At 49.7% G+C, this 139,196-nt stretch overlaps 7 protein-coding genes and 1 non-coding gene across 16 annotated transcripts in view; 4 read left to right on the forward strand and 4 right to left on the reverse strand.

The window, feature by feature from the left end:
* Nucleotides 1–344: 344 nt before the first annotated feature.
* On the reverse strand, nucleotides 345–48,813 carry ARHGEF2 (Rho/Rac guanine nucleotide exchange factor 2). Of its 8 annotated transcripts, none has more exons than XM_010953914.3 (27): nucleotides 39,277–39,540; nucleotides 37,738–37,855; nucleotides 31,960–31,998; nucleotides 30,298–30,415; nucleotides 29,668–29,707; nucleotides 28,346–28,439; nucleotides 15,631–15,775; nucleotides 13,343–13,410; nucleotides 12,933–12,996; nucleotides 12,131–12,260; nucleotides 11,803–11,912; nucleotides 11,497–11,643; nucleotides 10,745–10,995; nucleotides 10,413–10,538; nucleotides 9,922–10,039; nucleotides 9,482–9,730; nucleotides 7,788–7,864; nucleotides 7,190–7,359; nucleotides 5,691–5,758; nucleotides 4,561–4,761; nucleotides 4,062–4,181; nucleotides 3,860–3,927; nucleotides 3,682–3,717; nucleotides 3,431–3,481; nucleotides 2,787–3,224; nucleotides 2,350–2,533; nucleotides 345–1,755 (listed from the first exon to the last, which is right to left on the reverse strand). In XM_010953914.3, exons 4-27 carry the CDS (start codon nucleotides 30,359–30,361, stop codon nucleotides 1,682–1,684), a joined length of 3,093 nt encoding a protein of 1,030 aa, XP_010952216.2. In that variant the 5' UTR covers nucleotides 30,362–30,415; nucleotides 31,960–31,998; nucleotides 37,738–37,855; nucleotides 39,277–39,540; the 3' UTR covers nucleotides 345–1,681. The 8 variants fall into 8 exon arrangements, with proteins under 8 accessions (XP_010952216.2, XP_045371882.2, XP_045371884.2 ...); XM_074349561.1 differs by lacking the exons at nucleotides 345–1,755; nucleotides 2,350–2,533 and adding exons at nucleotides 23,843–23,923; nucleotides 48,694–48,813 and having other exon boundaries at nucleotides 3,029–3,224; nucleotides 3,431–3,530; nucleotides 39,277–39,569; XM_045515926.2 differs by lacking the exons at nucleotides 29,668–29,707; nucleotides 30,298–30,415; nucleotides 31,960–31,998; nucleotides 37,738–37,855; nucleotides 39,277–39,540 and adding an exon at nucleotides 28,733–28,749.
* An 830-nt stretch (nucleotides 48,814–49,643) lies between these two features.
* SSR2 (signal sequence receptor subunit 2) lies at nucleotides 49,644–56,184 on the reverse strand. The gene is made up of 6 exons (XM_010953909.3): nucleotides 56,056–56,184; nucleotides 55,194–55,348; nucleotides 54,400–54,498; nucleotides 53,287–53,395; nucleotides 51,356–51,433; nucleotides 49,644–50,227 (listed from the first exon to the last, which is right to left on the reverse strand). Exons 2-6 carry the CDS (start codon nucleotides 55,346–55,348, stop codon nucleotides 50,117–50,119), a joined length of 552 nt encoding a protein of 183 aa, XP_010952211.1. The 5' UTR covers nucleotides 56,056–56,184; the 3' UTR covers nucleotides 49,644–50,116.
* A 17,720-nt stretch (nucleotides 56,185–73,904) lies between these two features.
* UBQLN4 (ubiquilin 4) lies at nucleotides 73,905–88,982 on the reverse strand. Its single transcript, XM_010954070.3, has 11 exons — nucleotides 88,821–88,982; nucleotides 87,139–87,290; nucleotides 86,535–86,752; nucleotides 85,720–85,982; nucleotides 83,765–83,923; nucleotides 79,712–79,937; nucleotides 78,490–78,629; nucleotides 77,903–77,986; nucleotides 77,623–77,738; nucleotides 77,237–77,423; nucleotides 73,905–75,784 (listed from the first exon to the last, which is right to left on the reverse strand). The coding sequence occupies exons 1-11, from the start codon at nucleotides 88,926–88,928 to the stop codon at nucleotides 75,632–75,634; spliced, it is 1,806 nt and encodes a 601-aa protein (XP_010952372.2). The 5' UTR covers nucleotides 88,929–88,982; the 3' UTR covers nucleotides 73,905–75,631.
* On the forward strand, nucleotides 82,331–82,403 carry TRNAG-ACC (transfer RNA glycine (anticodon ACC)). Its single transcript has one exon. It is a non-coding gene; the product is annotated as a tRNA-Gly (tRNA).
* Nucleotides 88,983–89,930: 948 nt separating the features above from the next.
* Nucleotides 89,931–92,985, forward strand: LAMTOR2 (late endosomal/lysosomal adaptor, MAPK and MTOR activator 2). The gene is made up of 4 exons (XM_010953908.3): nucleotides 89,931–90,127; nucleotides 90,432–90,594; nucleotides 92,455–92,544; nucleotides 92,792–92,985. Exons 1-4 carry the CDS (start codon nucleotides 90,060–90,062, stop codon nucleotides 92,846–92,848), a joined length of 378 nt encoding a protein of 125 aa, XP_010952210.1. The 5' UTR covers nucleotides 89,931–90,059; the 3' UTR covers nucleotides 92,849–92,985.
* A 1,146-nt stretch (nucleotides 92,986–94,131) lies between these two features.
* RAB25 (RAB25, member RAS oncogene family) lies at nucleotides 94,132–100,579 on the forward strand. The gene is made up of 5 exons (XM_010953907.3): nucleotides 94,132–94,425; nucleotides 97,423–97,618; nucleotides 98,908–99,101; nucleotides 99,747–99,827; nucleotides 100,218–100,579. Exons 1-5 carry the CDS (start codon nucleotides 94,383–94,385, stop codon nucleotides 100,343–100,345), a joined length of 642 nt encoding a protein of 213 aa, XP_010952209.1. The 5' UTR covers nucleotides 94,132–94,382; the 3' UTR covers nucleotides 100,346–100,579.
* Nucleotides 100,580–101,423: 844 nt separating this feature from the next.
* MEX3A (mex-3 RNA binding family member A) lies at nucleotides 101,424–112,062 on the reverse strand. The gene is made up of 2 exons (XM_074349563.1): nucleotides 110,800–112,062; nucleotides 101,424–107,188 (listed from the first exon to the last, which is right to left on the reverse strand). Exons 1-2 carry the CDS (start codon nucleotides 111,788–111,790, stop codon nucleotides 106,080–106,082), a joined length of 2,100 nt encoding a protein of 699 aa, XP_074205664.1. The 5' UTR covers nucleotides 111,791–112,062; the 3' UTR covers nucleotides 101,424–106,079.
* Nucleotides 112,063–135,563: 23,501 nt separating this feature from the next.
* The window catches only part of LMNA (lamin A/C), an 18,683-nt gene continuing 15,050 nt past the window's right edge, over nucleotides 135,564–139,196 (forward strand). The window contains exon 1 of one of the 2 annotated variants that reach the window (XM_074349565.1): nucleotides 135,564–136,227. In XM_074349565.1, coding sequence (XP_074205666.1) covers nucleotides 135,872–136,227 — 356 coding nt within the window. In that variant the 5' untranslated portion in view covers nucleotides 135,564–135,871. The remainder of the gene's footprint in view (nucleotides 136,228–139,196) is intronic. The other variant, XM_074349564.1, reaches the window with a different exon arrangement.

A 139,196-nucleotide genomic window follows, 5' to 3' on the forward strand; every position in this document is an offset into this window, starting at 1 on the left:
ATATGCAGGCATTTATAGACTCTAGACTCTCTCACCCCACACCTGCCACAGCCCCAGAGTAGGGTATTAACTGGAAACAGGAAGCAAAAAATCAACTGAAAACTAGAACTGAAACCTACCTAATCTCTCACTGCCTCTCAAAATGGCAAAGAGCAAATGAGCAGCTCCTATGAGGGGAACCGTCTTAAAGAAGTTACCCCAGGGCTCTGACACTGTGAGGAACAAGGGCAGAGTGAGGGCTGAATCTGAAAATGAATGACCCTAGGGAGAGGCTAACAGGATCTGTGCTGAAAGTGAGGAAAGAGGGCAAGAGACTGATGCAATTTCTGAGCATAGCATGCAAATGAGATGAAAATAAGGTCTTTAATACCGGAACCCCTAACAGCCACTGAACCTAGGTGCCCCTTCATTTTTATCCTTGTATTTGTGAATGTCAAAAGATGACAACAACAAAAAAGGTTGGCAGCAGTTTCTTTTGTTAGTGCCCCATCTGCAAGGAGGCAGTCGCCCTTCCTGGGAAAGGAAGAAGTTCCTTTCGGAGGGTCACTGCCTGGCTCTCCCCTTCACCAGCACCCTCAGAACTGGCAGACATTAACAAACAGCACTTCCTGGGGTTCCAGGTCTTTAATTTTCCCTGCTTTATCTTTTTTTTTTTTAAACAATCAAATTGGCAAAAACTGGCTGGGGCTAGCGGGCACTAGGGGGGCCATTGAAAAAATCCCCAAAATTTATGCTGAGGTTTCAGGTCATGGTTGCTGGGGTGGGGGATGAGGTCAGGGTTCGTAGAGATTTCCCAACTCACCCTAGAACTTTTTTTCCAAATGGCTGGGGAAGAGGTCAGAATAGGTCCCCTATCACTACAGGTGAGGGGAGAAGTCATTGCTTCCCCCATCCCTTGAGTTCTTCAGAGATGTAGAGATAGAAGGCTGCGATTTCTAATTGCCACAATCTTCTCTTAAAAATATAAAACACGTGCAGTTGGCTTTGGTACAAAAAAGAAAACAACAGCAAAAAAACATTCTGGTCCCTGTGAGTTTTTCCCCCTCAACCCCCAACAAACCATTATGGCCACCTCAACCTCTACTCCATCAACTCTAGGAAGCCAGGTTATCTCCCTGGGGTTTCCATGGAAGATGGAGAGAAGGGAGAAGAGCAGAAAGAGGTTGAGGGGAGAGGGAGAGGGACATGGCCCTGACCACAGCCCTTCCTGAAGGGGCAGTAGGGTCCTATGGCTGCAGCCTCTCCTCAAAGACAGGTGTTGCTGGGGAGAGGCATCAGGGCTAGAACCCAGCAGCTGCATGGTTAAGCCTGAAGAAACCCCAGTAGTGTTAAAGGACAAGGCCCCCGATCCCTATGGCTTGGTTCCCATGTCCCTGGTCCTTTAAATCTCCCCTCTCCCTCCATAACTAATAAACAATAAATAAATAAATTTTCCTAAAGTAGAGGGAGGAAGGCATGAAAAATTGGCATCTGTGGTGTAGCTTCTGGATGCCACCAGGGGGCACTGTGGCCTAATTCCCCCAGCTCCCTAAGCTCCAGTATCCAAGGATTCCAAGAGCTGGCAAGAACGATCAGCAGTTCTTTCAAATGTTCCCTTGTCACTGGCAGATTGGAGTCCCCAAGGTTTGCCTCCCTCAGCAATGTTCTTCAAGGGGACACAGGGTAGGGGGGAGGGGCCCCCTTAGCTCTCTGGAGCTACAGGCTCCCCGTCGCGGCTCTCAGTCTCTTCCGGGATGTCCTGCATTCTGGTGAAGTCTGAAGGAGGACAGGGCAAAGTTAGTGAGTGAGCAGAGGCTCCTGTGAGAAACTGGACCCCTACACTGCTGCCTCCCCGACTATGGGCTGGGGAGCTCAGGGAGCTGTGAGGGACAGTAGAGGTGTGTAATCCCTGGGGGAGGCAAAAACTTCCATCAACAAAGTAATGTATCCACACCTAGGTACTTTGTATACTTTGTTAAGCATGTGGAGACACAATACGATCAATAAAATTCAGAATATTAAAATATACATATATATATAAAGTCACTAGCTTTTGGTTATTTTGTATCTCCCGAATCAACTATAAGAACTTGGAGGTCTTTGAAATTTTTTTGTTTAAAAATGTATTTCTACTTGAAAAGGTTGGAAGTCACAGACATTGATTGGAAGAAAGGCCCCTACATTCTTTGCTTCTTAGAGTTCCATCACCCATTTACCAGCAGACAAAAGTTACTGTACACCTGGGTGGTTAGTTAGGGGCCATCCTACATGTTCCTGTGCTCTACAATGCAGGCTCTATTTGGAAACCAAAGCCCAAGGGTCTGTACCCAGGTTGCACCCCACTTTTCCACATCTCCACCAGGGTCTCACCTCGTGGACTATGGGGCGGAGATAGACGGCTGCTACCTTCCTCCTCACTGCCGGTGTCGGGGTCACTGCTATCTTGCAGCCGCTCCTCCGGGCTTCCCAGCTCCTGCCTGTCTCGATCCTCAAAGGGTCGATGGATGGAGCGAATAGTCACAGGCAAATCCAGGCGGTCGTGGCCTCGGCTGGGCTATGGACGGCAGGCAGGAAAAGCAGGTGGCCAGGGAATGAGCGGTGGGAATACTCCGTCCTCTCAGTACATCTACCTCTGACTGCCCTCTTTCTGCACCCATCTCAATTTTTCAGCCCTCTGATCAATCTATTCCAATATCCTTCAAGTCTGATTACTGATTTCATTTGGGTTCAAATCTCCAATTCCTTGCAGGTTCTCTCATGGACACTATGTCCGCCCCAGGTCAGTTCACTACGCCAAGCTTCCTTACCTGTGGGGGCGTGAAACTCAAGTACAGGGCATCGCCTGCAGGGAGGCTGCGACGTCGAGGATCTAGAGGCCTGCGGGCCCAGGGTGCCTCAGCCGGGAGTGGTTCTGTGTGGCCCAAGGCGGCCAGCTGCCTGCGAGCCTCTTCAGCCTCCCGCTCCAGCAGAGCTCGGGCCTGCTCGCTCTCCCGGAGCCGGGCTTCCAGGCTGCCGGCCTCAGTTGCCCGCTCTTCGCCAAGCCGCCGGCAGCGCCGCAGCTCCTCCTGCAACAGCGCGTGTTGCCGCTGCAGCAACGCCAGTTCCGTAGCTTGCTTTTCAGGAGCCACAGCTCCGGCTCTGCCAGCCTCCCCATCCCGGGAGTTGGCTCGGGTCAGCTTCTCCCGCCGCTCAGGGCCCTCCGGGAACCGGGCTTCCATCAAAGTGTCCTGCTGGGCCACAGCCGCCTGGAATGGAGTCAGACAGATGGGTGTATCTGAACCCCATGTTTCTTCTACCCCTCATCCTCACTCCCCAGGGCCCAGGTCATGATCCTGGAGAGCTCAAATTGGAGGAAGGCTTTAAAAGGCCTGTTGGGATGTTCTGCTCCACCTAAATAAGCAGCTCTGGTCTGGCTCCCCCACTACCCCATTCTAGCTCTTGCCCCACTGACCTGTAGGCCATGTAGAAGTCCGTAGAGATTGACCAGTCGCTGCAACGCTTCCTGAGGACAGAGAGGGTGGGAACAGAGTCCAAGCTTCAGGATGGGAGAACTGTCCAGAAGTTGAATAAGTGTGGGTGTGGGGACAGTAAGATGCAGGTACTTTGAGGTGTAGACTCCCCTACACCACTCCAAACTGGGCTCTTATTTCTCAGGTGGGAATCCCCCCTTCAGTCTCCTACACCATCAAGTTCCCATCTCACCTCCTGGGGAGATCTCAGCTGATTTCCATTTCGATCCTGCAGAAACAGGCAAGCATAGGGAATCAGCAGACACACAAGTCCCTGGTGCCTGTCCCTGACAGCTCTGCCTCAAAGATCTATAGGCCAGCCGTCCCTTTTCCACCCCGGAGCCAAGCCGTGACACCTCCTAAAAACCCACCTTCTGGCTGGAGTCCGAGTCGGCTCTGCAGAGCTCAATTGAGCCATTGAAGGTTCTGGCCTCACCATCTGTTAAGGGGGAGGAAAGGACAGGCTTAGCTCACTCACTTCCTCAGCGATCCGACACCACTTGGCCCCTGGTCTCACCCCATTCTCTTTAACCCCTCCCACCCACTACCTTGGTCCCCTGCCCTGGTACTCACTGGCAGTGACCCCAGGACTCGTGTTACCACCGCTGTCTGGTTCCACAGGCAGGGCTGGCTCCCGGGGTGTCAAGAGCAGCTCCGCTCCAGGCCCCACCAGTAGGTCTTTCAGGCCCTCCACTGAGGGGAGAGAGGAAGAGGTGAGGACAGGAGCAACGGAGGACCCTGCGGGGACTGGGAGGGAGTGCTATTCATCTAGGGGGATGCCCCCTACACACGCAGTGCTGTCTCACTGCCACCACCACATACAAGGCAAAGGTCATTAAAGGTGCCCGAGGGGCAGCACAAGGATGTGCAGGATGAGAGGTGTCTATCAGCAGCAAGGACCATGCCTCTTCCCCTGCCATTCCCAGCACCTGGCACAGAACGTGCACTCAAGGGAGTTATGGTCTGTGGGGCTGACATCCCCCTTGTCCGTGTGCATCCAGGTCTAGCCATATGTCCATATTCTGTGACAGTGAGTGGATGAGCCTGGGCTCTTCCCTAGAAGCTCCCTCACCCTCACGGATGGCATCCTGTAGCAGCCGCTCGCCACGAGGGGACTCGAGGGACTCAGAGCGGAAAAGGCCCCTGGGCAGGGTGGGCAGGGGCATCCCGCTGCCGCAATCCTCTTCCACTTGGAAATGGGTCATCTCGGCAAACAGCCCAACCTTCTCCTGCAGCAGCTCCACCAGTGCCCGGTCTTTCTGCTGCAGCTCCACTGTGGATGAGAAACAGGTGAGCACCTGTAGTGGAGGGGCAGCCCCAGGGGTTAGGAGCCAGGGCTGGGTAGAGTGGCAAGACTTAATTATGGTTTTTTGGCATTTATGAAAAAGAAAAGAAAAATTTTGGGGGGTGGGGTAGTAATACATGCAGTTTTGTTTTTAAAAACAAAAGTAAAACAATTTATGGCAGGGACTGCAGGCTGTCCACCAGTTTTCATTCTCCCCATCTTCCTTTAACTAGGAATGCATGCAAGTTTCACATGGCTGCCCGGTTAGACTATGTTTCCCAGACTGGCTTGCAGCTAGATATTGCCACATGACTGAATTATGGCCAATGGATGTGAGTGTCTTCCAGATCTGCCCTTAAAAGAGATGGGTATAAATTCTCCTTGTTCTTTACCACCCCCTTGCTGGCTGGGATGCAGATGTGACAGCAGGAGCTGAGGCAGTAATGAGGACATGGCGATAGATACAGGACATAGAGATGGGGAACCTTCACGTTGAAGATGGCAGAGCTGCACTACCACCCTGCACTTCCCACTTCTGGACTGTTACGTGGAGACAAACAGTCTACTTCGTGTAACCAACTGATTTCTGTTGATCTTTTTGTAGAGTAGTTAAATCCTACCCTAACCAATATAAAGCCCTATAGTAAAAAAGTAAGTTTCTGTCTTAACCCTGTTATTCCCAGTTCCCCTTCCCAGAGACAGCCACAGTAATAATACCTTTCCCCATTACTTTCACACCAATGGCAGCATACACTTCACAGTGTTTTAAACCTTGCTCTTTTCACTAAACAATAAATTTTGGTCGTGGACCTACATCAGTCCTCATAAAACCATCTCACTTTTTACAGCAGTTTCATAGTATTCCACTGGGCAGATGTATCATAAATTACTTAAACCGGCTCTGTGAGTGGACTTACTCTTCATACGCCGCAGGTAAGCCTCATTCTCTGTCTCAATCAGGGGGAAGTCCTCCCTGGATGGGCATCTGGAGGGATAACAGGTAGGGTGGGATTAGGGGGAAGGAGCTAGCTTACAGACCAGGAATCAGCCTTCTCTCCTTCCCAAACGTGCTCTCTGCTTCCCTGGTAAGACATCAGCTCCATGCTCTGGTTTCATCAACTCTCCTTTTCTTAGCACTGATCATCTGCGTTTACTGGTGCTTACCTCTCCAGAGGTCACCTGGAGAGGCAGCACAGTGCAGAGGGATGACTACAGTTTTTGGCAACAAGCAAACTGGGCTCAAATCCTGGCTCCACCATTTACCAGGTGGTAACCTCTCTATTTCCTTATCTGAAAAATGGGGATAATATTTTCCTCATAGGTTTTTTGTTAGGATTAAATGACATAATGTACCAGTGCTTTGAACATGGAAGAAGCTCAACAGATCAATTATAATAAATAATACTAATTATAATTTTCACAACTACAAATATTAATATCATTAATTAAGAAGCCACTATGGATCTAAGGTCAATGAGAAAGGTATTTTGCCTTGTTTTGCTAGAATAGGTAATTTCATATTTTTGCATACATTTCTGAAAAATTTGTTCAAAAGTCAAAATTGTAGAATTTTTTAAAAGTTTATATATTACAAAGTGGAGAAGAATCCATTACCTGAAAGCTAAAAAGAAAAAAAGTATTATAAACATCCTAATTGAGTTGAGGAGGGATATAGCTCAGTGGTGGCGCACATGCTTAGCATTCAAGAAGTCCTGGGTTCAATCCCCAGTACTGCTATTATAAACAAACAAACAAACAAACAAACATAATTACCTGCCCTCCCCAAAAAATTTTTTAAAAAATCATTAAAAAAAATCCTAATTGAGTTTATTTTTGGGGCATAATCTTTGAGAAAACATTTTCAACATTTTACATCCACTTTACTTTTTTTCATCACAACAGACACACAGTTGAGTGCTTTAAATTTAACGTGTGTCCAGCAGAAGCCAAATATTTGCCACTTCAGCACACGAAATGATTTCCTTCTTGCCTCTTGTATGGAGTTTGAATCTTGCTCCTCTTATCACTAGTTATCAATGCTTTCATTATCCCCTTTTTCATTTATTTTTAGAAAATAAAGGTAAAATACAATACTATCCAAATAATGGCCGACTGCCTACAGACTAAGATGTTAATGCAGCTGAAATTGTGCTGCTGGCTGGCAGGTAAGCCACCAAATGACAGCTCAAAGTATTCCTTCGGCTTGTTAGCTCATGATGCATTTGGAAGGTGGTTGGGGTTATCACTGTATAAAATGTGACCTTACAGGAGAACATAGATGACCTTTCCTGCCTCCAGCCATCTTCTCTCCCCCCTGGCCTCTGCCTCTACCTCTGAACCCTGGGTTCTGTCCCCAGGGAGTGCTGTGGCCCAGAGCCCAAAGTTGCAGGTACCCTGAGGCCACACACACACTCACACGCGCACGCTCTGCTGAATGACGCGGATCCAGGTGCTCCGGTCATCCCGGGATGCCGTGTGGACCTCATACATCTCAGGGGGTGCCGCGCTGATCAGAAACATCCCTTTCTCCTGGTTGGCAATGTCCCGCACGATTAGATTCTGCAGTGATACCAACGAGGGCTTGTCCTGCCAGTCAGGGGAATGGAAAGATTAAGCCTGGAATCCTGACCCCTGGATATTTGAGTCTCCAGTCCTTCTGGAATATCCAAGGATTGAAGAGTCAGCCTAGAATACAAGTTAAGAGTCCAGGCTCTGGTGCCACCCAGAGAGGACTTATAAACACTTGTGACTCTTGACAATTTAATTTACTTTATGCTTTACTTTCCTCGTCCACAAAAAGAAAATAATAATGGGCCTTCCTCACAGCTGTAAAGTGCCTGCACACAGTAACAATACCCGTTAGCTATTCTTATTTCTCCTCCTTTATAGTAATAGTTACAGTAACAGCTGCTTCACTCTGGAGGATTCCAAAGTTCTTTCAGGCTGGGGTAGGAAAGCAAGAAGGGCCTGAAACACTTGTCTGTGCTGAGAAAGGAGGAGGAGGAAGGTCTCACCAGGGCAGGAAAGATGTACTTCTGGTCCTTCTCCTGGAGAAACACCAGCACATCTGTCATCAGCAGCATCAGCACATCTGGCAGGAGGATAAAGGCAGGAGAACAGTCAGCATTAGAGAGTCTGAGCAGCTGTTTCCTCTTTCTCAAGGACCGGGACTACCCATCAGGTTACAGCTACTGATTTCCCTCCTCCTGGCCTCTCTCCCTCTGGTTGCTTCCTCCACCTTTACAGACCTCCCACCTCCCTGATTCTTATAGCTCAGAAATGGGGTGGCAAGAATGCATATGCCTTTAGGTACTGTAGCTTCTTGGGCTAGAAGCGCCCATAAGCAGTCACCCAATGCCTTTGAAAAAAATCCTCTTTATCCAACTAATGCAGGTTTCTTAACCTGGGGTCTGCAGACCCCTAGGATGTCCACGGTTGGGCTTCAGGGACTCTGCAAACCCTCTGAGGCTGCATAAGCATTTTACATGTTGACATAATACACGTGTATTTTTCTGTGTGAAAAAGGTCCAGAATTTTTGTGAGAGTAAAAGGATTCCCAGAGCAGGAGGGTCTACCCTTTTTTAGTCTTTCAGTTCTATGTCAAACAATGAACTAACGTAAGACCTTTTTAGATATTTGGCCTAAGTGCCAGCACATTCCACTTCTCAGTTGTGCTCTGTAGGGAAGGGAACAGGGTTCCTTAACCATCTCTGCCACTGCTGAACAGTCCCAATCTCCTTCAGCCCCAGTGGCCCCTGCTTTCATTTTCCTTCTCTGACTGACCTTCCAGGCTCTCAGACCTTATGAGGTTCCTGCACTTTAAGAGTGAGGGGGAAACAAAGGTCAAGCCCATGGAAGTCGGATGTCATAGTCAGGAGAACACACACTCACCCTCTGCCCTTGAAGAGCTTACTAACTTGTGGGCACCCAGAAGGGGAGGGCTTTCGCTAAATGCTTCAGAAATAAAGCTCTCTAGCCTTGCTATTTTTAAACCCCCATGGTTTATATTCTTAGCTGCTGTGTGGGAGGGATGGGAAGGAGAGAAAGGGATGAAGGAAAATGGCTGGTGAGGCCTGCAATACTCAAGCCCATGGAGTGGGGATTTCATGACACAGGACAGAGATGCAGGCAGGCTCTGGCCTCAGGTCACACAGTTTACTTCTGTCCCTCATTCCTCACCCCCGAAGTTGAGGCCCACAACTCTCTTGCCTTGATTGAGGTAGGAAAGACTTGGCCAGTGCAGTCTGGGAAACTGTGCCCCACCCACAACAGGCCCCCTCTGCTCTCTTTTCCCCACCCGGCCCCCCTTCCCCGGGCTCCGCCCCTCCCATGGGCCTTCCCCAGCTGTGTTCCCAAAGCTCCTGCCCATTCCCCAGCCCTGGTGGCTGGGATTCAAGCTGGTAGAACCAACTACTCTGATCTTGTCCTCGGATTCTGGAATTTCTGTCTTCCTCATCAAAACTGGGAGCTTTCCGGGCACGCAAGGACCAAAGAAATGAATAAATACTGAAAAGGAACTCCTTGTACAGCCCATGAAAATTAAGTCCAGAATTCAGACTTCTGTTGCAACAGAGACCACATATTTTCTCTGCACTGGGTCTCACCCTGGGTATACGGCTGCATAAAGGGAGGTCCTGAGAGCCGGATGCTTCTCCCTCTCCATATCTGACCTCGGACTCTTGCCTGGCCTGCCAAACTGACCACTGACCTTTGAAGCGCCCAGTTGCTGTCTTCCAGAGCAGACACCCATCGTGGATGAGCTTGCGCCGTAGAAGCTCCTCTCGGCCAAAGGGACCCTTGCCAGGCACCGGGGTCTGGGCCCGAGGGTCCATGCGGTTGTAGATCTCCTGCAGGCGGGCCCCTTTCTCCAGCTCATGCACATCCTGATCCACATTGGACAGCAACTCCTTCACCAGCCCCAGTGCCATCGTCAGGTCCTGGCGTTCCTCCTCAATCCCTGGCGCCAGGGGTCGGTGTGAGGGAGGGATGACTCAGCCAGCTTCACGCCAGATCCAATTCCCACTGCTCTTGATTTCCACCTTCAGAGGCTGCCCAGGGTTCCATACCTGACCCTATTCCTCCCCTTGCTTATTTCTCACCACAGATAGCCCTCTCCCACCCTCCCTCCTCCCTGGGCCCTCCTCTTACCATGGGAATGCTGCAGGATCCGGTTGATGAGCACCGGGTACTTGGTGATGCGCTGAGTCACCAGCAGGATGCACTCCTGTACCCCATGCCGCTTCAGCACAGCTGAGCGGGTCACTTTCTGCAAAGGCACAGGTGGGGCTCAGGGCCAGAGTGGGGCCCGAGGGGAGGGCAACAGAAAGAACGCTGGACTTGGAGCCTAAGCCCTGGTGCTGGCCCTAGCTTGGCCGTTTACCTCACGCCAGTATAGTGGCTGAGTCTGGGAAGTGGGGATGAGGCCACAGGCTTACTGTGAGGACCAAAGCAGGGAAAGCACCTGCTCTACTGCTACGAGGGGTTGTTGACGGGATCCACAAGCAGATGGGTCCACACAAGGGCTGGCAAGCACCTGCCCTTCGTGTGGGTGTAGCATACAATGCTCCCCCACGAATGGGGGAGGCTGGGTTTGGGCACTAGGGAGGTTCTGAGGCTGGGTCCTGGAGAGGTCTGCTTACCCGGATGAACTGCTGGAAGCGTTTGTCTCGGGCGTACAGCTCCTTATAGAGCTTTAAGGCCTTGGTGTGGCGACTACAGAACTCTGAGTAGGTCTTACGCATCTGCTCTGCGCTGGGACCTGAGAACTAGAAGTCGGGGGAGCAAGGCTGGGTCAGCATTTCCCCCAAAGCCACACCTTATCCCCAATACCCTCTGGCCTCCCACCAAACAGGCTGGCTTCCTGGCTCTCCCGCTCTCCCTGCCCCCCACCCCTAGAGTCTGGAGACAAGAAATGCCCACTGTAGTCACACCTCCTCCCGTGAATGTTGCCCATGGTCCTGCCTTTTCTCACCTGGCTGATGAGCAGGTCACCCAAGCGATGGATGACGAAGTTCCGGGGGCTGCCGGGACACAGGGCCTGGCGCCGGCGTTCTAACAGCTGGCTGAGGAAGCGTGTGTGGATGTCAGTGAGCTCGTCCACGCAGGGGAACAGGCCCTGGACCACCCCTGGCTCCAGCTGCAGCTCTTCCAGCATCCCCGTGCGGAAGAGGCGGGTCATGATCTTCAGCGTCCGCACATGGTGCAGCTCTGTCTGGATTAGCTCTGCAGGGACAGTGGGATATCTGGCCTCTACTCTGGCTTGGACACAATTGGTGGAGCCTAGCCTGGGGACCTCAGGGCTCACTGTAGGTTTTTAAGATCCCTTCCAGGTTAACATTCTGCATTATTCTGATCTTAGATGATTTTCTAATCTTTTTTTTATCTTGATACCTTGCCATCTCAAGCTGTGAGCTGTTTTAGGGCAAGAACCATTTGTCCCCTACATGTCTAGATCTCCCATAGTCCCCAGTACAGTGTTGGGCATGGAACAGGCAGAGAGGAAAGCCTAAGAACTGACTGGAAGGAAGGGATAAAGATAGGGCCTTGGAGACCAACAGCCCCAAACGGTGGGGGCCTAGTGGCAACTTGTGGGATGCCAGGCAGGGTCTCGAAGGCCAACAGGATGAGAGAGAAGGGTCTTGAGAGGTGGGGGCTGGCAGAGGAAGGGCACAGAGAAACAGGACTGGTGACGGAAGGGAAGTCTAGGGGTGGTTCGTGGCTCACCGTAGATGACATCCTGCTGCTTCATCACCTCCTTTTTATGCTGCTGCAAGAAGCTGCTATCCACAGCAAGGCTCCAGGAATCAGCTGCAAAGTCCTTCTCATCCATCTCAAAGTCACTCATCAGCTCATTGTAGATCACCTCTGCACCTGGACATGAGTGGGGGAAACAACTCAGACCCCAATTCTCTCCTCTGGGTCCTGGGCCCTTCTCTAGATCCCTTCCCACCCTGCCTTTCCCAGGCCTGCCCAAACCTGCCCCTCACCCCAGGTCATCCAAGGTCTCGCCCGGGGCCCAGGCATAGTCACCTTCATCGATGAGGGACTCCACTGACAGGGTCCGGTTCCGCATGTTGAGGGAGTCTGTGGACTGGGAGAGGATCCGGCGCAGCCCCAGTGGAGACTCATCATTGAAGTGTCTGAGGGAAGGGGAGGCTGGCTGCATAACCTCCACTTGGGCAAGAGGTCCCTTCCCAGGTGGGGAACCAAGGCCAGGATCCCAGAGGCCATCCCTCCAAGTTCTCCTTACCTGTCTGTCTACCATTCTGAGCTCAGGGATGGGAAGGACCTCTCAGCCCCCCGTCTCCACTGCCACACTCTGCCTGCCTGGCTCTCCCTTCCCCAAGTAGAGGCTCACCCAGCAATGTTGGTGGTAGAAACACTCTTGGCTAAAGACAAGGAGGAGCGGCCGCGGCGGGAGCCAAGCAGAGACTGCCGGAAGCTGTCGGAGGGGTAGATGGCAGAGCTAGGCCGCTCCCGGGTGGTGGCTGTCAGGGGGATACCGAGCAGGCAAGCGTCAAACCTGGCGCCTTCCTGGGATTCAGGCCTCCCAGGCTTCTCGACTAAAAGTGAGGCCTCCCCTCCCACCCCACCTTTAGCCCAGGCCTAGTCAAAGAAAGATGGTAACAGTAATGATACCCATCCATTTGTGCAACACTTTTCATATTTACAAAGAGCTTTTCTTGTCTTATCTCCTCCCCACAAAAAGCCTATGAGCAAACTGCAGCTCAGAACGGTTAAGAGACTTGTATGGAGTGACTCAGCTGGTGGCTGAGCAGAGACTCAGACTCTGGTCTTCTTGACTAAGCACCATGCTCTTTCCGTTACACCAAAGCTGTCTGAATTGGCCCTTGACAGCTGCCGCCAACATTCCCAAATGCAGTGTAAATAACTGAATAATACAGGATGTAAAAAATAAAAATACAGGATGTGACCAGGCTCAGATGACCAGCCATCCCAAGCTTTCATCCCCATTTGACTTCTCCTGTCTTGCCCCAAAGCTCAAGAGTCTGAACCTGTCTTATGGTCCCATCATTAGCTTCAATCGAAAGGAGGAAGGCGCTGTGCCAAGGAACGACCTCATGGGGGCAGCAGAGCCCATGGGCTGAGAGGTCTAGGGTCCAGGGTCCTATGGGGGCTCCTGCACCCTCACTACTCACTCTTACTGCGAAGTGAAACAGACTGCAAGGCAGTGTTGTTCTTCAGCAGGGCGGCTTTCTGTTGCTGTGAGACAGAGAGCAAGAGAGAGAAAGACACCAAGAACAGCTGTCATCCGAGGGTCACCCCCACGGGCACGGGGCAGGAGCTGGGTGGCTGGCTCGACCTCGGGAGAAAGCTGGCATGATGGCTATGGGCATCAGGGTGGCCGACCCTGTGCTGAGGGGATGTGTCTACAGCAAGAGGCTGGCCCCCCTCTGGTGGGGCCTGAGGCCTAGGGTGGAGGGTCTGGGCTGCCCCCCCATGAGGAGAGGGGTTGAGAACACAGGGTAAGGAATGAATGGAAAAGGCATGAGGGTACCGCACACTCACTACCCTCTCCCCCAGCCCTCTGCCCTCCCTGCCATCTCACCTTCTGCTTGACCTTGGTACAGTTGGCGAGGGTGTCTTTACAGCGGTTGTGGATAGTCACATTGCAGGCTGGGAGGGTGGGGTAGAGAGGGTGAAGGGAGGGCCGGGTGGTACAGAAGGGGACACACCCTCATGCAGACACCCATCTCCCCCTGGCCAAATGGTCTCAGAGACTCTCCCCCTTCCCAGAGTCCTCGGCCATCACCGCACCCCAGCCCCTCTCCTCCCACCGCCCTCTTCCTGCAAGCAGGAAATGGAGAGAGAGGGTAGAGGTGTGGACCACGATTAAGCCACCAGGAGGGGTGAGCAATCCCGACTCAGAGATGACCTGCGAGAGGGACTAGAGGGAAGAAGGGGTTACTGGCTGCCAGAAATGAGCTCAAGAAGCAGAAAGGTGGTTGAGAATGACAGATGGCAGAGAGGACGCCCACAGAACAGAAGATGGCACAGGAGCAGCTGGGATGGGGGCTAGGGGCCGAGAGGGGAAAATGAACAACCCCTGGGCAATCAGTAAATGTTCCACATTTACTTGATCCTAACAACTCTTTGAGGTAGATCCAATGATCCTCATTTTACAGATGAGGAACCTGTCTCCTGGAGAGATTCAGCCATCTGCCAGAGGTCATACAGCTAGTGGTAGAGCTGGGCTTTAAACTCAGGAGTGTCTGAATCCAAAAGCTCTGCTCCTCCCGTTGACCCACATGTATGCCCGTGAACTCTGACTAGGCCTACGCAGTTTAAAGGCTGATGGATCCAGTGGTAGAGCATGGACAGGTCATGCTCTGCCCCTGCCCACCACGCCCGCCCGCCTTCTGCACTGCCCAGCTCTGCTTGCTAGGACTCCAGTCTCCCTTCCGGGCCCAGGGAGTCCTGTTCCCGAAGTAAGGCAAACCCACAGCTCCCACACTCCATCTGCTTCTCCCTCATCCCCCACCCCACCTTGCCATGGGGTAGGAGAGAAGAGGAGAGGGAAGGAGGAGCAACCAAGCCTAGGCACTGGGACTACTGGCTGTCCCTTTCCCCAACATGCCCTCAGCCCTTGGCCCTCTCCAGCTTCCCTTCCCCCGTCCAACAACACCGGAAACTCTGCTAACTCCTTCAGACAATACCCAGCACCATGCTTACTTCCACAAATACAAGGCGAGCAGGGTGGGGCAGGGGGCAGACAGAAGTGGGGGCTGGGACTGCACCTACCCCCCTGGAGCTCCCTTCTCCTACCCCCAGCACCCAGAGTCTCTGGATGGAACCTCCGCTTTCCACCTGCTCTCAAAATAGCATTTGCTGCCCGCCTCCCTGGTTCCCCTGGCAACAAGCTTCCAGATTGGGAATTCTGGCAGGTCTCTAGAGGGATCTAGATTGGGGTTCCCTCCTCATCCTCATCACTCTAAGTTGAGCAGTGAGGACGTAGGGAGGCCTCGCTGGTTCTTTCTGGGGGTTCCTTCCCCAAGTTCCATAGAGATTTAGAAGCTAGATTTAGATTTTGTCCCTCTATTCAGCAGCAGGTCACAATACCTCCAGTTCTGCTCTAATCAGAAGCAGCTCTTTGGCATAAATCTGGGGGTGGGGGTGGGTGGGTGGACAGGCAGGAGCCCTCTGCATAGTCCTCTTGGGGAAAGGAGAATTCCTTGCTTGTACTTACTAAATACAGGGCTACCCTTAGATGTGGGTGAAGGTCAGGAGTTCTAAGCCCTATTCCCCCAACACATTGCTGCCATATTCTCTCCTTCTCACTGTGTATTAGTCAGACTAGGAATTTGAGAAGGGGCTCCTAATCCCTAATCCTCTGCTTCAAACTGCAGAGATTTCGAGACTTCAGGCTCTACCTAGTCAACAGAAAGGGAGGGGACGAGGAGACCCTAAAGTCCTGACCATTCAGTTCTGCCCGGGAAGATCGGCAGAACAGCTGCAAGGCCCGCAGCTTCCCATGCAATGCCCCATCCACCCCCTCCCATGCACACAACATTCCATTCTCCAATCAGTTCTCCTAACCCTCAGCAGCTGTTCGGGGAGCTGGGGGATACCCAGAGGACGACAGCTGCAAAGGGAGTCACCCCAGCCACCCCTGCCCTCCCTTGCCAGCTTATGCCACATTCCCACTGCCACCACCCCTAGACGTGAGAAAAGGGAAAGAGGGATCAAGCATCTGGCCCTGGCATTTGGGCTCTTCCGGGGCTCAGAGAGGAGAGTGATCCTTATAGATCAGATCCAGGGCAAAAAGGACAGATAGCAAGATTAGGGTCAGTGGGCACTGAATCAGACTGACAGATATTCAGGGTCCAAACAACTTACTTGGGCAGATGAGGGCTTCCTTGGCTGTGATGCTCTTGTTACAGGCATAGCACATGGTCATGCCCGAAACGGAGATGGTGGTGAAGAGGTGCCCATTGGTATAGCGGGCATCCTTGGCTTCCTTCATCTTCTCCTTTTCCCGGGTCTGTGGAAGAGATGAGAGAGACAGGAAGTGAGGCTGGAGGATGCCAGGGTGCCTGAGGAGTCCAGAGAGAAAGATGAGGGAGCAATGCCTGCCTGGCACTGCCAGAAAGACACCACTTCCTGAAGCAGAGCCTGCCTTGCACAGCTGTCTGGGAGTGACCAGGCCAGCTCCGAGGGCCAAGCTGGCCCCTGACCTACCTGGCCCCTGCGGCTGGGCTGCCTCCGGTTGCCGCTCATCTCTGTAGCTCTAACCTCCGTGGCTCTAGACCTCAGCGTCCTCACCCCACCTCCCTGCCCTAGCTCTGCTCGCCCCCGAGCTGCTGTACTCTCTTCTCTGTGCCGGGGGAAGATGCGCAGAGAGGAGGGAAGAGCAGGCGAAGCAGAAGGTGCCAGCTCACCAGCGCTTTCAAATCTATGGGAGTTAGCTCTTCTTATAACCATGACAACCGGTGTTGGAGCCGCTGTCTCTGTGGCAGTGGCAGTCACAGTGGGGGGGCAGGAGATCCCCTTATTAGATTGGCTGAAGGGGGCAGAATGCCTCCACTGCCACCTCCAATCCAGAGGTCAGGATCCTAAACCTCTAACTCTTCCACATCCACTCAGCCAAGGTCCACAGAGCCTCTCTGTGGGAGGCAGCATGTCCCCTGCTAACCTCAAGGTAGGAGGAACCTAGTTTTGGTCTCAGGTCACTCGTCCTCTCTGAGATCTTTAAGGAAGGAAACTCAGCCATCATTGATCTCATTCCTGGCAGGAAGTCTCTCCTGCAGTCTAACTTTTATTCCTCCCATACTACCTTCCAAAACCTAGGATATCGCCCTTATTCCTCCTCACCCAATTAGTCTAGGAAGTCCTTGCTGGCATCTACCCTCCATCCTCTGGCTACAATGTCAGTTCTTGTCTCCGATGAGATGGTGTGCACTGTGGGCCCTTCTGCAGAACCTCGGAGGCTGGCATTTCCCATCAGCTCTCTCTTCTCCTTCTTCCCCCTGCTCTTGGCGGGTCAAGTCATTCTCCCTGACCTTTTTCATGTCCCTCCTCAAGTCCCTGAGTCTCCCTTGCAAAACCTGAGGAGGTGAGATGGGACATCATGCTTTCTACCTATTCCAGGACCTTCCTCAGTGGTCACCTCAGACCCCCGGATTTTCCCTCCATTCTTAAGATGACAGAGAACAGGAAGACAAGCTGACAAGACCACTCCCTCCAAGGTTTCCCTGCCTCTCAGAAACCAAAAAGCTGGATCCAGATGGCTGAGGCTGAGGGCATGAACCCTAAGTCAGAGGACACTGATTGGTGCCCAGGGACAGAGATTTAGAACCCAGAGAGTCCCCAGCCTGGACCTTGGGGCCTGGACCTGACTCTCAGCTGCAGCCATACTGGCAGTCAAGAGGTGGGGGAGGGGAAGAGATGCCTAGGGTAGAAAGAGGAAGTGTGGACCGGCTGAGTCAACAGCACAGGGGCCAGAGGGCACTGGGCTTCGGTGCCCTAGGCTCTGAGGGCTTCCTGGTGGCCCGAGATCCTTCTCTCTTCTGCCTCCCCTCAGAAGCTCCAGGTTTGTCTGATGATGAACAGAACCCAGGGGTCTTAATGTCATTCCCTACCTGATCACCCATTTTTCTTTTCTCCTCCCCTCCCATGCGCCTCCTCTTCCTATCTCATAGTCAACTTCTCACCTCCTGGTCTCCCTCCTTGACTCCATGGTCTCCCACTTCGGCCTTCCCTTTCTCACCCTTGCTTCCCCTTCCCGTCCCCTACCTAGGCCTTGTTAAGGAAGCTGACCCATGTCTAATTCTAGCCTCCCTTTTTCTATTCTGGTACCTATCTGGACCACTAGAAAATTCTCCCTTTGGTCTAACCCCCATCTGTCTTGCTCCAAATTATAGTTCTTTAGGAGATCAAATCTTCCTTTGAATAGCAATCTTATAGGACCTCAAAGTCCAGGTCCAAATATCTCTTCTCACTGCCCTATACTCTCCCTTCTCTCCTCCTCTCCTGCCCTCCCAGCCTTCTCCATGACACAAATAAAAGAGTTTGAGCACTTACTATGTTTGAATTAAAAGCAATTGTGGGGTGGTATATAGCTCAGTGGAGTGCATGCTTAGTATGTACAAGGTCCTGGGTTCAATTCCCAGTACCTCCACTGAAAAAAATTTTTTTAAATTTTAAAAATAATAAAATAAAGTAAGTTTTAAAATAATAATAATTAAAAAATAAAAGCAAGCAAACAAAAAAGTGAAAATCATATTAAAAAGAGCAACATGGGGAAGGACAAATTAGGGATATGGAATTAAGAGATACAAACTACTATGTATAAAACAGATAAGCAGCAAGGATATATTGTATAGTTCAGGGAATTATAGCCATTATTTTGTAATAACTTTAGTAGAGTATAGTCTGCAAAAATACTGAAACTAATGTAATACTGTTAAGAAAAGAGCAACATGTCTGAATGAGGGTCAACTCCAGATGGGGCAGTGCTGCAGATCTGCCCCAGTGCTGCTACAACTCCTCCTCCCCTCACCCGCCCTCTGCCCTCCACCCTCCGGCCTCCCCGGAGCACTCACCTGCGAGAGAGGGGGCAAAAGGGAGGCAGAGGACTGGGGTAGCCAGAGAACAGCGTCTCCAGTCGACCTTCCTCTCTCTGGCATCAATGTCTCACAGACAACCCAGCTACCTTGGGCCCAGCCTCCTCCACCTCCCAACACTCACCCTCTCTCCAAGTGACCGCCTCTCTAGGTGGGCCAGCAGCGGGCAGCAGCCGCAGCAGCACATCCCAACACAGACACTGCCCAGCAGCATGCGGCCCTGGCACTGCCTAGCGCTATTGTCCTGGAGGCAGCCTGTGCCCGCCCCAGGGCTCAGGCTGGTGAGGATGGAAGGACAGGGCCTGCTCTCCAGCGGTGCCTGCTCCCTAGATGGACTGAACAGGCTTGTCTGCTTCTTTGTCCTACTTTCCCAGGTATTCTTAAGGTCATCACATCAGCCTCCCAGCTACCGGCCTGCCCGCCAGCAGAACAGCCCTTCACCTCATCTGTCCACTAAGAAAAGAGCCCATTACTCCACAGTCACCAACACCCAGCCTAACACTCAGGGGCCCTTTCTGCTTTGGTCGGTCCTCTGCCGTCCAGTGTCCAGAGCCCTGCTTTCTCACAACCTTACAGAAAGTTTCTCTTGCTACACAGCCTTCAGCTCAGCCACTGCTACATCAAGGATGAAGTGAATAAAGCATGTGGAAGCACCTAGCACGGCGGCTGGTATACAACAGGCACTCAATACACGAGTGCTTTTCCTCCTTGGAAAGAAAGGAAAGGAAGGGGAAAAAAGGATGGAAAGATGGATGAACGAATGGTTGGACACCAAGACATGGGGTCCCTGCAGCACCCTCGCCCCTGCCCCCAGGATCCCTTCATTCCTTATCAGAGTTTCAGAGCCTTCAGTCTCCTCTCCTCTTATCTGGTCTTTTCTCCCTCCTCCCAGACCTTTCCTCCTTCTAATTTCTTTGAACTTAGGCACGGAGGGTTTCCTCGGAAGGTCAAAAGAAGGCCAACCCAAACCTTCCTTTCACCTTCATCCCAGATCTTGGTCATTTTGAAGAAAGACTAGGCGAATGGCAGTAGGCATTGAGGCTGGAGGCTCAAAGCTTCAAAGGCAGAAGCAGTTTCCCCTTTCTCCATACTTTGCTTCTCAGGCTGCGAGATGAGGAAAACAGTGCCGTACATGCAAAGATAAGGAGCGCCAAAGCCTGGACTTCAGCTTCCTGGGCTCCCCATCGGGCAGCAGAGGATGGCAGAGCCGATCCAGCAGTGAGAACCTCTCCAAGCAAAGTCTCAGCTTTCAGCTGTCCTTGTTCCTCCATCGGGTATTTCCAAACTAAGACCTCTGGGGAAGTCACATGGTGCTCAGAATGGCCTCGGCACCAGCTGCAAGGGGCAGCAGCCCCTTCCCCAAGGAGGTGCAGCCTCTGTCCAGGCCCTCTGTTAGGTGACCAGAAAGCCCCTGGAGGGTTCCACTGGGTTTTGAGTCATCTGTGGCTTAGATCCTGGACGGCAGGAGTTCAGAGAGTCACGTGGGATGGGCTACAGGGCAGGGAAATGAGCAGAGAGAGGGTCCCTGGCCATGGGACTGAGGAGAGGGCATGGGATGGTCTCAGCCAGGCTCTGCTTCCTTTATGAGCTTCCAGGGACAAGATAAAGGCAGGAGGCTGAGGAGAAGGCACCCAAACGGAAACACTAATGCCAAAGCCAGAAATGTAACACAAAAAGACATCGCTGAACACACAAAGGCACTTAATAAACACTTGCTTGATGAATGGAGATGAGACACCGGACAATGGGGGAGGGCCTGCTGGCGAAGCATAAGAGGGGTGCTAAGGGCCATAGGGAATAAAATTGGGCTAGACACCCTGAGACCTAGGCATCCTGGACCCCAGCCTGCCCCCTACCCGGCCACACCTGTCAGGTCAGGAAAGAGAGACAAGCACAGAGGGAGGGGGGAGTGATGCAAACAGACGGGCATTTGTGCAGGCGAACAATAGCTGTGCCAGGACTCCCTGCCCTCCTGGCACAGGGCAGGCCGGCTGAGTTGGGAGGGGGGCAGCGGCTGCGTGCAGCCCCTCCCCCCCTCCCCCAAGGAAACATAAACAAACCCAGAACGGTTCAGCCAGCTCCTCTCAGCCATTTCTCTTACCAGCTCCAGGAAGCCTGTCCAATCTGCTCACTCAAGCTCCTAGATGATACTTTAAACCAGAGACTGAAGCTAAGAATGGAACTACTTCCTCAGGTCCAGAGAGCAATGAGTCCCCTACTCTGGTGACCACCATTCAAAACAGTGACCCAGAGCATCTGGGGACAGACAGACAGACACAGACACACACACCCCAACACACAAGTCGTGTGCGCACATGAGATTCACTCCTTCAGATCTGTCTCCTCCTTGATTTCAAGGTCGAGGTTCCAGGGAAGCTAGAGTGACTGAGATGAGATCCCTCTTTAAACTCTCTGGTCAGCCCTGCAGGTCTTTCCCTAGGAGCCATCCAACCTCCCTGCAGTCGCTCAGTGACTTCCCTAAGCTTTCGGCTCCCTTCCCCCACCCCTGCTTCTCCCCTCCCCCTCAGCTCTTTCCCTAACCTCCATGACCCCTAGAATCTTTCCCTATGCCCCCAAAAACCTCAGTTTCCTGGGAGACCCCCAATTCCTCAACTTTTCTCCCAAAATGCCAGCGCTCTCTGCCCCCTTCTGGGCTCCCCCAGCCCTCCTCTCCGGCTCCATTCCTAGTCCTGCACACAAAGCCAGCCACCTCTCCACTTCTCAGAACAAAGAAATAGTCTCTCTCCTCTCTCCCCACTCCACCTGCCCATCTCACTCCAAAGCTAGGGTCCTCGAGATTCCAGGGGGACACCCCCGCAGCCTCCAGGGCCATCCTTGGACCTCTAGCCCCTGCTCCCTCCTAGGCAGGAAAGGACCCTTTGTTCCGAGAGACAAGACAGTTAGGGTTGTGGGGAGGAGGGAGTTAAGAACAGGGGGCAAAAGAGAAGGGGGACCTATGGGGTTTGGGACCTATGGAAGTAGGAAGTAGAGCAGAGAGAACGAGGGGGTGGAGGACTGCAGACAGCCTGGAAGAATAGAAATGGAGTGAAAAGAGAAAAGAGGCATGGAGAGGGGGAGCGGCACAGGCTCTGCACAGGCTCTACGGGGGTAAGAAGGAAAAAGGGGCAGGTTCGACTTAAATTCCTCCTTCTTCAAGGAGGTCCCAGGGAGGAAGGCAAGAAAGGAGGGGTGGTCAGGACTTAGCTTTGAACCATCCCCCTGTATAGGTAGCAGGGGAGACCATCTTCCTCAAATAATCTCAGCAGCCCCCCTCTACTTCCCACCACAGTATAAAAAGAAAGGAGACAGCTGGTGTGCTTGGGGGAAGGGGGGAGAGGGGATCCAGGGTTTGTTGGCTAAGAATCAACTCCCCCCTTCTATAACCACAGCTTTCCGGAGGTGGCCCTCCCCTTCCGACCAGCCCAAACTGACAACCACCCTCCTCCAGTGGCCTCTCTGCCCTCTCAGATCTACCCACTCAGCACCCCACATCGCCATCCTCAGTCAGATTCCCAACCCACCCCCCTAAACCACAGCCAGCCCTAGGATAGAAAAAGCCAAGCTTCTTGATTCCTTGTTCCCCCACTACCAAATAAAAATAAAAATAAAAATAGGCATGAGGACCCAGGTTTCTGGCTCCCCAGCTCCTCCCAATAATGGAAAAAGAACCCCAGTATCTACCCTCCCAGAACCCCTTTCCACAGCCCTTCTCCAGGTCTGCCCCCCACCGGTGCCCCCACGGCTTTCCTTTTTAGGGTGGAACCAAATTTCCGTGGTTTCAAAAAAACCTCTCCACCCCCCTTGGCTCTATTCCAGGGTCTCAGCTCAAACAGTTGAAAAATAAACAGACTTTCATAGCTGGGGCCTGGCCTGGCGCAGGGATGAGAAGAGCCTGTCTGCCACCCCACTGTTCCACCACACTTCAGCCTTCTCTCCTCTGCCCTCTGTTTGTCTTAGGCCCTACTCAAATCCCCAGTTGGCTTCCCTTTAGCAGACTCTTATCCCAACCCCCTAAGGAAAAGGTCCAGGATGGAACCTCTTCCAACTTAGCCTCGAGACAAATAGCCAAGCTAGGAGCTAGGAAGGAGGTGTGAAGAGGGTTTCCATCATCTGTGAGGGCTCCCAAAGGGTACTGCTCCCATGTCTGAAGATAGTGATGGTGATCAGCATAGGCTGGACACTGCGGCAGGACACTGGGGTTGGAGAGAGGCCAGAGATTTAACCTGCTATGGACTGGGTCTTGGCCTTTCTGATAGCGGGTACAGTGTGGATTGCAGCTGGGAGGTGCTGTCTGCATGTACCACCTTCCTCTCAGCTCTCATTTATTCATCTACAAGAGACAGCTTCATCATTTCCTGAGTGCTGAGGTGTGGGCCTGGGTACAAAGGCAGAAATAAAGGATACTTGGAAAGGAGTAGCCAAGAGGTCATGATGGGGATGGGGGGGGGGGCGAGGAAAATTATACATCCAGACTCTGAAATGGTAGGTGAATGGGTCCCAAGATGAAGAGATAAGAGAGCCGGGGGAGGGGGAGGAGGGACGAGGGCACAGTGCCAAGTGGGTCAGCCTAAGGGTTTCAGGTTGTTCAGGATGGGTGGACAAGGAGCTTGGAAGCAGGTGGGGCAGATAGGGATGGGGGATTCTGTGTGTTCCAGGAACAGGGGTGCTCAGGGCTCCTAAGGATGGAGGAAAGGATCCTAACTACACAAAGACCTCTGCTCCCTTCACCTAAGAGTGATGGCTTGGGGGGAAGTAAGCAGTCCCTAAGTCTCCTTCACCCGAGTCACCCGCCCACCAGAGGAGAGAACTGAATCACAGCTGGAAAGTCCATTTGCGAGGAGAGGAGGAGCTGACTTTTGTCTTGGAGGGGTGGTGGTGGTTGTGGTGGTGGGAGGAAGCCGGGAAACCACCCCCTCCCACCCTCTCCGCCGGATGGCGGGGACAAAGAGGGAAGGACCAAGCCAGCGACTGCGGGGTGAGGGGGACACCGAGAGCAACCCGGTGCGACTCAGGCAGAGGGGGTGCGGGAGAGCTTTCTCCGTCACCCCCTTAACACACACACACACACACACACACACACACACACACACACACACACCACACACACCACACACACACACACACACACACACACACCCCTCCCTCTCTCCGCTCCGTCCCTTACCCGAGCAACTTTCTTTTGCGCGGCCCAAAACACCCAGTCCCACAGGATCGGAAGCCACCAAATCCCAGGTCCACTCTCTCCCGGGATTCCAGCAGAAAATCGAAGCAGAGCTGGAGGCGCGGGTCTCATCTACTGCTCCCCCAGCCCCCTCCCCACTCACTCACAGTCCCCACCCACCCCGTCCCGCCGCTCTCCCAGCCAACGCTCCGCCCGATTTTGGCGCCCAGAAAGCAGGCGGAGAGAGCTGGGGGTGCGCTGCGGCTGCCAGGGTCGAAGAGCACCCAAAGGACCGCAGGCGGAGGACAGGGGGTTCAGAGCCCACCTTGCTGGCCAGCTCTTTGCTCCGGTCAATCCGCGCCCGCGTGAGGGATTCGATCCGAGACATAATCCGATGGGGGGGAGCCTGGGAGGACGAGGCGGGGACCCAAGCGTCCGGCTATTGTGGGGGGGAGGGGGGGTCCGCCCCGCAAGCGTTGGTCTCAGGGACAGGAAGTCTGACTCCCCTAGCCCGGCACCCAGCGCCAGTTCCTCAAACCCGAGTCTCCACCCCCGCCCGAGCTCAGGAAGGGGGGAGGCGGGGCGGAGGGAGGGCGGGGTGCCGGCGCGCCGGACGGGACGCCTTGGTCGATGGAAGGGCGGCTTGCACAAATACTGGGGGCCATGGACAGGTTTGCGGGGCCCCTCTGCCAGTTTGCCCTCCAGCGCCGGGGGCCGCCCTCTAACCCCAGACACCCGCCTCCTGGCTCCGGTTTTCCTAAAATCCACCCTGGCCCAGCCCAGTACCCCTCATCCTACCCGAGGTCTCCCCTCGTCCCCCGACAGCCCTCCAGTCTTCCCTTTCCCCTCCCCCCCCCAACTCCCGCAGTCCTCCAGTCTTGAAAAACCTGAGACTGGAGGATTCCAGCCACCCCCCAGCTCTCCAGGGAACCCAGGACCAGTTCCTTCTGGGTCTTGGGACCCAACAAAGCAGGCCAGAGCCTACAGACCCCTTTTACGGTTGAGGCCTGGGGTGGGGAGAGGGCGGGGAAATCAAAGGGGAACTAAAGGCTGCGTCTTTAGAAGGCGTGAAGATTCACCCCAGGAGGTCAAAGAAGCTGACACCGAGAGGAGGAAATTCTTGCACAAGCCCCCACCCACCTAGGGCCTTCCAAGATCGCACTCTGCCCACCTCCTCCCCTCCCACCTCCTCCAGTTACTGGGGCCGCGGGAAGGGTTAGGGGGAGGGATTCGCTACCTTTATAGAAGGCTAAGAAGCTTAGAAAGTCCTTCCTTGTGTCTAACCCCAGTTCTCTCTATTGCAAGTCAGGAGAGAATCAAAAGACCAGCAACCAGCCTGCCCTGGTTACGGGGCAGTTGGAGTATGGCCAGTCTCTCCGCTGCAAGGAGGGGTGGAGTGGGGCATTCTTTCTGGACACATTGCCCCAGCCTGAGGCAACCTCCACATTTTTGGGAAAATTCCTCCTCCACTCTAACTATAATCAGGCATACTGCAGTTCATTTCTGCCTCTCAGGGTCTCTTTCCCATGTTGCTGGAGAAACCAGAAGCACAGAGAGTCCTGAGACAGAGCATCCTATGTTTGCAGGGTCCTGCCTGGTCTGGTCCCCAAAGGTGTGGAGGAAGGAGGGAGGGAGGGAGGAAGAGGCCCAACCCAAATCCAGCAGCTCCCTGCCCGGGCTCAGCAGCAGGGCCTGGCTGCAGGTTTCAAGCCCGACTCAGCACTCTTGTAGGTGCCAATTTTAGCCTCTGCCACTATTTTGGGCTCCACTGCCTCACCACTGGCTGAGCTAGCTGGGCTCCTCAACCCCACACTGCTCCTCTGCCTTCCCCTCCTGCCTAGCAACTCCTTCACCTCCTTCACCTTTTCTCCTTTTTAGGATCCTTATATAGCAAAGACCAGAAAAAAGGAGTGAAAATAACCATGCCCAGTTCGAGGCTGGATGGAAATTAGAAAGCAGAAAGGACTTTCCCAGGGCCATGGGAGAGGCTGATTCCTCCAGGCTTGAACCTGCAGGGCAGACCTATAAGAAGGTGCTAGGAACTCCTCCAAACCAGCAGTCCTGAGGCTCTTGGACCCCGAACCACAGACTTACCTTCCCACAGTAGGCAGCCAGGGCTGAGGAATGTACTAAATTTAAAAATAGACAGCCAGAAGACAAAATCCTGGCCTCATGGCTCCGCCCACTGGGGGCCCAGAGACAAGGGGTGGGCTGAGACCTCGGCTTTTCTCCCAGGCCCAGGGTGGGAGGGTGCTGCAAGCTAAGGATGGAATCTTAAAGGGCCAAACTCCAGTCTGGATACCCAATAAACCCGGGACCTGAACCCCAGAGTTATCTGAGGGATCTCAGTCCTCAAACTCAACTTAGAAGGCCCCTATGAAACAAGAGAGCTTAACCTTCCAACCCGCTTCTCCCACCCCAATCTTCAGTCTGTTTTCCATCCCATCTGCTCTTTGTAAGGGTACGAAGAGCTTCTCACCCTACACCCTCTTCTTCCTCTTAGGCAATGAGAAGTAAAGAGGAGTGGGTAAAGGATGCGGGTCTACCTTTAAAAACATCTGTGCTTTTAGTGAGCAAGGCCTATAGCTTCACTTAATTTCTATTTTCTGTATCCTCTGGAACAGTGAACCCTTTTCTTTTCTCCTTGGCATCCCCTGCCCCGTCTTCCAAAACACTTTCATCCCCACTCCTATCTAGTGATGCCTCCCAAATTTTCAGAAATTATTTTTTCAGATACACAAAAATAAAAACTAAACTTAGTTTCTACCAGAATCTAAAAGTAGCCACCACCTTATTTAGCTCATTTTAATTTGACAAATACGTCCCCCAAATTTCAGGGGTAGGGAGACCATCCCAGGAAAGAACCTGGTTGTCAGGGTTTTGGCCAGTAGGTGAGCAGAGAAAGCCGCAAGGATACCTGGGCCTAAGTCCCATGTGCCTAGGAGGTTTGCTTTCCTTCTTTTTACTTTGGACCTTGTGTAATCTGGGTGAGGAGGATTAAGGCATTACTGACTGCAGTGTCCATCCATCAGAAGATGGTGGAAGAAGCAAAGAGAGGGGATAAACTACTGTTGGGTAGGTTTACTGACAGAGGCAGAGGCAACATTATATAGTCAATGCTCTAGGTATGTAACACAGCTCCAACTCTTACTGAGATCTTGGGCAAGTAACTTAGACTCTAAGTTATCTTGTCTACAAAACGGAAATTAAAATACTTATCTTTGCCAGAGTGTTATAAGAATTAAATGAGATGACCTCTGGAAAAATGTTCTGCTAGTCAAATAGGAAGGAATAAGCCACTTCCTTCTCTCACTGCTTGACTGAGCTTCTCTCCAGCCCCACCCCTGATGTTTACCTGCTTATGGCCCCTATCCTGAACTGGGAGGAGGGGGAAGAGATTTAGCAACACAAGCACACACATTCATGAGGGTGGAAGCAAGATGGACCAGGAGATGATGGAGAAGGAAACAGCAAGACAGGACCAGTCCCCTGGTGAATAAAGACGAATGGGACAATGTCCTGACTATGCTGGCCTTTCCCTGCTGCCTGTTTGGACTCCAGTTTCTGTTCAGTTTCTCCTTCACCCTGTCACACCAAACTCTTAGGCCAAGCGTGGGCAAATGCAAACCAGCTGGGATCTGGATGACCCTGGGCAGCACTGACTTCCCCTACCATTCCCACTGCAGGAAAAGAGGGTGATTCTGCCATCAGACTCTCCTACCCTGAACTGACAGCCTGCGGGGAGAGGGACTCAAACTCAAGGTCTTGGTGTTGGATTTGTACTCTAGAGAGCTCTGCTCCCCCATGGGAGAGAAGAAGCCTCACTGTGCACCCTCCCTGCCCTGCCCTGCTCTCACTGCCTGGTCTCAGGCCTCAACTCCCCACCCATGGCCTGTGGTGAGAAGGTGCTAAGAACCTAGTTTCATTTCTGCCCTCCCTGCCCACCCAGAGCAAGGAGAATCCTAGCTAAAAGGCTGGCAGAGAAGAGCGCCCCGGCACTGTGGGTGGGGCCAGGAGGAGCCCAGGCAACCTTACTGGTAAGAATCCATTGGTGCTTCCAGGTGAATATGACGATGTCTCCTCTGGGGTTTCTCTCAATGCTCAGAAGCCGCCCCGGGTGGGAAAGTACATGCGTACTCGGGGAGGCCATGAGAGGAAAAGGGGGGTGGCTCATTCTGCCAGTAAATGAAGAAAGTGGAAATGAATTCAAGCAGCAGGCAGAGCTCCCAGTTTCACCAGCGCCCGGGGGTTGGTAATAAGGAAGAGAGCATTGTGCCTCATCTTCCTGGGGTCAGGACTGCACAGGGCCCCACGTGTACGGTGTGAATGCGCTTCCATAATCATACACTTCCCTGGCTCCCACTCTGTCTATGGTCTAATTTCAACTCCTTCAGCTGCTGTATCCACCCATAAAATTATGAGTGTAAAAGCACTTTGCAAACCTTAATACTCTCTGAAGAAGTAAAAAGTATTGCTGTAATTATTATCATTATTATATCCGATGGTTAAGATTTCTGCTGCCCACCTCTTAGCTCTGTGGGGCCTAAAGAAAGGTAGGGCTAGCTATTCCTCAGCTTTTGAGGTTCCTGGCCCTTCTCCTCCAGCTATCTACAGCTGGCTGCTAAGTTGGAGGCATGGGGAAAGCAGAGGAAAGGTGATTTACTGGGATATAGAGAGGGAGTCAGGGAAACATAACGTATTCCCTTAAAACCTGAACCACTGCCCTGAGTCCCTGTCTGCTGGGAGGGGAGCAGATGGTGGGGTGGAGAGGAAAGGAACTGGGGAGGACAGTGGGTCCTGGGCCTCCTTTTCCCCAGCTGACTCCTACCTTGGCCTTTCCGGTCATGCCCAAGATGAAGCTGAGGGTCCGTCGCAGGGAGGAGCCTGCCCAGGTACCTGAGCCCCCTTCCAGTTGGCTACAGCTGGAGAGAGAAAAAGAAGAGGTGAAGAGATAGAGCTGGAGCTGGAAAGGAACAACAAGATGCTCCCAGAGAAATGATGGATAAAGGTGCCATGATCAGGAGAGAGAGTGGAGATACAGCATAAAGACAGAGAGAAGAGTAAGAAGAGAGAGGAAGGACTCGGAGAGACAGATGCTCCCACCCCACTACCTCCTGGGATTTCCTGGATGTGGTCACTACAGTTTCCCAGGCCGCTCTATTTATCAGGAAAACTCCAGGCTCCTCCCAGATAAATACAGACTCCCCCTTCCTACCCAATCCAGGCCCAATCTTCTCTTTCATTCTGCTCCCCAACGGAAGTGACACGGGGTGGTAGGGGCTCTCCAGGGGGACAGTTTCCCCTCACAAAACAAAAGCCCTGTGTACGACCCTCTCTGCTGTTTGGAAAGGGCCTCTGGGCCTAAAGCCAATAAGGACTGAATTTCCTGGGATTTCATCAGCCCCATCCCATGAGCTAATCCCAAACCCTGAGCCAGGAGGATGTGTCAGCTAGAGATTTTCAGGACCACAAATCAGAGCTTGATATCTTAAAGGGCCCATTACTAGCTCATATACCCACACGGCCTTGGAGGGCTGACCTACTGTAATCAGGCTTCAGCCGTGGGAGCCAAATAAACAGGTGCTGATTTTACATGCTTATTTACATAGTTATTGAAATCTCCCAGCCTCCACCTCGATTCCTGAACTATATGCCTTCAGCCCCTGCCCTCTCCCCTTGGGGCTCTACAGTCCCTGTCCAGCTCTCCTTAAGTGCCACTCCCCCTTGGCCGATTGTCTCAGCCATCCAGAGCTGATCCATGGTCCTTGGTCACTGTCTCTCCCAAAGATTGTCCAGCAGCCAATCTGCTTGCTCACCTTTCTGACATGGACAATAGCAGGCAACCTCGACTGACCCTCTTTTATTCAACAGACACCCTGGGATCTAGATCCTCCTTTTCTTTCCAGAATTTCTTCCCCATCCCATGGAGCTACCGGGAACCTTCTTAGCCTTCCCTGGCCAATGAGAAAAAGGGGAATTCTATGAACTCAGGGAGAAGGCTATTTGGAGGTCTTTGATAAGAAATGTTACAGGGGTAGGGGGGTGAGTTTTCAGTAAGCAGAGACCCTTGGAGCTATAAAATCCATAGCCCAGTCCCATCGCCCCTCCCCCATCGAGAGCTTTGAAGGGCTCTGGGTCCCCCAAACTCACCTTTGGCTGAGGTCAGCGGCAGAGGACTGGGACAAATTCCCTGCCAACAAAAAAGGAGATGTGAAGTGTCCAGCTAAAGCCAGACAAAGGAGCCCAGAGCTGCCTCCCCCACCCCCTCCACCTGGATCAGGTTCCCAAGCTGCAGGTGCTTGTGACGCCATTCCTGAGGGCGGGCACTGGGGAGCAGGGAAGGAGGGCGGCGTCTGAGCAGAGCAGAGCTGAAGAACTTAGGAGACAGGGTGACAGAGTACCAGGCTCGTGTGGAGAAGGGGGCTAGGGGCTGATGTCTAAGTTCTGTTTCTGGTGAATGGGGAGGGCAGAGATTTCACTCTGAGCTCCCAGTGCCTCATCTGATGACAAGGTACATTGCAGGTAACAGGCTCCCATCTCTGGTGACAAGGGAAGCTGGAAAGCCTTTCTCTATCCTATGTCGTCCTTCATTGGAAGGAGAACCTCAGAATACCAAAGTCGTGAATTCAGATCTCTCAATTTGAATAAAGCATTTTGGGGTTCCCAAGAGTATGTGGTTAAACATAATGCAGGCCATCTGGACCCTAAACAGCTGGGTCTGAGGAGGGGGGTGAGTCAGAGGAAGGGGCCACCATTGCTTTGCTCCCTACTTAAACTCACCAGCTGGATCTGAGCAGCCCAAGAAGCAATTGATGCCACTCATGGATACAGACTTGGAAAGCATGCCAGTGGCTGAGTGGTCCAAAGGGCCAGCAGATGAATGACAGGAACCCGGACCCTAGAATCATGTTAAGAACCCTCATGCAAAGGTCAGGCTTCATCCATCTTCCCCCCCAGGCTCTTCACTTTCCCACAGCATGGCTCTTCTTCAAGGCCCTCAGGCCTTCCACCCCTGCCCACTACCCAAATCTGGAACATTCCTCTTGAAATAGTTGGGAAGTTATGCTTGCTATTTAGCAGCCATCACTCTGTTACAATTCAAATGCAGGATGCCTTAATATAGAAAACATCTTAGAAAAGATTTACCCTGAGTGGTCTCCAGAGATGACAAACTCAACCTATAGAGGCCAGGCAGGTAATGAAAAAAACAAAACAAAAACTCAGGCAGTCTGGGTTTAAGACAATAAAGAGTTAAACTATTCATAAACTGTTCACCTAATCTTTAGAAAACCACTTTTTTTCTCAAGCCTACATGGAGTATTACAAAAACTGGCTCCATATCAGTGCATAAAGCAAAATTTAACATATTTCAGATAATCTCTATCATGCAGATCACAGGAAACAATCCAGAAGTCCCTTTTCAGTAGACTGGAAAAAGAATCTATAATATATTTATATACATAAACATTATTCAGCAATAAAAATGAGCAGACTACAGTTCACCTAACAATATGGATAAATCTCACGATAATGCTGAGTGAAAGAATGAGGACACAAAAGATTTATACACTCTACTATTACATTCATATAAAGTTTAAAACAGGCTAAACTAATTGATATTGTTTCAAGATGCTTACAAAGGTGGTAAATCTATAAATAAAATCAATCTCTCAATCTCAAAAGTCAAGAAAGTGGTCCTTTCTGCCAGGAGAGAGAGGGTTATGAATGGGGAGGGACACAGGAAGCTTCTGGGTTTTGATGGTACTCTTTTTTTTTAACCTGGGGTGGTTACATGGGCGTTTGCTCCCTAATTATTCATTACACTGTACATATAGGTTTTATATACTTTTCTGTATATATGTTATATTACAAAAAAATTTTAAGGTTTTAAAAAATCTCTATAGATTTAGACATTTTAATACACCCTTCTAAATAAACTTACTGATCAAAGAAGAAATCATATGGAAATTTAAGGATATTTCATAACAACAATAATGAAAACACTACAGAATAAAACTCATGGAAGATGGCCAAAATGGTATTTCAAGGATAATTTGTAGCCTTAAAATTCTTATATTGAAAAATTTTTAAATTAAAATGAATGAGCTATGCCAACTTAAAAGTTAAAAAAAGAACAAAACAAGCCCAAAGAAAATAGAAGGAAGGATATAACAAAGATAAAAGCAGAAATCAGTGACATAGTAACAGATAAAATAGGGTCAATAAAGCCAAGAGCTGAATTTTAGGAACAGGCAAATAAAACCTCTGATAAGAGTGATGCAGAGAGAAGGCACAAATAAAAGTAGAATGAAAAAGTGGACCTAACTACAGAAAGAGCAGTGATTAGAAACACAATGCTATCTACAACTTAATGCCAGTAATTTTGAAAATGCAAACAAGATAGATAAATTCTTAAAAAATATATATATATATAAAACTTACCAAAACTGAATCTAGAAGAAACAGAAATTCTGAATGGTCCTATTAAAGAAATGGAATCAGTAGTTAATCTTTCTATAAACAAAACAAAACACACCAGGCCAAAACAGTTTTATAGTCAAGGAACAGATCTTTCAAGAAATAGATCACTGAAATCTTATACAAACTCTTCCAAAGAATAGAGAACAAAAACTTTCCAACTCTTTGGGAGGGAAATAGCTCAGTGGTAGAGTGCATGCTTAGTATGCACGAGGTCCTGAGTTCTATCCCCAGTACCTCCATTAAAAAAAAAACAAAAACAGCTTTCCAATTCATTCTATAAGGCAAGCAATAACCTTGATTCTTAAACTACACACAGACAATATGACAAAGGAAAATTATAGGCCAATCTTGCTTATAAAAAGTACAAAAATTCCAAACAAAATATTAGCAAACTGTAATAGATTCTAAATAGCCACAAATTATTGCCAGCTTCTTCCATCAAGGAGTCTATTTCTTCACCCTTTGAATCTAGGCTGGCCTGTGACTTACTATGATGAGTAGAATGTGGCAGAAGTGGTATTATGTGATTTTTGAGCCTAAACCTCAAGAAATCCTAAAGCTTCCATTCTTGCCCACTTGGAATGCTATCCTCATGTGAACAAGCCCAGGGCTAAGCCTTCTGGAGAAGCCATGTGGATGAGAACCAAGGTATCATAACTGGCAGCCTGTCAACCTACAGGCATGAATATGGTCATCCTTGATCATCAGCCCTATTCAAACCACCAGACAACTACAGCCATGTAAGTGAGTCCAGGTGGAACCAGCAGAAGAATACCCAGCTGAGTTCAGTCCAAAGTAACCATCAATGGAATTGTGAGGAAAAAAAAAAGGTTGTTGTTTTAAGCCACTAGGTTTGGGGTTGATTTGTTAGGCAGCAATACATGATTGATACCACAAATGAAATCTAGCAGTGTATAAAGAAGATAATCTATGAAGACAAAGTTAGATTTATCCTAAATATATAAAGGTGGTATAAGATGAGGAAAATCTTTAAGTGTAACTTACCTCAATGACACATGAAAGGAGAAAAAACATGACCAACTCAGTAAAAGCAAAAAAACCATAGGATAAAATTTAACACAAACTCGTTGTAAAACCAAAACCTTGGCATAGAATAGAAGGAATCTTCCTTAACCTGACAGAGTATCTTTTTAAAAACTTACAGCCCAAAATCATTTTCAATAGTGAAACATAAGATCATAAACAAGACAAGGATACCCATTATCACCATTTCTGTTCAGCAAGACAGTAGAACCCTAGCCAGCAGGGTAGGGCAAGAAAAAGAAATGAAAGAATAAATAAATATTGGAAAAGATGAAACAAAGCTCATTTAAAGATGACATAACTGTCTACTTGGAAAAGCAAAAAAAAAAAAAAAAAAAAAAAAATCCAGAGATAAATTGTTATAACCAAAAAAAGAAGAGTTTAGCAAGATAAATGACCACAGTTAATTCAGTTCCATTTATATAAACCAAAAATAATTGTAAAATGTAATTTAAGTATAAGAAAGCATTTATAATAGCAACAAAAAATATAAGGCATCTAGAAGTAAATCTAATAAAGATTGACAAGACCTGTATGAAGAAAACTAATACTTTGTTAAAAGGCATATTTTTAAAGAAAGCCTACTAAATAGAGATACTATATTTCAAGGATGAGAACATTCAGTATTAGAAAGAAGTCAACTTTTCCTAAATTAATCTTTGAATTCAGTGCTATATGAATCAAAATCCAGCAGGAATTTTTGGTGATTCTAAAGTTGATAAGCTGATTCTAAAATTCACATAGATATGCACAGGATCTAGAATAGCTAAGATAATCCCAAAGAAAAATAATAAAGTTGGTGGGCTTATCCTACTACATTTTTAAGACTTACAATAAAGCTACATTAATTAAGACAATGATATTGGCATAAGGATAGACAAATAGATCAACGGAACAGAGAATAGTGCCCAGAAATAGACACAAATACAGTCACTTGATTCAAAAAGGCAACACCGTAATTCAATGGGGAAAGTAAGCTTTTTTAATGAAGCAGTTGGATATTTATATGAGAAAAAAACAAAACTCTGATTTCTCAGAGTTTACACAAGAACCTAAATAAATCATAGAGCTAAACATGAAAGCCAGAACTATAAAACTTCTAGAAGGAAAAACACTGGAGAAAAATCTTCACATTCTTGAGGTAGGCAAGATTTCTTAAACATGACCAAAAGCACTAGCCATTTAAAAAAATTGACAAATTGGACTTTATCTAAATTCAAACTCATGCTTTTAAAAATATGCTAGTAAAAATACAAGTCAAAGACTGAGAGAAAATATTCACAATACATATATCTGACAAAGGATGCAAATTCAGAATATATAAAGAACTCTAACAAATCAATAAGAAAAAGACAGGCTATTTTAAAAATTGAGGAAATAACCTGAACAGACATTTCACAAAAGAAGATATTCAGATGGTCAATAAGAATATGAAAAAGTAACCAACAAATTTTCTCAACAGGGACATGCAAATTAAACCAGAATGAGATACTTCTAAAACACCCACCAGAAAGGCTAAAATTAAAATCTTGACAAAAGAAATAGAATACACCTAAGAATAAATCTAATGTACATCCATAAGCTCTGTATGGAAAAAATGATAAAACTTTATCGAAAGACATTAAATAGAAAGGTATACTATTTTCATGGATAGGAAGAAGCAATACTGTAAAGATGTTCACTTTCCCTAAATTAATCTTTAGACTCAATGCAACTCCAATCAAAATCTCTAAGGTTTTTTAATGCATGTTTTGTATGTATGTTATACTTCAATAAATATGTTCTTTTTTTACCTAATTAAGAAATTCTGTTCCTTTAAAGACACTGTAGGAGAAGGAAAAGACAAACCACTTTTCTCCATCTTTGAGAAAAGATCATTGCCACATATATAACAACAAAAGATTAGTATTCAAAATATATAAAGAACACACTCAAACAATAAAGAAAAAACCCTCAAAGAATCCAATAAAGAAGTAGGGAGAAGACACGAAGAGGAGTTTCACGGAAGAGGAAACACAAATGACCAACACACATACAGAAAAAATGCTCAAGTGCATTTGTAATAAGGAAAATTCAAATTAATACCATAATGAGATTTATAACCACTAGACTGGCAAAGAAATCTGACTCCAAATGTTGGAAAGGATGTAGATCAATGGGAACTCTTATATACTGCTGATGGGAATGGAAACAGTTTGCCATTATAAGAATAAACATCTGTGCACTCTATGACCCAACAATTTTATTCCAAGCTATATACCCTGGAGAAATTCTTGCAAATGAGCACCAGATGATGGATAAAAGGACGTTCATAATGATGCTCTTCATAATAGCAAAGAATGGAAATTATCTAAATGTCCATCAACAGAGGAATGGAATGATAGTGAATAAACTATAACTACTTGCAACACATGGATAAAAATTAGCAACAGAATGCTGAGTGAAAATGCAAGCTATAGAACATTTTGTACAATATAACATCACTGTCCTTAAAGTCAGAAACAAAAAGAAATAATACATTATTAGGTAATGCATATATTTGTTTTAAAACTGTTTTTTAAAAAAGTAAATGATATAATAACCTAGAATGGAAAAGAACCTGAAAAAGAATATATATGTATCTTTCTATCTATAAAACTGAATCACTTTATTGTTCACCTGAAACTAACACAACATTGTAAATCAACTATACTTCAATAAAAAAATTTTTTTAAGTAACTGAGCAATTAAGGCAATTCAAGATAGTGATTGTGATTATCTCTGGTGGGGAGGCAAGGGAACAAGAGAAGAGAGGAGAGAGAAAGACATAAGTGAAGATAAATATATTGGTGGTGTTCTAGTCTTCAGATGGGCAGTTGATTTATTAGGCATTCATTTTAAAATATTATATTTAAGACAAATGGGTAAATACAATAGAGTATTAGCAAACTGGAGGGCACAGATCCCATTTAAGGACATCTGAATTTTGGAAAGTGTAAACACCATGCTGGCCAAACAAAATAAATTTTGAGCTAGACTTGGCTCATGGACCATCAGTGGGCAAGCTGCAGTCTAGCTTAATGAATCTCAGACTTTCAATCTGTGGACTTTGGTGGAGGACTTCTGCATACTTGCTACTGCAGAAGAAACAAAACCCCCAAACATTTAGACAAGGAAATTTAAGAGAAGTACTTAAAGATTAGGTGAAGAGAGGAATCAGAGCAGGAAGGTATAAAAAGAGGAGGAAAAAAACCACCAGAGAAGGGCAGAAAGAAGACATCCAATACCAAGTAGGAGGAAGAGGGGAGGAAGAGAGGTCGAAGAGAGGGACAGAAGTATGAAGGAATGGAGAAGAGAAGAAAAAGAAACCTTTACCTCCTGTGTGCCAGCCTCGGTACTGGACAGTTTTAACACTTTCTTTTCCATCTAATAATCACAGCTTTAAAGGAGTTTTTACTATCCTTGTTTTCAAAAAGATGAAATAAATTGTTCAACTGGGAGTCAGCGTGACTCCCAAGTCCTGTTCTTTCTACCATATCACATTGGAATGGGGGTGAGGGAAGACTCACCTTATACATCATCTCATGTAGAGATGCTGATGGAGAAAAGTGGGAGCTGGGATAAGATGGGCTATGATGCTTCCCTGACAGGCTGTCACAGCCCCTTCCTCTCGTCCTCTCTCCTAAACCACAGGCACCTGAACAATGAGGCTAGGTGGGTACCCCGGGGCCAGCTAGAGGATGTCCTGGAGGGGAGGTAACCTTCAGTCACTGGGCTTGAGACAGTTTTGTGTACAGTTGTCCCTCATTATCTATAAATTCGAGGATGCTCAAGTCCCTTATATAAAATGCCATAATACTCGTTTGTAATCTACTTGTATCCTCCCATATACTTTAAATCATCTCTCATTATAATACCAAGTGCAATGTAAATGCCATGTAAATAGCTGTAAGCACAATGTAAATGCTATGTAAACAGCTGCCAGCATGCGGCAAACTTAAGTTTTGCTTTTTGGAACTTTCTGGAATTTTTTTTCAAATATTTTTTGATCCATGGTTGGTTGAATCCAAGAATGCAGAACCTGTGCATACAGAGGGCCGACTGTACTCAGGGACTCTTTGCTAGTAGACCCAGTGGTGTCTCTAAAACCCTTGTGGTGTATCCTTCAGGGGTCCCCAGGTTCTAGTTTAAGATCTTCCCAGTGGTGTTCCCTTAAGCCAGAAGGCTGAGCAATCTCTATATCCTTTTTCATTTGATAATCCTATGATTATCTTGTTAGAGAACTATTGTGTTTCAGGGTACCAGATGTCTCATTTTATCCTACAAGTAATAAGTTCATCTCCAAATCTGAGAAATATAGGGTCCACAAAAGAAGTGGTCATAAAAACTAGGGAACAGGGGCCTTTTAATGAGAGGAACAGAGACACCCACATCAACACAGAGACACAGACACAGAAAGGAAGGAACAGAGAGTCTTAGAGAAAGAGACAGAGGCAGGAGACCAAGAGTGGGGGACGGAGCATACAGACTCAGGAAAGCAGACAGAGGGGTACAGACAACAGATTCAGATTCAGTCAGATGGAGTCAGAGTGATGCCTGGGCACAGAGAGACCCAGCAGCTGGCAGAACAGAAGAGGCACAGAATGGCAGCTGGACAGGCAAAGGGGCAGGAGAAGGGGAGGAAGGTAGCTGCCATGGGGATTTGTCTGTCTGTACCGTGCAGGAGGGTTGGCCACCTTGGTGCTGTAGTTCCAGAAAGGTGTCCAGTTCCTCTTGGCTCTGCAGTAAGGGGGCTTCCTGGGGGACCACATATCCCGATGCCTGCAGTTTGTTCCTGAAACACACATGGCCACACTGCCCTCTGTATCCAGTGCCCTGTGACCAGCACCAGGGAGGAACCCCGCCTCAGCCCGGCCCTGCTGCTTGCCCCCAGCCCAGCCCTTCCTGTTGGCATAGGCGCAGCCCAGACCCAAACTGGCCTCCCTTTGGGGCTGTGCTTTGGCAAAGCTATGGCACCAGCTGCAGGCAAGGGTGGCCCCTGCTGGTCAAAGGAAAGTACTGCCCTCCAGAAGAAAGCCAGCATTTGGGGAGGACAAGGGCAAGCTGGATTCTCACTCCTAGCTTGGTTTTTGATGCCAACCTTGGCCCCTACTCAGATAAATGGTGTGCCCAAGGCTCCTTTCCCTCTCCACACAAGGCAGAATTGGTGCCTAATAGTGAAAGGTGACACCTGGAAGACCCTGAGACATAGCTGGCACCACAGAAGGGGTACTCAGGGCATCTCTGCCTTGAACAAGCCGCTCTTAGGAAGGTGCCATGAGTCCTGTGGACAAGGCTTCTCACCCAAGTTCCCACCCAAACTAGTTCAGGGACAAGGTGCAATTCAGGGACAAGGGTCCTCCCCCCTCACCCAGCCCAGCCAGCCCTGCCCAGGGGCTAGATAAGCTTGGTCTACTCACCAGAGCTAAGAGAACTTGTCCAAGGGGACCACTGCCAAAGCAGAGAGACAGGGCCCTTCCATGGCTAGCAGGCCCTCCCAATGATCACTCGCATTGAACTCTTCATGCTGACCCCCGGACCTTCTCTTTCTAACTTCCTCTGTCTTTGGGGAAGTGGTCAGGGATTTTCCAGGAGAGGGGAAGAGCTGGGTGCCTCTCTTCTGGTCTGTGCAGCACATGCAGATCCCTGAGCAACAGCAGCTCTTCCCCTTTTGCAGCTCTTCCCCCTTGTACTATGACGTCCAAGCATCACGGACCTGCCTCAGTCTAGACCTGGCAGGCAGGCAGCAATTTGGGAAAGGGCCGGGCTCAATGGCCCAAACCTGGGAGCACTTTTCTTAAGAAAATTCCCAAAGTTCTCTGGGCCCCAGTTTCCTCATGTATAAAATGAGGATATTGGGCCATGTGATCCCTGAGTTCCTGCCAGCTCTGACACCACTGGATATGGTCCTATGAAACCCAAAGTGGGAGGTGGAGGCAATAAAACCCACTCACTAATTACCCCACCTCTGTACCTCTTCCCCTCCGTTCTCACCCATCAACCCTTGAGACCAGGTAAAAAGGAGTTCAGATCAATAGGGAGAGCCATATTTTAAAAGGCAGTGTCCATCCTCTGCAAAGGCCCGCAACAGGCCTGAGTTCAGATTCTCCAGGGAAGAGACCAGGTATCTTCAACTCCTGTTATTCCTTTCCAAGCACTTTCTTCTAGGCCTAAGACTTGAGGGAAGGAGGGACTAGAGGTCCTCTGGGGGTTTACCTGCTCAGTGGATCCTGGAGCTCCCTGCCTGGCCCCCAGCTATGTCTTTTGAAGGGGTCATAGCTGTGGTCGTGGGCACGGAATGCCCCCGATCTTCGGAGGGGTACAGCATGGAGGCCATTTCCCTCCTTCTTTTTTCCCTCCTCCTCTTCCTCCTCTTTCTCTTCCTCCAGCTGCTCTCTGGACTCGACCACAGAAAGGCAGCGGCGAGTGTGGCCTTGGGGCACCAGGTCTCCACCTGCGAGGAACACCTCTGGGACGTCTCTGTTCATGGGAGGCACACGCAGGCCAGTCTGAATCAAGAAGACGGAGGATGAGCAGAGTTCTAGAACTCTGGAACCTTGGAACTGGAGAAGTGTCACAGTCAGCCATGCCTAGAATATCTCATCACTCCTCCCTTTACTGAGGCACAGAATTGGAGGACAGCTGGCTCAAGATCACACCAGGAATAGCTGCATAGCCAAGTCTAGAACTTGGGTTTTCTGACTCCCAGTCCAGTGTTCTTTCCACTACATAATGACATCCTCATTCACTCATTATTATTTCATTTAATGAGCAACTATACAGCAGAAAACCAAGCCAAGCAAACAGAATTAGATATTGTACTTACCCTCAAGGAATTCATTCTAGTGAGAGTGTGTGCATGTGTGTGTATGTGTGCATGTAGACAAAAACACAAATCACAAACGACTGGCCAGAGCACGCCAAATGCCATAAGAGAAGTTTCTTAAAAGGGCTTTTTTGCTATCACAGGAATGAGTGTGTACAACCTGTTGGAGAACTCAAAGAAGGGAAACAGAAAGAAGTTAATAGCCTCTGAGATGGGCCCAGAAGGGTGCAGTGTTTAGGATTCAGCCATGTTGAAAACGGGGGAGTCTAGGAAGATAAAGCAGCAGGGAGAAAAGGTGCGTGAGTGAGAAAGTATTATGATTTCCTCCTCCTAAGACTGATCATTTGGGGAGTAAGAGAACTGTTCTGACCTCTCTCAATAGAGCAAAGAGAAGGGCTCCAACATCATCCACATTGAAATTCCTTCTCTCTCTCCCAAGTGGGCACCATTCTCACTGCCCAGCACTCCTGGCTGCTGTCAGGACTTGCTTCAGTGTGTCTCAGAGTTAAGAACCCTCAGAAGCTCTTAATGTTGAAAATGATCAGCCTCACTCCAGCAACAAGTGCCAAATACCAGAGTACCAAGGTGGTGGAGGGGCGGGAAGAAAACTGACATCTACTGCGTATCTCTGTACACGCCCTCCTAGGCCCTGACTCTGTAGACCTTCTGCTAGAATGAGTCTCCCAGGCCCCCCTTCTCCCTGGGAAGTAGCTACTAAGATGCTGGGAGTAACCAGGAGGACCGGGAAGCAGTGATTCACAGTTCCCCCTCCTCCCAGGCTTTCTGTGAGGGTGTCGAGCCTTCTCCAAGTTATTTTCCTCCCTCCCACACACCCAAAGTCCAGGTTGATGGAAAGTCATTCCTTCCAGCTACTTCCTCCTCTCTCACTGCAACCTGTCTACTGCCCCAACTCCACCCAGGACCGCTCAGAAGGCGCCTGTGCCTGTGTCAACTGCATTCCTGTCTACCATGGGGAAGGAAGGAGATGAGTACTCAGGCCTCTGCAGGTGGCATTCTGCTGCCTTGGCTGGTGGGTCTAAGGATACAAAAGGAGAGACTCAGGAAACGAGCCCAAGCCCCGTTCCTGCCCATGCTCAGCACCCCTGAGCATGTAGAGGGGACTCCTCAGCCAGCCACTGGGAGAGATGCTCTCTTTGTGTCTACAAACCTGGGCTTCCTGCCATCTAATGTGCTGTCTATAAACAGGATGGGCAGATCTACAGGGAGCAGGACAGAGCCTGAGGGCTATAGCACAGTCTTGGCCAACCAGTGGTCTCCAAGCAGAGATTTGGGGGCAGGGGGAGAGGGTACTCACAAGAAGTATTGTGAGAAGCTAGAGTGGAGGAAAGAGTAGAAACTGGGGGTGCTTACTTGGGTCTGGCATTCAGTGACCTCACAAAAGTGGGAAAACTGACCTACAGCCCTATACCCGCTACACACAGCTTCTACCTGCTATTCCTGCCCCAATTCTGCCCATAGGGCTGGATTTGGCAAGATGAATGAAAAGCAGTGAATGGAAGCCCTTTCCTTTCCCTCCATCCCTGGAATTATTCCCTGCTGGAGATGGTACCCTGTAACCTCAGCCTGCTGGACAGATTATTTCCAATCCAGAGATCTTTATGTCCTGAGATCCCACCATTCTTTCTCCAGCTGAGACCACCTAGAATCTGACCTCTTCTCTAGGACCTACCCTTTTTCTAGCCTCTTGGTCATGTCATTCATGGTCTCTGCCTGCTGAAGATGGAACCCACTGGGCTCCTTCTCCCTCATACCTTCATTCCATTTCTCAGAAAGCTTTATCTGTTTTCTAAATTCCACCCTGCTCATCCATAATGTCAATAATTTTCATTCTATCCTTCAAAGAGATGAGGTTTATTAGCAAGGCTTCCTCAACCCCTCCCAGAGACACTCCCTCTTCCACTTTCTGAAATTCAAGCTTCCTTCCTCCTGCTTCCATCAGCTTTCCCCCAGCCCCCTCCCATCTTTCCCTAGGCTCCTGAGCTCAGGAAATGGTGCAAGGGAGAGGCCAGGGCTGGGTCTCACACAATGGCTTTATTTAGCTCCCGAATGAGATCACATCATGTCACATCACTGCTTCCGCTGAACAGAGAGATAGGAGATTCTGAAATAGGTCTGGGATCAGACGCTTGAGATGGGGGCAGGGGAGAAAAGCAAGAGGGGGCTCTAAGTCATTTTTCTTATCTTCCTGCCCCTGGATCAGATGGTTTCCCCACCAACACAGACCATCCATGTCTCCTGCCCCCTCCTCTGAATGAATAACCTCCACCAATTGCCCTAGTCATCAGTGATTCGTTAGACACTGTACTGTGTGCTGAGATGGGAGCATATATTTTTAATAGAGAGATCTCTTATTCAAAACTCTGAGAACATAATTTCTTTAGGGTACTATAGTGGCTTTGAAGTTCGTCAGATTTGCTAACTCTGCCACCTTTGTAAGCTACATGACCTTGGGAACTTGCTTATTTATTTTTCCCATGCTTAGCATGCATGAGGTCCTGGGTTTAATCCCCAGTACCTCCATTAAAAAAAAATAATAAAACAAATAATGTTTCTGAGTTTCACAATCATCTGTAAAATGAGAATGATAATACTACCTCGTAAGAATACTGAGAAACTTGATGATAGTGTAGGTAATATGACAAACATTGTGATTGGCATATATTAGGTACTTAATAAATGCTATTATTATTATTATTATTATTATTATTATTATTATTATTATTATTATTATTATTATTATTTACAGGCAGAGAGAAGGCAGGGCAAAAACAAATGGAGAGCTGGAGAGAGGAATGAAACGCAGAAACAGGCATTATATGACAGTTTATCTCACTGTTCTCTCTCAAAATAGCGAGAATAACCCACAGGCGGACACTAACACAACTGTGATGGGGACTAATTATCATAAATAACTTCTGACAGAAAAGAGTGTACACAACCAGAGCACGAAGGACCCTGATAAACCCTGATGAAGCTGTCTTCTTCAAAGGGAAGGGAGGGACAATGACCTCTGGTAATTTAGAGCAGAGGTTGGCAAACTAAAGCCTGTGGGCCAAATCTGTCCTACTCTCTTTTTTAAATGGTTGAAAAAAAAAAATCAAAAGAAGAATATTACTTTACCTAAAAAAAAAATTACTACTTTGTGACACATAAAAATTACATGAAATTGAAATTTCAGTGCTCATAAATAAAGGTTTTTTCTGGAACAGAGCCATGCGCATTCATAGGGTCTATGGCTGTTTTGCATTACGACAGCAAAGTTGGTAGTTGCGACGGAGACCATATGGCCCACAAAGCCTAAAATATTTATTATCTGGGTCTTTACAGAAAAAGTTTGCAGATTCCTGATTTAGAGAAACTGGGTCTAAAAATCTCAGGAATGAGGGAAAAGAGATCAAAGAGGGACATCAAGGCTCACTGCACACTGTACACCAGGCATCTGCAACAAGCCTAGGGGAGGAAGGACACTGAAGACCCCAGCATTCCCATTTCCTAAACAGCATCTGAGCCTGGGGCGGCGGTGGGGGGTGGGGGGTGGGGGGAGAATTAACCCACAGTAGTGACTAAGTCATCTTGTGGGGTCCTCACAACCATTTCGTGAAATAGACATGATTATCCCTGTCTCACATAAGAAGAAACAGGTAGCACAGAGAGGGAAAGTAACTTGCTCAAGGTCATGGGTCTATAGGAGGTAGAGCTGAGTTTTCAAACCAGATCCATCACACTGTAGACGCTGAGTACTTCTCGGAAACCAGAAAGCAAGCTCCCAATGACAGCAAGTGGCTAGCTTTGACAGAAATCTGGCAATATTGTTATTCACGCCATTCCCATTCCTGCCCCGACCCCCGATCCTAGCCAAAGACAGAAGCAGGTTCTACAAGAAATTATTTGAGAGTTCCAAAAAGTTAAATCTGTCTTTTCTACTCCCTCTGGATCTTAGAAATCTGAATGAAGGGATGGGGGGCAGGCAGGGTTCTGCTTCTGTTTGCTGTCAGCAAACACTTAGGGGTAGGAACTGCTGATAGTAACCACACAGCTAGGCACAGGGGACTAAAGGCAAGGCTACCGGGCCCTTTTGCTGCCTGGGGGGGCTCCCTGGGTCTGGCTCTGGGGTCCTAAATCTCCCAAAGGGGGCAATAATGGGGAAGACCCAAAAGGGCCAGATAATAAAGAATGGGGAGGAAGGGAGAGACCAGATGGCATGGTCTGCTGGCTTCTCCTCCAGGCCTCCTAGCTCTGGGGGTACAGGGGGTACATAGAAAACCCTTTGATGGTTCAAAATTTAACCTACCTGCTCCTTCTCCCATAGAAAGTAAACCATTAATCCAACAGTATCCTGCAAAGAGGACTAAGGCAGGGCTTCTCTTAACCTCAGATAAAGAAGGTGCCAGTAACCACAGTTCCTTACCATCTCTGCTCCCCAAACACCCCATTATACAACAGGTCACATAGCATCCAAGTCTCTAATAGCTCCTCACCTCACCCTGACTTGGCTACATCATCGCTCAATTTCTCAGTGTGAGACGCGTGAGACTTTGCGACATGCTCAACACTGCGTCCTGGAATTCACTCTCCTTCCCTGACTTTCCTGCCAACTGCCAGAGAGTAGTATCACAATTCCAAAAACCAAAGGAAAGGCAAAGGGTATAGAGAGAGGATTCTTTCATCCAGCGAACATTTCTTTAGCCCCTTCCAGGTGTCAGGCACAGAGAAGAGGACCCAGAAGCGTCTATGCACAAGTACAATGGCAGGGCATGTGGGCTGCCCCTTTGTGGGGCAGGGACTAGCACAGGGAAAAGCCGTCTGCCCCCATCAGCTTTCAGGTTGACTCTTCAGAGGCACCCACCTGCTTCCAGGGCCCACAGGGCAGAGTTACTGATTTTTCTGTTAGTACTTAATCCTGTAAGTTCACAGCTAGAGAGTCAGGCATCTCCAGTTCTCTAATCTAACCATATCTCCTTCTACTAAGTCAGCAATCAAGCATCTCAAACACCCACCCTAGATCAGCTCCACCTCTTTGGTATATTAGGCTCACAAATCAGTCAGGATTTTTGTTGCTTTGGGCTTCGAAGTGTGACCATCTTTTCTTTTCTTTCTTAATCAGTTTGCAGACTGAATCTAGGAATCCTGTCCTCTTCCTTTCTGCTGGGCCTGTATGCTTATACTACCAGAGGCTTGTTGGGACCCAGACTAGCCTCTGACATGTAGGGGCTAAGGAATAAAAGGGCAAGACCAATCACTCCTCTTCTACCTCCTGCCAGTTTTTTGGCATGCGTTCTGGTGCTGTGCCAGAAGGGTGGGGCAAGAGAGGGGCTGAGGTTCAGAGGGACACACCTGAGAAGACTTTGGCCACTGTGTCCCAGGGAATTAACCCATCAGATCCCACGGGGTAGCTAAAGGTAGTGAGTGGAGTAGGGAGCCCCTAATCTGATAGACAGGATAATCTGGACTCTGGAAGACCTGGCTCTCAGATATGAATTGGTGGTCCTTTAAATCTCACAATTAACCCCCAGAGGAAATGGGAGCAATGTTAGTCCCCAGAGGAACGGGACCCTGGGTGAATTAGGATCTTAAGGTTTTAAAATTCTAGTCATCAGTTTTTGTCCATACCTCCTGAGTAAGAAAGAGACCAAAAGATATCATAATGGACTTTGGTGTCAAATGAACTTGAGTTTGAACCCCAGTACTACAATTCACCTCTTAATTGACAAGCTTTAGTTACTTAATTCCTCTAAACCTGATCTTTAATATAGGGATTATGATATATCAACCCCATAGGATTGTGAGGATTAGGAATGTACATAAAGGGTTTGGCATCACTTGTCACACAAGTAGTATTAACTGTGGGCCATTAAGGTGATTTCCTATTTGCACACTTGTGTGCATGCGCGCGCGCGCGCACACACACACACACACACACAAACACAGCACCCTAGTTAAAAATGGGAGCTGAAAGCAGGAAACTGGTGAATTGTTCTGCCACTTCCTGGGGGTGCTGAGGGGTTCCCGAAGATCTCTGCTTCTGGGGAATGCCCATTCATGAGATAAGGACTCAGGGAAAGGGAAGAAGGGAAACTTACCAGACCGGGGCGATATCCCAAAGACAGGGAACCTGTTCCTGCCCTCGATTGGTAACTTCAGGATAGGAAAAAGTCCCGCTTCAGGTAGCCCCTCTAAGAATCCAATCCAGCACCGTAATGGGGGTGCCTCTTTCTTGGTCCTTTTAAGAGAATTGCTCATGGTCCAGAAGTTTGCATAGGAGACAGGGGGGACTCATTCCAGTCCAGACCAGCTGCCTCTTCAACTACTCCAGCCCTTCCCTTCCCCTCCCCACTTCAAACACCCTAGACAGTGCTGCGCCCAGGCCTTTAACCCCTTGGGTGCCATCGCTGGTCCCAAGGATTCCTGGGTCCCCCTGTTCTCAGCATTCCCTAAACAAAGGACAGCCACTGGATTTAAGCTCATGTGGAAACAGATACAAAAAGCCAAGCTGGGGTCACCCTAAGGGGAGAGTAGGTGGGAACCTGACATCCCAGGGAACCTTCATCCTCCCTCCAGCGGAGACAGGGTGGAGCTGAGGGGAAAAGAGGACATCTCAGGGAAAGGCCCACAGCTGGAAACCAACTTAACAGCTAGGTCCTTTTGGGGTCAGGGAGGTGCATTGTCCTCTCTTGAATTTGGTTTCAAAACTGCTGTTAAGAGCAGTCTTCCCTTTAAGAGGCAGGTTACAGCAGGGGGAGGAGGAAGGACTGTGTTTTCTGTGATGAAAGTACAGGGAGGAGCGATGAGAAGGGCAGCCACATCTGAGGGCCCTCCTCCAGACAACAGGAACATGGTGACCAGGCAGCTGGGCACTCGCTGGCTCCAACCCCCAGCTTGTTGTGGATACCAGGCACCGGATATCTGACCAGCTCTCCACCCCCTTCCCTGATAACAGCTTCTGGGGGCGCTGACTCACCCTCACTGCTTCCCTGGGGCAGAGCTCGGCATGCACAGATGTTAGACTTCCTGAGGTACTGGGGAGCCTCCTCCCTGCTGGGCCCTGTGGCCAAAGGGAAGGGCATGCTGGAGTTGAAATACCCTGGCTGCCTCTGCCAACTCACTAGCTGAGGGGCCTCGGAGAAGTGCCCTATTAGCCTCATTTCCTCACCTGTAAAGTGAGGGTATTAAATGAGATATGTACAAACAGTGGAACAAAAATGCTGGACCCATAGCAGTTATTCCGTAAATATGCTACCTACCACTCACTGTGACCCTGGATAAGCCACTTCACTCTCTGCCTTTCCTGATCTATTAAATAAGATTAAATTAGGCGATCCTAATTTATCCAGGCTCTAAAACCCTTCCTCAGGGTGAGAGATGTGGAAGCTGTGTGCTCTCTCCTACCTGGCTGAGTGACAATAGTTGTTTGTCACTTCACAAGGATACTAGGGAAGCAGCTGCCTTATACTGGTGTAGGGTCCTCAGAAATCCTCTAATTAAAACAATCCTGTGATTGTCCAGGTGAGGACACAGGCTCAGGGCGTTATTTACCTGAGGCCAGCTAGCCAGTGAGTGGTGGAGGTGGCGCTGGGACCCAGCACTGGGACCTCTGTCTGGGGTCAGTGCTGCTTCCACCACCCCGAGCAGCTCTCTCAAGGGATCAAGCCTTGATAACTTCCCATCCTGTCAACAAACTGCTCCATCACCCCCCAGCTTCTTGGAAATTTTCATACCCATTTCCCATTGACTTTCTTCAGATGAAGTCCCAAAGGCTGATATGTGAAAGGGGTGGAAATCTGGGCACCTGACTCCTCCTGGTACCAGGGCTGGGTGTGGGTGAGCAGGTGCCAGCTGAGAGTTTGGACGATGTGGGAGGGATAGAGGGCTGGTTTCCAGTGGGGGGAGGGGATCTGAAACACGTTGACAGCTTACTGGGTTACTATCTATACCGCCTTTTAGGGAGGAAGCCCTCGGCTGGGCTACCCAATCTCCAGGAATGAGGGGCCAGGGCTTACTTTCCCTCTCCTTTGCAGACCTGTGCGAAATCTGGAGATCAGGGTTCACATTTTCCAAGGGTGGTTTCAGTTAGAGTGAAATCCTGTCTGCTACCCATCCTCCTACCTCAAGGAGACAGCTCAATCCCAAAGCAACGACTCCAGCTAAGTCTCACCATCTATAGATTTTAGAGGCTCTTATATCCTTCAATGCCACTACTTAAGGGAGGTTCAAATTCCAGCCTGACTCTAAGGAATTTGATCTCTTGAGAGATGAAGCATCTGGTTTTGGCTTTTTTTCAAGGTGTCTGTGCCACTGCCTCACAATGCTTCTCTCGTCATCTGGGTCAGACCTGGGTTCCCCCGGGTCTCCTCTGTAATAAGATCCAGAACGCGAAGTGTCGAGTTCTGCGAGAAAAGGTAAAGACTGCCCCAGCTTTTGGAAAAGCAGTATCTCCCAGAGACCAGACCAAGAAGGAATCTCTTAATTACCTTCCAGAGTTAGGAAGTTTATGCTACCCTCTAAACCAGAACTCCTCCCTCCTCCTCCTATAGGTTAACTCCTCCTTCTGTTTTCAGTGGACACTACACAGCTGGAGAAATAGCATGTGTCCTACTCCAAAGACTAACATTTCATAATGCTAGAGAGCAAGATGATACCTTTCAAACCGGCTCCCTTCCCTTCCTGGAACCTGTTCTCAACCCCAAGCTTCTGACCCACTGTCTTTTTCCCCACTCTCCTGAGCACGTTCCAGGTCTCCACCAGGAACACAATGAACAAAAGCAAATATATCCTCCTCGCCCTCTGACCTGGCCAGTCCTGGGGTGTCCGAGCTGCAGCCCCTGAAAGAGGGATGTGAGCTGGTGGAGGGCTACTCCATTTGGAGACTCCCGTTGTCTCCATGTCCTTTTCATCCTTCCTGGGGCCTAGAGGCTCCGGCTGCTGGGTGAAGGAAAGGTTAAACCGGTTGGGCAGCACTCATCACCCCCAACCCCCCAACAGAATCTAAGCTGGGAAACTTGGTGGCAGGAACAAAGCGAGTGTTTGTTGGGTTTCTCTTCTGCCTGGGAGGCTGTGCTCGGACCACGACATTCCTAGGGTGGACAGAGTCAGCTCAGAGTGGCTTCTCCACTGCTGTTGCAGCAAAATCCACTGCCTCTCCACAGGCCGTGCTTAGGTAACAACTCAGGGGATCCAGGCACTTCTGCTTGGCCTGAGCTCAAAGCAGAGGCCTTAGAAAGAAATTCAAGCTCAAGAAAAACTAGTTCTTCAATAGAGGAAAGGCTGGAATCAGGCCTAAGAGATAGCTTTTCAAGAACAGTCAGTGAATAAATCAGCCCAGAAAGTCTCCAGGGGCATGAGAACAGTAATAGACCATCTTTCCCCATTCTCTCCTCTGCTGTGGAGAGGAACTCACAGGCAAAGAAGGTTTAGGGGAGTAGGTGGTGATTGGTGAGAACAGAGAGGGAAATAAGGAATGGAAGCAAAGGTTTTCAAAAGGGAAGGTGGAGAAACTGAAAAAATATGTATGTATGTATGTATGTATGTATGGTGTTTAACTGATTTGTTTTGCTATACCCCTGAAACTAACATTGTAAATCAACTTCACTTCAATAAAAATAAAATTTAAAAGGCAGGATATCCCTGGGGGAACAGGACCCACAACCCTGAGAACAAGGAGGCAGGAATTCAGCTCACTTGCAGGACCTGAATACCAACAGCAACCTGAGCTCACCCTGGTGATGGGAAAACGGACAAGTCAGCGTGACATTTGTTTTTATTAGAAAACCCCATTTGGTAAGAGCTTCCCTAAGCCAGCACAGAGACCAGGTAGCCTCTAAAAGTCCCACAGCTTTCATCTTGTCTTCCACCCTCTTCTGATATGGGAGGGCAGGGGAGTGGGGGTGGTGTCAGGCAGTCTCCAAAGTGCTCCCTCCTGGACCCTGGAGAGCATTCCCATCGCCAGCAACATACCCCATGGCATCTCAGAGGTGCACCACAGGGCCCCTAGGCTCAAGGCTGTTGCCGAACGCAATCCTGTTTGTATGGCTTCGCGATGGAATCAAGGAGGCTCTCACAGACTCCTACACATGGTCCTTCACTCTGGCTGAGAGCAGGACAAGATCCAGAAGGCGGCCAAGAGCTAAGGGAGAAGAGACTGCATCTGAGATACCCTTTGGAGTCTGGAAAGCACCTGGATTTCTTGGGAAGGGAGGGCTGTGGAGACCCCACTCAGTTCTTCTTGGTTTTGGGGGTGTCGTATTTCCTCTTGCTGGAGTACCACAACAGCAGGGGGATGCCGATGGAAGGGAGGGTCATGACCCCGAAAGCTGCCCAGTCCAGCTGTGGAAGACAACAAAGGCCCTGCTTAGAAGTCTGCATTAGGACACAGGAGGGGACCAGGAAGGAAGGGGTCTAATGAGAAAGGGAGCAGTCCAGCCCAAATTTGAAGCAGAACCTTGGCCAGAGGTTCCTCTCCGGCCACTTCAGATACAGAATGGCTCTCTAAAGACCAATCTATTTTTCAAGCTATGAAACCAAAGGCCTCACTGGACCCAACCCAATCTGGAGGAGAAGCTTCTCTCCTCCAGACAATCTCTGAGGCGGGAGCTGCCCAGGCCTTGCCCTATCAAGCCTCCTGTGACCTAATTCCTGCCCCGACCTCCAGCCCGCCTCTTCAGCACCCCTCACACTCTGCCCTCCAGCCTCACTAAACTACCTGACCTTCCTGGATCGCACCACGTTTTTTCTCACTTCCAAGTTACTCCCTCCTCCTAGGGTGCCTGCCCTTCCTTACCTCTTCTTTAACTGGCTCAACTTCCCTCCTTCAGAAAACCTTCCCTGACTCTCAAAGACCAGGTTGGATATTCCCGCTGCATCTCCTCCAGCACCTGGTATGTGATCTCTGTCACAGCACTTTCCCCCACTGACTTGTGCTGAGTCCTCTCTAAGCTCAGAAGATCTTTATTGGAAGGGGCTGTGTCTTGCTCACCGTTGCTTTCTCAAAGCAAAGCCCAGAACTGAGCATGTAATTAGGAACCTCATAGTTATTCACTGAATGAATGAATGGATTTCCTCATTCAGTACTTTAGGCAAATCTTCAAAAAATTCTCTCCTAGACTAGACTACAACAAAGTTCCCATTTAACCTTCCCAATGCTCTACGACTCTTTTAATCTTAAGCAGATATTTTTTAAAACCTCAAATCAGACCCAGGACTCCAAGATGGGGCTCTCTACACAAGGCTGAGCAGAAAAAAAAGGGCAGTTTTTTTGGTTCTGGTAATTGTGAGCTCATTGCCAAAAATCTCTAATCACAGTTAAAATAAGACATTTAACAGCTGCTTGTATCAAAAAGCAGATGTGACAAGAACCAACCAAGTAAATATATCTTTTAAGGAGCCCAAGAGGCCCCAGAACCAAAAAGTGTTCTCCTCCCGGGGAATGACAAAGGAGAACAGGGTAAGGCTTACGAAATGCGGGGAGAATCTCCTATCAAACTCCCGCTGAGCCAGGATTCCGCCCTGTCCAGGTGCACTGGTGAAGCCAATCTAAAAAGAAGAAAAGAAGGGCATTAAGGCAAGTCTCCAACTCTTTCTCATCTGAGAAAGGGCAGTTCCAACCAATCCAATTCTAAGCACTAGGTTCTTAGTCCCTAAAGGCCCAAGAAAGCATCAAGATGAGGAAAAGCTTTTCAACTAGAGATTTGGATGTTTCTTATGTGTTGTAAAGAGGAGGTAAATTAGGAGCCATGAGACCAGAGAAACACATGATGAGCATTTACGAAAGAGGAAGGCCAGGTATGCAGCTGAAAACAAAGCCCAATCCCTCTATCTTAGCCTCAGACCCTGGAAAAAGTTGCTCACCACCACTGGCCTCCTCTGCCTTTGGCAATCATTTCCCTATTCCTCAAGTGGAAAGACTCTTCTGTACCTCACAGGTTGACATGAAGCTCAAATGAAATGATGAGGATTCTGAAAAGCATAAAGCCCTACCCAAATGTACATTACTCAAGGAGGGGCTAAGTCTGGCCTGCATTCCTTTGTCTTGGAGAGGAGGCCAAGAGTTTGGAGCACACTGCAAACAACTTTGTTCTCAAGTGGCAGCTGAGCCTTTGAATTTGTATCTTTTAACCCATCAAGGACCAGGTAGAACCAAAGAGTCCTAAAGGTGGTTCTAAAAGCAGAAAGACAAAAGTTATGAAAACATAACTAGGATTACAAGAATATAGTTCTACACGGTTTATAAAAAGAAAAAAGATAATTCAGAGAATGCACTGAAAGTTAGAGACTCTTGGATTTCTTCTAGCTCTATGATTGACTCTGTTAAGTCCCTTCCCTGTTGTGCTCATACTAAGTAGCCTAAAGCCCTTTTGTATTTATAAATTCATGACCTAAGCTTTTTGAGGGCTAGGACAGTGTCTTAATCATCTTAGTATTTCCTAGAGTCTAGAGCATTGTAGGGTCTCAATAAATGCCTGCTGATTTTTATATCAACCAATCAGAAGATTGTTTACTAGTGAGGTTCTACTTTAAATGGTAAAGAAATTTCAGATCAACTCCTTTGCTTCAAGGAGCTTATAATTAAACTGGGAGGTGGAGGTAAGGGAAAGACCTAGACATAAGAAAGAACTACTAAGGACAGTCAATAATTAAACATTCAAGTGGCACAGACTGTAAGAGCTATAGAAGCTTAGATGCAGTCAATGAATGTTTATTGAAAGAATGAGTAGGAAAGAGCAATATGAATTGTAAGGGCAGAAGACAGAAACAAGGAGACGCAGCTCAGACCTGGGTCTTGAGAAGGCTTCAGATAATGAAGTGGAGGAGAGAGAGTACTTCAAACAGAGAACAAAGGCAGAGTGGAAAGAATGAGCACCGAGAGTGGGGGGAAGCACTACAGGAAGGAGTTGGCCTAATTAGGACGGAGGGTCTTGGTGGGCAGAGAGAAAAAGGGAGAGACCGAAAACAGCGAGACTACTGGAGGGTATGCAAGGAGAGGCAGAAAAACTTGGTTTTAATGCCAGAAGCAGAAGCATTCTAAGCAAGGGAAAGACAGACACGGTGGAGACCAGGGATCACTTGACAGCAGCAGAGACGATGAACTGAAAGGGCAAAGATGGCAATAAACTGGACAGCACATGACCCCTTCCAGATTAAAAGCGAAGGAGAGGGAATGAAGATGGGGGAATGCTATGTTACTCCCATCCCCTGCCCTCCATGTGAACTGCTCGATTCTGAGACTTAACAATTTGAAATGTCCTTCCTTCCTAAGGACAATATCCCAAGTTTCTGGCCCTTCTTATCTTCCTCAGAATTTAACGCCTGCTCTGGGAATTTTCTGTAAGAGTTTTCAAAGGAAGGCAGAACTGAGCCCCATCCAGCTACGGGTTTGGGCAACTCACCACAACGGGCCCATCCTCCTGGGCCAGGTAAGTAATAGTTGCTGAGGTGAAGTTGAAATAACCAGCCTTGAGAGGACGCAGGACCACGGTGTGGGAGACATTGCTAGCACTGGCCCAAGAGTTAAGGAGGGAAAAAGATGAAGCTACAGTTGGAACAACCTTTCAACTTGTGAACTAAACGCACCATTCACAAAAAGAGATGCCAACACACATGGTGATTTCACATCTGCAATACTTTGCAAGGATAATAAACACGGACTTTTTTTCTAAGTCTAAAGCATGTGTTATAACATGTCTTTCTAGGGGGAGGGCATAGCTCAGTGGTAGAGCATGCCCATGGTCATGGGTTCAATCCCTAGTACTTCTGTTAAAATAAATAAGTAAATAAATCAGTAAATAAATTTAAAAAAAAACTAATAACTACCCCAAATAAATCCAGTTCTATCTCTTAAAAAAACAAAACAAAACATGTCTTTCTAGCCAAGTTTAAGGGGTCTATGACATATTCAATATCGAGGTTTTTTTTGAAGTAAACTTTCAAAGCGATATGTTACAGATAAAAAATTAGCCACTTAAGGTCACAGAAAATCTTTTGTTGACTATAACTGAAGGAAGTTCTTGAAAATACAAAACAAAAACAAACAAAAATACAAAGAGAATACTTACCCTCCCCAGAAAATCTAAATATACTTTAATTCATAAGGGAAAAAAATAATCTAATTCAAAACACTCAGGAAATAACTGGTAGATCCAAATAATTGACTCATTAAATAAGAAGTCTTGAAAAAGTCACCCCGGTCCTCCATACTAGCATCCCACTGAATTTCTTCTAAAAGCACGTTAAACATCCTTGCCCAGCCACAAACATCTAACTGTCCACATTTTCCCAATATACTATGTTTTACGGCCTTATAAGCTGAATTTCAGGAACATCCTTCCTCAGGTCTACCCTAAATTATGCTTACACAATTTTTACCAATCTCTCTTGCCCCATCTTATCCAGGGAGGTGACAAGAATGGCCATGCACACCCAGACTCTTTGAAGTGACCCTGCTGCTGTGCAGGCAACATTCCTGCCCCCAATCCCACTCCCAGCCAGTGTCAAGAGGATACGGAGCAATCCGGTCCCATTTGACATTAAGCATTCCAGAGACAATGCCAAAGTCTTCTGGAGGGAAGGAATCATCAGATAATTCCACATCTAATGCAGCGCTAGAAAACGGAGGAAACAAAAATAGGTTAGTGAGTAATGGATATAAAATTAAAGCAATCAGCAATCAACTCTGCCTGCCTGTTCTAAAAAATCAGAACTAAAAAAGACAGATGTGAGTCGCATGGTAACTTGGGTTTGCTGTACTGACGAATCCAGGTCAAGGACTGGATTCTGTGGTTCAGAAGCACCATAACAGTCAAATATCTAGGAAAGAATGGGTCTCAATTCATATTTGCCCCAATTTCTTCTTGTGTGTGTGTTTGTGTACGTGTGTGTATGTAAGGAGGGGAAGAGGAGCAAGATGCACACGGAAGAGAAAATTAAAGAGAATAAAATGAAAAGAAGGGCAACAAAAATGCTAACAAAAGAAAGGAAGCTGAAACTAAACCCCAGAGGTAACAAAGGATCACACATTTTCTGCCTTCTCATCTTCTTCTCCCTGTTTGACCACAATTCTTGCTTCTTCCCCACTCTGAAACTCTTCCAACTCAAAAAAGGGGAAGATCATTTCTTGTAGCTTAGGTAAGAATGCCCTCCTCTACCAAAAGTAGACCCAGCAATATATTCATTCACTCATGATATCTTTGTGTTGCTGGAGGTCTCCCAAACATAAATCACTACTGGTCCCTGTTCCCAGTCAGGAAACCTAAGAAGCCTGAAAAGGGCGCAACCTATAGCTCCAGGGCCTTCTTACCTTGAGCCAACATTGTAGATGTTGTACTGTAAGGTCAGGTCTCGCCCCTCCACGGCATATCTGTTCAGTAATGATTTGGAGGCCAAAAGCCTGGCTCCTTCCTCTGCTTGAGTGACAGCAAATAAAGCCAACACCACGAATGCCAGCAGCCTCATCTTTGGAGAAAAGACCAAAGTGAACAGTCAACCCAAGCATGTAAAACCACCAAAATCTTCCTGACAGTCCTTCCTTACAGAGCCTATCAAAGCTCTTTTGATACTGCCAAAGCAGCAGCCCCTTCCAAAGAGCCACCAGAGCTGACCCACCCATTGGCGAGCTTCCTACCATCTCTGCCCTGCAGCCGTCGGAAAATCGGGTATATATGCACCAGCATTATCTGCTACCCTCTTCCTGCCAGGGCTCCTGGGTGCTCCCCAAAGGGTGGGGTCTTCTGAGAGGATTCCATGTGGCCACAACAGGGCTTTCCTTGGGCTGCCGTTTTTCGGCCAGTCTCGGACATGCAGCAACCTCCAAGCTTTCCTCCACAGTGCAGTCCCTCACCGCCGCTGCCTTCCCGCTACTCCTCCTCCTCCACCAGCTCCCCCTGAGATCCCACGGCACGCTCGCGGGGTCCTCCTCCACGCCCCTGTATCCTTCCTGCCCCAGGGTTCCCATTCGACCTCGCTCCCCACATCCTTTCTGGGAGCCTCCTTGGGCTCAGTCCGCTCTGCCCCCTCCCTCTCTGTCTAGACTACACGTCCTCCCGCCGGCGTGCCCTCTCCCCTCCCGGCCCTCCCGGCCCTCCCGAGCCTCAGCTGCTGAATGTTGTGCCAACACAAGACTCCCCCGTTCCCACTCGCACCCCCAGGACCTCAGGACTTACCGTGCACACCCCAAAGGCCTTTCAGGGGGCCACCAAGACCGGAAGAGAGCGTCAGCACCCGAAAGACCGGAAATAAGCTCTAGCCGGAAACCTTGCTACTCTGCCCGATGCCTTCTGGGAGTTGTAGTTCTTAGACAAGCCCCCGCCCCTTTCCCTTTGTAGTGCCCGCCCGCATCGGGGATGCAACCGATCTTAGAATAGGCTTGTCTGTGCACCCTCCCTGCTTTTCTTGCGCGCTCTCTCTCTTCTCTCTCTCTTCTGTCTCTCTCTCTCTCGCTTTCTTTCTTTCTTTCTCTTCCTTCCTTCTTTCTTTTTCTTTTTTCTTTCTTTTTTTCCCTTTTCCCCTCCATCATGCTTTTCTTATCCTGCCCTATAGAGTGGCTTTTCAAGCTGGCTTGCTGTTATTGTAGGTAATCAGCATCTGATTAAATGCTTTGCAGAACTGACAAACCTAGAGATTTAGACCATCTAAGAATGTCGAGTGTACTGTGGGGCTAGGAATTAGAGAAAAGCTATTTCTCTCAGGGCTACCAGCATTCTTTGCATTCCCAGGTGAGAAAATGTATTCATTCCCTATATTCAATAAATCACCAAGCCCTGAGCTTTCTTTAGAACCCTTTAAGGTTCCCCAAAAGTAGATCCTTTCTTCTCTTTTCCCACTATAACCGCTTTAGTTCATAATCATTGATACTGCTGTTTTTCACTGCAGTGGTCTCGCTTCGTTGGGTCTTTCCCTGCACATTTCAGTCAGCTACCAGATAAACATCCCCAAACAGCATTTTGAACAGTAGACTATGTTCAGAGGATGGACTGTGAAGTTAGGTAGTCATGAATTCAAGTCTCAGTTCTGTCACTTAGTGGTTAGTTAACCTTGAGACAAATGTTAACTTCTGTAAGCCTTGGTTCCCAAGTCTGTGAAATGAGATTATTATAGTACTCTCAAAATGCTGGAGGATCAAATAAGATAATGTATGTAAAGCTCTTAGCATATTGTCTGGCACCTGTGTGTTCAATAAACTACCAGTATTGCTATTATTCCATATGTCCATTGTAGCATCCCTTCATTCAGTATGCATTTTATTGGGCACCTAATTTGTGCCTGGCACTGTTCTAGGTACTGAGGATACAGTGATGAACAGGATGGATAAGGTTTCTACTTTCTGGGGGCTTAACATTCTTGTGGAATAATACACATCACCTGTATTTGTTTTAGTATTTCCCTTCATTCACTGCCTCCCAGACTAGAGCTCCTTGAGGACAGATTGTCTGTTTTCCATTGCTTAGTGTCACGCCTGAGCACACAGGATACTTCAGGGATGAGTCATAACAAATTCTCTATACAACCTCCAGCCTGCTCCTACTTCCTTAGTGTGTGGCTTCCCTAAAATGTCCTGTTGCCTCTCTTTCCATATGCAGATCCAAGTCCTCCTTTGGGGCCCTGCTCTAGTCTCATCCCCTCCGGGAATCCTTCCTTGCCTATGCCAGACTGCATTGCTCTTTTACATCACTGCAGTTTAGTGGGGTTTTTGGTTTTGTTTTTTTCCTGAATGTTTCTGGCCTGGAAAATCTTCCTTCATGATTAGGTGCTATTTCTCTAGTATACACTTGTCCAGAGGTCCTATAGTCATGCTGAGTATACAGGAGGTGCTCAAGAAACACCTGCTGATTGGAGGAATTTTCACCATTTCTGTTTACAGTCTCCTTATTGGAAGCTATTCTGACTACAGGAGAGATTTTGAGAGTCAGTTACTAAGGGAAATGCTTCTGTTGGAAGACTTCCAAAAGAGTATAACTTCTTCCTGCCATCCTCAAGGTGACCCCAAACCAAGAGATTGAGTAGCACTTTGTTAGATGCTCAGGAAACTGTGTGCCAGGAACAGAAGTATGTGGAACCAGTGTAAGGCTACCTAGGGTGCTTACTGTGCTCCCAGGTTAGTGTCACTGGTTTCATGTCCTGTTTCTTGGCGGTTAAGACAGAGCTCAAGTTGCCCACTGACCTCTCTTTTGGGATCTGCAACAACAGGGCCACCAAGATAGTGTGTGACTAAGCTGAGAAGGAAGTGGCAAGGTGCTTTTCGGCTGGTGGTTGGGCAGGCACCCAGAAACAGAGACTTGCTGCCAAATCTAGGGGCCTCAGATCAGCATAAGTTAGCTGGAAGGGCACTCTGTAAGAGGAAATGGAGTGAATGTGAACCATGCCAGTTTTCAAGAAACATCCAGAATCACAGCTATTACAGTCACTTTGCAGCAGTTGTTTTTCTTTTTTCTGTTACATTCATCTTTTATTGCAGTAAATATACATAATGTGAAATTTACCATTTTAACCACTTAAAATGTACAGCTCAGTGGCATTAGTACCTTCACATTGTTGTGCAGCCAGCAATACCATCCATCTCCAGAACGTTTTCACCTTCCCAAACTGAAACTCCACAGCCATTAAACACTAACTCCCCTTTCTCCTGTCCCAAGCCCCTGGCAATTACCAGTCTACTTTCTGTCTCTGTGAATTTGACTACTCTAGGTACCCCATATAAATGGAATCATACAAAAAATAAATTTTAATTTACACAAATAATACAGCTTATATTTTTGTTTTTTAAAAAAATCAAACAATACTGAAATATTGGGTGGGTGTAAATGCCAGGATGCAAACTTAGATGTCCAGGAAATGTTAACTTCCTTACTTTTCTATAATTAAACCCAATTTCTGTTTGCTACTCCTTTTCCATCAGGTAGCAAGAACTGAAATCTCAATTAATGCAGGGGCTCCCCAGCCATTTTCTCCAGGTTGCCTCTAATTTTCTAGAGGGCTCCTAATGTGCCAGGAGTGGGGGGAATCAGAGACTTCTGGTGCTTGGTCATCGGTACTTTTCCTCTCTGGTGTCCACTGAGACATCCTGATCCTGTCTTCTCTTAGGCTGTGAGTTCACCCAGAGCATAGCTGCATCCCCCTCAGCCTTATCCCAGCGTTCCCCAGGCACAGTGGTCCTCTCTCTCCGTCTTCCTTTCCCTCCCTCTGCTTTTTCATGCCTCTCTGGAGCCACAGGGAACTCAGCTGGGCTCTCTAAGGCCCTTCACCTCTTCCATGCTACCCAGTCATCCCTCAGTTCCACAAACCAGGCCATGACGTGGGTGAGCAGAAATGTTGAAGGGTATCCCAGACCACCTACCTGGGCACAACATGCACTCTCTGGGAGCAAGCACAAGACTCCTCCTGCTCTTGGATTCACCAACCTATTTGGGTTTTTTCTTTACTGCCGCCTCCAAATCCCAAACTATGTCATGTCAGAGCCAGCAGAGCCTCAGAGCTCTTCAGAGGGATTTATCCATGGATGACTAAGATCCCCTCTTTCCTGTTCTCTCTTTTTTCCCCTTCCTCCCCAGTTTGGACAAACTCTATCTAGCTGAGATCGTTCGGGTGAAGGGACAGAAGTGATGGAAAACCGGCTCTAACTTCTCTAGTATTCTTTCAACAAAAATTTACTGATCATCCGTCAAAGTGCCAGACACTGTTCTAGGCCCTAGGGCAAAGCAGACAAAAGTCTCTGTCCTTCAAAACAAATAAAATGACATGCCTTTCTTTCTAATGAGACACTGTTCAAGAGACTGTGGTGAAAATGGAAATGTTCTATGATATCTTCACTATCCAATATGTTAGCCACCAGCTCCATGGGCTATTGAACATTTGAAATGTGACTGGTCAGACTGCAGAGCTGAAATTTTTTAGTTTTATTTCATTTTAACTAATTTCAACTTACGTTTCAATAGCCACGTGTAGCTAGTATATTGACAGCCTAGTTCTTATATATTCTGATATATCTCTGGCCTCTGGCTTTACAGTCCAAAAGGTCAGGGTTTTGATACTCAGAAAGCCTTTTCTACTGCAGCAACACCTCTCCCCATCACTGGGAGAACTCACAGTCTGAGGCACAGCATATGGGACAGCTCCCAGCGAGTCCCTGAGAAATGTCCAGATTTTGACTGATTCTGTGACTATCCGAACCCAGGGAAGACACTTTCCTTGTGGTAGAGGCTTCTGGGTGTACAAAGCACAGAGTGCTCCCCTTCCTGCCCCTCCACCCCCAGCTCCCAACTCATTAAGGGGGAGGGAAACTGAACTTCCCTTTGGAGGCTCAAGAGAGCACAAGGGAGAGTGTGATAGGGACTCCTGTGTCTCCCTCAGCCCCTTCACCCTTTTGTCTCCCCCCACCCCTGTCTCTAGTAATGAGGAGCTATTTTAGCTGTGAGAGCACATCATCCTTGTGCTCTGAGAGACTGTCTCTATGAGCAAGACAGCAGCTTGTTGCTTGGCACAATTGCAGATGCCACACTCTGAAGACATGACTTGATTCACTGTGAGGCCCCCCAGGAAGTAGTTACAAACAGTGATGCCCCCACTTTGCCACAAAGGGGCAGTAACAGGAAGAAGGAGGGCCCCAGTGGAAGGACTGAAAGTAAATAAGGAAAGGGGAAGGGTCCTTTGTGAAAAAGGGCCTCCAAGTATCTGCTCCAGGCTGACACTAGAAGGCAACCTTTGGGAGAAAGGGAATCCATGTATGTCCCACCTTTCAGGCCAGGAGTCTGAATGTGTTAATGACCAACTACTCATGGGTCTGTCTTCTTCCAGATAATGATCCGTGCTCACCCATTCATTCTTCCAGACACTAGGGGCTACTGGCAGTGTTGGCGAGCTCCTGCTCTGTGCTTCCACTCAGCTACTGCACCCACCACACTGTAGTAACATGAGTTGTCACCAAGTCTCTTCCCTCCCTGGATTGTGAGCATCTAGATACACCCTGAGTTTGCTGAATGGAGCTGTTGAACAGAACTGAGAGATGGTAGGAAAAGCAAAGCACTCCTGCTGACCATGTAGTAGTCAGGTTTGGTTGGAAATGGAGGAAAGGCTGGAAAAGAAGGCCAGATTACAGAGCCAAGAACATTGTCTAGTATGCCCTCCTCCAAAAGCTTATTTTGAAAAACCTGAAACCTACAGAAACGTGAAAGAATGGGGCTCAGTTAATAGCTGTATATCTTTCACTTAGATTTACCAGCTGCTAACATTTTGTCCATTTGCCTTATCTCTCTGTATATGTAAATTAATATATGTATATATATTATACATATACATATATACTACACATTCACATATACATTTTTGGAACAATTTGAGAATCAGTTGCACATCATGACACTCCATCCCTGTGTACATCAGCATGTGTCCCCCAAGAACAAGAACATTCTCTTCCATAACCCCCAAATCATTGTCACTCCCAGGAAGTTTGACATCGATAAAATACTATTTTCAGATATAGAATCCAAATTAATTTTTCCCCAAATGCTTTTTAAGATGTTCAAAAAATATATAGGATCCTATCAATGATCATACATTGCAGCATTGCTTTTGACCAATAAATGTGTGCAGGTTAAACCAAAGGAGCTTCTCCCAGGGAGAGTGTGGAGAGAAAAGAGAAATGCATGGCAGATAGAACCTTGGTAACTACCTCTCTAGACTGAGAGGATGGGAGGAGAAAGGGGAGAGAAGGCTCAGACAGATCTCAGGCTCTTGAAACAGGCACTGAAAGGTCCCTTCTAAGTCCTTGGAGCCCTTGAAGATCGCAGATAGTCCTAGCCACCTGAAGTTGGTAATGGACTACTGTCTGCTTCTTGCTAAATTTCTCTCCAGCACACGTGGATTCCAAGGTGGATTCTGGAATCTATATCTGCCAATATCTTGATGCCATTTGTAGTTTTGTCCCATTTTCAGAATTTGGTCACAGTATCTCTTCTTAAGCCCAGTCTTCTTTCTATGAGCACTGTTGGGGGCTGGGGGGAGAGGGATGAGCAGAGTCAGCCTCCTCTTGTTGAAAGTGAAGAAGAAGGAGGGGTGTGTGTGTGTGTGTATGTGTGCAGGGGCACCCACTCACATGCCTTAGAGGAGCGTTCCTTGAACCCATGGGCCTGGGACCCCACCCTCCTATTACTATGACAACCACTTTTGTGAGGACATGGGGACTGAAAAATTGTGAGTGTAGGGTTCGGGAGGGAGGGGACACACCAGAGTCTCATCACATTAGTGATCATAGAACTTTATGATAATGAAGAAGAGAGATAATGTGTCTTTATCTCCGAATCTCAAAGTAGGAGGGCAAGATGGGACACGGGCAGGAGCAAGGGCGGGGGGACTCCTGAAGTTCTGCTTAGTGTGAGCTGCCCCGCTTGCACCTAGCTTCTCCTTCTTCTCCCCCTTAGGAGGCCAAAGGAGCTTGGGGATCCTCAGCAGCAGAAAATTCCTCCTTTACCAATGTCGGTGTATCCTTGACGTCCATCTACAGCTTGACTGATGACCTAGGCTATCAAGGGAGCCAGGACCTGACTAGCGTGAGTACGCCACTTTGTGTCCCTCCTTCCTCTGGGGTCTCCCACCCCTTGGTTCTACCACCATTTGGGCATTTTAGCTCACTGACCTCCCTACAATGTCCTGGGCAACCTTTCATATCTTCTCTACATCCTTGCAATTCACAACTTTACTAAACATGGCTCAAATTTACTCTTCCCAGAAAAAAATACCAACAATAATAGTAGTCACAACCTACCTGGTACTTAACTCCATGCCACTTTATAAGAATTTCTATCTCATCTACACCTCATAAGGTGACCTTACACCCTGTAAGGTCAATACTATTATTATTTTCATTTTTCAGATGAAAAAAATGGAGACACAGGCAGTAAATAATTCTCCCGAGATCACATCAGTAGGAAGAGATGCTAGAGTTTGAGCTCAGTTTGTCTGACTCAAGATCTCATGCCACAGAACTGCCTCCCAGTTAGCTATCTCATTTTTATGAGTCCTCTAGGGACTCCTTTCAACATTTACATGCCATTAAACACACTCGATATATAAACTTATTTGCTTATTTATTTGGGGTAGGGTTTAAATACTAGCTGTGTTTTTTGTTATTGAGCTATAATTGACACAATAAACCATACATATTTAAAGTGTACAATTTGGGGGGACTGGTATAGCTCAATTGGTAGAGTGCCTGCTTAGCATGCTCGAGGTCCTGGGTTCAATCCCCAGTACCTTGTAAGTAAATAAATAAACCTAATTACCTCCCCACTTAAAAAAACTTTGAAAAATAAAATGAAAATGTTTGATGTTTTGACATATGTATATACTCGTGAAACCACCAGCACAATCAGGTACTAAACATATCCATCACCCCCAAATGTAAACAACCAGGATTTCTAGAACAGACAAATCAGAGGATTATTACCTGACCTCTAAAATCAGTCTTTAACTAAAGTATTTGCATTAAGATCCTTTCCAAAAAATGAGTTCTCTCCTAATGCATTCCAAGTATACCTGCATATCCTTTGCTGATACTGCTGTGTAACTTCTCTTTGGTAATTTTAAGTGTATGTCTACTCTAGGCAGGACAGTCTTTCATTATCTGTGCTGCCCACTCTGTACTCACACACAGATGGGTGGTCGGCTTAAGCTTTCCCTCTGATCTCAGTCCTTCTCTGCCTCACTTCCCTCCCTCAGACGCAAAATCCCATATGTAATGCGATGGGTCAGTGGAGAGAACGCTTCATTCCTTGCTCTCGGATTCCCAAAGGAAGAAGATCCCAACCTTACTCAATCCAAGACTCAGAAGCCGAACAAGGTTGCCATTGTCCGGATGAGGAGAAAAAAGGTGAAGGAGGAAAACGAGGATGACGAGGAGGACGAGGCAGAGTGGTCCAGTACTTCTTTGCGATCACCTAGGGTGAGACGAAAGCCACGCCCATACTCAAAGACCGGCCAACTGAGGCGAAATGAGCACACGAGTATTTTGGAAAGCAACTTGAGCACGCCCACCTCCAAGATCAAGTCATCCCGCTGGAGTATGACCGAGTTCCGTCAATACCTTTGCAGCTGCTGCCACGAGAAGCCAGTGGAGGAAAATAAGGCATCGGACTCCAAAGAAAGGAGAGACCCAGACAAAAATGAGAAGGGAGTCACCGGCTCCATTAATGAGCAAGGGAGGCAAGAGGATCCTGGGGGATCTCCAAGGGAAGGTCTGGATAGAAGCCAGAAGAGCAGAGTGTAATCCTTCGGCTTGTAAACAAAGCAAATTTTCTTTTTGTTAAAGGCATGTATGAGCCTGATTGATGATTCTAGCTTTTTATCTTAATTTTTTTTTTTTTTGGGGGGGTAGAGGTATCCACTTTCTTCCTCCCCCTCCCCTTTTATCTCTCTGAACATCTTCTCCTCCTTTCTAACTCTACATGAATTTCTGTGTCAGTGACATGGAGCGAGCTATGGATGGGTGAGAACTTGAGGGGTGTGAGAAGGCTTTTGAAACTCTTGAGGCCTGGAACTCCAAGAGGCGAAAAACAACTTGAAGAGTAAGAGTCTTGAGATAACTAATGAGGGCAGTTTCAAGGCCTAATTTTTCAGGTTTTCAACCCCAGAGTTGTCTCATTTTCTTCCTAGTAATGCTCAGCTCTATACAGCAAAGCTTTTGAGCTTCTGATTGTAGCCAACAAGAAGACAAGAATAAAAACTGCCCAGAGGGAACTTAAAAGCTATTTTTAAGGTGGTGACTCTTCCCGGCAACAAAGTTTAAGGCTAGCTCCCAAATTTCTACTGTCATCTCACTTTTTGTTCCTCAGCTTGAGTAAAGGAGGAAAGGGACCCTTACCCTCCAGAGCCTAAACCCTCTCTCCCTTCCCCCCCCACATACAAACTAATAGTTCAGAAGGAGTCTTAGAGATCAAGAAACCTGTCTTAAGTCAGGTTCCCTAGAAGCTGAACCTGAGATGGAGGTTCTTGTGTGACTATTTTATTGAGAGATGCTCAGTAAAGCAGATGGAAGAGTGAGGGAAGCAGGACAGGGCAGAGGAAGAAAGCCGAGCAAGGTCATGGTCACAGGTAAGTCAGCCTCTGCCTGACCCCAGGGAGCTCTGAAGCATGAGTTTCACCACAAAATTGGTTGCACTTTTGAGGCGAAGGGTTAGCCTTTTATAAGCCTGTATCAGTCAGTCACTGTGGGCTGCCCCAGGTTCTCCAGTAAGGCAGCCTCCCTGTTGACTGAGGGCGACTCTTTGGTGAAGGGGCTGTGAGCGTTAGCTGTCAACCCTACAGCAGCTGGAAATGGGTGTACAGCTTGTTTAAGGGAACCTGGGCCAGTCACCATGACAGCAACTACTGTAGTTCATTGAGATTTATTGTATTTCCCAGTATATATTTAATTTCTATAAATGTCCCAGGTGTGCTTGAAAAATGTATTATGGTAAAGTACATAAAGTTTAACATAAAAACGGGGGAGAAAAGACAGCTCTTCCTTACAGAAGGACTGCAACTAACAAATAGAGAAGAAATGCAGGAAATAGAAAACCACTATTAAAACACCAGAGTCATAATTGTTGCAGCAAGATCCAACTATGGAGGGTGAAAGTAGTGGGTGAAAAATGAGGAGAAACAGGATATTTGCATAGTCTTAAAGTAGCTCCCTCAAGATATTTATTAATTACAGAGGTAAAAATAATAACTTTACAGGGGGAAACCCAGCAGACCCCACATCCTTTTAACTAAGTTGTCAAGGTTAAGGTTACCAATAAGAAAACATATTGACATTATGTACCTCTGACATGATGTGCTAGAAGGCACATCACTTCTGTGGCACACTTGTCAAAATGCATAACCTGGGTGGGGAGGGTGTAGCTCAGTGGTAGATTGCTTGCTTAGCATGTATGAGGTCCTGGATTCAATCCCCAGGACCCCCATTAAAAAATAATAATAATAAGTCAATAATAAATCTAATTACCTCTCCATCCCCCCCCCCAAATTTTAAAATGCATAACCTCGGCCTAAGTATGAGAAATATCAGACAAACCCAAAGGGTGTAAAATTGTATAAAATGATTGATCAGTACTCTTCAAAATTGCCAAGGCTCCAAAAGACTTTGGAAAGACTGAGAAACTGTCACGTATTAAAGGAGACTAAGGAGGCATGACACTTAAATTCAATGTGAGGTTCTGGATTTGATCCTGGAACAGAAAAAGGCCATTCCTGGACAAAGTGGTAAAACTCAAATAAAGTCTGTGGTTTAGCTTATGTTCTCATACCAATGTTAATTCGTTTTGATTATCAAATACTATGATTAAAAGGTACTATGGTTAGGCAAGATGCTAGCTTTACGAGAAGCTGGGTGAAGACTATACGGAAACTGTATGATTTCTTCAACTTTTCTGTAAGTCAAAAATTATTTCAAAACAAAAGAATAAATAAATGCTCAGTTTAAGGAATTATAGCAGCCACTGCTCAGGTCAAGAAATAAGGTATTATCAGCACCCCTGAATTACCCACATGTTTACCGTCCTAATCATAACTTCTTACTGCCCATAGAGGTAACCACTATGGTGACTTTAATGGTAATCACTTCCTTGCTTTGCATTACAGACTTTCCTTTTAGGTAACCATCCTTAAAAAGTCAAGTTTAGTTTTGCCTGTTTTGGAATTTTATATACCTGAAATCATACAGTATATATTCTTTTGTGTCTCCCTGTTTGTTCTGTTTATTTTGTATTTCATTAACTCAAAAAACTGTATCGTGGTAAAATAAACAACATAAAATTTACCATCTTGTCGGGGGTGTATCTCAAGTGGTAGAGCACATGCTTAGCAAGATCCTGGGTTCAATCCCCAGTACCCTCTCCAAAAAAAAAAAAAAAAATATATATATTTATATACGCAAACTTAATTAACTCCCCCCCAAAAGTAAATAAAACAATTTTCAAAAATTTACCATCTTAACCATTTTTAAGTGCACAGTTCAGTAGTATTAAATACATTCATATTGTTGTACAACTATCACTACCGTTCATCACCAGAACACTTTTCGTCTTGTAAAATTGAAACTCTATACACATTAAACAGTAATTATCCATTTTCCCCTCCCCCAGCCCTGGCAACCACCATTATACTTTATGTTTTTATGATTTTGACTACTCTAGGTACCTCATACAATCATACAATATTTGTCTTTTCTTGTGACTGGCTTATTTCGCTTAGCGTAATATTCTCAAGATTCATCCATGTTATAGTATATTGCAGAATTTCCTTCCTTTCTAAGGCTGAATAATATTCTATTTTATGTATATACAACACTTTGCTTATCCATTCATCCATCACTGGACAGTTGGGTTGCTTCCACGTTTTAGCTATGGTGAATAACGCTGCTATGAACATAGGTATACAAATATCTCTTTATGATCCTTCTTTCAGTTCTTTTGGGTACATACGCAGAAGTGAAATTGTTGGATCATATGATAATTCTATTTTTTTTTTCTATTTTTTCCTGGGGTTCAATCCCCAGGACCTCATGCATGCTAAGCATTTGCTCTACCATTTGAGCTATACCCTCCCCCCGGTAATTCTACTTTTGATTTTTTGAGAAACCACCACCATACCCTTTTCCACAGTGGCTACATAGTTTCACATTTCCACCGGTAGTGCACAGGGTTCCAATTTCTCCACATCTTTACCAACACTTGTTGTTTTCTGTATTTTTGATACTAGCCACTCTAATGTATGTGAGGTGGTATCTCATTGTAGTTTTAATTTGCATTTCCCTAGTAATTCATCATTTTTTCATGTGCTTGTTAATCATTTGTACATCTGTTTTGGAGAAATGTCTATTCAAGTCCTTTGTCCATCTTGAATTGGATTGTATGTTTTACTGTTGTTGAACTGTAGGAGTTCTCTATTTATTCTGGATATTAATTCCTTATCAGCTGTATGATTTGCTGTGTTAATTTTTATTTCATTAACTTTTTGCCCTTCTCTTTATTTTTCCATCCTTGTACATTCTTTGGGTTTATTTTGCTATTATCATGTTAAAATGTGAAAAAAATCTCAGAATTAATAGTATCTTAGAATTAATGTTATATGTTAATCTCTATTGATATTTTTTCCTGCCTATTCTATCAATTACAGAGAGAGGTATATTCGAATCTATGACTGAGGGGTTTTCTAATTCTCTTTGCAGTGCTCTCAATTTTTTTCTTGTTATATATTGAGGCCATTTTTTTAGATGCATAAATATTTAGGATTATTAAATTTTTTTCTGGTGAAGATTATGTTTTATCATTATGAATTAACCCTCTGTATCTCTTAGTGTTACTTTCTGCCTGAAATTCCATCCAATCTATTATTAATACAGCTCTCCTAGTTTTCTTCTGGTTTGTGTTAGTACAGTTTATTTTTTTCCAGACTTTTACTTTCAATCTTTCTGTTTTCTTATGTTCTATAAATGTCAGGTAGTCAGCATATAGTTTGATTGTTGCCCTCACTCCCCAGTTTCACCTGCTGAGGAATTCAGAATGTTCCATTTAAAAGGGAGTGACTGGGGGAAGGGAATAACTCAGTGGGGGGAAGGTATAGCTCAGTGGTAGCGTGCGTGCCTAGCATGCACAAGGTCCCGGGTTCAATCTTCAGTACCTGCATTAAAGATAAATAAATAAAAACATAATTATCTCCCCCCACCAAAATAAATAAGTACATAAATAAATAATAAATAAAAGGGAGTGATTAAGTCCATGAGTCCACTTCTGTTTTGTAAATAAGTTCATTTGTGTCATTTTTTAAGATTCTACATAAAAATGATATCATATGGTATTTTTATTTCTCTTTCTGGCTGGTTTCACTTAATATGACAATCTCCAGGTCCATCCATGTTGCTGCAAATGGCATTATTTTATTCTTTTTTATGGCTAAGTAGTATTCCATTGTATATATACCACATTTTCTTTAGCCAGTCATCTCTAGATGGACATTTAGGTTGCTTCCATGTCTTGGTTATTGTAAACGGTGCTGCTGTGAACATTGGAGTGCATGGATCTTATGGTTACCAGTGGGGAAAGCAGGGGTGGAAGGATAAATTGGGAGTTCAGAATTTGCAGATACTATCTACTATACATCAAGTAGATAAACAACAAGGTCCTACTGTACAGCACAGGGAGCTATATTCAATACCTTATAATAAAAAAGAATGTGTATATATGTATGACTGAATCACTATGCTGTACACCAGAAATTAACACATTGTAAACCAACTATATGTCAAATAAATAAACAAATTTTTAAATAAAAAATAATGAAAAATAAAAGGGAGTGATTAAAACTAGCCCCTTGCCATGCCTCTCTGGGACATCAGTTTCTCTTTGAGGGTGGGCCATACCCCTCCTCCCCCATTGCTCTACAGGCAGGGCTATGACCCTGGAGGTGGCAAGGTCTCCGGGGCCAAAGGCTGCTCCTCCCACAAGGGAGTCAGCTTGGGAGCCACCCACCGCAGGCTCTGTGAGTACCCCTGGCGTGTCTTGACCCCTGCTCAGGGCTCAGTGCCCTAACCTCATTTCAGAGGAGCTCACCAGTGGACCCGGGCCTTGGGACCTGGCTTCATGGTCCACAGTAGATGTGCTGAGGGACCTGAGGCTGGGGTGTGGATTGGGCTGTGCCACAGGATGTGTCCGCTCACATCAGGACCTCCATTTGCAGGACCTCCAGGGCTTTGTAGTTAGATTTTTCTCTTATTAATTCAGCCTGACAATCCTCAACTTTTAATTGAAGCATTTAATCTATTTACATTTAATAAAGTTATATATTAAGGTTTAAATCTACCCTATTATGTGTACTTTTTATTTGTTCTGTATATTTTATTTTCTCTCTTGTTTTGTCTTAAACTTTTTTATTTTGAACAATTTTAGATTTACAGAAAAATTATGAAGACAGTAAAAGAGTTCCTACATATCTTACACCCAGTTTCCCCCATCATTAACACCTTACATTGGTATAGTACATTTATTATAATTAATGAACTACTACTGATACATTATTATGAATTAAAACATACTGTATTCAGATTCCTTTTGCTTTTACTTAATATCCTTTTACTGTTCCAGGATCCCATCTAGGATGCTACATTACATTTCGCTGTCATTTCTCCTAAGGCTCCTCTTGGCTGTGACAATTTTTCAGCCTTTCCTTGTTTTTCATAACCTTAGCAGTTTTGAGAAGTACTGGTAGGTATTTTGTAGAAAGTGCCCCAACTGGAATTTGTGTAGTGTTTTTCTCAAAATTAGACTGATGTTATGAGTTTGTGGAAGGAAGAGAACAGAGGTAAAATGCAAGAGTACACACTGTCAACATGATCTATCATTGACCTTGATCTCCTGGGTAAGGTAGTGTTCCCCCACCCTGGAGTCACTCCCAATCCTGCCCTTTCCACACTGTGCTCTTTGGAAGTGTGCAGCCCACACTTGGGGAATGGGGTGAAATGTTCTACCTCCTTGAGGGCAGAACATTTACGTAAGTTGTTCGTAATTTTTCTGCACAGATTTGTCATTCTTAACCAACTTATTTATTCAATTATTCTTTGTATCAGTACAGATTCAAGGGCACTTGTTTTATACTTTAGGTTACAATCCTATTCTACTTTATTTATTTTGTTGCTCAAATTGTTCTAGGTCTGGCCACTGGGGGCTCTTTCAGTTGGCTCTTATATCCCCTTGACGTGCCCCTATCATTGTAGGTTCTTTCTTTTAATCACTTCCTTTCTGGCACTGCAAGATGCACCAGACACCTCTTGTCTATTTCCTGTCCCTGCCTAGAACGAGCCATTTCCCCAAGAAGCCATGGTTCCTTTTACTGAAACTAAGATCTGCGTATTAGGTGTGCTTGTTGCCATTAGGTGTCATTAGTTCTAGGCCCTCTCAGCTGACAGAACAAGAAAATACCTGTATATAATAACTCACTAATATCTGTATGTTTTTATTTGTAAATATCTATATCTGTATTAAGCTAAACATAAGTTCATACTGATGTCTCCACCTCTTAAGCCATTACTACATAAATAATTCTAGCCTTATCACCTTGCTTATCTGTAAACTCTCACTCCAACAGTGAGAAACCTGGCTCCCACCATCCACCATCTACTTAAATGTTCAATTCTGGTATACATGTATAGTGGTATCAGAATCATTAACAGTATATCCATAGGACATGTATCAACTGGATACATGATCAACTGTATCAACCAAAGTATAGTGCCTAGGTACAGTTTCTTTTGCCTTTAGCTTTACAGATTCCACTGATTTCCAGTTACTTAGGTAAACTATGATATCCCCCCTCTAGTGAAGTTATTTCATACATTTGTAGTATAGTTAGATTCTCTGGTTACATTCTTCATTCTGTTCTGGGATCCCTGACTTCCCAAATTATATGTGTGTGTGTGCACATATACGTATATATGTACATACATACAAGTATACACACATATTTAGTTTACATATATTAAGAGTTACCCTTTGTGTGTGTAAAGTTCTACGGGTTTTGTCAAATGCATATAGTTGGGTATCCATCATTATAGTATTATACAGAATAGTCTCACCATCCTAGAAAACCTCTTGTACTTCTTGACGTGTTTTTTTCCCCTTGTCTTGTTTTTGAAAGGTAATTTTAATTTTATACTCCCCTGTATTAGTTTGGTAGTTATACATTGTTTTCTACTTAGTGGTTTAGCAAAACAGTTATCCTTGCCTCATCAATGTCTAACATTATCTGACACTTTGCTTCCTACCAACACAATGCAAAGACCTTAGTATACTCCAATTCCATTTACCAGTCTTTCTGACTCCTGTGCTGCTGTGTAACACATTTTAATTCCCTGTCTATACATTTTAACACCGTGAGACATTATCATTTTTGTTTTATAGTCAATGTTTATTTAGATTTACACATATATTTACCACTTTCATTGTTCTTCATTCCTTTTATTATTTTTTCTTTTATGTTATGACTAAAGATTATTACCCTTTGGAATTTCCCTTAATGTGAGACTGCAGGTGACGGACTCAGTTTTTGTGTGTCTGAAAATACGTTTATTTTACTTTCATTTTTGAAAGATATTTTCGCTGGGCGTTGTATTCTAGACTGGCAGTTATCTTCTATAAGCAGAGGGAGGATGGCACTCCGCTCTTCCGGCTTTCAGTTTTGCTGTTGGGATGGAGGCAATAGTCTGTTGCTCCTCTGAGGATAAACCCATCTTTATTCCCTAGCTGCTTTAAAATTTTTTCTTTTGGCCTTTGCCTTTTTGCAGAGTGCAAGTTTAATTTACTGGGGTTCGTGAATCTGTGACTTGATGGTTTTCATCAATTATAGATAATTCTGACATTATTTCTTCAGGTTGTTTCCCCTCCTTTCTCTCCTCTCCTGGGACTCCAATTAAGTACAACTTAGCTCAAATTACTGTCTCTCCTGTATTTTCCATCCTCTTATTTTTCCAAGTTTCATTCTGTTTCTATAATCCACCAATTCTCTCCTCAGCTATGTCTGATCTGCGATTAAACCCATCCACTGAGATTTTAATTGCATTTACTGTATTTTTCTAGTTAAAATTTCTATTTGGTCCTTTTCCATTTGGGCTATGTCTATTTGTGTGCTTCCGGTCTGCTGAAATTTCCAAGCTTCTTTTATCTTCTTAAACTACTAAGCAGTTGTTTTCATTTTTGTGTAATTCCAAAATATGAAATTGTCTGTCTATCATTTCGGTTTGGTGTCACTTCCATTGGGCTTATCTCTTCAAGTGCTTGATTCTTACTTGTGGTTGATGTTATATCTGAAAAATTATTTATTACAGTACTTTTGAGGTCTAGGTTGGTGTTACATTCCTTGAGATTTCTGCTTGCTTCTACCAAGCATCTGGAGATGCTAGCAATCTGGGATCATCTTATTCTGAGTTGAGGCTTGAGAATTTCTGGACCACCCAGACTGGTGAGAGGCTAGGCTGAAGAATATGAAGACAGGTTTACTCCTGAATCATCCTTAGGGGTCCTAGTCAAGTGAATCTTTACCAGCATCCCTATCCTTAGCTGTCCCCAGATTTCAACTTTTTGTTCCTCTAGCTCCCAATCCTTGGAGGCCCTCAAAATCACAGCTTGGTGGGAGGAAGGGTATGGCTCAGTGGTAGAGTACGTGCAAAAAAAATTTTTTTTAAATAATAAGTAAAAATTATTTTAAAAACCAAAAACACCCCCCCCACACACACAAAAACACAGCTCAACTTTTCAGCAACCTTTTCTCAATTGGCAAAAGCCCCCCGAGCAAAGGCAGTCTTTAGGGTCTTCTTTTCTCTCTGGACTTCTAGCCAATCCTGTTGACCCTTTGAGTTTTTAGATGTTTTTTACATTTAAGATTTCTGAGCATGCTGGTCTGAAACATCCAGTCTACCACTATCAGAAGTCAACCCTCCCACTCATGGTTTATTCAGATACCACAGAACTTGAATCCATAACCTCACTATGCAAAAGATAAAACCTCAAATTTATAAAAAGACTTCTTTAAGTTCACACGATTCATGGTAGAGCCAGGTTTAGTCTCAGAGCTCAAGACTAATTAATAACTACAAAACTCCACTTGCATAAGATCTGGATGTGAGGATTTGTTTGGCTTTGACCTTTTTACCTGGGGAAAGGAGAGGGCAGTCTTGCCAAAAGATCAGAGGATGGAAGGAAGGACCTAGCCATATTCTCAGCACCTTTCATACATTCCTCTCCCAGCCCTGAGCTGTGGGAGTGGGATCTGGTATCTTACAGTCTGGTGATGGGGAACGTAAGAAAGCAATCCTTCCCATTCCTAAACCATAGATGATAGATATCTCCATGATCAGTTATCCCTTACCATCAATGTTTCTGAACCGAACCCAACTTCAAATTCCTCTATATCCCACTTTACAAAAGCCCTCTAAAGCCAAGAAGTTGTCTTCAGCCAGTCTCCTCTCGCCCAGAAAACAAACACCAAGACACTCTCACAACAAAGACCACACCATTTATTTACAAAGGCCAGTGTGGGAGTTGGGGGAGGTAGGGAGGGAAAGCCACACAGACATCCTCTCTGGATTGCTCGGGACCCTTTCCCACTTGGTGAAAATTTTGTTCCTCTTGCCTCCATATTCTCAGCAACGGGTCCTCTGAGCAGCTGGGCGAAGTAGCAGACAGAGGAGGTGATATGAGCCTCCTCTGTGCTCCAATAGAGCAATGTCCAATTCCAGCTCAAAGGCATCATTGCTGCCCTCTCCTTTGCTTCCTCAAATAGAACTCTCTGGCCTGGAGGGAAATAGTGAAGAACTCAAAGGGCAGGGGTTAAGATACCAAAAGCCAGGGGTTCTTGAGGAAAAGACCCCTCTACTGTTCCAGGAAAGCAATGAGGGGAAGGGTAATAAGGGTGCTGGTCACAGTCCTGACAGTTTCAGAAGGGGGATCCACATTCCCATTGGGTAACCCAGCATCCAAAGGCCAAAGGACCCAGCTCTCCAGGCTGTAAGTACTCCCGACCTAAATTGGCTCTTTTGCCTACTTCTCTCTGGTCGGAGAGAACTCTGAACCAGAAATCAACAAGGAACCTACCCTCCCATTCAATTCACATGCACATGTGTGTGTGTGCATACATACATACACCACCCACCCACACACACACCCACTGCTGAGACAGACCCCAGTCCCTTCACGTCTTTGGAGCAGGGCTCAAATCACTGGTATCTGGAGACACAGGCAGGTCCTGGGTTCATGGAAATGTGTGTGTATGTATATAAGCATGTGTGTTTGAGGAAATGTAACCAGTATAACCCCTTGTGAGCCATATTGCTTAGCTTCATTGAGCCCTTTTCTTCAACTCGAATTCCATTAGCATCTCTACTAAGTCTCCTCTGCCAGACCTGAGCCTGGACTCTCTGGCCTAAAAGAACTATTAGCACTTCCATTCCCTAACTGTCAATTCCAACTTCCAAGCCTTTGACTCAGCCTGTTTCCCTCATTCCCTCCCTCCAGAAACTCTCATTCCCTCCTCCCCTGTACCATTCTCCATTGGGCTGGTCCAGGGCTTGCCAATTCCTTCTCCAGAGGGCTGTGTCTCACCTCTCCCTTCAGACAGGGAGAACTCCAGGAGAACCTCCCCCTGGAAGTCCCAGCAGACCGCATGAAAAAGTGCTGGATGAAATGACCAGCAGGGAGGTGAGGAGGAAAATCACATCCTGTTTCACCTGCCCCACCTTCAGAGTATGAAAGTCTAGCATGGGTTAGGCTGCAGGTGGGAGGGGATGGGGGGAGAGAAAGAAGGAAGAGTTATCGAAAGTAAACCCAAGACCAGCAAAACCCTCGTGGCACAGACAGAAGACCCTGTTCCAGTAAACCAATGAGTTGGTTCCTCCTTCAACTCTGCACTGCCACTGAGAAGTTTGAAGATTGCAAGAGGTGGTTGTGGGGCAAGGAGGTGGGGCCAATCAACAAAACTGTGAAAACTGTTTAAATAGCTCTGCTCAAGCAGGCCCAGGAGAGAAGGTTCTGCAAGAGGCGTAGAAATAAAACTGGAATTCCCAGAGCTAAGGGGTTGGGGCCCACACCTCTAAAGTCACCCTGCTGTCTGGAGAGGACAAGGGAGAAGACAGAAGGAATGACAAGCTGCAGAGGGTCGGGGTTGACAGAGGAACCAAATGCTGGCACCGAGGGAAGGGAGAGGCAGGAGGCATGGGCTGAGGGATTAGGAGAGCTGAGAGCCCAGGAGTCTCTCGATAGCTGCGTTGATGTCCCCTCCTGTGGCAATCAGGGCCTGCAGGTTGGCCTCACGATTGATGAAGCCCATAGAGTTGAGCTGCTCCAGCTGCTGCTGAAATCTCACTTCTGGTGTCTGCACCTGGAGGGGACAAGCCTTGTGAAGCAGGTACAGGACCAACCCCAGGGGGACTATCTGATTCTAAGGGTTTATAATGGAGAGAAGAAGACAAGCAGGTCTTTTTGAACACCCTCAAAGTCAACCAGTGGGTCAGGGGCCAAGGAGCTGGTGTCCCAAGTCACTAAACAATTGTATAATAATAAGGTGAGGGGCATCTTTCTTAAAATTTTAAGGTAACAGATAGGCCTAAGTAAGCCTTTAGTCCTGCTTTTCATCCACACTCTGGAGATGTCCACAGGCGTTCCAAAAGCCAAAGGTTCTGTGGTTGATGAGATGCACGCTAAACACCACCTCCAAACTCCCTCCCGGCAGTCATCACACACATGGCCACATTAAAGGTCAGAGAAGGGCCCCAGGAAAGCAAGAACCTGTTTAATTTTGTTTAACCAATCAACAAACACAGTTATTTACAAAAGAGAAGGCTTTTCATTTTTGACACTCCTATAAACATCTCCTGGAAATGTTCTCCCTGAAGGATGTTTAGGAAGCACTAGCCTAACTCATGAACAGAAGACGCTTAGAGCTGGGAGCAGCCCAGCAGTCACAGGCTACCCGGCCACTGACGGGAGGAAGGTGTGATCCAGAGACGAAAGGACCTGCTGAAGGTCACAGAGGCCCCCCGACATGCCGTACAAGAGCCCTTTCCAGTGCTCTATGCTGCTTTCATCACGGTCCACACAACTTAAGCTAGACTGGGCCTTGGCCATCACTTGGTCCAGCCCTCTCAATGCCTGGCACAGAGCTGGGCACACTTACATTTCTGTTGAAAGGCTTTTCCCAGATAAGTCGTGGAGGCCAGAGAAAGGTTAAGGGGCTCACTCGAGGTCATCCCCACCCATCCCCCAAACCCCAGGCCTTGACTATGTGGCCCAGGGCTCTGGTCACCTCACCCCCCAGAATCCTCTTCGCCCACCTCAGAGATGGAGACTGCTTTCAAAAGACTCCTTTGATATAAGCAGAAGTGGTATAACACAGTGGTTAAAGTGTAAATTCTGGAGCTAGCATGCCTCCGTTTGAATCTTGGCTCCATTACTTACTAGCTGTGTGACTCTGAGCAAGCCACTTAACCTCTCTGGGCTTCAGTTTCCCCCTTTTGCAACATAAAAATAATAATAATAGCTTCCTCACAAGGCTGTTGTGAGGAATAAAGTAAATGAGCTCTTATACAGAAGGCACACAGAACAGTACCCAGGCAGTGGTAAGCACTATTACTATTCTCATCACCGTTTTACAGCTGTGGCAACTGAACTTGGGGAAGAGGTAAATTGCCCAAGGCTAGGAAGCAGCAGACCAGGATTTAAAGCCAGGTCTGGCTGACTCCAAAGCCTGCTCTGCTGTCTCCATTCTACTGCTACCCTTAACACTGTCAGGATGGAAGTGGTGGTCCCAGCACCAGCCCCGCTGCCCATGTACCTGTGAGTTTCCACTTCCAGCCAAAAGCTGGATCATCTGCTGCATGAGCTGCTGCTGAGCACTGGAGGCCCCTGTTGGAGAAGATGTGGCTGGCAGGGCTGGTGAGGAGGTGGGGGCCTCGGGTGCAGAGCCAGTGTTGCTGCCTGCCGAGGGTGCTGGGGTCCGGGACATCCCAAAGGAGCCAAGGCTGCAGGCAGGAGAGACCAAGAGGTTGGAGATGGCCTCTCAGAAAGGGATGGGACCATGAGATCCAGAAGGAAAAGCAGTTGGAAGAAACAGGAAAACAGACCCTGAGAGACATAATGGCTGCTCAGAGAGTGGCAGAGAAAGGAGTTGAGGGGGAGAAATAGCCAGAACCTTGCTGCCCACCTGCCCCCCACCCTCACCTGGGCACCAGCCCGGGGGCCTCAGTCTGCAGGGTCTGCAGTCCCTGCTGGATCTGCAGCAGCGCCTGCATGGCGCGGGGATTGGTGAGAATGGAGAGTGACTCCGGGTTCTGCATCTGGTGGGAAACAGCAGAGAAAGGCAAGAGGAGGTGGCAGGAGACAGGAAGCAGCCTAGACCCTGAGTCCAGAGCTGAGCTTGGACTCTCCCTTAAGTTCCACCCACTGGGCCTCAGGGTCCACTCCAGCCCTCAACCTCTGCCCCTCTAGGGTCCTCACTCACCTGCTGCAGGAAGACTGGGAGCTGCAGGCGGAGCTGCTCCTGCAGCTGAGGGTTCCCCGCAAAGAGCGGCACGTTGACCATCATCTGCCAGGGTGAAGGTATAGGGGGAGGCCTGGGCCTACCCACCCTCTAAATGCCCCCACAGCCTCAGTCTCCCTCGGCACCCCCCCCACTGTAGGAAATCTGGCCAGCTTTTCCAAGGATCTCACAGTATCCTGCAGGTCTGAGTGGAACAGTGAGAGGAAATGGAACTATACTGTGGACGAGGATGAGAGTCAGGAGCCCTTCTGATGACAATGACAATGACAGCTAACATCCCCAAGTACACAGGGCTTACTGTGTGCTATGCCGTGCTCTAAGCACTTATACTATTAATTCATTGAACCCTCACAACTCTCTGAGGCAGAAACTATTTTCTTTTTTACCATTTTACAGATGAGGAAACTGGGAGGTTAAATAACTTGTGTGGCTTACACAGCTAGGAAGTGGAAGAGATCAATATGCAAACCCCGGCAGCCTGGCTCCAGGGTGTTTTGATCATCACAAGTAATGGCGCCCAACACACTCCCCTCGGGCAAGTTCCATACCTGAGCAGCAAAGTCGGGGTTCTGGGCGAGCGTTTGCATCATGCTGCGCATGTAGGGGGCTGAGATCACGTTCTGCATCAGCTGGGGGTTCTCAGAGATCTGCTGGAGGAGGGCCTGCATTTCCGGGCTGTTGAACATCCCTAGGACAAGGAGGAAACAAACAAAACAAGAGAAAAGGGTTCCAGATGGAAACCAGATGCCTCACTTCAGTCTACCTTACTTCAGACACAGTGGTTACAAAACTTAGAAAGGCAACAGTAAAATGGCACCCAAGTACTGGGGTGTGGGTCCAAGTCCCTCTTGACTCTGAGGCCATCTTGCCCTGCTTTGGCCTGGCCCCTTCCCCATCTACTCTGCTAAGAACAAGCCAGTTAGAAACTGGGTCTGATTCATGCCCCTCTAGACTGTTCCCGCCACAGGCTCACATAATATCAGAGTTGGAAAGGATTTGACTAAAGATCACCTAGATCAACAGTGTTCAAACTTATCTTAGGAGCAGAGGCCCTTTCCTTAAATCAAATCTCACTCAGAAACCAAGTATGTCAGTAGTCTGGCTGGAGCTGGGGCAGGAGGCCTGGGGCATTTTCCAGTTGGTCCTCCCTCACCCTGGAAATGGTCCAGACCCCCAACGTTTCAGAAGTACAATTTTAAGACTATGGATAAGGTTCAAGTCCCTTATTTATAAAATGAGCACATAGAGGGGAAGGGACTTTCCCAATCAAGATGTCCCAGAGTATAGAGAAATCAGGGCATCTACCAGATATCCCTAGGGTCGTATGTACAGTCATAGTCCAGATAAATGAGGCGTCCCCCAGGGTTGTGCAGTGCATAACCTGCACTTCTGTACAAGGCAGCTCTGCACATCCCTATCCCCAAGCCTCACATATGCCTGTCCCCTGATTCCTCTCCCACATCCCTCTCCTTAGTCTGACCCATTTACACTGAATAGCACCAGCAGTGTTGAAAGAGCTTAGGAGGTAGGGTCTGGTTTACTCATGAGCCACTACTTAGGTCACTCCTAGGGACATAATGACAGGGCCAGAACCAACCCTCACCCACTGAGGGGTGGGGCCATTACTCCAGGCTGCAGAGCCCCCTCTGTGGCTTCAATACAGTCTCACCTCTGTCTTCAATATTCTGGAGCAGAGTGAACCCCATTCAGTCCCGGGGCAGAGGGACTGCCCTGGTGACCCCACTAAGCTCCTTCCACCCTAGGACATACCTGACCCCAGGCTAGCCGCATTGATCCCAAAGGGGTTCGAGACTGTCGGGTGCACCTGGCTGGTCCCCGATCCTCCGGTGCCCTCCCCACCGGACCCGGGGGCCTGGGAGGTGGGGGGCGAGGGGCTCCAGGGGTTAGGGAGGGGCTCTCGATTCTCAGTCCGCAGAGGCTGGGAGGATGAGCTGTCGGAGTTCCCGGCCAGGGAAGAGAAGGGATTGTTGCCAAACTGGGAGGAGGGAAAGGTTTTGGGTTAAGGACTGAAACAAATCAGGGATAAGGGCTGGGCCCTTTCTTTCCTCTCACCTAATATCCTCCCCTTCCCCAGAAACGGGAGAGAGATCTTGGAGGTCCTCAGCTCAATTTCTGGCCCCACAATGGGCAGCGTCACCCTTATCCTACAGGGCTGGAGCTGGCTGATGCTAACGATGGGATAACTGGACCCCTCAGATAACTGGAAACCTCCCATCTCCCCTGGTGACTCCAAATATTTGATTTCTAATCTCCTCGGTGCCCCATAGTACTTTACACACACCTTTCCCGTTGTGTAGAGATATTTGTTTTCCTTAGCTCTTAAAGGGCCGAGACAATGTCAGATTCAATTTGCACTCCTGGCTCCTGACACTAGTAGGTGCTCAATAAGTAACAATTGGCTTGATGGGAGCTGGCGCTCTAGTCAACCCTGCTCTGCCTCCAGCTCTCCTCCCACCCTTTTTTTTCCTTATTTATTTATTTAAATTATTTATTTATTTATTATTATTTTCTCCAATTTGATTGAGCTGTAATTGACATATAACATTGTGCTAGTTTCAGGTGCAACTTTCCCTTTTCTAGCCACCTTGGTTGAAGATTAACTCCCTGGAACCCTGTCCCTCACCCCCCGGGTCCCCCATGTGGCATTCTGTCCAACCAGGCACACCACAACAGAGCTCTTTAGTAGGGCACATCTCTGGCTAAGCAACCTCCCTAGGTCTTTTCCTTCTGTTGCTTCTCCCATGCGATCTCCTCCTTCCCCTCCCTCCCGACAGCCTATCTCCTCAGACTGGCTGCTTTAGCTAAACAGTCCTCCTCACCACCAGGCCCCCCACTGTCTACCTAGGATAGTCTCAGGGTCTACACCCCACCTCAGTGGGCTGCCCAGGGTAGCACCCAAACCTCCTCCTTCTGGACCCGCTGGCACTCAGGAAAGAGCTCTGTCCAAGGGGTGTCCTGGCTGAGGGAGTCCCAGGGAGGTCCTGACCTAAGCAGGAGGCACCTGAGCATCCTTAGCCCCTCCCCACCATGGAGTTTCATATCCACTTTCCTATTTACTCAAAGTGGGTCATGGGGACCAGGGCTGACCGAGGACTCTTCTGCTCTGAGCTGTGGTTCCTTTACCTTACCAGATGCCTGTTCAGATAACAGGGCTTGCAGGCCAGGGTTCATGCACCACAGTTTCAGTCCTTGTCAATGTTTCAGATTTCCTGTTCTGGTAACTTGTGAGCACCCAACCCCACCTAGTTCTGGGTCCTGCTTTGCTCTTCCCGATACATCCTAAAGTCTGAATCTCTTACCTGAACTCTCTAAAGTGAAAATAGCTGCCATTTATTGAGCACCTACTATGTGCCTGATCCATTTATTCTAATGTTTACAATATCCCTCTAATACACTGGTTCTCAAAGTGTGGTCCTAGGACCCCTGCAAGGTTTAAAAATTGTTTTTATAATCCTAAGATGTAATTTGCCTTTTTCACTCTCATTCTCTCGTAAGTATTCAGTGGAGTCTTCCACAGGCTACATGTGACATTGAAACGGACTGAATGCAGAAGCAGATGTGAGAATCCAGCTGTCTGGTAGTAAGCCAGACATTCGAGAGATCTGCACAAATGTCAAACAAGGCCACTCTTTCCCCTAATGTTTTGTTTTGGGAAATAAAGTTATTTTTCAAAAGAACATGCTATTTATGCTAATGTATAATAGATTTATTGTTATTTTTGAAAAAGCTAATAAATTTTTTAAAATTCTGTTTTAATTTCAGATACAGTGAGTATCAATAGACCTAACCCACAAAAACCAAAGCTCTTTCGAGTCCTCAATAATCTTTAAGCATATAAAGGGGTCCAGAGGCCAAAATGATAGAGAATACTACTATAGTACATTGTCTCCATTTTGAAAAGGAGGACATGAAGACTCAGGGAGATTAAATAACTCAATTAAAAATCACACTATTAAAGAATGATGTAGTATTTGAACTGAGGTTTGTTGATACCAAATTGCTATTTCTTTTTTTTTTTTTTTTTCAAATGCTATGTTCTTTTAGCTGAACCAGTGGTTCTCACACATTAGAGTACATCAGAATTAGCTGGGTGCTTGTTAAAAGCCTCACTCAACTACTTGATTTTCTTTTTAACCAGGTACATGTGTTACTTTGATATGCATTTTAAATACTTAAATAAAATAAAACTTAAAAATAAGCAAATAAATTCCTTTAAAAACTCACAGTTGACCCTTATAAGCACTTTCTAAAATTTAAAAGAGCAAAGGTTAAGAATAACCAAGATGATGGTGAGGAATAAGCTAGTAGGGTGGGAGGAGGGGGTTTCACCCTACCTGATGCCCAGACTTAATAGGACAATGTGTGGGGGGAGGGTACAGCTCAGTGGTAGAGCATGTGCTTACCATGCACAGGGTCCTGGGTTCAATCCCCACTACCTCCATTAAAATAAATAAGTAAATAAATAAACCTAAAGACAATGTGGTATCATTGCAGGGACAGTCAGCAAGGCACACACTCATTTGGTGTCGGGCAGAGACAGTATGAACAAGGAATCCGTTGGGACAGCACAGACCACTCAGCATATGGTGCTTTTTCCTTTCCACAAGGAAAAAGTAAAATGAAGTCCCACCTTCCCACCTGGGTGCTGGTAAGGAGGGTGTGTTCAGTTTGTGAAAATCCACCAAGCTGTACACTTATGATACATGCACCTTTCTTGCAGCTATTTTTATTCTTCAAGAAAACATTTTTAGATGTTTTTAAAAAGTAAATTTAAAATTATGTGAACAGCATGATACCACTTCTATAAAGCTGAAAAATATGCAAAATGATACTATAGATTATTTATGGATACATACATAGGTAATAAAATAATCGAAATGACAAACACCAACTTTAGGGTGGTAGTTAGCTCCGGAGAGGGAAAGAGAGGTATAAGATAGGGGAGGGGTACGTGAAGGCTGCAATTCTATCCCGTAATGTCTTATTTGCAAATAAATATTAAATATGTCTAGGAAAACATACAAAAACAAAACATTTGTTACAGAGGTAGCTATAAGATGGAAACAGAAGGATCCCTTTTGCATACCTTTGTTGCGCTCGTATAATTTTCCATACTTTTTTAATACCCTTTTGTTTACTTTTGAGTTTCGTTTGTTTTGACTTTTGAAACAGGTAAATGTATAATGTATTTAGTGTAAATTAAACTTTAAAAAGAACCCCAAAAGGCATTGAAATTATATATGACAACATGTTAGGGCAACAAGGATAGAAGAGAATGCTATATTTTTCTCTGTACTTTTTGTATATTTGGAAAGAATTCATAAAGCATTTTTAAAAGCATATTCTCAGGGCCTGATTCCAGAGATTGATACAATAAGTAGCTCACAGGTGGGGACCAGGAAGCTCATGATTAACAAGCTCCCCAGGTGATTCTGAAGCAGGTGATCTGTGGACCACACTTGAGACACACTGTGCTAGGGTTGGCTGTTTGACCCCAGGCCTGCCCCACAACCTCTGAGACCTTGGTGCAAGACGTTTGTCAGTATAATGTCAAATCCCTTGGACCCTACACCTCCCCAACTTCCCTAAGGAACTCGGCTATCGTCTGCCCTAGTGCCTCAGTCCCATGCCAAGTTGGACCATCCCTGGCTATGCACTGTGAGAACCGCTTTCAAGCCAGGGCCCACCCTCAGGGGGCTAGGGAAGGAAAGAGGAGCAGACAGCACTCCAGGCTTGCCTGGGTCTGGGGGTAGGTAATCCCGAGCCCAGACTGCCCTCCCACGGCCCAGCCCCTGGCCCCACCTGTTCCCGGGCAGCACTAAACATGGGTTCCTGGATGTCTGTGTACATGCGGCGGAGGGCATTATACCCTCCAGGGATGCTCTCCAGATTGCTCAGGGCCCGGTCCTGGTTCCGCATCATCTCCTGCATCATGGCTGGATTCCGAGCAAGCTCCATTGTCTAGTGGAGAAAGGAAAGAGAGAGAATGGGCTCTGGAACCAGGGGATCAGAGAATGGGCCCCGAGGAAAGAGTCCACATCAGGACCAGCACCAGGACCAGGGTCCAGGGCCCAGGAACTGATCTACAGTGGCAGGGAGTAGGCTGAACTGGATTTCCTTCCTCTACTGTCATCTTGGCTCTAACCCTACCTCCCTGTGGGTATTCTCGTTGCCTATTTGGGGTACAATGATCCCAGATGGGGTGAGAGCAGCAGCTTCCCTCCCTCAGGTTCAGAGGATCCACAGAAGCATTAGGGAGCACAAGGGAGTTGAATAAGAAAGGACATGAGAAAGGGGAGGAGGCAAAAGAGAAAAATAACGTCTATTTAGGGAACTATATTCAATATCTTGTAACAACCTATTATGGAAAAGGCTATGAAAAAGAATACATATATGTATGTCTAACTGAATCAGTTAGCTGAGACACTGTAAATCAACTATACATCAATAAAAACAAGCAAGCAAACAAACATCTATTGAGCACTTACTACATATAGGCACTGGGCTAAATGATTAACAGAATTCAATCGCCATGATAACCATCCGTGTAGGTATTTCTGTCCCTATTTAGCAGATGAGAAAACAGGCTCAGAGACTCACTGCCTGGGACACACAGCCAGTTAGTGGTAGAGCCAGGTTTCAAGGTCAGGTTGGTCTGTCTAACCAAGACAGTACTATGGTTTCTGGCAACTGACTACAAGTTAGGGAGGGAAAGGATTCAAGCTAAGACAATGCAACACCTTCAGATCCCATGCCAGGTCTTTGGCCTCACTGAATCTTGAGAAACAGAATGAGGGCTTTCTCTTGGGAGCCAATGGCTCACTGTCAATGAGGAAAGGGTGGCTTCTGTTAGCTCTAGGGGACAGCAGTGCATGGCAGAGAAAATGAACATAGCTGCTTCTTGTTCCCACCCAGCTGGGAATCCCTTCCTTGTCCTTCTTCCCAAATTTTCTCCACACGTGCCTCTTCCCAAGACACCTTTATGTCTACAACAGGACACTGACCTCTTATCCCACAACTCCTTCATTCAATAAGTACTTATAATAAAAAAAAATACAAAAAAATAGTAACTGTTGAGTGATTACTATATATCAGGCACTGTTCCAGGCAGTGAATAAAGCACTTGTGAATCCTTACCCTTCTGGAACTTATCTGGTGAGTCCAGCAATAGTGTCCACAGCTCTGCTGAGACTGTCTAGCCTAGTCCCTTGGTGGATGACCATGAGACAGAGCTCCCAAAGACCAACACCAAACTGCCTCCCCTGGCTCTCTCTTACCCACCTGGCCCTGCCCAGCTGAAATGCTCCCCAATCACCCTATTATCTTTTATTCCCAGGCCTTTGCACTTGCTGTCCCTTGGCCATGAACACTCTTCTCTTTTTCTTCCTCTGGTTCAGTCTTCTTCCTTTTGGTCTCAGCTTGGGTGACACTTCCTTTAGGGCCTCCCCTGAGCCCCAGGGTAGGGTCAGGAACCCTTCTGTGTGCACCTAGGGGATCCTCTGACTATCTCTGTGATAGCACAGACCACTTATAACTGCCTGCTTACTTGTCCTACTTCCCTTTGAGATCAGAAGTTCCTGTAAAGCTAAGTCTGTGTCTTTTTATCACTGTGCTCCAGTGTTCAAAACATGGCTGAATGCATGAATGAATGAATGAATGAATGAACAAGTCAAGGTAGGAAAAGGTGAGAAGAGGCCAGGCAGGGCATGGCTGGGTGCCCGGTAACCTCCACACCTCAGCCTTCTCTCTAGACCCACCTGTCTCATGAGCTCGGGGTTGTTGAGCATATGGCTGATCTCGGGGTTCCGCTCCATCAGCTGCTGCATCTGGGGATTGGCCATGATCATATGGCGCATCAGGTCGGGGTTAGACATCATGTCCTGGACCAGAGGGTTCTCCATGATCTGTGACAGCATCTCAGGATTGGACATCAGCTGCCTCTGCATCTGCTGCTGCAGCTCCATAAAGTTGGCAGAACCCAGGCCCAGGCTGCCCAGGCCCAGGATGCCCCCAAAGCCAGCTGTGGGGAGGGGGCAGGGTCACAGTCTGTCACAAGACTCTTCCCCTACCTGGCCAGAGCCACTGAATTCAGGTCTCCAGGATGGGCCCCTTCTGCTTCTCACATCTCCCTTTTCCAATCATTTCCACAGCCCCAGCGTAGCTGGCAAAGAGATGTGAGCCTACTAGACTGAGACCTCTTTGATGGTAGAGGCTGACAGCCAGGCACAGTACTGAGCACAGAGGGCAACCGGTGATGGCCTATTGAATGAGCAAATAAATATCCCCTAACTGGCTACTGTTGGACCCACCTTCTTCCCAAATTCCAATATCCTCACCCAGGGTTCCCCACATCCCCAGCCCCACTGCTCCCCTCACTCTTAACATTTCACCATGCTCCCCTCACAGACTGGTTTCCTCCCCTGCTTGTCTCAAGTACCAATGTCTGGAACCCTCTGTCCAGGGGTCCCCATCCCCATCAGACCAGGAGCAGGGACCATATCTTCCCCTCCTCTTGGCTCTCCCCAACTCCCTAGCCCAAATGAGAACAGTGTCCTTCTCCCTAAGGGCTTACAGAGTATAGATGCCGTGGCACTGGGAGGTCCCTCCCCTGTCCCTGGGGAGGGACCCCCCCCACTGCTCCTTCGGCTTCCACTGCCAGTATCTGAAGTGGCACTGCCAGAGGTGGAGGGCTGGGCAGGGGTGGCAGGTGAAGCAGGCGTGGTGGAGGGTGCCGAGGCTGGGTCTGGAGTGGAAGGGGAAGAAGCAGTGGCAGTAGCTGGATCTTGAGCCCTGGGGACAAAGAAAAATTCTAGTCGAAGTGAACACAAAAGGGAAGACAATGATTTCTATGTTTGCTGTGCAGCTACAGCCCTAACCCAAGGCACCTCCTAAGCAGCCCTGTGGCTGGGACAGGGTGATGTTGGTGGTCAGTCAGTAAATCAGACAAGGGGAGGGAGGAGCTAGTGTTCTCTGTCTTCAGGGCATTCAGGGAGAGGTAAGTCAGCTTCCCTTCCCCTGCAGGTGAGATCATAGGGCTTCCTGGCAATCCATCCAAGAACCACATTCCTAGGCCTTGGCATTGGTCTTCCAGGTACAGTTGAGTGACAAGTAAGAAAGTAACAGATGGGGGAAAAAAGCCCAGTTTGAAGCTGGACCTGCTCTTCTCCTTAACTTACTTCTGAGGGGTCTTGATGACCAGATGGACGGTGAGCCCATCCTTGATCCCATGCTGGTTCAGTGTGTCCCCATCCTTGAGGATCTTGCCTGCGAAGATCAGGACCAGCTGATCCTGCTGAGCCTTAAATCTCCGGGAGATTTCCTCCTTGAACTGTGATCAAGAAGCAAAGGTCACTGTGGAGGCTGCCTGGGCTCCACCAACCAGGGACACTGCCTCTTCTTCAAGAGCCTCTGCATTCCCTTGCTCCCACCTCTAGTCGTGGGAAGTCCTTTTAGCAGTCCTGACTCCACCCCTCCAGCTACAATAAGCAGCTCCTTTCTTAGCCAAGGAGCTAGACTGGTGAGAAGCTCCTCTTGGCTCTACCCCAGGGTCTCCCACCCTAGAAAGCCCTTGCTTCTATCTGCCACTCCTTCTTCAGTACCAGTTCCCAGTGAGGGTACTGCCTGAGCAGTTCTCTCCATTCCAGCTTCTTCAACAGCCTTGGGACTAGGCCCTGTCTCCCTTCTCTTCTGGGACCCCAAGTCTCTCTTCTCTTTATTCCCAGAGTTCCTGTAACAACTACAACAAATGGATCCCAGTTATTTATAACAGCACTAACTATTCACTAGTTAAGAGTCTCAATCCCGTAAGATACATGTTAATTATTATCCCCATTTTAAAGATGAGAAAACTGAGGATCACAGCAGTTAGGTAACTTGTCCTGGGCAGACTGGAACTCAAGTCTTGATGCCAAAGCCCAGGCTCTTAACCAAACATATGGGGCCTCTCAATTAGAGCTGAGTTCAAATTCAGCTCTGCAGGAAAAATGATTTAAACTCTGGAATGTAGTCATTTTAAAGGTTGGTGGAAGGGCAATGATGGCACTAAAGGCAGGCTGGGGGAGAGTTAGACTCCCCAAATCTATCAGCAACCCCCCCAACCCAACCCAAACCAGCGAACACTTAGATAAAAACAGTGCACTTGCTAAGCAAGGGCAGCTTCCAGATCCCTCCCTTCCAATCAGATGGTCTATCTTAAGCCCCGCCTCTGTGAAATTCTGGGGCTGCCACAGAGGGGTGGCAAACACAGGCAATATTCCCTCATTCACTCATCAACACATTTTTATTGAGCACCTAGTGCACACCGTGTAAATCCCAGAGGGGCTGAGAATCAAATGTAACCACCTTGATCTGAAAGAGCAGGAAAGATCAGGGCAGAGGGAAATCCTCCCCCGGACCCGCCGGGCGTCAGAACGCTGGGGGTTCTCTGAGGCGCCCAGTAGGTGCCCGGAGCTCTCCGCCGGCTCCCCCGCCGGCTCTCCTGGCTCAGCACCTTGCCCGGCCCCCATTCTGCCTCAGCGCCTCGAACCCCAACCTGTAACCGGAGCCAACACTCCGCTCAAACCCAGGGTCCTTCCCCCTTCCCTGTGCAAGGTGTCCTCTTCCCACTCTCCACCACGCCCCCAGCCCAGGCCACAAGGCAAACCCCGGCCTCCCTTCCCCAACACTCGCCACGCTCCCCCAGATCACCCTCGCAGGACGCCCCCTACCCGCCTCTCCTTCCCTTTCGCTCCTCCGAGTGCCCACTGGGCCCCCGCCCTCCTCTCCCCGGCCCTCGCGTACACCCGACCGTCTCAGAGCCACCTCTCCTCTTTGCAGACCCCTCCTCCGCGCTCCCTCACACCCCCGCCACCCGTACTACCTCCTTGACCGAGGCTCGATCGCAGATCACAATTTCCTCCTTGTCCTTCGGGGTCTTGACGGTGACCCTAATGGGGGGCCTCGTCTCGGCCCCGCTCGGCTCCGCCATGCCGCCGCCGCCACCCGGCCGCCCGCCAGCCCGCCCCGACTCCTCCTCCTCCCCGCCCGCCCGGCCGGCCGGGCTCGGCTCCGGCGCCTCCAACACTCCCCTCTCTCCTCCCCTCCCCAAGGCTTCGCCGCCCCCTCCGGACCTGTCGCAGCCACAGCGCCCCGGGCGGACTGGGGGGACCACTGCAGCGGGGTCCGCCCAGGGCCGATCCCGGGGTCTCGCAGCCTGGACAGGGCTTTGCGGGGCTGGAGCCCCCGGAAGGGCTCGGGGCGGGGGCGGAGCGTGTCCATCACTGCAGGGGCGGGGGCTAGCTCCCCGTGAGAGCCCACCGCCCGTCGTAACCCGCCCGAGCCGAGCTGATGTGTCCCCCTGGGCCCAAAGCTGCCCCCGCCCCTTTCGCGGGTAACTCCCGCTCCGGGACAAAGGACTTTCTGTGCCGCCGCTTTATCTCCGTTGCCTGTGATAACTGGTCTTTCTCGGGAACCCCAAATCCTTTCCAGGCCTGAGGCCTCTTCCCGACTTGAAGGTTAAATTTTCCCACTTCTGGATGTCTGTCCGTCTAAATCCTAGGATTGACTTTATTCACTTGAGAGTAGTGGCCTGCGTTAAGTCTATTAAGTACAGCCCCAGAGACCTGGATTTTCCCTGCATGGCCTTTCTGAGCCTTAGTTGCCTCAGTAGTATTCACCTCATCTCACAGAATTGTGCATTATGTGTAAAATTGCTTTGAAAAGTAACCAGATGTGTGCCCGACAAATATAGGGGTTTTATTTTAATTACTGAATCGTGGGTCGTCAAGCGGATATGACCTTTCTCTGCCCGAGGGGGTTAAATGTCCTAGTACTGCCACTGTCCTTTTACTCCCGCTCTTTTCCCCCATAACCGCGTGGTTTCTCTGGAAAAGCCGACTATAACTCCCAGGGTGCCTTGCGAGGCTTCAAAGAACTACAACTCCCAGCGCCCCACCGCGGTGGGGCGGGGTTGAGTCAGAACCCCAAAGCCAGGCCGGGAAACTACAACTCCCAGGGCGTTCAGAAGCATTGCAGCTGAACTACGGGAAGCGGCGGGCAGAGGCCGGCAGTAGAAACTCGGGGATCTGGGTGCAAAAGCCCAGGGTTAGGAGCCGCAGGCATGCTGCGTCCCAAGGCTTTGACCCAGGTGCTAAGCCAAGCCAACACTGGAGGTGTCCAGAGCACCCTGTGAGTGCGGACCGAGGACCCGAGCGGCGAGCACTGGAGTGGGGCAGCGCGCCACTCTCCGAGGGAGGGGTGGGAAGGCTCTCTGGGAAGGGAGGAGGTGGCTGAGGGGGCAGCAACTAGGGGGAACCGGCCGGTAGGGCCCCTCTCGAAAAGGGAAACTGACGTGCCGGGTGCTCAGGGCATGTTCCAGGACACCCTCAGACCCTTGCTTCCTAGAAGCGCCAGTGACGGGAGTTGGGATGGGAACCCATGCGTATCACTCCCCTTCCTAAGCACGATGATATCCCTCCCGATTCTTCGCCAGGCTGCTGAATAACGAGGGATCTCTGCTGGCCTACTCTGGTTATGGAGATACGGACGCCCGGGTCACGGCGGCCATTGCCAGTAACATCTGGGCGGCCTACGACCGGAATGGGAACCAAGCGTTTAATGAAGACAATCTCAAATTCATCCTCATGGACTGCATGGTATGGAGAGGGGAGCCACTTCCTCTGTCCCCTAAGGGGGTCCCCAGGGGGCGACCTGGACCTCATCCTGGACGGTTGGAGGGGCAGGGACAGGATCTTTGTACAATTGCTAAGAGTTGGTCTGCAGCAGCATTTATAATAGGCAGGACCCTATGCATCAAGTGGTGGTGAGGAAGGAGTTATGGACTCGAGGTCTGACTGGGATTCTGGTCTCAGCCAGCCACATATCATTTGTGGAACCTTGGGTAAGTCACTTTAACCTCTGAGCTTTCTTACCACATCTCCAAGGTGAAAACGATAACCCCACCACCACACCATGCACAGAATTGTTGTGATTGAATGTAAGAGACACTGTAGAGTGATATCCAGACAAAAGTGTTGTCAGCTGAGATTCACAGACAGGAGCATGGCCGTCTCCAGACCCTCGTCCAACCCCTTCTGTTTACAGAGAAAGGAGATGAAGTCCAGAAAGGGGAAGTGGCCATTAAACTGTGAACTTCTTGGAAACAGAAGCTGTCTCATTCACCTTTTTATCTGTTCAGTCGACAAATTTTTAGGTCGCTGCAGTGTTCTCAGGACTGGGGGAAAAGTAGCAAACAGGACAGACAAAAGCTGCAGCCCTAATGAAGCTTACAGTCTTAAGATATGCCTTAAAATAAGTAAAATAGGTATGTTTGTTTAATAAGTTAGTAAATATGTTTTGTAACAGAAGTATGTAAGTTTAAAAAGTAGTATGTTGGGTATTGAAAATGTGGAGAAAAAGCAAGGAAGTAAGACAGAAGATGCATGTGTTGGGGACAATCTCACCGAAAAGGTGACATCTCATCAAAGATCTAAAGGAAATTGGCAAGCCATGTGGCTCTCTGGGTCAAGAACGTTTCTGACAGAGAGGACAGTAAATGCAGAGGCCCCGAGGCAGAATGATGCCAGGTCAAGGATTAACAAGGTTGAAGTGGCTGGAGTAGAAGGAGGATGGGGGAGGTTAGTGGCTGAGGAGGGAGAGGCAGGGAGTGCAGCACTTGGTTCCTAGCACACACTAGATACTTAGTGAAAATTTGCTAAGCCAAATTGAAAAGGCCCCAAGAGTGAACTCTTCAGGAAGGATTTCTGCTGTTAACTTAGTCACCTACCTCTTCCTCAGGCCCTCCTTAACCAAGCATGCTGGTTCAACTGAGGACTCCTAACTGATGATTCCTAGAGTGCCTAGCCTAGAGCTGATGCTATAGGGCAATAGCTTTCAAATGTTTTGGCCACAACCCAGCTATAAGAAATATATTTTATGTCAGAGTCCAGTACACATATACACCCACCAAAACAGACATTTCATGAAATAGTGCTTCCCTTACTACATACACTACACTTCATTTCTCTTCTTTTTCTTTTAATGCTGATCAACCTTGATTGATCTGGAGTCAGTTAACCCTGGGGCCAAGCCTGCAGTTTGAAAAACATTCCCTTGGGAAATGAAGAGAACTATAAGATGGGTTACTGCTGTCTTCTTACAGTGTCTTTGGGGTGAACCCGTTATAATAACCTCACCCATTTGGCAGCCCTTTGCAGATGCCAAACTCCTTCCTGTGTATAAGCACCAGCTGGAGTAAGGTAGGGATTATAGAAAGAGAAACTGAGTTTCTGGGAGATTGGGTTTCCCAGTGTAACTTGGTTAGCAGGTGGCTCTGCTGAGGCTGGAATGGACTCAGGACCCCACATGCAGGGCTATAGCCAAAGTCCCCCAGCTGAAGCTCCTACTGTGCCCAGGGCTTGGAAGGCATATACAGTCTTTCTGGAGGAGCCCTTGGTGACGAAGGGGGCTAAAGGTGCAAGCAGAACATCACATCTCATGATACTTACCCCTACCAGGAGGGCCGTGTAGCCATCACTCGAGTGGCCAATCTTCTACTGTGTATGTATGCCAAGGAGACTGTTGGCTTCGGAATGCTCAAAGCCAAGGTGTGTATGTGCCCATCCCTGTACAACACTGGGCCCAGCCTTCATGCTCCATCACTGTGTCCACTTCCATCCCCACCACCTTCCTTGAGTCTTTCTCATGTCACCCAGTCTGTGCCTAATGTGGGCTAACTCCCGGGAGGAGGTGGGGGCTAGGGGCTGGGGGCTGAGCATTAGGAGTAGACCTGAGTTTAAGATCCCTCTAGTGGCAATTCTTGTGTGGGACTGATTTCTACTCCCTTTCTCACAGGCCCAGGCCTTGGTGCAGTACCTGGAGGAGCCTCTCACCCAAGTAGCGGCATCGTAATGGGCATTGGTGGAAGCAGGGGTCAGAAAAGACAGATGACTATTTGAAGGGGCAGGGCCCCCTGAGGAAACCTACCTGGACTGTGGGGGGAGGGTGGAACTTTGTTTTTCCCACGAATAAACTTCAACTTCTGTCTGTGTCTTGCCTACTTTCTTAGATGGGAGGAGTCAGAGGAGATAAGAAGGGGCAGGGATTGCTGTAGGCTGTTTTGTTCTGCAAGGATGGCTTTCCACTCACTCCTTCACCGTGACCGCCAACCACCAGATGGTTTTCGGCAGTGGTGCCTCATCTCCCTTGGCCTCTCCGGTGGTGTGACCTCACCTGGCCACTCAGAGAAGAATCTTACCCACCTGGTTGGCAAAACCTTGGGAGTGAACTCAGAGGAACAAGGAGTTGGGAGAGGTCATGTTGGACAAAGAGAAAACAGGGCCCTGGGAATTTAATGCCCTTCAGTCCTGACCTGAGGGGTGGAGTGGGGGTGACTTTTCTACTCTTGGGGTTGGGAGGGTGCCCGCAACTGCCTACAAGGGCTACCTCTTTGTTCTTCTCCAAGCATTCACATGCTTACACAGACACTCCAGATCAGGAAGCCCTTTGCAGACAGGATGGCTTTGCTCTGAAGCCTTGGGTCCTGGGGAGGGAGTAGAGGAAAACTGGAAGCCCTGCCCCCACACTCAGACCCCTCATCCTGTCTGCTGTTTCTGCCCCAGGTCTCCCCCTATCCAGTGTCCTTAGAGCAAGGCTGGACAGGGAGCTACCAGCCCCTTTCCCAGTGCTGTACATAAAAAGGGACCCATCCCAGGGAAGCAGGTAGGTTGCAAGTTCAGCTCCACCCAGGGTGAGAAACTGCCCATCCCAGGCCCTGGGGTGTCAGGGAGGGGCCGAAGTTGCTGTATCCAAGATGCAACTCCCAGAGCTCTGCACTGCATCCGGGTGATCCCAGCCCCTGCCCCCACCAGCCCTGCCTCTGGTGCCCCCGTTACCCCTCAACCCAGGCTCTGAGGAAAGCAGGAGGCCAAGAACTTTTCTTGCTCCCTGAGGGACTATTTCTCACTGGTGGCTGGGTCCCCCATGGCCACAGGTCCCAGGAGCCTAGCAATGTGCATTCAGTCCTCAGCTGGCTCTCTGAAGGGACTGTCCCAGTTCCGGCTACTCCCATTGTCACTCCGTTGAGCCTGCTCACCTGCTTGTGGGAGTGCAGGCTGAGAGCAGACACCCAACCTGTCTAACCTGTCTGACGTCATCGTCTCTCCACCCACCCGGGCCTCAGGTCTCCAGTCGTTTCGCTTCCTGTTCACAGCTTCCGTCCTCTCTGTTCCCTCACGGCACCGACACCTGCTAGGGCTGAGCCTCCCTAGGCCCTGTCTAGCCTTAAATCGGCCCTCAATCCCTCCGGCTGCAGAAGTCTCTACCTTCAGTGAGAGGAAGGGTGGATCCAGGTCTCTTGAGAACCGAGGGCTGAGGGCATTGAGCCAACGCATAGACCTGTCACCTCTGCCCTCGAAGACACTTGTGGCCTCCATGAGGAGCCAAGATGGGAAACAGAAACGAGGAAGATTATAACTTTGTCTTCAAGGGTGAGTTGGGGTCTATAAAGAAAAAGGAAACCCTGAGAGAGACCCAGGAGACCAAGAGAGCCAGAGGGCCCCCTCCTGTTTTTTTTTACCACTCAGCAGGACCCCCTCCCAGGGCTCATCATTCCTTCTGATAAGAAAGAAAGCTGCAGGGAGTAGGGGAGGGTCTGTTTACTGGAGCAAATGTCTCGGAGCTGCCAGAATGCTCTGGTGCTGTAAGTAGTTTGATCTCTCCTTAATAATGCCGAATTAGTCTCCTCCGTCCCGTTCCTAATGACAGCCGAAACCCCTAGGACTAGTCAGCCACTGCAGCACAAGAGATGGAGGTCAGGCTTCAGAGAGGACTCCCTCCTGAGAAGAAGGAGAAACCAGCAGACTGAAGGGGAAGAAAGCCATCTTTCTGGGCAGCTGTACAGGAAAGGAGAGATAGGAGAGATCTATCCCATCATAGGGCTGGATGAAGACATAGGGAAGATGTAATGAATTGGAAGCGGGGTCTAACAGAATCTGGAGGACCATGGCCTTGTCTGTCTGTCCCTTGACAGACCCTTTGGGCCCAAATACCAGGAACTGGGTACAATTTGGCTGGAAGTGTGCATGTATCTTTCCTGCTCCTTTATGTTGCCCCTGTGTTTGGCCAGTCTAGTGTTCCCCACCCCCTACCCCCCAACCCCACCCCACCCCACCCCACCTCCACACCTCCTCCAGGGCAGGGTGGACTGGTAGCGCTCCGATTCCCTGTCCAGCCACCCCACCTCACTGCCCCTCCCAGCCTCAACCCTGCCTCACTTGAGCTGGGACTCTCAGCCAACCAGGGCTTAGGGAACCTGTATTCCCGGAATCTTTCCCAGGAACCAGAGATAGGGTAAGGGTACTATAGGGCAATACTACTTGCAGTAACTACTGTTTATTGAGCCCGGGCTATGTGCCAGCCACTAGTTCATTAATCACCATAACAACCCCCCAAATTTTATCCTTCATTTTGAAAGCCTGAGAGTCAGGAGCCAGTCTGAGTTCAGATCTCAGCCCTGCCACTTACTAGTTATTGCAGGTTGGGGTCCCTAGAAGCAGACACTGAGAAGTTTGAGATGGAAGATGTTTACTGTGGGTCAGCAGCAGTGAAAGAAAGAGGGAGGATGAAGGATTGGGCAGCGGGAGAAGTCACATTGCAAAGCCTTGGCCAAGGGTGGGGAGCTTTGGGTTACCCTCTCCTTGCTCGGGCACTGGACGCAGGCTACCCAGGAAAGCTATGACCACAGGTGAGGCTGCTCTCTGCATCAGAGGGAGATGCTGAAGGAGCTGACGGCGGGAGGCTGTGTGCTGACTGCACTCCCTTCCTGAAAGGTGCATCTGGGCAGCACATCTTGTGTTTACCACACTAGCTGTGTTATCTTGTGCAAGTCACTTAACTCCCCTGTTAAAATGGGATGATACTAGTAATGGTACCTCCCTCATGGCATCATTGTGAGGATCAAATGAGTTAATATGTGGAAAGCCTAAGATGATGCCTGGCACATAGTAGGACTCAAAAAACTTTAACCATTAGTATCTCCATTTCATAGATGAGGATGAGAGACAGAGCAAGTAGCTTTCAAAAGATCATAAAGTCATTACTGAAACCCAAATCTGTCTGACTCTAAAACCCTTGTCCTGAGCCCGTTTGGGGCCTGAGGGGAGTGCTCAGGGCCCACCCACTGGGAGGGATGAGATGGGGATGAAGTTCCCAGTAGGGGAGAGGCAGGAACACACACACATACACACACACATACACACATACACACATCCTCTTACGTACACACACCCATATTGCTCCCAGCTCTTTCCTGCCTTATACAAATAAGGAATTTTTAAAGTTAGGATGCCTTTGTAGATTTTATAAACAAGGAAACTGAGACCCAGAAAAGGTGAGCCACTTATTCAGAGTTGCATAACTAGGCAGAGGCTGAGTGGGGACCAGAGCCCAGAACATGTGGCTCCCAGTCCTGGGGTGCCAGCCTGCCTCTCCAGAGCCACCCTGGGTGGCCACCTCTAATCCTGGATGTTCAGCTTGGGGCCAGTTGGACTGTGAGTTGTGCTTATGTCAGCCCCACATTTTAACCCCTGCCCCCAGCTCACCCACGGTGGGTAAGACTGGGCCCTGGACGCTGCCCTCCAGCCCAAAGGGTCTTCATAGCCCCTCCGGTGAATCCTTGTCCCTGAAAAACCTGAAGGTAAAAGCACTGGCCTACCAACAACAGTAATGACAGTCACAGTTTTGCACACTCACTGTATCCTGGGCAATATCTCCTTTACCTCTTGCAGTAACCCATAAGACAGGTGCTGTTGTTCTTCCCATTTTTTCATGAGAAAAAGAAGGTCTGAGAGGATAAATAACTTGCTAAAGGACACACACAGCTGGTCCCACACCCAGTCCCATGGTCTTAACCATGCAAGGCTGTCCCTTCCTGGGGACAAGTGGATCCTAACTTCTTGCACACACCTCCACATCTTCCCCCCACCCACAGATGTGTCACCTGCCAAACTTTCTCCTCACTCACACTTCTAGTCACACCTCTGCTCCCCATGCACAAACCTCCTACTTGTCCTACCAGCTCATATACATAGAGACACGCACAACGTTCTCATACTCCCTGACCCAGAGATGTGACCCTCCCCCAAGACCCCCTACCCTCGTCATTCACATGTACACACCCTGCTAACCTCACAACCTCTGAACACCAAGACCCACAAGCAGCCCACAGACGTGACTCCATCACCAGATATGCAGGCTGACTCAGAAGCCTTAAAGTCCTTCACCCATTTCAGAATCTCATCCTTTCTGCCCCGGGATGGAAGCATCATGTAGAGTTGCAGACAGACTCTAGTCTCTGCCAGGAGACCTGGCTCCTTCCTCAGTTTTCTGAGCTCAGCTCCCCCTTTCTGATAGGCAGAACCTCCAAGCTCCGCCTGGCTTGGAGCTGCTCTGCTCCAAGCTCAGCCTTTATCTTTCCACTCCTTCAGTGGTGCTGATCGGTGAGTCTGGCGTGGGGAAGACCAATCTGCTATCCCGATTCACTCGCAATGAATTCAGCCACGACAGCCGCACCACCATCGGGGTTGAGTTCTCCACCCGCACTGTCATGCTGGGCACCGCCGCTGTCAAGGCTCAGATCTGGGACACGGCTGGCTTGGAGCGGTACCGAGCCATCACCTCGGCGTGAGCCCAGGGCTGGGGGACTGCTGGGGTTCGAGGGTGCTGGGAAAGTCAGGGCATAGCTCTGGAGGAGAGGAGGGTGGGGAGGAGGAGGAAGAGGCGAGGACACTCAGGGGTGTGCTCCTTGAACAGGATTGCGGGACGCCATGGCCCAGGTGAGGAGACACAAGTACCATCACTACAAAACAACCTGAGACAGGATGTAGAGATATCGACTGCTGGAACTAAAAATGAGTCATTGCCACCACTTACTCATGTCTTTGCTATGTGCCCAGGAAGGTACAAGGCACCTTGCATTGGGCATTTTGTGTAATCCTTAAAGTACCACAAGAATAAGGGGCTACAGTAATCCCTCTTTAAATACAAGAAGTTTGAGATTCAAGCAGGTGAAATCAGGGTGGAGCTGGGATGGGGGCAGGTTCTGGGATCGAGAGATCTCCCTCACTTGTGCACAGTGCTTTGCACTTGGCAACCTTAACTGTCTAACCACAGGGTGAAGGGCTGGACCATGCCTTCAGCTGCATTTTACAGACTCAGAGGACACAGAGGAAGCAGCCTCCTGACACCAGACACAGAGTGTCTCCCAGTCAGTGTCAGGCCAAATGTGGTCTGTGTGTGTGTGGTGGGCAACAGCACCTGCCAGGGGACAGGAAGCAGGAGTCAGGTGCTTTGTTTATACATACTCGTCACTCTTGGACTGGTCACCTGACTCTTATGAGCCTCAGTTGGCTCAACAATAAAATGGGAACAATTAGATACCACCAGTCTGAAGAAGCTCCATCTAACTCCAAGAGTGAGGCTGGAGGCTTGCTAGGATGCCTCAGATGATCAAGTCAGAAACTGCTGCTCTGGGAGGCATTTAGCTGGTCCTAGAAAGATGGCCACGAGAAAGAAGTAGGCACTGTGGGTCAAGGAGCTGTGTGAGGAAGGTCTTGGAGGCATGGCATCCAGGTGGCCGACTTGACCAGAGCCCAGGTACGCACTGGTGGATAGCAGGGGCTAAGATCAGAACAAGACATAAGGAAGCAGAGAGGCTAGGCAGGAGGAGCGAGCCAGTGATTTTGGAGAAGGGAGGTGAGTCTTCGGAGGCTCCAAGACCAGTATCCCAGGAGGGCGCTCAGCACTGGACATGGGACTTTGGACTGCCCTTTGTGCTCTGGGTCTCTGGACCCCAGTTTTCATATTTCCCCATCTCTGGTACTCATCTCTGGCTTTTGGCTAGAGGACTCTGCTCTGAGGTTGGGCCGGATGGCCCTGACCTTGCCTCTGTTCACCCTTCTACCCCAACCCAGGTACTATCGTGGTGCGGTGGGGGCCCTACTGGTGTTTGACCTAACCAAGCACCAGACCTACGCCGTGGTAGAGCGCTGGCTGAAGGAGCTCTACGACCACGCCGAGGCCACTATCGTTGTCATGCTCGTGGGTAACAAGAGTGACCTCAGCCAGGCCCGGGAGGTGCCCACTGATGAGGCCCGCATGTTCGCTGGTGAGAGCCCACCACAACCCAGTCTGACGCCTCCAACCCCACCAATGCAATCCGAGCTCCCGCCTCCCCAGGCCCTGCTGGGCACTGCTCTCCTCCTAGGGCCCCGGCTTGGACTTCCTCCAAAGGGTCTCCTCCCTCCATACCTTCCACTCAGAGTCTCTTAGCCCTTCCCCTCTGTGACCCTGTGTCCCTCATTTTGTCCCACCATCTGCCCTGAGGTTGTCTTTCTGGGCAATTGTTCATAGTTGGTTTTAAGACAGCCCACCTTGCAATGCTCAGAGATCCTAAGTGTAGCAGGTGAACTCCCCTTGACCATCTCTAGTCACACTTTCCCCAAGAGTCTTCTGGGGTTTAGAAGCAGTAGGATATAGTGGTTCCCAGAGCCCAGCCTCACATCTCTCAGCCAGTGACTAGATGTGGGACACCAAGCAAGTTCTTAATTCATTCTCTCTTTCTAGGCTTCAATTTCCTCTTCTATAAGAAAGTGATAGTATTCAAACCTACCTCACAGGTTGTTTTAAGGATTAAATGAGCTACACATGCCAAGGGTTTAGCACATAGCAAATGCACATCGTAAACATGAAGTAAATATTATTATTATTGCCTGTGCCCCCACAACTGATGGCGTGCTTCCTTTCCTGTCAGAAAACAATGGGCTGCTATTCCTGGAGACCTCAGCCCTGGATTCCACCAATGTTGAGCTGGCATTTGAGACCGTCCTCAAAGGTCAGAGCCCCTGCCTCCATTCAGCGCCCCTAGTCCACCCCTGAGACTTCTGTGGGCAGTGGTAGGAATGCAGACACCCAGCCCTCGCCCACTCTAGCTGATTCCTCAGCCCCTCCGTGGGCCCCAGGCTCCTCAGAGCCTCCCTAGTGTGTGCCCCACCCCCTCAGCGTGGGGCTTAGGGAAGGAACCAGAAGGCCACACTTCCCAGGGAGCTGAGTCTTAGTTTTTCTCCACCTAGGTAAGTAACAGGGAACCAGGTACCCAAACTCCTCTTCCTTCCAGCAAAACCCCCCATGATCGGAAAGGGGTGGAAAGGGGCTGCAGTGTGAGTATGGGGAGGGTGGGCTCTAAATCTTCCTCTGACCTGATCACTGCCCTCTGCCATCTCAGAGATCTTCGCAAAGGTGTCCAAGCAGAGCCAGAACAGCAGCCGGACCAGTGCCGTCACTCTGGGCAGTGCCCAGGCTGGGCAGGAGCTGGGCCCTGGTGAGAAGAGGGCCTGTTGCATCAGCCTCTAACCTTAGCTAGCGCTGACCCTGTCCCCACTAGCTTTCTGGCGCGCCCCCCACCTCAGCCACCCCCAGCTCCAGAAGCTTTCCCTGCCCTGTGGTTCCAGATGTCAGAGTGGCTGGTTCGCTGTTCACAGCCCCGCAGAGCTCTAGGGTCTTCATGCCCCCGACCCACATATCTCTTATTATCTGTTTACCTCCTCACAGACTAGAGCCCTCAAATAAAGCTGTGTTTTGTATCAATGCCTGGCTATCCTGCTGCTTCCCGGTGCCTCCTCTTCATCTCTGGCCTGTCCTCTGAGTCCCTGTTCCCCCTCCCCCTCCCTCCATCCTCCCCACCAGACCTACTGCCCCCCTCAGGGCCAGCTGCCTCTGGAGTCCTGTGGTCTGGGGACAGTGCCAAGGGGGTGGGAGGTGCCTGCCCTTCCCTCTGCCAACCCCCAGGGCAGGTGGGGGAGGGAGGGCAGCATGGTGGAGAGGGGGTATCTGGAAGGCGAGACAAAGGAAATCATCGGCGGGCACCATCTGGTGCCCAGGGCCCCGGTGCCAAGAACTGAGGTCACTCCAATGCCAGGGGTGAGGGGAGGAGGCAGGGGGAGATGTTACAGAGAAGGGGAAGTCAGGGCCAGCCCTGTCTGTATGTGCTGGGGAAGGGGGTTTTAAGCCTGGGAGGTGGAAGGTCCAAGTCTTCCATCCCTCTGCCTGACCCTGAAGAAGAGGGGGTGTGGTGTGTAGGGATGGGTTGAACCTGGTGGGGATGAGTGGGGAGGGTCTGTCTCTCAGCTCTCTTCCCCTTCTCCATAGAGCCCAGGAGCTGGTTATCCAGGCAGGGTCCAGGTCACCCTGCCTTGCCTTGTTCTGTAGGACAGGGTGGAAGGGGGTCTGACTGCACACCCGAGGAATGGAAGGTAGTAAATGGGGAGAAAAGAGGACTGAGCACTTGGAGACTTGGAGTAGGGAGCTGTGGAGAGCAGACAGGAGCCATCCACTTCCCGAAAGGTGAGCAGGGTTACCCAGAATTACACCACAGAAAACCCCACTCACCCCAAGGTGTTCAGACTCACATGCAGAGAAAGAAGCCAGAGCCTTAAGTAATAATACTTTTAATAAAATTAAGTTCTTAATAGCACATTTAATACATTAACCCTCCCCCTTCTTGGTTTCTCTGCATTTTGTGCAACATCACTTTGACTTGATTATTCATGGGTTCATTTTGTTTCCCGCCTTTATTTTGCTTTTGAAATGTTTCTCCTTGGTGGATTTGTACGTGTCTTCACTAGATGCCTCAAATTAAGTCTGACCACAATCCTACTCTACTTTCTACAGTGGAGAGACCATCCCCCCTGCCCCAGGGCTGTCTCCCCCCACCCACCCGACCCCACCCGCACCCTCGAGTGGGTAAGGGGAAGCCCTCCCCAACCCAGACGCTACCTCCCCAAACTAGCGGGGTTTCTAGGACAAAAAGAGCAGGGGGAAACCTGTCCCTAGGTGGGGTGAGAAGAGTAAATTGGGGAGAGGGAGATGTGTTTGGGTTCTAGGGCCAGGGAGGGGCATGACAGTCATTGGTGTCAAATGGAGCAGGCTCTTCTGGCCAACAGGAGCCCAGGGGCCTCCACACTCCCTTGGCTAGGAGGAAGGGGCCTGACCTGATTGCAAGCTGGGGTTGGTAGAAGGCAAGTGCTTAAAAAAAAATGAGTTGATTTCTCACAAGCAAAAGCCAGACTCCCCTGTTTTCTATGAGGAGAGTGAGGTGCCCAGGGGCCAGGACACAGTGGAAGACCCCAACCTGAACACTTAACAGATGGAGGAATAGAGGGTTAGGGTCACGGTCACCCAAAGTCCCCTCCCCCTGCCTTTGTACCCTTGGGGGCTGTTCTCCCAGGCCTTCAAGGACAATGTCTCCACTCTACCCCAGTGGGTGGGAAATCCTTCTTGGAATCTAACTTCTATGAGACAATAATGCACTCTGCAAACATGTAAAGCACGGGCAGCTTTAAAGGAGAACTGAGAACTGAGATGGTGACTCCAACTGCTGCCATGGAGGTCAGAAGCTAAGTGGGATACTGGGTGGGAAGAGGGACGGGGGACAGACCCTCCTCAGTCCCACTGAAGCTGTGAGAAAGTAAGGGGTGTGTGTGTGTGTGTGTGTCTGCAGGTGGAAAGACCCTCCTCAGTCCCACTGAAGCTGTGAGAAAGTAAGGTGTGTGTGTGTGTGTGTGTGTGTGTGTGTGTGTGTGTGTGTGTGTGTGTGTGTGTGTGTGTGTCTGCAGGTGGAAAGACCCAATCAATCAGCAGTGGAGTGGATTGAGGTTACATTTCAAGGACTTCCTCAGTTAGGCCTGGGAGAAGCTAGCTCAGGAGGGTTGGAGCTGGGCAGTCTCCGTCCTCCCAGAGCCCCAAGAGGACACATCACTTAAGAGTAAGGGCGGCCCAACAGAGGGAAGGCCGGGATGGTCAGGCGATTGTGCTCTCCCTCCTCTGCTGCTCCTAGCCCAGCCCCACTCTGGCTGAAAAGATCAAGGTCCATCCTTTCAAAGACCCTGGGAACCAAGCCCCTCAGCTATTTGTCCTACAACTTTAAAATCCAAGGATTCTCAGAATCAACCCCAGCAGACTGGAAGGAAGCTCCCAACCATATCTAGCAACCTGCTCCCACCCCGGTATCTGAAGATAGGGGGGCTCAGGGTGGACTCAGCCACTTCCCTCCTCTATTTTCCTTTTCGTTACGACTTTTATACATTCTACTGGACCCAGGGGCCCTCAATGCTACTAAACTTTAAGCTATCTGAATATCATCTACTAAGTAACTAGTAATTCTTTCTTTTTTTCTCTAGGATTATATGAAATAAATTTGAATTATTATTATTATTAATAATTATTATTTTGTAGTATTCTTTTCTTTTAAACCCCTCGGTTTCTTTCTTTTTCTTCTCTCTCTCTCATTTTTGGTTAAAAAAAAAACAACAAAAACTATTTCTCTTAAATCTCATACCTCTCTGAGGGTTCCCATAGGCCAGCTAGGCCTCAGTTCTGGACTTCCCCTCCTCACTCGCCCTGGGACAGGGCAGGGGAAGGGGGGCACACCCCAGGATCCTCAGTCCTCAGTCCTCCTGCTTCTTCCTTTTCTTGTTAATTCCTTTCTTTGTTTGGCTCTGCCGGCTCCCCTGAGGGGGAGGGGTAGAGGGGAGGGGGAGCCCCGGGGGTGAAATCCAATCTACTAGCAGGGCCCCAGAGGGACCAGGTTCCCCTGGCCCCCCCGTCTCCACCATCCATCCTAGGATGCTCCCCCTGAAAAGCAAATGACATTCCTCCCCAAAAAAAAGTGGGGGAAAAAAGGAACGTAAACCCGAACATATATTAAAAACACTTTTTTAAGATTTAACTCTGAATACAAATGTATTTTTTTCTTCTCTCCCTACATATATTCTAAACCTTCTAAAGTTTTTTTATTTTTTTTAAGGATCACTTTATCATAAAATAAAATATCCTTTTCATATAATAAATTACCTAATAAAAAGTCTTTTTTTTCATATTAGCCCAGGTTCTTTGCTACATTTATATGGTAATAAACGCCTTTATTAAAATAGAATATTAAATTATAAAGAACTGCTTTTTTTTTTTTTTTTTTGCTATTTTTGTTTTCTCTCCTCTGTGTTGGTCGTCTATCTCGCTCCCTCTCACGCTCTCTTTCTCTCCTCTGTTTTGTCTCTCGCTGTGTGTGTTTTGCGTTTGTTTCTAGGTTTGGCTCAATCAGTAAGAGTGGGATTGAATTTTCTGAGCCCCCTAGTGTAACAGTCTTCTGCCTTTGTGGGTAGAGTGGAGAGGGGGAGGGGGATCCACAGACAGACATCCCATCTTCCCACCCCCCTCCCCGCCCCGCCTCGGCGACCGAGGGGTGCCCATTTGGTTTGGTTTCTATTGTACAGACATCTCAGGATGGCTCACATTGGCGGGAAGGAGGGAAGTTGTCACAGGCCAGTTTTCCCGGCTGTGACCTCCTTCCGCTCCCCTCCCTGGCTGGTGGTTTGGAGGGGAAGGCTGAGGAGAGGTGAGTTAATTCACAACAGGAGGAAGGAGAGGAGGAAATCCCCTCTGTACCCCCATCCCTGCACCCCCTCTCCATCCAGGAAGAATGGGACTCCCAAGCTTAAGTGCTCAGAGATCACCTAGAACAGTCCCACCCTACTATATACAAGAATCTCCTAGGACCCCCGAGGGACTCCCATCCCCCATCCTCTCCTGGCCCGGCCAGCGGAACCAGGAGGGTGGGAGGCTGGTGGCCACCCCAAGTGAGCAATAGGGAAGCAGCAAAGGGGGTGCAAGGCCTGTAATAATACAAGATTCTCACAACAGGCCGTGCTGCACCCCAATCCTGCTTGGCTCTGAACTGACCCCTCTCTGAAGCCCTGGCCTCTCTCCTCAACCACAATGAGTGAGACAAAGACTTCATGATTAACTTGCTAATAATGGTTCGGGTCAGGGTCAGGTCCAGAGAGGGGCGCAGGGAGTGGGGCACTGCAGCGGAGGAGTGGCCCCTCCCTCCAGCAGCCTCTCTTACTGCCGCAGGCCCTCTCCTGCTCCTTGAAGCAGCAGCCACACTACCCTGGCTCTGCCCCTCCCTCCACTAGAAAATCCAGCCCAAGAACTGCTCCCTAAACGTAATGCCCAAAGATGATAAAGGTGGAGGCTTGACCCTTTATGTTCCCCAGTATTAGTCCCCTCCTCAAATTTTCACTGAGAACGGGGATACATTCCATCAAGAATTTGAGGTGTTTCTTTGGAGGAGTAGGGAGAGGGCCTCCAGATGCCAGAAGAGGAATTGGGGGGGGGCCATCAAAACGTTCTCCCCCTACTTCTCCCCAAGGGGATGGTGTCCCCAAAGCTGGGCTGGAAGGGGTAGGAGGAAGGGGGGAGAAACGAAGAGAAAGAGCAAGACAGGGCTGATTGTGACAGCCAGCAAAGGGAAGCAAAGAGAAAAGCTGGGGGGAAGAGCAAAGGAGAAAGGAAAACCCAAAGAGAAGAAAGATGATGAGGAGGGAGTGGAGGGAGAAACTGAAGAGGGCAGAAAACAGCATCCCTCTCCAGATTCCTCTAGCCCAGCTTTGTGGGGACAGATGAGTTCTGAGCCCTTTATTGATTGACATGCTTCCTCTCCATCCCCCCTCCCCCCAAAATCTATTCTGACTTCTCAAAGGGCCCCAACCACCTTATACTGCTGGAAACCCAGAAACAGATTCCCAAACAGGATATGGTGGTGGAGAATCTAAAGGGTCAAGTTAGGAGGTCAGAGGTCGGGACCAGAGGGCTTGAGGATTGGAAGAGCACCTCTAGATACAGATGGTAATTCTCCCTCTCCCTTTCGCCACCCCTCCACAGAGGAAGGGGTAGTGTGACACACAGACGGGGAGGTGGAGAGGGGGTCAGGATGCCTTAGGGGCCACCTCTGGCAAAACAAAAGTTTCTCTTAGCTGCTTCCAGATTGAAGGGTGTGTTGAGGTATCAGAGTTGTAACTCTAGCAAAATTTCCGGCCTGGCCCCCTCCCAACCTTTCTAGGACAGGGTGACCAGAGGCTCTGAAAGTGGCCCACCCTCCAGCCACCATCGCCTCCCCTTCCCCCTCCCCAGCGATCGAGTATCTCTAAGCACCTTGCCCCTCAAATTACTGATTTCCAAAAGGAGCTATCGGAAAACAGCTCCGGGAAGGCCCCGGGGGAGTGGCCCCAGGAGGCATGGGGCAGGGGGCTTAGGAAAATATTCGGATGGCTTGCGTGGCTGTGATGTGGCAGACGGGACACTCGGGGTCCGTCCTCTCGCAGATGCGTACCGCACACTCCATGCAGAACAGGTTGTGTCCACAGGGCACGAGTGCGGCAGTCACCTCACTCTCGAAGCACACCATGCAATCACGCCCGCCGCCGGGGCTCCGCAGGCCGCCCCCGCCAAGTTTAGAGAAGCCCTGGAGAGGCTCTCCCGGCGGACGTCTTGGGAGTCCCGCCAGCTCCGGCCCCGCGGAGGTGGCAGGAGAGCGATGCGCTCCCGGAGGCCCTGCGCGGGCCTTGGCGGAAGAGGAGGAGGAGGAGGAGGCGGAGGAGAAAAGCACCGAGGTGGGCGTGGCGTTCTCCTGGCCCGCCCAGAGCGGGGGGCTAGTCTCAGCCACGCCGTAGTACACGTCCTGCTTGCCCACGCCGTAGCCCGGAAATAGGTACCCGCCGTAGCCGAAGTCCCCGCCTTGTTCGCCCAGGCGCGGGGCCTCGAAGCCAGAGTCCACTCCGCACTCGCCGATGCAGCCCAGGCTGTTCTGCCGGAAGGTGGAAAGAGGCTTGCAGCCGGGAGGGTGCACCCGCCAGGCCTCGGAGTAGCGGCTATCAAGCGCGGCGTCGGGGCTCCCGGCCAGGAAGTCGTTTTCATTGTTGTACTCGAGGATCTTGCCTGTGCGCACTGCGATGTGCGTCTCGATCTCTTCGCGCGCACGCTCCACGTTGCCAGGGGCACCGGTGATCTCGAACACCGGGTCGCGGTCCCGGCTTGGCGTGATAATGTACGTGTTGGTCTGCTGCTGGATGCGTTTGATGGTTGCCCCCTTGGGGCCCACCACCAGCCCCACCACGCGGTAGGGCACCCGCACACGAATGGTCACTTGGCCAGGGAGAGCAGGCGCCACGCCAAAGGCGGCGCCGGACTTGTTGCGGGAGGCGCGGATCATGGAGAAGTGTTCCGCTGCTGAGATGATTTCTCGTCGGGCTGTGGCCACGTCCTCCCGCCGCCCGGTCACCATGAACACTGGCTCTTCTCCTCGCACTGGCGTCTTGATGTAGGTGTTGGTCTTGGCCCTCAGAGCCTTAATCTTGCAGCCTAGGTAGGGAAGGGGAGAGATAAAGAAACTCACAGGGCAAGAAGGTTTGTGCTGGGACCCATAAGCTCCTGTTCCTACTCAGATACCCAGCCCCTCACCCTTTGAACCCCGCCCCTCAATCCACCCTGATTGGAAAAATCCATTCGTCATATCTCAGATCCAAGAGACGTCTCTAGCAACCACAGACTACAAAATGTCCCAACTTTCCCTGGGATTCCATTCAGGACCTTTAAATTCATGCACTCTTTGAAATCCGGAAATAATCACTGACCCTCCCAGACAAGCTTCTAACCTCAAATCTACTTACTAACTCTTCCCCAACCAGGAGCTGTTCCCTCAATTTCTCTACTGATTTCTGGCTACTTAAAAACTCCCAAACCACTTAATCACCCCACCCTACCCTGGCCCACAATTGTAATCTCCAGTCTGTTACTGACCTTGATCTTTCCTCAGAACCCCAATGCGCTCAGCAACCCACAATCTACTCCTCAGTTGATCTCCATTCATTAAAAGTGTCCTCCGGTCTACTCTGAGACCTGAGACAACTGGTCGCCATCTGATTCCATGCCCTCCACCCACTAGTGTCTCCCAGTAGGCTCCAAATTCATAGCAAGTTTTCAGCAACTGGTGGACTGTGAGAGACTGGGAAGGGTCTCAGGATCAGAGTTTCAAGAGGGAAAGGAGGCTAATGACGTGTGAGGGACAGCACCTGACTCCATGGACATTCCTGCCACCCTACCCTCTGGAGGCAGGAGAGCCAAGATGGGCTGGGGGCTGATTAAGGTGGGGGAAGGTGTTCTGGACCCGTACTCCTGCTCTGAAGGAGTGGGTTAAATCTGGGAGGTTGGAGAGAGAGGCAAGAAAAGAAAGAAGAGAGGGAGACAAAGAGAGACAAAGAGGGAGAAGGGGAAAGAAAAGTGAAGGAGGCTGGGATGACCACACAGCAGTATAAAGGTGGCAGACCTCGACAGATGACCAGACAAGGCTCTCTCCTCCTTCCCCACTTCCCTCTCCCTGCCCCTCACTTACGGAGACTCACATGCTTTCTCAAAGCACACATACTACATGTGTGTGAGTTTGCACACGCACACAGACCTAGGAGCCGTGAGGCCCTGTGCCTTTTTCTAAACAATACTTGTGGTGCAAGTGAATGCACACTTTCACACACCCCTCCTCTCTCACACACGGATTCCCTGTTTCAACCTTTAATCCACCCCACTCTTCCATCCCCATCACGCCCAGCACAGAAGCAGCACATTCCTATACACGCCCACAACTTTTGCTCCCATTCACATATAGACACGTTCACACCCCTCTTCAAATTCACACTCGCCATTCCCCTTCTCACTCCCCTGCCACACTACCTATCCCCCCAAAACCAACGCCAGTGGTCCTAGTTTTCTAACTCTGCCCCAACCCTCAAATCACAGGCCTAAGGTGAGCCCGTTTTTTTTCCCCTCTCCTTCCTCTACTCCAGATGGCTTCTTCTCCAACCCTACCAGATTGGCATGTGGGAGGAGAGCGGGTTGGGGGCAGCTCTCCTCACCTTCAGGAGACCTCAGGAAGGAGAATTTGCTCCTCCCTTTTTGTCTTCAGACCTCTTGGCAGTTGAGAAGTCCTACCTGTTGTCAGGCCTACATCCTTACTGCTTTAATGTCAGTAAATGATTGTTCTATTTGTGAGGCATGGAGGGTTAAAGAACAGTGAAGCCCCCACTCTTACAACTTCTACTCACGTGGCATCTGGTAGGCACCTGGGTTCTGGCTCTAAGTTTTGGGTCCATAAACTTACACGAGAGCTAAGTGTCTTTGGGGATTGGAGTTGGGGTGAGAAGGACGAGCTGGGCCTAAGAGTAAGGAGAAAAGCTAGAGGCCTGGAGGTGTGGAACTGGTGGTGGTGGACCTTGTTCTGGGTTTCAAAACCCTGAAGAAGCATCTCTTGAAGAGAAGACCCACTTGGCTTCACCTTCCTAGAGGTCAAATAAAGGAGCACTGACACTGCAGCAGGAGGAGGGAGGTTAGATAAGAGAGAGGACTTCCCTATACTTAAGGAATGAGGGGGAGGCATATCTTCTCTGAATAGGAGAAATCCCCCTACTTTTATGAGAGACAGGCCCATCTGATGCGGAGGCAGAAGAGGAAAGAATGACTCCATGAAATTCCGGGGCCTCCCAAGACCACCCCCACACCCAAGAAAAGATATCAGTGTCCCCACCCAATTCCAGGGCTCTGGGTCCCTAGTTTCTGGCAACAAGAGGAAATCAACTTTTTAAACCAAAAATCTCGAGAGATGGAGTGCCCCAGGGGGATGAGGGCTATGCAGGGGAGTGGCCTCTTCCCCTCCTCCATTCTGGATCTCCCTGAAAAATCCCCCCAACCCCCAGCACTCCATAGACTAGGTGGGATATGGAGTAAACCAGCCCCCCACCCCCCACCCCCACTTGCCTCCCCTCTTCTCCTGCCTCCAGCCGGCCTCCTCTCTCACTCCCAGCCGGAATGCAGCTCCTCTATTGTTCCCCACTGTGGGACAGCTCCTCCCCTGCTCCTCCCCCACCCCACATCTCCCCAGCCCAGCCCCCTTGCAATTTCCAAATCCCACCTCCCCCCACTCCCCTTTGGGAAACTGGGAGAGGGAAGGGTCCCCAAGATCCCGTCTGTTCAATCTGGACCCTCACCAACATTCCCACCCCCACCCGCCCAGGGATGCTGGAGCAGAGGAGGGTGTGGTATCAGACATACTACACTGGATTAATTCTGCACCCACCCCCCACCCCAACAACACACCCAGACACTTGCCCTTCACCAAATCTCCAGGTGAAGATTTCTTACCACCCCCCCCGCCGCATGCCCCCTCCCGCCCTGACCTACTCTCTCACTACCAGAGACCCCTCTTCAGGCCTCTGGCTCCTTACGGTGGCCAGCCCAGAACAAAAGCCTGAGAGAGAGGAGGAGAGGTCCACACCAGGACGTGGCACTTCGTTGGAAGCATCCCTTCCAAAACCCCATAGACCATTCAACTTTGGTGTGTGGGTGACCACAGGACTCCCTCCTCCCAGCAGCCCCCCTCCCCACCTCTTCCCCAGGCTGGGACCCTCCCATGAGCCACACCCCCTTCCATTCCTACAGTCAGCCCAACAAAGAGACAGATACTCAGTCTGGCTTCCCGGGCCAGGTCTCCCCCAAAGTCTGTAACTCTAGGCAGCTGGGGGTCTCAGGGGTGCCCCCTCCCCAACCCACTAGCAGATGCCAGAGTAGGGGCTTCTGAGTAACTCTTTGCACATTCCGCCAGTTTTTCTGGCTAGGAGTGGACACCCCCTCCGGACAGCCTCCCCGGATTGGGAGACCGAGCCCCCTCCCTTTTCCCTCTCTCCAAGAGAGGATATTTCTTTGTCTAAGGGCAGAGCCTAGGGGAGGAAGGATCTGGAGAACAGTACCAACTAGGGGATAGCAAGGAACTTTGTGGCAGTTGGAATCAGGGGAGGGGGTGAGTCCCCCTTTGTGGGGAAGGGACAGAGCCGGAGGCGCGCAAGGAGGGAGGAAATGAACTTTCCGTACTAGGGATGGGGTGCCCCCCACTCCAGTCCCTCTCCGCGGTCCCGGCGCCCGCTTACCTTGCCTGCCCACGATCTCGGCCACGTGCTCGGAGGTGGGCACGGGTACACACTCGGTGGTGTTGCTGCTGCCCTTCAGGCGCAGCTCGGCCTCTTTGTAGAGAGCGCAGAGCTTGGCGTCGCTGGCCCCTTTGGGGGCGGTGGGGGGCTGGGGCGTCTGCGCTGCGGGGGCCGCCGTCGGGGCGGCCGGGGGCGCCGCGGGCGGCGGCGGCGGAGCCGGCTGCGGGGGGGCGGCCGGCTGCGCGGGGGCGCCGCCCCCCCCACCTCCCCCGTCCTCGCCCGCCGTGGGGGCGGGGGGCTCCCCCAAACCCAGGAGGCAGAGTTGATCGAGAGCCAGCTGAAGGGCGCGCTCGTCTTCCAGCAGCCCTCGGTCCTTAGCGCTTCCCCCGAAACATCCTAGTTCTCCAAAGCCCCCATTTCTTTCCATTATTCCAGATACCACTAGACTAGGCATGGCGAAACAAAAGCTGGGGGAGAGAGGGAGAGGGAGAGAGAGAGAGAGGTGGTGGAAGGGAAAAGAGGAGAGAGGAGGGGAGGGGAGAGGAGAGGAGGGGGGTGTGTGGGGAGGGGGGAACAAAGAACTGGGGAGGGGGGAAGAAAGCGAGATAGAAAGATAGACCCTCCCCCTAAGCCCCCCTCCCCAAACACCCTGTAACCCGACTCCCCTCGCCCCAGCCCCCGGGGTGGGGGTGGGGGGAAAGAGAAGCAAAGCCAAGAAAGCAGATCTCGTCTCCTCTCCGGGGTGACGGGGGGCGGGGGGCTGCGGGATCTCTGCCCCCACCCCTCCCGCCTCGGACCCAGGAGTCTCTAGACCCCGCCGTCCAGACGCCCCCCTTAGGCTCCCGCACCGAGCCCCAGTCCAAGAGCGGCGCTCAGTGGCCCCCAATAGAGCCCAGCCCCTTCCAGCGCTCAAACTCTTTTGTTTTAAATGAACTGGATGGAGCAGCATGGAACTGACGGGAGGGGGGCGCGCCGGGGGCGCCCGGGGCATGCCGGGAGTTGTAGTTTCCCGCCCTCGGGGGCTCAGGGACAAATTCCTTGACCCGAGAAAGATAAGGATGTGCCTTCGGTCTTTACCCCCGACCCGGAGGCAAAGCGGTGTGTGGGATGGAAGTCGAGGTCCCTAATTTTTCCAAAAGGTCGGCACGGGGAGAGGAGTCTGAATACAGAAAAGGAACGGGTTGAAAAAAGGCTAATGGAGCGTGCCCCTCTCCCAAGACCGGCTCCCTCTCGATCCTGGCCAGCCTCTGGTCCCTCTTTCTTATGGTAATGAGGGCGAGAGGGCGGGGAGCGGTCCCGGCTGGGTCACTGCGGCTTTCTCTTTCTCTCTCTCCCCTCTCCCCCCTCCCTGCCGCGCTCCCTCCCAGCTCTCCGCTCCCCCTCCCGCTCTCCCAGAGTCGATCCCGGCTCCGGGCCGCGGGGAGAGGTTCTCCGCAGAGCAGACAAAGCCGCAGCCGCGATGCGGGGAGAACTCGCCTCTGCGCGCTGTGGGGGCCGGGATGGGGTGCCGGATTGGAGGGTGGGACCCCATGGCAAAAGACGGGGTCCCTTCATCCCCAAGCGGCAAGCCATCCCCCCTCATCCCCTCCTGCCCCCCAGTCTCTGGAGATCTGAGAGGCACCGACTGGGAGGTGAGTTAGTTCACATCCTTCTGATCACTGGAGGGGAGCTGGGAGGGCTGTGGAGTGAAGAGATGAGGAGGATGAAGGGGTGGAGGGAGAGGAGAGAAGTGGGGGACAGAGAGTGGGGAGACATTCCACATTAAAGGAATGGTGTGACTTAAGAGTATCGGGTGAGAGCTACGAGCTTCGGGTGCGACGGAAGGAGGAAAGAGAGACGGGATGGAATGGGGACCCAGACTTGGATCAGGTCTGGGCCATACATATAGCTCGGGGTGATCTTTTCTTTAGCCTTCACCATTATTCCACTTTGCCTCACCCACCTCTCCCCCACTGAAAACCCATTAATTCAGCTCCTGTGACTCTGGAAATTTGGTGAAAGCCAAAATCAGTTTTGAAGGCATGAACTGGACAGTTGGGTACTCTTAGGGAAGTTTGTGGAAGTTGGAGTGTAATGTAATCTTTTCTTCTCCCCTCACCCCATATCTTAAGCATTTCTTTTGTCATCCTTTTTATGTCTGGGTCTTTCCCAGTAGGAGAAAGGATAGCATTGCAGCTTGAGGGCTTGAGGTCAGACTTTTAAGAACTTCCCCAAAGAGTTTTATAAGAATGGGTGGGTGAGCTACAGTGGTAAGGTGTCCTTTTCTGGAGCGCCTTGGAAACCAAAAATCTAAACTAGTTTGTGAGGTAAAGTTCTGCTTGGAGGCTGGGGAATGGAGGAGATGACCTCATAGACCAGGCACTGTGAGGCCATGAGGGCTGAGCTGCGACGCCCATTTCCCTAAATTGATTCTTGGAAAGAGTCAATTTGCACACCAATGGGAGAGTGGGAGCCAGGGTAGAAGATCTCGGGAGGGGGTGGGGGTTGGCACACTGAGGGGCTATTGCTTGTTTGCCCAGCAGAAGATCCAAGGAAGGGGAGTCATGACTGAGAAACCCAGAAGGCCCCAGAATTGGGGAGGGGTGCTCTCCGGATCGAGGATTTAACATAAAGTTAACAACAAACCTTCTTGTGGTATTGGGCGCTCCCGCCTCTAAGCAAGAGTGTGAAAGGAGGAATTGAAGAGACAAGGCCCTGTGAGAGTGGGCTCTTCCCTGCACTTGTCCCCTATCCTTCTGCCCCATGAACCTAGATTGGGGGAACTGTGGTCCCGGGAACTGTGGTCCTCTCTCTCCTCGGGAGAAGGGTCTTACTCTGTGGACCAGGTAACTGTTTTTAACATTAATAGAAATAGGAAGCAGTTGCATAGGACTGATTTTTTGCCAGGCATTTTTGTCACCAGCTGGTCTGAACCTCCCTGTCCCTACTGAAATGAGACTCCTCCTAGACACCTACCCCTGAATTTGCCCCCTTCCACTTTCCTCCCCACTAAACTAATTGAAGCAGGAGGTTAATGACCAAAGAAGCCTTGGAATTTGGCCAGGGAGGAAAACAAAGGACAGAAACAAGTTGTGTGTGACTGGGGAGGGGACAGCTGCTGAATGGGAAGGGGTAGACTAAAGGGTGGGGTAGGGGAAGGGGCAGTCCCTGCCGGACCCCCCTCACTGATCCAACAAGGACAAATCCATCCCCTAGGTGTGTTCATGCACCACTGTGTCCACCCTCAGGGTCCCACTGATTCCAAGTATCCAAGGCCAGAGAGGCAACCATGAACCTGGCACCTGGAGGGCAGGATGTATGTGTGTGTGTGCACTTAGTTGTGGGGCATGGGTGTGCATGCAGGGGTGTGAGCCTGCAGATTCTGTGGAGTGTGTCCACCCACAGCAGGGCCTGCTAGGGTGCCCAGTGGCAGAGGAGCCCGACAGTGGGCACCTTGAGGGCCAGGTTCTCAGGAGGGGTTTGAAGAGTCCCTCACTACCAGAGGCTGGTGGCCTCCTTTGTCCAAGGGACTCCCCTCCTCCACTGACACTGTGTTGGCTAAGCTAGGTTTCTGCCCAGGGGCCCTCCTGTTCTTCCTCCCGCCCCCCCACCCAACTCCCACCTTCCCAATCTAGAATTGTGACTATGAGGGCCGAAGTCCTTACTGAAATAATTTTGCTTGGAAATAGATAGCTGTGCCCACCCCACCCCTCACTCTCTGCCTATAACCAGAAAGGTGTGTAAGCGGCATACTTCTCCCCTTCAGGACCTCAGAGGACAGGAGTGTTTGTCTCATCTTTGTCACTGTCCCCAACCCTGGTCCCCCAGTGCCCAGCACATGGCCCTGCCCAGAGAAAAAGCTCAATAAGGGTGTGGTGAGCATAAGTGCGTGGTCCAAGCTTTGTTACATAAGAGGAAGGAGCAGGCCTCTGGAGCCAAATGTACTGCTTCTTAGTTCTGCCCCTTGAGCAGTCAATTACTGCTGAGCCTCAATTTCCTCATCTCAAATGGAAATAATAAGCCAAGTTCCTAGCACAGTGCCTGGCTCATTTTAGGTGTTCAATCAATGTCAGTTTTTGGCCCTGGATGCTCTCCCCTGGCAATTAACTTTTGTTAGTGGTCTTCATGAATTAATTTTAATTCATTTATTAAGCGAACTGCTTCCAATTGAGCTCTTAAGATGTACCAGGCACTGAGGAGATCCTGACCCACTGTGAGTCCCTTGAAGTCAGTTCTAGACCTGGACTTGCAGACAGAAGATCATCCCAAACAAACAGCACATAAATCCCAAAAGAATTCCTGATGAGCACTGAGATGCAGGCGAACTCTACATCTCTAACACATACCCAGCCTCAGGCCTGAGGAACAAAGGACACTGTGGGGCTGTTGAGTTGGCTGTATGAGCGTGTGTCTATGTGCAAGTGTGTCTGTGTGTGTGTACACACAGGTCTGACTACAAGGCAGGAAAGGTGACCTAATCAAGAGTGGGGGGGCCCAGGGCTCGCATGGAGGCTGGAGGACAGGTGTGGGATGGGTGATCCAGACTGCTCATCTGCATGTGAGCTGTGTCCCTCCTCTCCTTCGAGCCAAAGTGGGCACCTGTTATTGCTGTCTAAGTACCAGGTACCAAGTGATGGGGGCACACACCTAACACCTGCCCCTCCCCTGCCCTATTCTTAGAGCCCCAAGGGAGGAAGGCAGGCAGATACAGGAGGCTACCACCAAGGTTGCCCTACCAAGCTGGCTGGCCCTTATAGAGGTTATCTCATCCATCTCCCTACTCCTGTCAGGATGCCTTCTCCATCTGTCCTAGTCAGCTGAGCCTCCTCTCCTATGCTTCAAGGGGTTTTCATTTTCTTTTCTTAATACCCCTCCTACATGGGAAGCCCACCTTGCTGTCTAAACACCATCCTTCGTGCTGAGAGCACAGACAGTTTTCTCTCTGTTTCTCAAACACACTCAACTCATTCATTTCAATCAGTGAGAATATATTGAGTAAAATTCTGTAAGACACAGAAAAGAAATATCAGACTTGATATCTGCCCTTAGCAAGACACAGAATCAAGCCTACATGACCCAGAGAACATGCTCAAATAGGATTAAATGTGAGGACAAAACAGTCTTTGGGACTTAAGGCTACAGAGATTAGAGGAGAGAGCAAGTCACTATGGTCCTTCCATTATTATGGACCCAATCTCAAGGCCTTTGAAGCCCAGCTTGAGGTCTGGACCTGGACAAACACCTCTCTGCTCCTCCCCTGGGACCATTCCAGCACTACTCACTACCAGATCCCCTGCACTCTCTGATTTCCCCAGGGAGAGCCGCTCAGAGGGGCAGGAGCAGAGCTGGGGTCCCCCAGGACAGCTGGTTGACAGGGCCTCTCTGGGATTCAGCGCCTGACCCAGGCGTCCAGGAGGCGGGTGATACCAGAGCTGTGACAGTTGGTCCCCAGATTCCTCACCCAGTGGCGCCAGCTCTGGTTTCTTGGCTGAGGCAAGGGAAGAGGAGGGGCACCTGGTACCAGCCAGGGCTGGGTGTTCTCTTGGGGCAGGGTGGGGGAGGCAGTAAACATGCCCTTGGTAGTAGGTTATTGGGGAGGGATTTTTCTAGTGCCCTTTCTGAGGTAGATACTAACAGGGGATACTGAAGCATAAGACACAACCTGGCACAGGTGAATTAATGGATATAAAAGACATTCACTATATAGAATGTCATAGGTGGAATAGAAATTGAATGAATGAATAGGTTCATCAGTTACCTAATGGCCTTGTTTTGGGGAGAGGGAGATTGAGGCCCAGAGAACCCAGGTCCTGTGACTCTCTTGTGCCTTTTTTTCCCATCAGGAAAGGGAAGCGGAAGTCAGAGAGAGGGGTGGGAAGGGACTTGCCATTTCCTGAGTTTCCTTGTTGCTAGGCTCTCTTCTTGGCATTTACAGACTTGATCTCATTTAATGCTCTTCACAACTTAGAATTGCTGTCTCTGTATAACATCAAAGACCTGAGCTCAGAGAGGTTAAGTAACTTGCTCAAGTCACAAAGCTGGTAAGTGGACACTCTACTTTTCAAAGCCGGATCTGTCTTACTCTGGAGCCTAGGACACCAGAGGTAAACAGTGATACCCAGTGAGTGTCTGGAGGCCAAGGAGAAAGTAATCAGTGAAACTGAACCAGTTTGAAGAGGCTTCCTGGTTGAAGTGGATCTGAAGGCCCTGAAGGATGAGTGAGGTTCATTTGAAAGGAGAGGACTGGAGGGATGACTGGAGGTTGACTCCACAGGTGCCCAGGAGGTTTGCTGTTTGGGTAGGTGGCCAGCTTCCTTGGATCCTGAGTGGCAGGGGACAGGTGGAGGAAAAACATCTTTGAACTTTGACCACGAGGTGGCGCTGCAGGCCAGCTACTGGGAGTGGACACTGCTCGGACACTAAGGCCCAGATGTTTTCTACCTACAAGCAATGCTCCATGTCCAGTCCTGCCTCCTCAGGTGTCATCTCAAGCTTCCACTTTGCCCTTTTCTGGCAGGGCATTCAATACGTGGGAGAAAACGAGGCTACCATTCTAGTCCTGACTCAGGACAAAAACCCCGGTGGCTAAGACATGGGCATCCCCCTGGTCTGACCATCTCCCCCTGTCATCCTGAGCCCCCTTCAGCTGCTTAAGATTGGCTTCATGTCCAGTCGTCCTTTGAGTCCCGAGGAGACACTGTTCAGGGGACAGGCTAACCAAACAGGCATTTGATTACAACCAACCTGGGTCTGAAGGGGAATAATAATAAAACCTACCTGACAAGGAGTTAAAAGTTTTCAACCAATAAATATATATTAAACACTTGCTGTATCAGGCACTGTTCTAGGCATTGGAGATGCATCATTGAACAAGACAAAGTCCTTACTCTCAGGGAGCTGATATTCTCTGGGGGAGGGGAGGCAGACAATAAACAAGTAGATGTCATTTCTGGTAGTGGTCATAATTGTGAAGAAAAGCAAAGCAAGATATGGGGGTAGAAAGGTGTGAGATGGTTAATTTAGAGAGAATGATCACGTTGTGAGAATTTACCCGAACATACATAAAGCCCAGCGCCTGGCATTGCATTAGTGATTGCTACTGTTATTTTGTTCCCTTTGCTTCCGGCCCTCTCCATCCCCACGTCCCCCTTTGTCCGTCCCACATTCTCCCTGCCTTCTCCCAACAGCCTTCACAGGGAAAACAGGTGCTGGCTTGGAACCAGATGTCCTGAGTTTTTAGTCCTGGCTCTGCTATGATGGTTCCAACCTCCTCCCCCGACTTCTGGTAAATTATCACCCTCCACCTGATTGCTCAAGCCAGAAATCTGGAGCGGGCTGTGATTCTTGCCTTTTCCCTAACTCCCTCACATCTAGTCCATCAATCAGTTCTATCAACTACACCTCAAAACATTTCCCAAACCCATCAACTTCCCTCTACTAGTACCCTCCTGATCTGAGCCATCATCATCTCCTGCCTGGAGTAGCCTCTAACTGGTCTCCGTCCTTCACTCTTGTCTCCCCTGCCCTTTCTAATCCATTCTCCTCATGGTGGCCAGAGAGATCATTTAAAAAAAAAATCTGATCATGAAAGTCTCCTTCTTAAAACCCTGTATTGGCTCCCTATCATTGTTAGATTCAAGATCAAACTCCTTGGTGTGGTTTACATTCTGGCTCCTGCCCACCAGTCCAGCTGATTTTGCCCTCTCACTCACTACTCCAGCCACATGGGCCCTCTTTCAGGGCTTTGTGCACACCATGTTCTGCCCATCACCCAGCTTTGCCCTGTGCTGTCCCATCTGCTATTCCCTCACCCTCACCCTGGCTAATGCTGGTTCATCTTGCAGGACTCGAATTTGATGTCACTTTCCTTGAGAAATCTCACCTGGTCATTTGGGAGGGGATCCCTTCCCATTCATCACACTATGTTGTAACTGTCTGTTTATGTTTCTGTCTCCCTGGTACCTTGGGAGCTCCTTGAGCACCGAGACTGAAGCTAGTCCACTCCTGCATTCCCACACCTATGCCTGGCACACAGTAGGTGCTCAATCAGTGTTTGCGGTTTGGAAGCTGGGCATACCCATTCCCTCTTGAATAGACTCTTCCCCTGACCCCCACCCCTCCCCCAGTATTCAACTTCTCCCTCTGCTTTTCCATCATATCTCCCACCCTCCACACCCAGCTTCACCTCTCCCCTCCTCTTCACACCCCGATCCCTCTCTCACAGCCATCCCTCATCATCCCTCCAAGGGGCTGCTGTTTGCATGATGCTTGGCATATACTACCACTGGGTTCCTCCTCTCAAGCACCTAGTCTGGAACTCTTACACAGCAGGAACTCAATAATGATGCTAATTCACTGATAGGACTTCTGACTGATGGCTCAGAAGGGATCTCTAAGCATGTAAATCCCTCCCCTCAGTCATTGCTGCTAAAAGGAGTCTTGGGACCTTAAGAGTGCAAAGAAGTATACATGGGTCGTGTGCTCCTGCCAGGCCCTCTCCATCCCCTAGGCCTTTGCAGGTGCTGTTCTGTCTGCCTCAGACCCTCTCTCCTCCATCACCTTGGCTGTCTCCCACTCATCCTTCAGAGCTGAGCTCAGGACTCATGTCTTCTGGGGGGTCTTCCTGATCATGCTGATGTACTCTGGTACTCTTCCCGAGACTGCTGTGGCACTGGGACCTACCCCTTTGTTGGTACTTAGCCCATAGTGCCATCAAAGCCAGTGTACATGTTCTGCCTGCTACCCCAGACCACAAGCTCCCCCAAAACAGGGGATGTCTCCCCAAAGCCTGGCAGAGGAGACGCTCAATAAAAATTTGTTACATAAATGATTAACTGAATGAATGAGAGGAAGAAAATTACCGTGTGATACTGAATGAGTCATTCTCTATCTTTGAGCCTCAGTTTCCTCTTCTGTAAAGTGGGGGCAGGAGAGGTTAGAACAGTGATGTGCTTGCCCATATTTAATAACTTGGTGTGGGGTGGAGCCCTGTTTATGGCAATTGCCAATTTCCATGGTATAAATTCTCTCACCGTGGCTGATTTCAATGTGAACAATGAGCTCTGGCCAGCAGGTACAAGCCACCTCCAGCTCAGGACTACAGAATGGGGTGGCTTGGGCCAGAGGGCCTTCAGGATACCTTCTGGTTCCAGCATCCTTGCACAAGGCCCCTTCTCAGGAGCCTGAGGGAGGTCAGGCTGCTCCCCAGCTGAATCCAGTTCCAGAACTTGGATACTACACCCAGGCTGCCTGGTGCCCCTTAGTGCCAGTTTTCTAGAGGCACTTCCACACCCTTCCAGGTGGGTAACTAGACATGTCTCTCCCAGGCAGCCTTCCCAGACTCCTTCAGGCCTGTTGGTTGGCCCAAGCCCTGACGTCAGACCTGGGCAGAGGACTCTCTACCCTGCTCTCCCTGTGTTTCTGGTCCCTACCTTCCCACACTGACTGGGGCTCCCTCAGAGCAGAGGTTGAGTCCAGTCTCAATTTTTACCTTGCTTGACCTCTGACCTCTGACCCTGCTGGTCCTTCCCTTCTTCTCCAAACTCTATTTTCTCCCTGGCTTTTCTCCTACCTCCCTGGGCACTCCTTTTCAGTCTCCTTTGCCCATCTCTCCTCCTCTGGGGCCAGTGGTTTCCAGGCCTGCAGTTTCCTCCACCTGGAACATACTTTCTTCTCCCTTTCTGCCCAGCTATTCAAGCAGGAGCCCACAGGGTGGCTGTCCTCCAAACCTGGGCTACAGGTGGGCAGGTGCTGCTGCCACCTACCTGTGAGCCCTATGCAAATTACTTAATGTCTCTGAACCTGTTTTCCCCAACTATAAAATGAAGATAATGGTAGCAATTACCACATGGGATTGTAGTGTGATTAGTGACTAGTCAGTGTGTAAAGTACTAACATAGTGTCTAGTATGCAGAAAGTCCTTAATAAGTGTTTGCGATTATCATTCAGGACTTAGCTTAGTCACCTCTTCCTCAGGGAAGCCACAGCCTGGGTTAGGTGCCTGGTTCTCTGCCCCCTGGCATCCTGAGCTGTGCCTTTTGAGGCAATTTTATTGCATGTTCCACGAGGACAAGAGTTATTTGGGGCACACAGATGGTAAATATCTGTGAATGAATGAATGCACGAACGATTTGGATGACGGTCACCATCCAGAGGACACAGCGGGGGCCTCCTGCCACTCAGGATTAGCCTGGACACGCCCACCCATAAGGAGAAGGTGGGGCCGGTCCCCACCGGGCCAGCAGGTGGCGCCAGCGCCCGTCAGTCTCTGCCCGTGGCCACCTCCCTTGCCCTTGCTGGTTTCACAACCCTGCGCCAAGGAGTTTGAACGGGGCGGGAGAGGCGGGGTCCTGAGGACTGATGAGGGCAGTTGGGGCTGGCACTTAATCGACTCTCCTGGATAGACGTTTTTCTAGTCTAACTTAGCAGAGAAAGGAGTGGAGGCCACTGGGGAAAAGGGCCTGGCTGGGGGGCTGTGGGCACAGACCATAAAATGGGGAGGAGGCTGATGGTATCTTGGGGACCTGAAATGAGAGGAAGTTCAATCAGTGAGTCAAAAGCTGAGATCTAGGAACCAGACACAGCGTGGGGGACAATGTGGCGAAATCAATCAGCGAGAGAGGAAGGGGAGGCCTGGTTTCTATGACAATGGTAGTGTTTGTGGCAAGCTGGGGACTCCTGGGTCCCCAGAGCTCGTGAACAGTGATTCACCACAGGAAAGGGAAAGCTGCAAAGGGCCTGGGTGCTGGGGACCGGATGCACTACGGCTCCTTCTTGGTGTTCAGCATCTGCTCCTCCAACCACAGCCCCTGGGCCTGTGCTCTTTCAGATCCTAGGAGGGGAGATGAGCCCTCTGCTCCTCACTGTACATGCACATCTCGCTTATTGCTCACAATGGCTCTCTGGACTTAGTGTTACCCCATTTTATAGAAGATGAAAACTTTACCCTGGCCAGGGGTGACACAGGTAGGACATGTGTGGCGGAGCCAGGATTAGAACCCAGGCAAGTCTGACTCTAACCATCCTTGTGAAGACCCAGAAAGCAGAAAAAGAAGAACAGGGTCATGGAAGTTAAGAGTGTAGCTAAGATCCAGGAGGAGACGGGAAGGGACCCCTCCATCTCCCCCAACCTCCCTGCCTGCCCTGCCCTGTGTGAATTCAGCCCTGATAGGGAGGGAAGCTGGCCAAATATATGGTCTGATAATGGGCCAGACATTGTGCATCCAGCCTGCTTCTCACTGTCCTCCAGACCCCAGGAAGCAGGCCCTAATAACTGTCCATCCAACATCCCCTACCATTGTCCCTGTATCTGATCCTGGGGGCAGAAGCATGTGTGTGTGTGTTAGAGAGAGAGATCATCATGTTTTCCACCCTCCCACACTCCCCACTCCCAGCCCTTGCTAGAGCCTGAGAATTCCCAGCCTCCTCCAGTCGCTATCAGGACAGTTTTATTCTTGTTTAGTGCTGGGGACCCCAGAATTTCAGTGTGAAAGGGGTATTCCTGTCCCATCCCTGGGCCCTGATGACATGCAAGAAGGAAGCCTAGCTCTTCACCATCTCTTCCCCTGCAACAGAAGGGATGGAGGTTGGAAGGGCCTTGGAAATCTTCCAGTCCAGTCCAGTTGTTTTGCAGATGAGGAAACCAAGGTCCATAGAAGGAAAGCAATGTTTCCAAGGTCAGAGAGTGAATTAGTGGAAGAGAGAGCTAGAGCCTCTGTCTTCTGACTCTAAGTTCTGGGATCCCAGAAAGAACCTTCCTGAAGTTGGGACTGGGTTCTTGGATTAGAGTCAGGCAGAGGAACAGGGGGAGGACAGCAGATTAAATGTGATAATCTAACATAGTACAGCACATGGAAAGAAGGTGCACAATTCAAGCCCCACCTGTCTACCGTGTTACATTAGGAATGATGAGGTGAGATCATCAGAAAGATTTACCACACGTGGAAGTCAGGGGGTACAGGAGCTGGGGTTAAAGTGGACTGTGTGAGTTCAGGCAAATCACTTACCCTCTCTGAGCCCCAGGAATAACATGAGCCCCTACATCCAGGGTTTCGGGGATGATGGATGGGATGCTGGGCAAATCCTTATGAATTATGAGGTGACATGAATGTTCTTGGTTGTCAGGGAAGGCAAGTCATATCTAGTGGGTCTGCACACAGAGCTGCCCCAGAGCACAGAGGTAGGGGATAAGTGGAGGTGCCTGACCCTTGATCCTTAGGAGAGAAAGGAATCCATACAACTTTTGACATGCTCACTACAAGCAGCGGTTCTCTTCCCTGGGGGTAGGAGGAGGTGGGCAGCAGGTTCCTGCAGACCCCAGGGTGCCCAGAGCCTGGGAAGCTGAGCACTAATTAGCTCTTGCTCCCTAATTGGACTTAATTGCCTCCTTGTGATCAGCAATTAGGAGGCTCCATTAATTAGCACAGGGAGGGTGACAGCTTAGCTGGGGCTGGTCAGGGATCCCCATCAGGAGGGGAGGGAGGCAGGCAGGTGGAAGGGTGGCCCCCAGGGGAAGTTGCCCCACTGCCCAGCTCCTCACCAGCAGCCCCTTCTGCCCCTGAGAGAGAGGGAGCCACGAGCTTCCAGGCCTCCCACCTGGACTGTGGCTTCTCTGACCTCAATTTACCCACTCTTTGCTGGCTTTCCAACCTTCCTTTCTTTCCAGAGGTGGTGTGCCATCTGGCAGGGCCTGGCTCCACCACTGGCTCCTATGCAGCTTTGGGGTTGAGAGTGTGGGCTTCGAAGCCAGTTCTCTGGGATTTGAATCCCAGCTCCACCACTTGTTGGTTGTGTGGCCCTGGACCCATCGTGCTTCATTTTCTCACCTATAAAATGAGCTGAAAATAACAGTCCCTCCCGTGCAGGGTCATGGTGAGAATGGGGTGAATGACGCACCTGCTCCATTGAGAACAGTGCCTGGCATTGTGAACACTCAGCGTTCGCTGGTATTGTAATTCTTACTCTAAACCTCAGCTTCTTCATATGAAATGATAGGTTGAAACAGTGGTTACTGAAAACTGCCAGGGTCCCCCTGCAGATGAATTATTGAATCAAAATATAAAAATAAATAAAATAAAAAAGAATAATTTAAAAAAATCCAAGATCTGGGGCCTTGGCAGTTTTGAAATCTTTCCCCAAGCGATTTTGATGCCCAGTGAGGGTTGAGACCACTGGATCTGTGGTATCCAAGGGTTCCCCCCAGCCATGACCCCTGAAAGCTCTCAAATAAACCCCACCCCCACCCCTGGACCCCCTGCATGGCCCCAGACTGCTGCCTTTTGGATGAGAGCCTGTTCCCACTTGTGCAGCCAGAAGCAGGTCTCTCCCCACTCACTTGAACTAAGTCCTCTTCTATAAAATGAGAATAATGACTTTGCCCTGCTCACCTCCCAGGGCTGCCTGGAGATAATGTTTCACTAGGGGTGGGACCTGCTCTAAAAGTGGGCAATTCTATTGTTCCTTCCCTCAATAAACATTTCTCAGGGGCCCAGCATATAACCCATCTCCTTTACACACGGTGACGACAGTTATAAGCTCCTAGAGAGATTGGGCCTGAACCAGCAGACAAGTAGGTTCTTCGGCCAATCTATTTTAGCTCCTGCTGGGAATCAAATGAGCCAATGAATGGAAAGAACCTTGAACAGGCCCTGCCTCATAGCGAACGCTCTGTAAACAGTAGCTGTTGTTACTACTGGTATTGTGACTACGTCCCCGGGGCTGGGTGTGGAGAGAGGCCTGGTAGCAGAGCACATGTAGAGTGTAGAGCACCAGTGGAGGGAGGCAGCGAGGTGCACGTGGGAGGAAAGTGAGGCTAGAATTCATTGGTGAAGAGCGGGGGGTGTGTGGGGGAAAAAGAGGAGTTGAGCCTTTTGAGAGTGCTGGTTCCCAAGGGAGGTCTGCTGAGATGCTCAGCTCACATATGCATAGAGAACCTTCTCTGTCCCAAGCTCTATGCTGGGTGCTGGGTGCTCCATCCAGCCTCTTCCCTCAAGGAGTTCCCCTAATTGGGGAAGGCAGACAGTGTCAATTTCATGTGACAAGAGATGTTGGGGGCTTAGCAGGACACTTAACTAGATCTAGTGACACTTTTAGCTGAGCCTGGAGGAAGAGGAAGTGTTGGTCAGAGGGCAGAGCATGTGCCAAGTCCAGGAAGGTTAGCTTAGAAGAAACGAGAGATCGAGATTGCTGGAGTCTAGAGGGCCAGCCATGAGGCTGGGGGTACAAGTAGAGGCGGGATCAGAGGGCTTTACACGGCAGCTCAAAGAATTTGAACTTCATCCTGAATACAGTGAGGATGCACTGTTAGTTTGAGGTCTTGCGGAAACACGCCGAAGTTTACAGTTTGGAAAGATGGCTGTGGTTTAGGAAGGAGAAAAGATTGGATCAGAGGCAAAGGTGGAAGCAAGGAGACTAGCCCAGAGGCTCCTGCCACTACTCAGGGGAGGCTGATGGTGATCAGAACCAGGGAGCTGGAGGCAGTGCGCAGAGTGAAGAGATTCTGGATCTACAGGACTTGGTCAGGAGAGACAGAGCAGGTAGGGCTGAGGAAGGAGGAGCAGAGTGGGGCTGGGGTGTTGGGGAGACATGAACTCCAGCTGGAACATCCAAGAAAGGATGACAAGTATGGAAGCTCAGGAATCACCCCTGACCTGGGAATCCTTGGAGGCCTTTCCAAGAACTCTCAGGAGTGGCAGGGCCCCTCACCTTTGGCCCAGAGCCAGGCTTCCCCTTTCCCTGGCCTCTTGTGGACAGGCTGGGAATTGCTGGCCTAGAGACACTGTTGGTGGAGGCCTGTCTGGATCCTCCCAGCCTGAAGGGAGAGGGGTGCCCACGTGCCAGCTCCAGGGACACACGTTTTGGGGAAGAGAGCAGCAGAGGCACTGAGTTCAGGGAGCTCTGCCTCCACTCCTAGCACCACAGGACTCTGGTCTCAGTTGCAGCCCTGGGAACGGAGTCCAGGAGGAAGCCGGAAGGCATGCGCTCTGGGCTTGGGCTACACAGGGCAACAGGCCATAGAGCGGTTTCTGGGGTGGTAGTGTGAATGAATTCTGCTTCCAGCTTTCACTTGAGCATCTAAGCTGAATTCTCCCTACTCCGCGTACTCCACGGTGGACGAATCACCACGCTCTTGTCTGCCCCAGCCCCGGCCCCAGCACTCATGTCTATTTCCAGACCCCTCCTGTGGCGCCTCTCTGCCTCCTTCAGCCTGCTCCTTGCCCTCCCTCATTAAACTTGGTCTCTGTGAGAATGTGATTTGAATTAACTCTTGGGAGAAAAATCACAAAAACCAGGAAAGGGGGGCCATGGGGAGGGGGTAGTGAGTCATGTTTCCATGTGTATTTTTCAAACTTTCCAATGGGAGTTTGGAAAGCAACAAACACTCTTTCCGTTGCCAGCTTGGACCTGGTTCTCCAAGGGTCCCTCGGTCTGTTTCTACAGGGCTGCGCCCTGGCCCACCCTTCAGGTCTGCTGTTTCCTAGGATCTCCTACCGCTTCTCCCTCTGGGCCGGCTCCTGCCTTCTGGGCTGGGGCTTCAGGCTCGCCTCCAGTGTCATTTCCCAGTGATGGCCCTCCATCTACCTCCATTTCAGGGTGGACCCATGGGGCCTCCAGCCACTCTGGCCAACCCTTCGACCCTCAAGAACCTCCATCAGCACCAGGGAGCCTGGGCTCTGGGAACCTCCTCTCTGCCCCAGCAGCTTCTTCTTTGTGCCCTTCCCTCCCATTTCTGCACCCCAATTTCCAGAGGGCCTGTGGCCAAGGGTGAGAACCCACCGACCCCCAGGGAGAAGCCCTGCAGAGCAGAGACCTCACCAGGAGGAGGTGGGTAAGGAAGAGAACCCCTCTGGTGTGCTGAGCCCTCAGCACATCTTGTGCCCTGGGAAGGGGTGTCAGGATCTCCGTTGTGCATATAGAAAGGGAAATGGATGGGAACCTGGAGGGGGGTGGGGGCGGTGGTGGGGAGGGCAGCTCATGCCCCTAGCTAACCCGCCCTTGCAGGCCCTGAGCCCTTATACCCTCCCTAAAAGCTCCTATTTGCTGCCTTGGGGGTCTTGGACTAGCTGTCCCTCTCCCCTGACCCCGCCCTACTTCTGACTAATCCTTCCTGGCAGGGGTTGCATGTCCTGTCCCCACGGTGCCCGTGCCAGCAGCAGCCCACATCACACGGGCCACATCTGGCCCCCTTTGAACACACCCTCCACTCCTTTGTCCCTCCCCCTCCTCTGCCCAGGGGCCAGAGCAGAGAGGACCCCTGAGGACCCCTCTTCTCTGGGTCCAATAGCCCTCCTCACCTGCCCTTTCACAGCCTCTAATGGAGTCATTCCTTCCCCTTCTCTCAGCCTCCTCATCCTCTCCTCCAGCTTCCATCCCCTGGACATCTTGACACCATCCTTCAGCATCTCCTCTCTCACTATATCCTGACTGCTTGGACCACCCCCCTCTCCAGCCCCAGTGAACAGCACATTGTGGAGGGGGCATTTTGCAAGGTTTGATCCCCGCCTCTAGAGCTGTCCTAGGGTGGGGGGAAGGTCTGGCAGCCCAGGAATTAAGTTGCCCCTAGCCCAGCCCTCTGTCTTGTTTTCAGCTTACAGTTGAGAGGAACAGTGGTAGAGGTGACTCCAAGATATGTGCATGGAGGGATATAGCTGAGTCTGCGCGGTGGGGTGGGTGTGGAAGGCTGAAAGGAACAGAATGGCTCACCAGCTCTAAGTTGTCTTTTGTGAAGGGTGGGAGGAGTCTGGAAGGCCTTCTAGCTACTGGCCTCCCTCCTCCTTCCTCCTTGCTTAGCAACTGTTGCCTGGTAAATATTTGCCCCACCAGGATCTGGGGCTGGAGCGCTGGCGTCAGCCCGGGAAGCTGCCCCTCTCCTCAATTCCTGGGCTTCCCCTCTGCCCAGCTCTCCACTCCCCAGCACCCTGGCCTGGGCTCCAGATGTGATCCCCGCCCCATCCTCACCTCAAAGCTCAGTTCTTTTTCCCTCAAGGTAGACTTCCTCCCCAACCTCCTCCCTCTACCCTCTCTTCTCTCTCCCTTCATCCCCAGTTACCCTCTGTGCTAAACTGTCTCCGGTCCATCCTCTACTCTAGTTCACTCAGTTACCTGAGTGAGGCCCAACCTTTAAGCTAGACAAGCCTCTCCCCCACCACATCCTACTGGGAGCCCAGACTGGCTATCGCTTCTGGTACATCACTGGTGCTCACTGAGCTCCAAGACTGCACCCCTCTGCTCCAACAGAAAACACACCCCCACCCCTAAGCCTTAGCTGAGTGCCCCGAAGCTCCAGGCAGAGGGAGGCGAGGGCATGTGGGATGTTTTGATGGACACCCAGTCTGTTGTCTGTTCCCAGGCTAGGAAGCTCTGCTTCAGGAAGCCAGCACCATTTTCACCTCCTCTGGGGGCAGGATTGAGGGGACCATGGCCAAGAGGAAACAGATGCCCCTTCGGCCTCTCCCTGGGCAGCCTGACAGCAGACCAGCCTCAGACTGTGTATCCTGTCCCTCCCAGCCAGGCGCCTCCCCTCCTCCAGTGGTTTCCCCATTACCTGTCTCTGTGATGAAGATCCCCTCAGGGGTTGAGGGCCAAAGTGAGGTGGGCTCTCAGGGAGCCCTGTAAACTTTGGACTTTACTGGGCAAAGAGGGCCCACAGGGTGCTGCCCTGGGGCAGGCCTATGGGCCGGCTTAGGAATAGTCAGTCAGGGGAATCTGGGGAGTTGGACCCAGGCAGGTCTAGAAATGAGGGGGTTGGCCTGCATGATGCCCTCCCAGCTCTGAAGTTCTGGCTTCCAGGCAGTGTATGATGAAGCACTGGCCCAAGGCAGTCCCTTCCCCATCCCTCAGGCCTCCCTCCAGGAGCTCCTGATCTCAGCAGGGACCCTGCCTGTTCATCTGCCCCACCTGGCAGCCTCAGGCACCTCTCAGGAAAGTGCCCCTTGCTCTGCCCACCTATCAGGAAATCTGCAGATTAACCACCATCCTCCTGGTGAAAGTTCACTTTCCCAGTTGACCACCCTGGCATGATTACTAGTTGGTAGCCTTCAAAGGGGACTCTAAGGAGTTTAGGCGCTGCAGGGGCTGGCGCCCCAGGTGGTATTTATGGTGATAATGAAGGTGAACCTCAGGGCCCCTCAGTTGCACAGGCCCTTCCCTTCCAAGTCCCTCAGAGAAGCCTGCCCATGTTTCCACACGGTCATATGGCTGTGTAAAATCTGTCGAAGATATTCTCAAATTTTTACTTATTTTGGGGGGTCGGGGAGGAGGTAATTAGTTTAATTTATTTATTTTTTAATGGAAGTACTGGGGATTGAACCCAGGACCGCTTGCATGCTAAGCATGCACTCTACCACTGAGCCATACCCTTCCTCCTCTCATATTTTAAAAATAGAACCTTCCCACAAAAATTGGATAAATACCTTGGGGGACCAATTGTCCTGTTTGCCAGAGATTGTCCTGGTTTGAGCATCCTGAGTGCCTTGGTCCTAGGAAACAACTCAGTGCTCTGCAAACAGGACAGGTGGCCACTCTAGTTTCAGGTCCCACATTTGGTAACGTTTGGTCGGCACCTGGGTGAGGGGAGGGGGACAGGGAATCCTCTTCCGTCTCACTTCCTGGAAGTGCGTGGGCGTACAGGGCTTGGGGACCCTTTCTCCAGCCCCAGTCCTGGAGTTGTGGCGCTTCTGTTTGTTTCCTTGGCAACAGGGAGAGGAAACCCCCATTTAGGAGACCGGGGAGGCCCCGGCAACCACACACACAGACACACACAGACTCACAGGCAGCCGCCCACACGCAGGCGCCTGCGTCAGCACCAGCCACCAGCACTGCCCGCCTCCGGGCAGGGGGAGGGGTGGAAGGGACAACTCCGCCGGAGCCCGAGTCACACTGCCAGCTGTAACTGATCTGCCCGAGGACAGACCCGTCCACATGGCTCCGCCCACGTCTCCAGTGCCCCGCCCCTTCCCACTCCGGCCTCCCCTCTCCCGCCCTCTCCTGGTGGGGAGAGGCCAAAGCTGGGGGATGGAGAGGAAGGAGGAAGATGTCACTACAAAATTCCTCCTCGGCCCTAGTCTGGTGTGTATTGGGCAGTATTGTGTGTTGTGGTGTGTATTGTGACAGTTCCGGAAACCTGAGGCTCACCGGTGGGGCCGCTCTCTTGGCCCAGTTGGGTGGGGGAGGGGTTTGGAATGTTGGGAAGGAGCGCCCGGGACAAAGCTCTGTTGGACTGGTCCTCCTGGGGTCTGGGCTGCAGAGAGGTAGGTTGGAGTCAACCTGCAGGCAGACATCTGGGGCTTGGGGCCTGCTTCTGTCACTTGTCAGTGGTGTGGCCTTAGAGCAAATCAGTTAACCTGCCCAAGCTCAATCTCCTCATCTGTATGATGGGGCTAATGGTGTTTACTTTATGCATTTCAAAGAGGTTTGAGAGGGTTAAGGTAGTCATCTAGAGTGTGAAGAGATCACACCTGGGAGACCTGTCCAGCCAGGTGTGAGGCATGAATGGCTGGTTCTCTGCCCCTTATCCAGCGGCCCCTTCTGGCCTGGCTGGAGCAGTGAGGGAAGACAGCCTGGCTCTGGCTCAGCAGCCAGTTCCCCCACATCATGGTGACATTAATGCCCATCTTTTGAGGTGGATTAGCCCCTTCAAATATGTCCAGAGTGATGTCCTGTCTCCTGTGGTAGTGTAAGGTGGGGTCAGAGCACTATTTTGGGGGGTCTGGGCAGGCCTGGCTATGTGACTTTGGGCAAATATTTTCTCCTCTGGCTTTGGAAGCCCACTTATAAAGAGAGGGGCTTATTCCCCAGAGCCCTGGGGGCCTCTTGGGTGAGGGGCAAGGGAACACCGGGAAGGGGTCCCCAAATCTCCCTACTAGAGAGACTGCCTCTGTCATTTGGCATATTGGGCTTTGGGGTGAGATTTCACTTGAATGAGGAGCTCTCTGGCTTTATAAATATCTTTGAAACACTCGCTCCTTCTAAGGGCCTTCCTGGCTAAACTAAGCTAAGCTAGTTGCCCTGGGCCTGCGTCATTCCATCTGAGTTGGGTGGGAAGAAGGCAGTGTACTAAGCTGGGCTACCTGAGACCAATTAACCAACCTCTCGGAGTTTTTGGGTTTTGGCATATAAAACCCCAAAGCAGGTAATAATACCTCCCTCATAAGGCTGAGGCGAAGCTTAAGGGGGAATCACTCTCACAGCCCCAAGCCCACTGCCTGGTACATGGCAGCCACTCAAAAAACAGGCAAGTCCTTCTGCCCTCAAGGTTATAACAATCACCTGTGCATGCGTGACTCAGCAGTTCAACAGGTGTTTGATACCAAACCCTTGATCAAAGAATAAATAAGACAGGATCCCTCAGAAATTCACTATAAAGGGATCCCCAAACCATGGCCTCAACTCTCCAAATCACCCCCCACTCCCTAGACCGTCCTGCAAAGAGTCACCCTTTCCTACCCCTATGGGGAAGTATAACTGTCTCCCCAATGGCCTGGGGCCCATTTGAATCCTCCTCTCTCCCACCCCTACCTGTGCAAGATTATAGTCTGATGGTAAGTGCTTGGCTTTCAGGGTCAGGCCCACCTGTATTAAAATCCCAGTTCTGCAGTATACCAACCATATCACCTTAGACAAGCGGTTCTCAACTGGGATGATTTTGCCCCACAGGGGACATTTGGCACTATCTGAAGACTTTTTTTTTTGGTGGGGGGAGGTATTTAGGTTTATTAATTGATTTATTCTTAGAGGAGGTGCTGGGGATTGAACCCAGGACCTCATGCATACTAAGCACGCACTCTACCACTTGAGCTACACCCTCCTCCTGAAGACATTTTTGATTGTCATAACTGGGAGCAGAGGTGCTACTGGCATTTAGTGGGTAGAGGGCCAGATCTGCAGCCAAACATCCCACCATGCTCAGACCCTCCCCCCACAACAAAGAATTATCTGGCCCCAAAACGTCAATAGTGCCAAATTTGAGAAACCCTGCCTTAAGTGAATAATTTAACGTCCCTGGGCTTCAGTTTCCTCATCTGTAAAATAGGGTTAATAATAGTATTTACCTTGTAGAGCAAATAGGTTCAACAAGATGATGCAGATACCTAGTGCCTAATAATAGTAGGTACCCATAAATCTTCCCTCCGTGAATGGTTATCACTGTGCCCCTGGAATCCCTCCTGGCTTCACTCTTCTGCTGAGCCCACTCCGGATAGCTTACCTCTTGCCAAGGCCAGTGCCTCTGATCCTTCCTTGCTGGTCTCAGTGCCTCCCTTCTCTCCTTCTTGACCCCAGTTTTATCAAGCAGCCAGAATCCTCTTCCTCAGGCCTCCATCCCCAAACCAGGAGGCTGCCTCCTTCTCCCACGTCTCCCACCTGCCTCTCCTCCCACACTTTCCTGCCTCATCTCTAGCATCTCCCTGCTCAGCTCGGCTGCACACCCTCCTTGGTTCTTTCCCGTTCCAGCACCTCTGCACAGACTTCCTCTCTGCACCAGTCCACCCCCACTCCTCCCACGCCTCCCGCCAAAGTGGCATAAGATAGCAAAGAAGTCCTGGACCAGGCAGCCTGTTCCAAGTCCTCAGCTTGGCCTGTTACTTACTGTCTAGTTTGGGAAAAGTCAGCCTCAGCTGTAAAACAGGGAAATAATCTCCAGCCCATGAGGTGGTCTGGGAACCAAGTTGAGAATGTATATGAAGACATACAACTATAAAGACTGTCAAAGTGTAAGTTACTCAGTTTGTTGAGCATTGTCCCACTTTATATTTTTATTTTCATGGCGCTTACCACCTTCTAACAAACTACAATTTTGTCTTTTATTTATGGACCAACTTCCACTAGAATGTCAGTTCCATGAGGATAGGGATTTTTGTCTGTTTTAGTCACTGCTGTATCCCTAATGTCTAAAGCGTCCCTGGCACACGTAGGTGTTCAATAAGTATCTGTTGGATGAGTGAACTCAAGATCTGTGTATAAGGCCCTTCTGTAAAGCCCTAACTCTACCTCCTCCAAGAAGGCTCCCTTTAAATGCATGTTAATCATTGCAGCATCGCCATTTTATGGACAATGAAATTGAGGCTGTAAGAAGAGAAATAACTTGCCCAAAGTCACTCACTTGAAAAGTGACCAGGCCAGATGCTTTTGTTCATTTGAGCTTCCTGTATGCCAGGCACTGGGCCAGGTGTTAGGGACACAGATGACCAAGACTTGGTCCCTCCTGTTCCTCATAGCACTTTTGGGAGGAAGGGTCATAGAGGGAGGCCCAGCATGCTATGGAAACAGAGGAGGAACCCCCCTCTAAGGTCACTGGTCTTCAAGACAAGTGCTCCTTCCACTGCCCAAACCACCCCTTGGACTCAACCACTATACTCTGATACCACTTACTAATGTTCCAGCTCCCAGACTTCTGGAATCCGTTTGGAATTCATTATCCAGTCCAGGGTTCTATGCTCTCTTTAACCACTTGTGCTTGGTTTTGCCTCTCCTTCTGTTTTCCCTACCAGTGGATATAGCTCAACCCCTGTGTCTTAGATGGCCAATCTGCCCATGTTATGGATGAGGAAACTGAGGCCCAGAGAATTCAGCAGCAGATCTGTCATCACATAGCAAGTGAGAGGCCAGATTGGAACCTGGCCTCCACCCAGTCCCAACTCCCAACAGCCCTCACCCCCAGCAGGCTCCACTTCTCTGGATCGGGCCTTCCCTGCTCTCTCCTGCTTCTTCTGGGACTGGTGATCTACACCTGAGAGCTGGAGAGCAGATGATGCCATTTGGGATACAGAGTTAGGATTGAATATTCAGGATAAAGTCTCAGTTTGAAGTTCAGATTTAGGATTGAGGCCATTGTGGTGGTGGTGGTGGGTGGAGAGACCCTTTGAAAAGAACCTAGAGTGAAATTTAGGGTGATATTCTCTCTCCTTTCTCCTGCCTCTTTTCTCCAAAGATGAGGAGGCCTGGGATAGGAAGGGTTAATTGTGGTTTTGCTTTCCCAGCCAGGAGGGGAAGCCAGGGCTGGCTGGGGACTGGGTGGGGTGGGGGGTGGGGCTCAGTGCCAGTTGGGGGGTGCTGAGGCAGTGGGAACAGCTTTTGTCCCTCACGTTTCACTGGCTTACCCACCCCACCTCTGCTTCTGGTTTGGGGAACACAAGAGGGAGAAGCAGAACAAGACTTTTTGTTTTGTCTGGGAGGCTGAAGGTGGGTGCCGCACCCTGGGGGAGAGGGCTGCAGGAAGTGGAAGCCAATATTTCTGGTCCCTCAACTGGTGCATCCTGGATACTCACCACACTGCCCAGTCAACCCTGTAGAGATGCGAACCCAAGCATCCCCTTTCCAGTTCCCCTCCCTGGACACTCAGAGCCCTGCCTTAGTCCCACTGCAGCCCCTTGTCCCTCTGAGGCCAGCTCCAGAACCCAGAACAGAGGACCTGTCCAGCTCTGCTTCCCTTGTGTGTCCTGATGTCCTGGAGCTGGAGGAGTTAGCAACATAATTTAATTTCTCAGGTTCCTCATCAGAGAATAAACTGTGGGAGGCACAGGGGCAGGGCAAGAAAGCACATGGGCTCTGGAGCTTCAGCCATAGCCACCTCTTAGGGTGAGGGGCCAGGGTCAGGATTGTTGGGGAGGGGAGTAGAAGGCTGATCAAAGGGGTCCTTGGTGCATCCTGAGGATGGAAGCTCCAGAGCCTGGGGTGGGGAAGCCTGGGGACTTAGGTGATCCTGTTTTGTGAGAGCACCTGGCCCCTCCCCAGAGCCAGATGCAAAGCAGACCTGGTCAGAGAGGAATGCAGAGATAGGTGCTGAGCTGGCCTTTGCAGCCAGCAAGGTGGCTGGAGTCTTTGCTGTCCCTACCCTCAACGAACCCTGAATGCAGGATGGAGACCCAACTTTGGCTGTCCAGCCCCCTGCCTTGCTCCCCTTTTCAGGCCCCTCTGGGAACCACAAAAATCTGGGACCTGGTGTCCTGGCAGTGTGATGAATGCATGTACAGCTCTGGTATCTGTTTTAAATTATCCATTAACATAAATACAGCCCTGGAAAAAAAAAATAAGTACAGTCCTGGAGTTAGTGGGGAGGGATGAGGAGTAGAAAGGGACTGAAGGGAGGAGGAACCTAGGCAGTCTCTTTCCAAATGCTTGGGTCCGAAGGAAGGCAGCAGGGAACGGGAGGAAGTGCCTGGGTCCTATTCTCGGCCTTCTCTGGGGCCTGTGGCTTGTTGCTTGGGTCTAAGAACCAATGGTTGGTTTTGAAGAGAGATCAAATTGGGGCAGAAGATATGCAAAGAGTGACCCTAAACTCCTGGTCCCCACCCCAAATTTGAGGGTGTAAAAGGAACTCAGGATCCAGAACTTTGCTGCAGCCCTCCCTGCAACCACCCCAGGGAACCAGGCATTCCTTCCCCACCTCACCCTGGCATACTGAGATGCAGCTTTGAATGGGCTGCCCACGGGGGTGAGGCCGGTGGGTAGTGGTGACTCACTATTACTATGGGGAGGAAAGGGGGAGCCAGTGGTGGAAGAAGAGTGAGTCACCCTGATGGGCATCAGCCTCAGCCCTCCTTCCACTTTCCTGGATCTGCCCACTTTCCCTCTCCCCCCTGCCCTTTGCCCACCCACTCACACCCCTTGGCTCTGCCTTCTACTCCCGAAGGCCCTGGACAGTGGGGGCCAGCTTGCAGCTTGGAACGTTGAGCAGGCAGGGACCAAGATGGGAGCTTCAGTGAAGCCCCAGGCAGGCGGGGGTGCGCGAGAGAGGGTGGGGCTGGACTCCACCACAGCCAGGCGGTCCTCTTCTCTCCTCATCTCTCCCTCCCCCACCACTGTGGGTATGTGACGGCCCCTTTAAGAGCAGTAGCCCCTCCTCCCATTCCCTAGACCTATTAGAGCCTTTGCTCGGGTGCCGGTGACTCAGAGTGTTCGCGGGAGCGCCGCATCCACACCGGCCAACCCAGATCCTGAGGTCGACAGCTCCCGGCCCAGATCCCCACGTCTGCCAAGAGCAAGCTGAGAGCCAGCCGGCCGGCGCGCTCCCACCCCGAGCAGTCTCTGTCCTTCTGCCTGAAACCCGTGCCCTTCTCGGGACCTCTGCCCCGCGGGCAGCGCTGCCACCCTGCCGGCCATGGAGACCCCGTCCCAGCGGCGCGCCACCCGCAGCGGGGCGCAGGCTAGCTCCACCCCGCTGTCGCCCACCCGCATCACCCGACTGCAGGAGAAGGAGGACCTGCAGGAGCTCAACGACCGCTTGGCGGTCTACATCGACCGTGTGCGCTCGCTGGAGACGGAGAATGCAGGTCTGCGCCTTCGCATCACTGAGTCTGAGGAGGTAGTCAGCCGCGAGGTGTCCGGCATCAAGGCCGCCTACGAGGCCGAACTCGGGGATGCCCGCAAGACCCTTGACTCGGTGGCAAAGGAGCGTGCCCGCCTGCAGCTGGAGCTGAGCAAAGTGCGCGAGGAGTTCAAGGAGCTCAAAGCACGGTGAGTGCGCCCAGGTGGCGGTGTGCGGGGCAGGGAGGAGCAGAGAGGGCCAGTGGACTGTCGCCCCAGCCCGGCACCAGGCGGCTGATAACTTTGCCATGTAGTCTCCTCCCTCCCCGGAACTGCCCCCAGCGGTGACTGGCAGTGCCAAGGGAAATTGTCAAGACAGGACAGAGTGGGGAAGGGTCTCTGGGAGAGGGTGGAGTATATAAGCTATGAGGGGGCACCTGGGCCTAGTAGGGACTGGTGGCAGGGTGAGATTTACCAGCCTTTTGGGGCCTGGAGGAAGGCCTTGGGCAAAGCCGAACTGGCCCTGGCTAAGAAATCTGGGCACCCAGGATACGTTGGAGTGGGTGAAAGGGTCCTGTTAGAACTTTCTTGGCAGGTTTGGCACTGAGCCAACTTCCCCCAGCCTGGCTTTGAACACATGACACCCACTAAGACAAAGCTCACAAGCCGACAGATGTCCAGTGGTGCTGGAAAGAGGTCTCCAAGGCAGGTTGACCCTTTTTCCCTTGTGGGGGTATGGCAATGGCCTCCTTGGCACAACCCTTTCCAAGGTTCTTTCTAAGAGTTGGGAAGCTCTCCCTCACTCCCTGCGTGGCTGGGACCTTCCCTAGACTCTGACAGGCCCACCAAACAGCTCCAGGAGAGTGGCTGGCTCCCCCGCAGCTCCCACAGCCCTTGGCCTGCTTGGCCCAGGAATGCAAGGGAGGGAGGGAGACAGGGCAGAGGCTCCAGCTCAGGAAGTTGTGCTATGCCCAGGTCTGCACGCCCCCCTGGCCCTCTGCCTGGAGACTTTGAGGGTCAGATCAGGGGCCCTGTCCCTCCCTGCCTCCTTCCTTGGGATGAACCACTTTCATTTTCCCAGCCAAGCCGAGCAATCTTTGCTCTGGCCCGTCCTCTCAGCCACTGATTTTTTTTTTTTAATCTTTGCCTTATTAAACTACTGGAATACAATGACATTTTTGAAATCCAGCCGTTGGAAGCTTCAGGCCACTCCTACCTCACCCATCCCTGCCCCACCCTACCGCACCCTCCTTGGCTCCTCCCTCTTTTCTAAAAAGGCCTTTGGAGCTGGGAAATTTAGGCCCTCTTTGGCCCCTCAAGAATTTGTTTTTCCTACTCTCTGTTCTCCTTTTCTCTGTTGAAGACCTTAGCCAAAGAGCACTAATGGTGCTTGGAGATCCCTGGTGGATGGTGGAGGGGGCCCTATGGTTTGACTTCCTTTCTTTCCCCTTTCGTCTCCAAACTCATGGGCTTCCCAGAACCTCTATGTATTCCATGCTCTTTATACTCCTTTGCTCACCCCCTGCCCTAGGCATGGTGGGTGTGGCAGATCCATCCCCTCGTGAAGAGTAGATGGAAACTGTGTGGAAGATAGGTCGACTGTATTTCTGTTGACAGGGATCACCCCTGTCTTTGTCCACTGGTGACATGAATAACTTAGCAGGACAGACAGGCAAGCTAGAGGAGTCCCAGAGAATTAGTGTCTTAAACTAGTCCACTCAACTACCAAACTACTACCTTGCAGATCTTTTTCGGGGGAAGATGTTGATCAGGGAACAGGACGAGTGGAGTCTAAGGTCTCTTGCTCACCCAGCCACGCCAGACTGTCTCCTCTGCCTCTTGGTGCAGCTGTCCAGGCCTGGGACACCAGGCGGGTGTGTGTGCACGTGGGGCAGGGCCGGGGGTGGTGTGTGTACTTGTTATATTTAGCCACCTGCCTCTTCTCCCCCGCTGATCCTGGCTGGGGAGGCTGGGCTTCCGGAAAAGGGGGGTAGGTTTGCACACCTGGATTCTAGGCTGATGGGAGGCAGGATGGAGATAAAGGGGGTTCAGACACGGGTGCCTGTCCCGTTCCATGTCCCCAGTGAGAGAAGCCAAGAACTGTTCCTACCTTTTGTGTCTGCAGTGCTCAGGGTGAGGTCAAGAGTGGAATGAAGAATTTAGGAGAGGAAGAAAGGCATTGTCCTAACTCCTCCCACTAAAGCCTAGAGAGAAGGTGTTGTCTGGTTTAATGTTTAATTAGAGCTCAGAGTTCAGGGCCAGGCTTTGGGTTGGGATGCAGAGCTGTCTGTAAGATCTTGTGGTGATTCCTGGCCCAGCCTGAGTACCTTGACCACACCCAGGGGTTTGGGGTACCCTCTTGTCAGGTTAGGTTATAGGCTCCAAGCAGAAACACTCCCCCTGCCCACAAACACATACACACATTCTCTGCTCTGGAGCCAGAGGGATTTGGACACCTAAGTGTGGGAAGAATGAGGAGGTTAAAAGTATCAGGGAAGGCCTGCCTGGGGTCCAGGCTTGGAGCTAGGCCCCACCCCAGGCAGGGCAGCTGGGTGGATGACTCAGAAGCTTCCCCCCTCCCTCCAACCCTGGTGGCTTTACAAGAGATAGCAGGAGATAGGGTGGAGACAGCAGATGTCTTAAAAGGAGAGATGGGGGCCTGAATGTCTGCATCTTCTGCTCCCTGCTCCCCACTGCATCCTGGGATCCTTTCCTGCCTCCTTCCTTAGGACCTCTGGTGGTGGTACGGAACCGGGGCTCCTGGCGGGCAGTATGCACAAGTAGCTCTAGAGTTGAGTCCAGAGTTATAGGCTTAGGCTGCAGGATGGTGCCAGGGTCTGTGTCTTCCCATGCGGAACTGGAGGAGGAAGGCTGAGTCAGAATTGGGGAGATCCCAGGCCCACAAAGCAGAAGCACCTCTTCCCCACTGGACAAGGCCTGGGTGCCTGATAACTTCCTGAATTGCCCGCCTTATGTGGCCCCAGTAGTAACAGGCAGGGACCTGCAGGCCCAGGTTGATCCAAGCTCTTATCAGGATAAGAATAGCCAAAGCCAGAGAGGTGCAGAGGCTTGTCCCATGTCACACAGCAAGGGAGTGACAGGTCAGGACTTGAACACAAGCCATTGACTTCCAGTTGAGTGCTCATACCATTAAACCTTACTTCTCTAGCTTAGGGGAC

This window comes from Camelus bactrianus, chromosome 21, assembly GCF_048773025.1.
Source record: "Camelus bactrianus isolate YW-2024 breed Bactrian camel chromosome 21, ASM4877302v1, whole genome shotgun sequence".
Lineage (NCBI taxonomy): Eukaryota > Metazoa > Chordata > Mammalia > Artiodactyla > Camelidae > Camelus > Camelus bactrianus.

Coding starts and splice junctions, on each gene's coding strand:
- ARHGEF2 (XM_074349561.1), bottom strand. CDS start 48,798: ATGAAAAGGACATGGAGACAACGGGAGTCTCCAAATGGAGTAGCCCTC. Junction 7,865..9,481: donor AGCAACTGGGCGCTTCAAAG/GTCAGTGGTCAG, acceptor TCCTCCTGCCAG/ATGTGCTGATGCTGCTGATG. Junction 5,759..7,189: donor ATTCAGCAGAGCGTGCGCGT/GTGAGTGTGTGT, acceptor TTATCCCTCCAG/ATGCCCATCCAGGGAGGACT.
- SSR2 (XM_010953909.3), bottom strand. CDS start 55,348: ATGAGGCTGCTGGCATTCGTGGTGTTGGCTTTATTTGCTGTCACTCAA. Junction 54,499..55,193: donor ATCTACAATGTTGGCTCAAG/GTAAGAAGGCCC, acceptor TCCGTTTTCTAG/CGCTGCATTAGATGTGGAAT. Junction 50,228..51,355: donor GGAGATTCTCCCCGCATTTC/GTAAGCCTTACC, acceptor TGTCTTCCACAG/CTGGACTGGGCAGCTTTCGG.
- UBQLN4 (XM_010954070.3), bottom strand. CDS start 88,928: ATGGCGGAGCCGAGCGGGGCCGAGACGAGGCCCCCCATTAGGGTCACC. Junction 78,630..79,711: donor TGCGGCTAGCCTGGGGTCAG/GTATGTCCTAGG, acceptor TCCTTGTCCTAG/GGATGTTCAACAGCCCGGAA. Junction 77,987..78,489: donor ACCCCGACTTTGCTGCTCAG/GTATGGAACTTG, acceptor TCACCCTGGCAG/ATGATGGTCAACGTGCCGCT.
- LAMTOR2 (XM_010953908.3), top strand. CDS start 90,060: ATGCTGCGTCCCAAGGCTTTGACCCAGGTGCTAAGCCAAGCCAACACT. Junction 90,595..92,454: donor TCATCCTCATGGACTGCATG/GTATGGAGAGGG, acceptor TACCCCTACCAG/GAGGGCCGTGTAGCCATCAC. Junction 92,545..92,791: donor TCGGAATGCTCAAAGCCAAG/GTGTGTATGTGC, acceptor CCTTTCTCACAG/GCCCAGGCCTTGGTGCAGTA.
- RAB25 (XM_010953907.3), top strand. CDS start 94,383: ATGGGAAACAGAAACGAGGAAGATTATAACTTTGTCTTCAAGG. Junction 99,102..99,746: donor TGAGGCCCGCATGTTCGCTG/GTGAGAGCCCAC, acceptor CTTTCCTGTCAG/AAAACAATGGGCTGCTATTC. Junction 99,828..100,217: donor ATTTGAGACCGTCCTCAAAG/GTCAGAGCCCCT, acceptor CTGCCATCTCAG/AGATCTTCGCAAAGGTGTCC.
- MEX3A (XM_074349563.1), bottom strand. CDS start 111,790: ATGCCCCGGGCGCCCCCGGCGCGCCCCCCTCCCGTCAGTTCCATGCTG. Junction 107,189..110,799: donor CGAGATCGTGGGCAGGCAAG/GTAAGCGGGCGC, acceptor TTCCCTACCTAG/GCTGCAAGATTAAGGCTCTG.